General features: G+C 39.0%; 2 protein-coding genes across 3 annotated transcripts; one reads left to right on the top strand and one right to left on the bottom strand.

Moving 5' to 3' along the window:
• Nucleotides 1–8,734: 8,734 nt before the first annotated feature.
• Nucleotides 8,735–14,006, top strand: hapln4 (hyaluronan and proteoglycan link protein 4). Its single transcript, XM_018097705.2, has 4 exons — nt 8,735–8,909; nt 9,846–10,208; nt 10,403–10,705; nt 11,821–14,006. The coding sequence occupies exons 1-4, from the start codon at nt 8,789–8,791 to the stop codon at nt 12,168–12,170; spliced, it is 1,137 nt and encodes a 378-aa protein (XP_017953194.2). The 5' UTR covers nt 8,735–8,788; the 3' UTR covers nt 12,171–14,006.
• A 19,064-nt stretch (nt 14,007–33,070) lies between these two features.
• Nucleotides 33,071–123,887, bottom strand: ncan (neurocan). 2 transcript variants are annotated; one of them, XM_012954667.2, is made up of 16 exons: nt 123,511–123,887; nt 123,033–123,115; nt 93,477–93,535; nt 84,412–84,813; nt 79,307–79,481; nt 77,053–77,180; nt 76,286–76,573; nt 70,322–71,413; nt 64,358–66,028; nt 56,049–56,165; nt 55,093–55,206; nt 44,912–45,070; nt 43,585–43,667; nt 38,631–38,775; nt 37,010–37,192; nt 33,071–35,482 (listed from the first exon to the last, which is right to left on the bottom strand). In XM_012954667.2, the coding sequence occupies exons 2-16, from the start codon at nt 123,041–123,043 to the stop codon at nt 35,295–35,297; spliced, it is 4,815 nt and encodes a 1,604-aa protein (XP_012810121.1). In that variant the 5' UTR covers nt 123,044–123,115; nt 123,511–123,887; the 3' UTR covers nt 33,071–35,294. The 2 variants fall into 2 exon arrangements, with proteins under 2 accessions (XP_012810121.1, XP_002936378.2); XM_002936332.3 differs by lacking the exon at nt 123,033–123,115.
• Nucleotides 123,888–142,332: the final 18,445 nt, after the last annotated feature.

Genomic DNA, 142,332 nt, shown 5'->3' with positions numbered 1-142,332 from the left:
ATTGAGTGCCTTAGACCCTGCCAGTACTTGAGGGCTGGACCCTTGTAAGCTGACTCACTGTCTCTTGGCCACCCTACAAGTCCATGTGAAAGTCATCTATTGTATTGTTATTATTCCAGTTTTTTCAGTCTCATCCAATTTCTCTGCTTAATATTACAACCCATAAGAGGTCCAGATCTCATTCATTTATAACATTTCTTGTTAGATAAATTACACGGCCTTCAGTCAGCTGTAAGCAGACTTTTTATTTGGTGTTCCCTAAGGGGCTGATTTACTTACCCACGAACGGGTCGAAATGAGTCCGATTGCGTTTTTTTCGTAATGATCGGTATTTTGCGATTTTTTCGTATGTTTTGCGATTTTTTCGGATTCTTTACGAATTTTTCGTTACCAATACGATTTTTGCGTAAAAACGCGAGTTTTTCGTATCCATTACGAAAGTTGCGCATTTTTCGTAGCGTTAAAACTTACACGAAAAGTTGCGCATTTTTCGTAGCGTTAAGTTTTAACGCTACGAAAAATGCGCAACTTTTCGCGTAAGTTTTAACGCTACGAAAAATGCGCAACTTTTTACGCAACTTTCGTAATGGATACGAAAAACTCGCGTTTTTACGCAAAAATCGTATTGGTAACGAAAAATTCGTAAAGAATCCGAAAAAATCGCAAAACATACGAAAAAGTCGCAAAATGTTCGTTTTCAAGTCGGAACTTTTCCAATTCGGGTCGGATTCGTGGGTTAGTAAATCAGCCCCTAAGTGTTACACAAAGTTACCCTAAAAGTTAAACTAGTTTACACAACATCCCACATTGTTTTCAAACACAAGTAAGTTTCTTTATATTTCATTACAGTATCCAGTGCCAGGCCAAAAACTCCTGGCACCCACTGCAAAAGCCCTGGCAATCGCCACTGTCCCATCTTACCACCTTCCCTAAATGCTTGACTGCTTGCAGATGAGGTATTTCCTAACTACCATTGCACCCTAGACATTTGCTTTCTACTCCTAGTACCGTCCCTAACGATACTGCTTAAGAAGAAGTATGCAGAAGTATGCAGCATTATTATGGGCCCAAGGGAACGTGAACATTTTTTTTAAAAAAAATCCTGCTCAGTCACAGATTATATTGTAGCTAGTGGTGCAGGGTTGGCAGAATTGTGGTGTTGCCACATTGTGTATATTTTGTTAGCATAATTATTAATTGCTGGTAGTATCGAGCACTATTACTTAAGAAACAGGTATATGGTTCCCATGATATGTAGTACAGGTATGGGATCCCTTATCCGGAAACCCATTATCCAGAAAGCTCCGTATTTCAGAAAGCCCGTCTCCCATAGACTCCATTTTAATCAAATAATTCAGAATTGTCAAACTGATTTCCTTTTTCTCTGTAGTAATAAAACAGTACCTTGTAATTGATCCCAACTAAGATATAAATTAATCCTTATTGGGTGCAAAACAATCCTATTGGGTTTAATTAATGTTTTATTGATTTTTTTAGTAGACTTAAGGTATGGAGATCCAAATTGCTTGGTCCCGAGCATTCCTATACTTGTAGTTTGGTTGAAGCAGATTGCCTGAAATCACCCCTACTGACTTTTCTGCTCCAGGATTTTACAGACACATCTGACTAAAACCCAGACTTTCTCCTAGGATAAGGAGGGAAATTACAAGGCAGTGAAAGCTGGACATGCTGACTGTCGGACATAAGCAGTAAATACAGTATGATTAAATTGAATCAGTTGAACAGTTGCATCCCTATTATTCCACAGGTAAAAGGTCAGTGGTGGATAGTGATGTATTTGGACCAACAGGTAACTTTTTAGTGCTGCTGGTGAAGCGACCTGTGTTACTCATGTTCAAGCAGCTTTCATTCTGATCAGTGCTTTTTTATACTAAAGAAAAGTGAATCGTTTCTCTCAAAACCTATTTATAAAAAAATGTTAGTCCAATATGAAACAGTATTCCCACCCACCTCTTCATGAGTGGTTAGGGACCTGCTCAGCGAGTCTACCTTGACGTGGTGGCAGGCTCCATATTCTTTGGCAAAACATATTTCATTTTCATAAAGTACCCAATTCAGGTTGTATAGAGTTACAGATCTGATGGGATCACTCACTACAGAATAAGTCAAGATATAATTGCAAATAAAAAAAAACCCCTTTGGAGAACATTTATTTTTCTCTGCTTTATTCTTACTACTTCTGTTACAAAGTTGGCCATTAATCTTATGTTGTAGTGTTTACCGTGTGTTATACCATTCATTGGGTAACACCTTTACTGAGCTATACCTTGGTAATCCTAGTATTAGATCTATATTTCATATGCCTAGAACCTACATTCACACATAAATAGAATCTAAATGAAAAAAAAATGGACTTTGTAGGATATGACCTTCCTGTAATTCAGAGCTTTCTATATATCTTGTCCCCAGATACAAGATCCCATACCTGCATATACATCTGGTTCATTTTCTTGTTAGACAGCGTTAGACAGACAGCCATATTTGTTCCATAACTACTTGCCCTAGTAAGATTCTAACATTGTATCAAGATACACACACGCATGCACACATGTATGCCAGTTGATTAGAAGTCAGTTAACCTGCTTGTATGTTTTTGCAGCGTGGAAGGAAATCCACCACAAGAACCACCACTCAAAGGTGTGATGAGGTGAAAATAAAGTTGCAGGCTCGGGCTTGGGGCAGCACTAAAAACATGAAAAAAGTTCCAAGACTATGATTGGCTATTTGGTAGCCCGATGTGGACTGGCAGACTACAGAAGGCTCTGTTTGGCAGTACACATGCTTTTATACTTCCAAAACTTGTCTCCAAGCCAGAAATTGAAATATTGGGCATCTGCTTTGAGGCCACTGGGAGCAACATCAAAGGAGTTTGTGAGCAACATGTTGCTCAGAGCCACTGGTTGGGGATTACTGCCATGAGCTGTTGTGGGCTCTTTCTCTGCAGTAACATAATGGGAGCGCCCTGGGGGGTTTGGGTCTGGGCCACCGGGGCCCACCGGGTGCCCAGTCTGACGCTGCCCAGAAGTCTAAGTGACCTTTTCCTAATGGTGGGTGGCTTTGTTTGTAACATTTATTGCTAGAGTATCAGGGGTAGGAATGTAAGAGAAGTGTTCTTAATTATTGTTCCTCAAAATCAATAGTAACTTGAAAGTACATCCTTTAACCAACAACTAGTTATGTCACATAATGAAAGATTGGTACAACACTGATTTGCTAAGTGGCTCAATGTGGGCTTTTCATGCTAAATACTTAAAATATAACTGGCTTTCAGTGCACATGCTTTCTGTTGACAATCAGTGGCGTAACTAGATCGTACCGGGCCCCACAGCAAATTCATTTTAGGGACCCCATAATTTCCACAGGTTGACATTTTTTACCAATATATATTGTATTGTTCATTAATTAGGGCCTTGTGGGGCCCCCTGTACCTCCTGGGCCCCTATGCAGCTGCTTCCTCTGTAATTATGCCCTTGTTGGCAATCACTGTAGTGGATGCTCTGATAAATGAGATGCAGTCATACATATCTAAAGGAAAATCATATACTGTATGGCGCTGGATCTACCTGATTGTTTCAAATTTCCAGGGCAGAACTGTAGAATCAAGTGATGGTGATCATTGTCTGATCTTTAGGAAACCTGTTACATTGCAGTCACGGTTTTGATTCCACCCAGGGCACTATCTGTAAAGACCTTAGGACTCATTTATGCAGTAGAAGTTTTGCAAATTTCTTTCATTGCATGAAAATGCTATAACTGTGTAGTTGCACTCAGCGCCACTCTGTCAGTCCTGCCTCCTTCAGTAGTCATGCCCACCACTTAATTTTAAAACATTAAGACACGAGGTCTTCTGCACTTGCCCATTATTAATATATAGGACATTAAGACATTATGTGCATTAAGCTTCCAAGAAATGTGCAGCTCCAGTCAGGTGATCCCAATGGGCCAATAAAAAGGCAACCATTTGGGGGTTTTAGGGCAGTGGCAGGCAGACTAATCTCCACGCAATGCCATCCCACCGGTTAGAAATCTCCAGTGGGATGGCATACACGTCGCTGCAATGTCCCGAAGTCGCCCAAAGTTTCCCCTCAAGACAACTTCGGGCGACTTCGGGACATCACAGCAATGCGTATGCCATCCCACTGCCGATTTACATTCTAGCCGGTGGGATGGCATTGGGTGGAGATTAGTCACCTACGACATTGAAGATTTGTTGTGGTGACTAATCTCCCCATCTGCCACTGCCCTTAATCTTGAAAGCAAGTAAGTTGCAAGTAAAACTCAGTCCCTTTGTTAAATGTATAATGAAGCAGTAGAATTCTTAATGAATCAGACAAAAGTGAGTGTGGGACTGGGCAAACCGGGGGCGACTTTCACGTAGTTGGCCAGCTTGAAGTATATTGCTCTGTTTAAAGGGGAGGGCATTTCTTAATAGCTTAGTGCACAGAATGTCTAAAATGTCTTATACAGGTATATATTGATAATTGGTGAGTGCAAAGAACCTCTTGTTTCAGTCTCCTTCAGCAATTTGCCTATTAACACAAGGTAACTCTGGACCTACTACAACTTCCAGTAGTCCTGCTCTTTCAGTGGTAGCAATGCATACATTGCATTATATGTGCCTAGGGGAAGAGAAATGAGCTACGAGGAGCTATGAGGAGCAATATTACAAGTAACAGCTAAACCACTAATCTATACCCTTATCCTATCTCCTTTAAAGTGGACCTGTCACCCAGGCATAAAAAGCTGTATAATAAAAGACCATTTCAAATTAAATATGTACCCCAAACTCATTTTTTTATTAACACATCCATACCCATTATAAAAGCATTTAAAAATCCCAACTGTCAATCATATATTGCCTGCCTCGCCTCTAGGCCTTAGGCATAGAGGTGGGGCTGGCAGTTACTTTCACTTTCAATTAAGAACTTCTTAGATGTCACTGCACTACTCTCATTCCGCCTCCCTCCTCACAAACTAATTTTGTAACTGGTGCATAGCCATGGGCATCAGGTCCCCCCATACTGGCACAGAAACAAGATTTTGGCAGAATGCAAAGCTTGCCTTAATAACAGTGTCCACAAAATGGCACCTGCCTGCTTACTACAACTGTGAATTCCAAGGCTGAAGAAAATAGGATTAAACTAATTTATATGGTGTAAGTGAAGTTTATTTTGCTTGACAAACACAATTGAAAACAATCTGGAATTATTTCTTAGGGTGACAGGTCCCCTTTAAATTACTGTAATCTTCTACTAACCGGTCTCTCATACTCCCACCTCTCTTCTTTGCAATCAGTCTTGAACTCTTTTGCTTCTGCTCTCTCATAAGTGGGAACCTGTTCAGCCCCAAGTAAAATCTTTTGCATGGAGTTACTGAACATGTAGGGCACCATAAGTATCCCATGGTGGGCAACCTTAGCCTTATGTCTAAATGCTAGATTCTGTTCTTGGGGACCATAGTGCATGGAAGTACACAATTGGCAGCCTGAAGCCCCCACCAGTCATTTAATGGGTTACATTATACCCCAGGCCTCTCCCAAATCCACTCAGTAGGTAGCTAGGTTACCCAGACACTAAAATAGTGGACATTTCATAATAATAATAATGGTGAGATTTCCAGGCAGCTATTATTGCTTATTTAAAGGGCCAGACTCAGTCTCCCTTTGTTTCTGTGTATATGGTTAAACAGAAGACTTCTGCCTTTTCTTTCAGGGAACTGTGCTTAGTTAGGAGCAGTTTGGTGCAGTCTGTTTCTGCAGTCCCGCCAAAGCAGCGTGAGCAGTGGTACAGTGCTGCAGTACAGAGGTGTGGGGCATGTATCCTGCTCTCTATCCCCCCCCTGTCCCAGCACACACACTATGCAGGAGGGAGGAGGGGTGTCAGCATTTTGGTGCAGTTCATGCGCTGTGCATCTGATGCAGGGAATGTGAAACACTTCTGAATACCTGCTAAAGAGTCTGCTGTCAGACAGAAGGTAATTCCTTTTTTATTTATATCACACATGTTTAGATTCTTACTCTTCCCCTTTTCCTTTGTCATTCTCACCCTTTCAGTTTATCTCCTATGCTCTGTCATGTATTTTCTTATTTTACTCTTGTGTGTACACATACTTTTTATGATAGGCTAGCACTTCTTACTCTTTCTCTCTCACCCAAGTATTCCACAGTCTCTCAAAGGTACACAAGCTGCTTTATGTCTCTTCCTATACAAACTCTTGCACCAACACTCACCCAGATACTCCACTAACACACACTCATATTTAATAACACTGCTTTTTGCATTAAAAAAAACCTCTTTCACTATATAGACACCAATTCAAGCACTTGTCTCTAATAAACAACAGGGTGCTATAAAAATAAACTTAACATACATACATACAGATATTTCAGCAAAGATGCTCATTTCTAAAATACATACATACACTTTTGCCATGTTTTTCTAAGACTCATACATATTTTTCTAAAACGTATGCATGCACTCATACAACTATTTTGCTAATGTGCAACATACTGAATGCTTCAGTACCCTATAATACACACATACACATGCAAGTACACAGAAGACCAAACACAGGCCCAACAAATAGTTACTCTCTATGCCATTTTACACCCACCCCTCTGCCATTTGCCATTATCTAAAGATTACCAGTCAGGGTCTGAACACATGACAAATAGGTTGTATAACTCTCCAAGAACAGTCTTGGTTGCTTCCATGTTTGCAAGCAGGCAGTGAAAGCTAGTTCCATATTCATCATTAATGATGGAAAGAGTCACAGTGACTGACCACTACACTAATTACTGAGATGCATTCATATGGTATTCTTTTTAAGCCCAATGGTGGCCACAGGCAGTGTTCCCAAGAAAACTGTATTTTCTGGTGCCCACTTGTTTGGCTGCAGCATACAATGGCAACTGCAGGAGAGATCTAAAAAAATTCAGTTGCCTGACCATAAATACTTCTCATCCAGACACATGCAACCATAACATGCATACTGCTTTAAACCCTGTACAGATAATATAAATTACAATAATAAAGGCCTATTTCAAACAATACAGATATTAACAATGACAATGACAGATATTAACAATGTGACCAAACAGAGACCAAGGGCCACAGACTCATTTATAATACACCCGAATAAGGCTCACTGATTAACATATAAGCAAACTGAGTATGTGCAGTAACCAATCACATTATTATACACTTATTATAGGTTAGTTTCACTGATACAGACATCTAAATGAGCACAGGTGTTCATACAAGCCAAGATTCCTTCTTATTTCAGGAATTTTTATCTTGGATTTCCTTAATGATGGTGAACTGGACATACTAAAGAAGATCTTTGCTTTCATTTTCTAATTAGTATTGGACTGATCTAAGCAAATTGCTGATTAGTTTCTATGGGCAATTGCACTTTTTTTTACTAAATAAGCCCCTGTGAGAGATCTGTATTGTTTCCCAGAAGCTTTGGAAACCCTATGGATAGATAGCTCCCTTTAGCCCCTCACATACATATAATACCAGTTACATAATGGGGATCATATACTACAAGTTGGAAATTGTGCTAATAGGCCAAAATTTAGTGCAAATTTTGTATTATAGGGCACATTTTCTAGAGGTAGGGTGGAGCACAAAATTTGCTGCAGATATCACCCAGAAGAAAAGCAATTCACAAAGTTGTTTGCGCTTATTGAGTGCTAGTTTGACAGTTCCTCCTGCCTTGATGCTTGTGCTACACCATTCAAGCTCTTGGGCATACAGGCACAAATTAGCCCTGGAATTACAATTTACCTAAGCAAGTGATATTTGCAGGGTTCCTTTAGCATGTTGTACCCACAGGCCTTCCCATTTGCTTGAGTTGAATCAAACAAGCCAGCACATACACTCTTGTATACCTTTAATGGTACAGCCTCAACTTGCACCAAGTTTATCAAAAACAGGTGCAAGCCACATTGCACAAATTTGTGCTGGGGGTGCAAGTATTCTGGAATACTGAATACAAACATTGCATTCAGGGTAAAAACATGGAGCACTGCACCATGTTTTTTGTTCACAGAATGCTTTCTCTAGGGCAGGGATACCCATGAGCCACATTCAAATGGAAAAAAAGTTGGGGAGCAACACAAGCATCAAAAAGTTCCGGGGGGTGCAAATTAGAGCTACAATAAGCTATTTGTTAGCCCCCTATGTGGACTGGCAGCCAGCCAACCTTTATAGAAGGCTCTGTTTGGCTTTACAATGGGTTTTATGCAACCAACGCTTCCCTCCAAGCCAGAAATTCAAAAATAAGCACCTACTTTGAGGCCCCTACGAGCAACATCCAACATGTTGCTCGCAACCCACTGGTTGGGGATCACTGCTCTAGGGATCAGTGATTTTTCTGCTAGTTCAGGAGGGTGGTATAAAAGTACTTCTGCTTAGTGCTATCAGTATCCATACCCTAAATAGGGCAGCCCATGCTATAAATGAAACCCAAGCCCTGAATCAGTTATCCACAGGGCTCTAGAGCTAATTTTTACTGTTTTGTTCATTTTGAATTAGGTGTTATTAAATGTGAGGTATACTCTGTCTAACTAACTGATGTCTATAGACCTGACAACAAATTTTGATGCTTGTGGAGGAATGTAGTTGAGTTTCTTTGGACAATTTGCCTGCAGACATGACATTTTTAAAAAGCTAATAAAAAAAAGCACTCCATCTGCCACAATGAAACCATTTTCACTGAAAACAAACATTTTGACTCTTTATCTCTCTGTGTATGTGTTTAGATGCCTTGCAGGTCTCTTTCAAACTGTATTTTTTTCTGGACTCTATTCATCTCTTTTCTTACAACCTCACTGGTACCTGCAGCCTCTGACAGGGGAGGAAGAAAAATTGTCCACGTGCTTGGTATGTGTAACTTTTCCATTCATAAATGTCTTCCAGTCATGCGCTTTAAACTACTACTTCATCTCTGTAAAGAATACCTGTACTAAATGTTAATATGGGGAATATGGTTTCATCAAAATCAAATCTGGACTGGAACTTTAGGGTACTGCTAGACAGATGTTCTATGAGAACCAGCCACCCAGAATATTACGTCAGCTTTTGATGGGTGTCTATTCGGTACCTGGTGCATGGACATATGGTCTACATTGGTTGCATATATGGGTCAGCCATATTAAGCATTCTGCATAACACAGGCATGTATGGGAGATGGCACACAAATCCCATTGCACAAAGTTTGTCTAGAATTTTGAGAGATGTAGGGAAAGGATTTGTAGTCAAATCAGATAAAGCATTTTGGAAAAAAATCAAAGCACAAATGTGTGTTGCAACTCATAGATAAAATAAATTAGTGTATGAAGTTTATTTGGTAAAACAAATTAATTGTGTTTAAATACTCTTGCAGGGAACTGTATATATTTAAGCCCATTGGTCAGAGCACATATTTTACAGTACATACAGTATATACATGGTACCCTGGTGAAGGCCATCCCTGCAAGGCCATCTCCCATAATCACCATTTCAATCAGATAATTACATTTTTTTAAAACGGATTTCCTTTTTCACTATAGTAATAAAACAGTAACTTGTACTGGATCCCAACTACAATAAAATTAATTCTTTTTGGAGGCAATTTAGAGCATGGAGATCTAAATTAAGGAAAGTTAGGAAAACCCCACCAGTCAGCTTCACAAATAAAACTCTTATTTAACTAATGCTCTAATGCCTCAACATGTAGGTGCCTCATACATTTTATACATGTTTCACAAGTTTAAATTTGAGCTTTGCAATGAGCACATGAACCAAGAGTGTTCATCATATCTCCCATTTTTTGCATAGAGGATGAAACAGGAGAGGTGATTGTACAAACAGCCCCTGGTATAGTGACTACACATCGGGGAGGAACCATAATCCTGCCCTGCAGATATCATTATGAAGAGTCTGGAGAAGAGCCCGGGCCAATCCGTATCAAGTGGTCCAAGATCAGTGACCAAAATTCTTTCATTGATGTTCTTGTGTCTCTGGGGAAGGAGAGGAGAATATTCGGCCCTTTTAAAAATCGTGCCTCGCTGCAGGAAAATGGGCCAGGAGATGCTTCTTTGGTAATTCACAATGTTACTCTTGAAGATTATGGAAGGTATGAGTGTGAGGTGACCAATGAGTTAGAAGATGACACAGGAATGGTCAAACTAGACTTGGAAGGTAATTTTAGCCAAAAGAAGATGGAAAAACTGCATGTTTTGGTTTATCATGTTATGAGATCATGATGTATTTTAATTTGCTCTCTTTCTTTAAGACTAGTTCAAACAATCAATTGAATGCACAATATCATGTTTTCTGAGAAGTGTTTTACCTTGTTTCATTTTAGTCTTCTTTCTCTGTTGCCTCCTAAATAGGTGTAATTTTCCCATACCATACTCGACTGGGACGTTATAGTATGAACTTTCATCAAGCTCTGCAGGCTTGTAAGGAGCAAGATGGTATCCTGGCTTCCTATGACCAGCTCCATGAGGCTTGGTTGAGCGGATTAGATTGGTGTAATGCTGGTTGGTTACAAGATGGTTCTGTACAGTACCCTATCTCAAAACCAAGAGATGAATGTGGCAAAAAAGATACCCCCACAGGAGTAAGAAACTATGGCTACAGACACAAGGATAATGAGCGTTATGATGCATTTTGCTTCACATCCAGCCTCAATGGTAAGAAGTGTAACAAGCAGACATTTCAGAGATATCTTTTTTTGTTAAAAAAAAGGTCCCTGAATAAACATCTTCAGGTAAAAACTGTACATTTTCAGGTAAAAACAGCTCATGGCACAGTGGACAGTGTGGTTCAGTTGTCATCATCGTATAGTATCTTCTAGACATATAAGAGTTTGTATTTTTGCAACACACCATACTAGCATAGTAATGGTCATTAAGTATGGATTGCAGCAGTCTCCAATGAATATATTCACCTGCACTTTTTCTCTATATCTTTTAAAGGACATTTAAAGCCTACATTTGCCTACAATGTATATCAGTTGGTCAGGTCTCCCCCACCCAAATGGCATTATTTGTACTGCATATATCCCCTTCATTTGCCAGCACCATCACATTTTCCTAAAGCAAATAGCAGCTTTTACCCAGTGGCCATTTTTCCTCTTACACATAATCAGATACATTTAAATCTGCGAACAGCATACACACACACACTTTTATTCAGAATACATCTCATCAAGAATACAGGCTCACTCAGGCACAACTGTCTCTGATAAAAGTTCTGCTTTGTTTGAGCTGAGCTCAGGAGAGGAGGTTAGGAGAAAAACATTCAAGCAGACAGCTAGAGTTGAGTTTCTATGAAACCACCAATGCCATCTCTTCACTGGCTGCTAGACTGGAGGGCGTGTTTAGTAATCTGAGCTGAGAACAACTGAGCATGTCTGGCAAGGCAGAAATCAAAGCAAATTCCCAAGGGGGGGGCGAGTGGGTTACAGGAGAAGGAAATCTAAGTGATTAAGGAGATGTTACAGCCTTACTATTAACCACTGGACAGCCAGAGTGGCAGGTATTGAAAGATTTCAAAGAGGCTGTTCACTAATAAAATTTTTGTGTATGGGGTTTACATATCCTTTAAAAGAGCAAATTATACTTTATAAAGAGAATTTCATATTGTATTATCTATATTTTCTCTTGAAATAATGATAACTGGCTATTATGTGGAAAGGGGGTACATAAATCCCAGCATGCTCAATGTATTAAATGATGTCTACTCCAAAAAAGAAGTTGTTGGGTTGGTTCCTACATGTTAAAGTACTGTTGTCAATTGTCCTCAGGAAAAGTCTATTTTCTTAAAACCTACCGCAAGATGAGTTTTCCAGAGGCAGCTAAAGCCTGTGAAGACAAAGGGGACTCACTGGCCAAGGTTGGCCAACTATATGCTGCCTGGAAGCTGCAACTTCTGGACAGATGTGAAGCTGGTTGGTTGGGGGATGGCAGTGTTCGTTATCCTATTGTAAATCCACGAACACGGTGTGGTGGTTCTGAACCTGGAGTAAGGTATTTAGGCTTCCCTAGTAAGAAATACAAACTGTTTGGTGTTTACTGTTATAGGGGGGCAAAAGAAAAAGAACCACAGGAGACGATTAAAGTGGACACTAACAATATGAAAAATAGCCAGGTGTAATCAGCATGATTTGTTACATCTAGGTAACTGCCAAATTTAAGGAAATGAAGATGCAAAATATATTTAAAGCAGGCACTTTCATACAGGAGTGAATTCTGAATTAATTAAGCGATTAATATCACATCATGCTTAGGGTTATATGCTGAATGTGCTCAGTTGTGCGGTGCTTAACTATGGAGACTGCCAGATGTTATACTTTATAGTGCATAAAATTTTATTTAAAATATAACCAAGGACTGACCAAAATAAAGGAGAAGTTTAGAGAGCAGAGTGAGGAGAGTGCCAAACTTATTCACATTCATTTTTTATATAAATGAAGTGCATATACCCTCTTACCAGGACTACCACATCCATACAGAAGGAGTCAACAAGTCATTTACAGTTTTGTTTAGGAGATAGTTAGGAGATAGATATTAACGTTTCATTGCAGGGTGTACATTGTTATGGTATACATCTCCATGGGTACTACCACATAACAAAGCAGGACCCACTCTATGCCTAACTGCTGTCTGTGGGATAGGTAAGATTCAGTACTACATAATGTATAAAAATGATTGGCAGGCCCAGAAACACAGAAATATGTCTACAAGGCCTTGAGGGAAAGACCCCAGGGACTGTGAGAATATATTGTTGCATATTAGGCACATTTATCAGTGAGTAAAGTCACTGCTTAGCTTGCTTATTTTTCAGTGGCATTGATCTTTGCAGGCAATAAAATATTAGCAGCATTCTGTGTCAGCTGCAGTGTATGCAGATTGAGGTAGGGATAATATAGTTGGACTTTAAGGCATTAGCCTCTGATCAAGCGTAAATATGCACTGCAGATAAAAAAATATAATTTAAAGGATATATATCTGAGTGACTTCAAATGGTGAATGGTTATATGCTCTCTAGTATTGTGTATAATGCACATAAGTTCCACAGTTTAGTGATTCTCACACCGTGAGAGAAAAAGGTAAACAGCAATAAATACAAATTTCTTCTGATAGAATGGCCAATTAATTTTATTGAGCTTGAACATTATGTGTGCCATTGGCATCCCCATCCCTTGGTTTCATCTCAGTAGAATATTAATAGTAGAATCATAAACAGGACCTGACACAGTATGTTTCACAACCAATGGATTTTATTGAGCTTGAACATCTGATGAAGTGAGTTCAACCACTAACATGCATGGGTGTGTTGGAAGGAACCACCCAACAGAAGAAGCATACCCTGCAACTCAGTGGGTCCAGGAATGTAGAGTGCCCAGTATGGCCCTAAATGATGAGCAATTTAATATACCTAGGTAGAATTGGTCAGCTTACCAATGTTTGTGGCCCTAAATTTAAACTGAAAAAAAACTACAAAGAAAGTCAAGTATGTATTAAGACCTTACACATAAACATGTTACCAAAGTCTGTCATCCATCAGGGCTATTACACAGAGTACATTCATTTGCCATTTGGATACAGTAAATTTAATCAGAAAACAGAACTACTGAGATAAATGAGAAAATACAGAGGGAGTGTGAGGGTGTCAAGAAGGTATGAAGTTATCAGAACTGCTGAATTGCTTATTTATAGAAAACATTTATAACGACATTGGTTGGAAACCAACTGTGAAGAATATTTGAAGCAGGTTCCATGTTCAATCTGATGCCAGTGCAGTTAGTTAGATTGGAGCTGTTTCTGGTGCTGACAAAGGTGACATAAAAGAGACTTCATATCTTAAAGGAATGATCAAAGCACATGTGAATGCCACAACTTTCTTTGCTTGTGGTTTTTTGCCAACATTGTAATTGTAATGCTGTCTGTCCTAACAAATCTTTGTTAAAAATAAAGCTTGGTATGTGAATCGTCTGTTCCTGTTGTTTTCAAATATGTGTTACCTTAAAGTGATATTATGGGCACAGTCAAGCACTCTTGGAGAGATATTATCATCCCTTAAGTTGGCAAAACACAGGTCGATCATCCCATGGTGGGCTAACTTTCTATTGTTCTGTTTATTTGGGCTGACAGCCTTAAAAATAAAAACAGGAGGAAATGAAAAGGTGCTGTGGGGCCATTTTTAATTCCTCATCTCTTGAAGATTTATTCATTTACTAAAATATAAGAAAATATGAGTTCACAAGTAGCATAAAGTGCATCAAAGCTTGTATAAAACTACATTACCAATGGTCTGTAATTCTATGGTGTGTGTTCTGACCCAAATTAGCTGCTATTAAATTGTTATGAAACTAATGAGGTAAAACACACCAAAGTAGAAATCACAAGAGTGGTCCAGGTGCTCCAAAGGTCTGGAGATGATGGTATAAATAAAGATGTTTTTACTTTTTTACAGAAAAACACCAAATTCACTATTTTGGTTTAAACCTGAACCCAGAATCCTTTGTTAAAGAATCGGCCAAATACTGAACGGAATCTGAATCCTTATTAGACGAGTTAAGAAGAACCACGCTCATAGCACATAGGTTCAGCAGGCAATTTGGATTCGGCCAAATAAAAATTCTGCTGAAAAAGGCAGAATCTTGGCTGAATCCTGAACCGAATCCTGGATTCGGTGCATCCCTACTTTTTTTCTTTGAGTGCCAAACATTATTTTTGCTATAAGATTTGTATCCAATCAGTGGTGTGTTACTGTGTTTGGGGTGTATTATCAGTACCCAGAATCCCCACAAGGTGGCATTTAAATATTGTTTAAATAACCAAAATCACTGGTGGTTCTCTGGGCTTTTATCATTTAATTGGCATACTCTGCCTCAACTCTTCAAGAGACCACATCATACCTGGTAGAAGACTGATCACTTGTCTTCTGGCAGTGGAAATTTTCAAATAACATAGTATGCTTAAAATATAGCATCCAACAACCAACCCCATGTTGGTCACAGTGGCCTTAAAGTAGGTTCTCATTTTTGAATTTCTAGTGTGTTGATTGCATCAAACCCAGTGTAAAGCCAAAACAGAGTCTTCTGTAGGCTTCCAGTCTTCTGTAGGAGCTACCAAATAGCCAATTATAGCTCTTATTTGCACCCCAGGAACTTTTTCCATGCTTATGTTGCTCCCCAACACTTTTTCCATTTGAAAGTAGCTCACGTATATGGGGTAAAAGGTTGGGGATCCCTGTCCTACAAGGTACTGCCTGCATATATCAGATGACCTTGGGGTGGACCTTCCTGGAAAAGCATATTTACTTTTAAGTGCAGCACTTAAAGTTTTTATAATGGTTTTATTAAACACATGTACATTTTGTATATTATTATAGGCATGTGTGTAAATCAGTACTCATTATGCATACACAGGTATCATATATCACATGTGAAAATGTAAATGTAGAAGGTGATATATATATATATATATATATACAAAGCAAGACAGTGAGCCGCACACACAGGGACTTAGTTAGAAAACAAAAAAATTTTTATTAATGAAAAAAATCCAACGTTTCGAGCACCAACTGTGCTCTTCCTCAGGGGTTTTTCCCTGAGGAGGAGCACAGTTGGTGCTCGAAACATTGGATTTTTTTCATTAATAAAATTTTTTTGTTTTCTAACTAAGTCCCTGTGTGTGCGGCTCACTGTCTTGCTTTATACATGTTTTTTGCTAGCACCCGGGGCAGTTGATTACTATTAGGGTGTGCTCTGTTTGTCTCTGTATATATATATATATATATAGGGTGCCTGGCTCCCCCATAAATTTTTTCTCTAAGAACCCCACCTCCCAGCAGAAATTGCTTTTCTGCATTTTGGCTCACCCTCAGGCCCCATACTGCAGATGCAGGGCCATGGCTCTGAGGCTGTGGGGTCTTCTTCCTTTGTAGTTACACCACTGAATCACCCCTTGTGTTTCTGTGTGACTTTTGTTCTTGCCTTATGGCAGACACCCCAGTAAGACTTATTTACATCTACTACAGTGTTGCAGGCAGAGTTCTTTTGTCTTCTTAAAGTGTTAAAAAAGTGAACTACACAGATAAATACAACCAGAAACTCTAATATAAAAAAAACTATTAAACTTTATGAAAAACATGAAAAACCACGGACAGCTAAAGTGCACCACATAGTGTTCAAATAGGAAGCACTTATGTCCATGTTCTGGCTGTCCTTATTTGGCTGCAAATGGGTAGGGGGTATAAGGGAGGGATGCTTCCCCCCCACCAATATTAAGAAGGTAACACTGCCAAATACAAGCAGCACTGTATTGATTGGATGTCTCCAAAAAGGAGCACTGAGACCTGTGGCAATTCAACCTGGCAATTCAACCGGTTAGGAAGGCAGGGAACAAAGTGCAAAAAAAAATTCTGACTTGATCCTGTTTTTGTTTTTTCAAAAAAGGTGGCAACTTGATTTGCTACAATCAAGCTTCTCTGACCCAGCTGGGGGCAGATCACTAGTGTAGAGGGTGTAAATATGCAGCCAGGCTCTGACTGGCAGTCTGGATATCCTCTTTTTTTTAAAGAGCAGGCACTCACTGAGCAAATCTTTAGGCAGAATTCTTGATTAAAAAGTAACTTTATCGGAGTACCACCTTATGCGTGAGTGCCTGCTCTTCAAAAAAACGGTGATATCCACTCCCCTAGCTGCAGGTTCAGGGCAGAGCACCTGAACCTCTTCTTCTCTGTGCTGAGTTGTTGGACAAATTTTATAGTCTGGATATTCTGCCAAATGCGGCTGAAAAACACTTTTTATTGGACCAGTGGGGGTTTGTTTCGGCCTGTTTTGAATCTCAATCTGGGCATGAGTATGCTCTTTTAAACTAAAAGAATTGAGTCTGTGGTTAAAAAAATTAAGTTCTGTTCTTAATGTTACCAGGCATGGATTTTAGACACCGCAGGTAAACTGTAATAAGCGAGTAAGTGCACCCCTGCCCTTTGCTTCTCTGTGTCAATACTGTTCTAATTTACTACTCTACTATTTAACTCACTTATCTCTTCCCCATTCCACTGGGTTTTTAAAATGTTGCAGTGCTATTATTTTTGTTTTATGAGGAGTTTACCTTAACCATATCAATGCTGTCCAGGTTCCATCTCTTTAATACTGTAGCATAGTAGTACTGTAGCATTAGTGGCTAAGGGAAATACTCTCAAATTACTATTGTTGCTGAGGAACAATAAGTCAAAGTACTTAGGGCTTATTTATGAACATGGATGTTAAAAAGAATAGTTGCTATGCAGTTTCCAATAGAAAAGAAAATATAAGCAAAGATCTGTTTGACTGCTGTGGGAAACTGCACTGGTGCAATTTGGTAAATAAGTCCCACATCTCTCAGCTACCCTTCCTCTGAGATTTTAGCAAGGAATATAACCAATAAATCCAACCTGAAAAAGTCAAGGGATGCCTTATAGTCCTGAACTCATTTTAAGGAAAACAGCAAAATCAATAAATAATTAATCATGTTTACAGAATATGTGCTTCGGCAAACCTCTGAGGTTCTAGCTTTATAATGGTATCACAGAACAGAGTCTTGTATGAAAGGGAGATGACTGCTACATTGTTTCAATGGTACATATAGTCAGAAACAGCAGTGAACAGAACATGGATCAACTGATACCGCTTTCAGTTCAAATCATTTACCGTATATACTCGAGTATAAGCTGATCCGAATATAAGCCGAGGTACCTAATTTTACCTAAGAAAACTGGAAAAACTTATTGACTCGAGTATAAGCCTAGGCATCCATTTCTTTTAACACACCTGCACACTAGCTTGTGTCCGAGTAGTAAGGGCAGAGTAGTAAGGTCAGCGCCGGATTACTTGTCCAACCAGCCAACCATCTAAATGTTATCATTTTAATTTTGCAAAACCTGATGGGGCTGAACCCTTATTATTCAGTTAAAAGAAACTGCCTGATTACTTATACTTTACTCATTCATGTAAAGACTGCCGGATTACTTATACTTTACTCATTCATGTAAAGACTGCCGGATTACTTATACTTTACTCATTCATGTAAAGACTGCTGGATTACTTATACTTTACTTGTTTTACAACCACCCTATTGTTTTACAAACACTTTAGCACCATAGCAAAGGTTCTGATTCCTCTGTAGGAAATCTGTGTTACTGAAAGCCGTGTATTGGGTTCCCCAAGAGATATTTTATGGCCCCCAGACTCGAGCTTCATAGTTGGATCATTCTATTTGGTACTGAGCTACTATATGGAAACTGCTGATTTAAAGCCCCTGCCTGAATATAAAACATAGCTGTTACTCACCCGGTACTACTTGTATGGTTGGCCTCCGGACTTATCTGGGTGCTCCCCTCATAGTTCGCTTCAGAAGGTAATGGATAACTGGGCCTTGGCGAGTGCTGTACGGCTGGTTTTGGTTGAGGTCTCTCTGCTGGTTTCTGGGCCTGTTGGAAGCTGCTGTATCGGGCAACCATCATGACGTGCGTGCGCGACGGATGCCCGTTGCGCGCCCGATGGCTGGAGAAGTAATACGGTGCTGCCTTTGATACTTGCCTCGAGTATAAGCTGAGGGTTCCTTTTTAAGCACATTTTCTGTGCTGGAAAACTCGGCTTATACTCGAGTATATACGGTAACATTGTGGAAGGAAGAAACCAACTAGACACAGGGGAAACATACAAACTCCTTGCATATAGTGCGCCAGCTGGTATCAAACTCAGGTCCCCAGTGCTCCAATGAGGGTACTATTGCACATGGTGCTAAGTAAGATACCTGAAACTCTGACATACACCATGAAGAATTGTGGGTGGTATGGTAATCTTCCGCATTGGACTTACCAGAATATATGTGATGTTTGACGGGGAAAATGCTGTATTGTTTCAGTTGTAGTTGTAATGATTTGTCTAGCTCTATTAAACACAGTACATCTTACTTATGCAGACATCATCTTTATTGATTGAGAAAGGTGTCAGCACTTTACACAGGTTTCCAATCCATTCCTCCTCACATGAGCAAGTCTCTGAGTACTTTAGAATTATCATATATGCAGTCATCTTTACTTGTTTCTTGCACATTTTTAATTGATGTATACAATAATCTTGATTTGAATTGATAAAAAATCACCCATTCAAAAGAAAATGCATTTTGTTTGCTGAATAAGGACAAATAATTTGGGCAGATTTGTGTGCCACTGATTATAATTTGTACTTATCCAGATGGGTATAGGAAAAAAGATTAATTTAGTTATATTTGCTTTTGATGACATAAATGAATATCCTTCCTTTTGTACAGATATTGACGGCTATTTTGTGGTATTCCATAGACAATATGAGTGGATTACATGTGAGAATGCAGCAGAGAGAATTACAAGTAAATTGTGAACATTCATGTGTTTTCACCACCTTGAAAAGGTAGAATCTGACTCCTGCATGAAGAGAGACTGAGTGATAAGAGGGGGATAGGGAATAATAACGTTATTATTTCAGTTCAGATTTTTAATCAACTATATTTTGAAAGTTCCTTATTTCTATGAGATACTATGAGTTTGTCAAACAGATCTGGGCCTGATTTGGCCACCCTTGCACAGGGCCAATCTTAGCCCCACTATCAGGTCATGCACTGGGGCCTATCGAGGCTTATAGGATGACAACCACTGATGCACTCCTCATCCAACAGGATTTCCAAACCTGTCCAATTGATGGCTTTTTTATCCAGGGGTAGATATCTTGGAGGAAGTTTAAAATCCATATCTTAATTTCAGAAGTTAGTAAAAGGTAAAGGTTGATAAATATAATCAGATATCATGATATATGATACATGATATTTTGAGTTACAGAAAATAATGAAATTGCTCCATGTGGACCAAGTACAGAACCTTGGGACATCCCCACATTAAGGGGAAATGGCTGCAATGTTTGAAAAGATTGCTTGGAAAGCTAATTAGAGAACCAAGATGCAGCTAATTACAGATACCAATGAAGAATTTTCATTAGCAGGGTATAAAACAGTATCAAATGCAGATGATAGGAAGATTAGAACATTTGGCTTTGGCAGCCTGAAGATCATTTGTAACTCTGCAAAAGGCTGTATGAGTAGAGCGTGCAAGTCAAAAGTCAGATTCCATAGCGTTCAGTAGAGTATGGCAGTTTAAAATGTTAGTAATGAGAGAATTTGAGAGATCAGATTCCAGATTCCATAGTGTCTAATAGATTATGGCAGTTTAGAATGTTAGTACTGAGAGTATCAAATATGTTCCAGAATTTTTTTGAAACAAGTGGAAGAAGGGAAGACAGTGTGGTAGAATAGAGACAGGATGGGTCAGGTGTCACCTTTTTAAGAGTAGGTTTGACACAGGTCTGTTTAAATGTAGTGGGGAAACTTACAATTAATCTTTTCTACTTATTTAAAACATCCTTAGCAATAGTTAGCAACCCACTTTTAGGTGCTAACCATAAATCAAGTAGTACTCATGTGCTAGAGGCCACGAATGGAGCTTTCCTATTGTCCTATATGGCACATTAAAATGCTCTGCACTGGTTGTAGCACCTTCACGCCCTACCAGTTAGCATTTTGGACCTACAGTTCCTGCAAATTCCACAAAAAATAGAGATATTTTCCTATAACCCATTTTTGTTTTTATTATGTTAACTACCAAAGACTCTGTGGGAGAATAATTTGAACAAAGATAAAGTGTATTTTGTCCTTACCATAATGATTGCACTATTTGGCTCTGCCTATAGAGTTTTGATTAAACCATGAAGGCTGTTTGTAGAGCACACAGCAGATGTTTGTCTGGTAGTGATAGTAAAGCAAACAACAAAGTCAGCAAACAATCCAGGCATCAACAGACAACTGCAGTTTTTCTTGACCCTGTGGCTAGGTAGTTAGAGAACTCAGTTCTGCTAGTTTCCTATAGAAGATACTGCCTGTTTGCTGCTGTAGTGTTAGTACTGGGGATTCTCCTTGGGAGAAATGGTACAGAGAGTTCCTTGTTTGTATGATTTTATAGGCTTTGTTTCCATTAGAGAAATCACTTGATGTAATATTATGGAATCCTAGCATGGATGGGAGGACTGATTGCAAGGAGAATGTAATCCAGCTGCAGTTGTTCCACCCCCGTATGTATTGTTTGGTTATATACAAAAGGAGGCAGCGTGTACTGAATCACCCATCTATGTAATGTGTTAATTTGAAAATCTACGAGAATATTAAAAGTACTGTCTATCCTTTTCATTGGCTCTTGTGCTTACTTGTTGCACACACCTAGGGCTGTCATAAAGGGGAAAGGGCAGAACTCTGGGAATCATTTGGGAGCCCTGGGACTGGTTCTGGGTTATAAGCTTAATTTCACACATTTCCCTGTACAGGAAACCCGGTCGGCCACCTTGCCCCTGCACCTGCACTATTGTATCCTGCCTGGCGCCCCCCAATCATTGCGCCCTAGGCAGCTGCCTCTTCTGCCTACCCCTAGTTCCGGCCCTGAGTGGGTGTGTAGTTTGGAAGCAAGCAGTTAAGGAAAGTCCCTCATTACTTTACATTAGAGCCCCAGATCTGCAGTTTCCTCACAGCGTTTCTTGAGTTTAACCTCTTTATAGGTCCCTGGTAAGGCCTCACCTTGAGTATGCAGTGCAGTTTTGGGCTCCAGTCCTTAAGAAGGATATTAATGAGCTGGAGAGAGTGCAGAGACGTGCAACTAAACTGGTAAAGGGGATGGAAGATTTAAACTATGAGGTGAGACTGTCGAGGTTGAGGTTGTTTTCTCTGGAAAAGAGGCGCTTGCGAGGGGACATGATTACTCTGTACAAATACATTAGAGGGGATTATAGGCAGATGGGGGATGTTCTTTTTTCCCACAAAAACAATCAACGCACCAGAGGTCACCCCTTTAGATTAAAGGAACGGAGCTTCCATTTGAAGCAGCGTAGGTTGTGGAATGCCCTTCCTAGTGATGTGGTAATGGCAGATTCTGTTAATGCCTTTAAGAGGGGCCTAGATGAGTTCTTGAACAATCAGAATATCCAAGGCTATTGTGATACTAATATCTACAGTTAGTACTAGTGGTGTATTTATAGTTTATGTATGTGAGTGTATAGATTGGTAGGTGTGGGTTAGGTGTGCTGGGTTTACTTGGATGGGTTGAACTTGACTATGTAACTATGTAAGGATTTGGATACAGCGACTGCACAAACACCATGTGCGGCACGAAAACTTACATGGCCCCGAGATCTATTTGAAACCTCGATACGGCATGGCCACTGACTGGTGGGCCTTAGTAATTACATTTATATTATGCTCATGTATGCGGTAAGCACAATCTACTTTACATTGGGAAATCATTGCCGTTGTCATTTTATAATGTGACTAAACATAGTGTAATAATATGATTAATATATAAGTATAACACTTATTATAAACTCCATATTTACAAGCATAACTTCCTATACTCGCAGAAATAATATAGCATGAATATTACTGCATTTGGCTTCCCTTTATCATTTATATAAGCAATACCCTATGGCGCTGTACTAAGAGATGGTATATGTATGACCAGCTGCACATGAGAGATGTAATTCAGTACAGAGCCAGCACTAAGTTGATATTGCAACAAATCTCTTAGGAAAGTTGTTTCACTAAAGAAATAATGATTCACTTTTTCAGTTACCATTTAACAACAAAGATTCATGTTGAGCTGAACTATCAGAGGATGTCTCTATACCAGGGATGCCCAGACTTCCCCACCCGATGATCTACTCTTGCCATGATCATGAGATCTACCACAGTTAAAATAGTGCAACGTCTATCATTTGGCGCAATAAGCAACAAAAAGTATCAATCGATGTTTAACACATAGCAATATATAAATGCAGTGCCAAATTCACATTTAATGCACACATAACATTATTCAAGTGCCAACTTCAAGTTTAATGTGAAAGGATTGTAGTAGTTATTGCTATACTAAAGCTGGCATCGTACGTACCTGCCAAGTGCTTCCCACTTTGCCTCCCCTAATAGGCACCATTTCATACATAACAGGTTATGCTTACTTTATGTATATAATAATACAAATAAAAAATATTGCTTCTCAAGAACGGAGATATTGGCATCAGTCATTGGCCAATGGGAGGTCAGAGAAAAGCAATAATGGAATGATGTGCCATGTTTGAATGTTGCTATGGATTCCTGGCTTAGGGCCTGCATATAGGTTGATCATAAATGAGTTGCACCCGTGACTTTTTTGATACGTGGCAATTTTTTTTGCAGCAAATTTTCACAGAAGTTACAAACAATTCGCCGATTGTGAAATGTGGAAATTTGCTGCGAAATACAAAGTACTGCCTTACCTTGGTGCAGGTGAAGCCAGATTAACAGGACCACTGAGCAACTCACTGAAACTGAACTAAAAGTGTACACCATATTAAAAATATGAGTATATTAGAGGTCATCATAACCATCATGGAAAATACACAGTACCTACAGGACTTTTTTTTCCTTTTTTGTTGGTTCAGTGACCTCATTACAAGGATATAGGATTTTCTCTTTGGTTGCAGAAACTGACATATGGCAAATGTATGATTACACATTCCAAAACAAGACACATGAGGGCAGTGTTCCTTCTGAAGTATGTGTATATATAAATATGTCAAAAATATGTTCTGAATTTAGGTGTCTTGTGTCCTAGGATTAGGCAGAATTGTGACAGCAGCTATAACATATGCTTAGAGCAGTGTTTGGGGATCTGTTTCTGTTGCAAGGAGTATGGCTATATTTAAGTATTAATGTGAACATCCACTGGAATATTGCCGAGTTACTGCCATGATCTGTAATTTTTCCTTTACAATTCAGTGGAATTATTTGTAATAAACAGGTATGGGATCTGTTATCTGTTAACCAGAAGCACCAAATTACAGAAATTACAGAAAGGCCATCCCCCATAGACCCCATTTTAAACAAATATTTATCGCATTTTTTTAAAACTGATTTCCTTTTCTCTGTAATAATAAAACATACCCTGTACTTGATCCTAACTAATATATAATGAATCATCATTGGAGGCAAAACAATACTGTTGGGTTCAATTAATGTTAACATTTTTTTAGTAGACTTAAAGGAGACCTGTCACCCAGGCATAGTCGTGGGGCAGACAATTAGTTTCACTTTCCATTTTGCACTTTGTAGATGTCACTGCCGTCCTCACTTTCTCCCCTCCCTCCTCACCATCTTATTGTGTAGCCAGTGCCTGGGCATAGGCATCAGGTCCCCCATTCTGACACATAAACAAGATTTTGGCAGGATGCAAAGCTCTTGTTACTAACAAAATGGCGCCTGTCTGCTTGCTGTAGTTGTGTTATTGCAAGACTAAAGGAAGCAAAATTTAAATAATTGATATAGTGTGAGTGAAGTTTATTATGATTGACTAACCCAGTAGAAATGAATTTGAAATTATTTATTAGGGTGACAGGTCCCCTTTAAAGAGCAAGGAAAGCCTGTACCCCAAGTCTGCAATATGTTATAGCTAGCCCCTTGCTGTACCTGGTCGCTGAATTATTTTTTCCAAAAAGTACACATTACTCCTGCTGTGCCCCTTGATAAGATCGCAAATTCAAGCTCGGTCGTGGCCACCATTTTACTTTGAGTGGCGTCATCTAAATAGTTGCCCCGAACTATCTGCGCATGCGCCAAAATTAAAGTGTAGCAGAGCAGCTAAGGATGCACAATGGCAGTATACAGGAGCTGTGGATACACAGCGCTGGTAGATGGCAGCAGGCAGGTTGGAGGAGGCTGAGCAAAACACTGATTCTATGATATGCAGCTGCTTGGAGTGTGCTGCACTTGACCCCACCCCCTGCTCCCCCAGTTCCACCCCCTCTGCACTCGATCGCCAGCCACCCCCCCGCACTCTATCGCCAGCCACCCACCCTGCACTCTATCGCCAGCCACCCCCCCTGCACTCGATCGCCAGCCACCCCCCCTGCACTCGATCACCAGCCACCCCCCCTGCACTCGATTGCCAGCCACCCCCCCAGCAAGTGACAAGTTGCTTCACCCAATTCCCCCCCCCCCCCCCCCGCACCTGCAGGCATCCTCTTCTTATGGCCTCAGGTCACCTGCATCCACTTCTTATGAAGGCGTCACCATGGCAACCAGATGCTATGGGGAGCTTACTGCGCATGTGCTTGCTAAGGAACTGGTCCTAGTGTCAGTGCAGGAGCGAGGCATTATGGGAATCTTCTCTACCCAGCTCAGCGTTTTTTTTTTCCTGTTTGGCTTCTGATCATCTGAATGATTGAAATATGGGGAGACTTAAGGGCACTATTGAGACAACTGAAGGTATGCCTGCAGCTTGGGATTAACTCTTTACTAGCTTTTCCTTCTCCTTTAAGGTATAGAGATCCAAATTACAAAAAAAACCTTATCCGAAAAACCCCAGCATTCTGGATAATAGGTCCCATATCTGTACTGCATATTCCTAGGCATATCAATCTTACAATTTGCATCTCAGTCACAGCAGTAGATGTGTTATTCTCAACAGAATAGAGTTAGTAATGTAGGGCGGTATTATGGAACTAAGAACAAAGTGCATTCCATTATGCATTTCTAAATGAATCCCAGTGTGTTTCTGGTACATCAAAGTATGTCTTCTACTGCAATGCTGGAGAAACCAGAACTAGGTTTATTAAGAATGTCCATTCAGCAATGATCCTTTTGTTGTAGAACTGCACTATACAACACTCAGCAGTTTAGACCTACAAGAGATGATAATTATAATAGCAATTATCTAGTTTTTACTTTTACCAATGAATTTCCAATACTAGAGTTCCAATCTAAGACTGGAGCACTGGGCTGCTGGGCAAATGCCCTATTTTATTGCATAAAAAGGTAAGCTATGAGCTCTGGCTCTGCATGCATATGGCCCTTATTTAGCTGTTATTCATGTCAGTAGGTAGCGGCCACTGCCCCTGTTACAAGGCTTTATGAGTTTACAGTCATTTCCATGTAAATAAGGCAGCAGATAAAATAACAGCAGGTGCCAGCACATTAAACCAAACCCTGCTGGGAGAATTTTGCACATTACAGACAGAGATGCTTCCTGCAGACTTAATCCATTCCCTGCATCATTTAACAGACTGTGCGTGTGTGTACAGAAAGAGCCATATGAACAGCATTTAACGCAAAGTGACCTTCTAGTCATTTATAGACAAAGCAGAAGGAATCTTGGGAAGGAAATCAAGTTTTGCTCCTGAAAATGTCTCCATAAAATGTACCCACTGAATTTTCTAGAACAGCTTTTGACTGGATATAAACTACTTTGGTGCAGAATAGTGCAGAGCAGGTATATGATCTATTATGGGGAATGCTCATCTTGCAACTTGGGGGGTTTTGGATAAAGTATCTTTTCATAATTTGGATCACTAGACCTTAAGTCTGCTGGGAAACATTTAAACATTAAATAAACCAAACAGGATTATTTTGCCACCAATATGGATTTGTGCAGCTTAGTTAGGATCAAGTACTACATTTTGTTTTATTATTACAGAGAAAAGGGAAATCATTTAAAAAAAAATAATGGGTTTCCAGATAAGGGATCTCATACATATACTTTCAAAATAGCAAATGTAGAGCCAGGAAAGTGTATACACACAACCAGCATTTGTTTATATGCAGACCATATATGTCGCCCCTGGTAACCTGCAGGGCACTGTTAAAAGAGATTTGAAAGAGATTTGGTTATGCCTAAAATGAGTCCCAGTGACTTCCAGTTCTACCTACTGGGTGCAGCTAGCTTTGCCACACTTTGAATTTTTTTTACTAGCAGAGAGTGGATCAAGGGGACATCAGGGAAGGGAAAAGGCAGGACAACTGGGACAGGGTGAGGGCTTAGGTGGGCGGCCTATACCTAAATTAAGGGATATTACCAATATACTGGCAACTGCATTTTCTGACAAATTTGTAATACCGACTATGGCTTTGGTGGGTGTTTTGCCCACTAGGTTGATAAAAAACTGTCCAGGTGGCATGCCCAAAAAAATATTTGCAGGTATTATTGGAGGATTAGAGGGCATCACTGTTGTAGTTTCATATGTGTCATAGTCGCTGGCCATGGTAACCAATAAAAACATCAAAGATCTGTCTTTTAATATTTAATTTCTTTTTTTCAGGCCCTCTGCTATTAAATTTTAATCAAACAAAATTAAGTGCTAGCAACCACATTGAAACCACAGTTGAAATTTCAAGCAAAAGAAAAAATTTGAATATTTCAAAAAATAAAGACTATGTACAATGTGAGTGGTGGTAACACAATTTTGGACAATGTTCTTGTAATATCAGAGAGTAAAGGTGGCCATACACGAGCAGATCCGCTCGCTTGGCGATGTCGCCAAGCGAGCGGATCTTCCCCCGATATCCCCACCTACGGGTGGGCGATATCGGGGAGCATTTAGGTAAAAAAAAAAATAATCCGATCGTTTGGCCCTGGGGCCAAACGATCGGATTATGTGGGCGGCAATGGGGCAGTCGGATCGGGGACCGCATCAACGAGCTGATGCGGTCCCCGATCCGACCAGATTTTCTAACCTGGCCGATCGAGATCTGGCCAATTTCAGGCCAGATATCGGTCGGCCAGGCCGCTCTGCTCTCCCCATACACGGGCCGATTATAGTCGGCCCGTGTATGGGGACCTTTAGTGGTAACATTGTGTTATCTATCAGGTGATGCTAAGCTAAATATATACATATATACAGTAGAACCCCCATTTTAAGTTTTTCAGGGGACCAGAAAAAAATGGTGCAATGTCCAGGAAAATATAAAATCATGCAAAAGTGAGGTTTCACTGTATGTATATAATGAAACTGATACTCTACTGAACTTTCATTTGATTCAAGGGCAAACTGATCATTATAAGGATTATTCGCCACAAACCTCTTTATCCCTCAGTAACCACAATTCTGGAAGCATTAGCAGTTCCTTTTAAAAAGACATTTTTAGGTTATCACTGCGAAGTAAAATACCTTGGAGACTAGGCTTGGCAGATTCACATTGGCAGCATATTTGCACAGTGCTTTTTTAGTAACGTACATTTAACTCCCTCCTTGCTTCCCATATCACGTATTAAGCTCAGAGCTTCGCTTATTTGGAAGTAAAGCAATGTCAGGCATGCCCTTGCTCCAGTGGGAACTCGTCCCATAGACTTCGGTGTAATGTGTCACCAATAATTGCCACTGTGCTGCAAGGTTTGACTGTCCCCATGAGATATTTTACAGTGCAAATGGGATATTGTTTAAAATAAATCTGATGTTTTTTCGCTTCCCACAGCTGCCATACTTTCAGTTCTCTGCTTAAAATAGGAACATATTTGTTTGGGGGTGAATAGTTCAGACGTACCTGAGAAGATCTGCTTGCTGAAATCTAGAACAATGCTGAGCAAACCAAAAAATGTAAGCTAAAGTTCTAGCAAATACAGCATATCTCCAAATCCCCAAGTTATTTAACAGATGCTGAAATTCCTGATGAATTTCTACTGGTTTAATTAACCCCTACCACACTGAACGAAGTGCTCCCTCCCATTAACTTCAATGGAAACTTCCTGATACCTCTCATACAGGTAGTTCTTAACCTTTCATACTGTACACAGTATAGGTGATTTGAGGTAATTTGGAGTTACAAGTGGGACATGCCCCATGATGCAATTGCGGGCCATGTGTTAAAATAGTTGCACTTGCACTTTGATGTGGATCAAACACAATTGAGCTTAGATATTTCAGTCCGGCTGGCATCATTCCTGTAGTTGAGTGTGTGTTACATGTGTACCTGATTATCTTGGTGCCACTGTACTGTGGTGATTGACGCAGGCTGCTGTGGGAACCCTGGAGCTATTGCCACCTCTGGACCGGGAGCTACCTCTGGGATCCCATAGCTGCCTGTGCCAATAAGCGCAATTTAAAAAAGTGGCAGTCCTGCCAAACGCAACTATACAGAAGTGAATTGAGTGCATGTTGATGGAAGTACTTTAAATAAATGGGATGTTTAGTGCAAACAACTGCAGGGCTATTTGAACCCTTTATAGTTGTTTTGGTTGGACATGCATGATTGATACAAGACTACCACCATAGATCATTAGGTATCTTGTTAAGGCAGTGATCCACAACCAGTGGCTCATGAGCAACATGTTGCTTACCCCCTCCTTTGATGTTGCTCCCAGTGACCTCAAAGTAGGTGCCCATTTTTAAATTTCTGGCTTGGAGACAGGTTTTGGAAGCATAAACACACAGTTTTACTCCAAGCAGAGCCTACTGAATGCCAGCATTCCACGTGGGGCTATAAAAATAACCAATCACAGTCCTTATTTGGCCCACCAAAAAAATGTTTAACGTGCTTGAGTGGCTCACCAACACTTTTTACAGTGTGGCTCACAAGTAAAAAGGTTGGGGATCCCTGTGTTAGGGGATACACTATAGTAGGTGGCCAGTCAGAATAATATGCACCTTCAAAGACATTAGGAAAAAGAGAGCTATAGGGAAATAATTATAAATCAACATCTTAATATGTCCATTAACCACATACAAAAGAAAAATAAATAATGGAGGTACAGTATAGTGGTCATTGAAGGTAGTTACTATTTTAGCCAATTTGCTTGTTAAAGCAATATCAATTATTTTCCAAAGAAAATTCATAGAAACATGTCAGCATTACTACAACAGATTCATTCAAGCTTCGGTATTGTGACTTTCCTTGGGCCAGGTTGGAGCTGCAGAGTGCCATTGAGTCCTATGGGAGACTTTCCTTGGGCCAGGTTGGAGCTGCAGAGTGCCATTGAGTCCTATGGGAGACTTTCCTTGGGCCAGGTTGGAGCTGCAGAGTGCCATTGGGGCCGATTCACTAAAGTGCAATAGCGTTTATCGCATGCTTTTTTTGCGTTAAAAAGCACACGATAAATAAGTACCGATTCATCAAAGTCATTTCCCATGCGTTAAAACACATATCGCATGTGCAAAAAAAGCGCACTATCGCATGCGTTATTTACCTCGCATTGTGTTAAACTCTCACATTCTCTCAAATTCTAACGCATGATTCACAAACACATATGAATGTTAAACGCACAAATTGGTGCGAAAATTAACACCTACTTGGGGCAGGCAGTACTTAAAGAAAATTGTGGTTCGTGAGCTTTTGGCAACACAACATGGAGTTTACAGTGGGATTTTTTCAAGTATGTGTTGGCCCTAGAGTGATGCAGCCTCCAGTTTTCAGGGAAATGGTATTTTTCAGAAAAGTAGTTTTACGAAAGTAATGGTTACGTGTGTTTAATCGTGCGCCAATATAGCATGCTAAATTAATTCCCGCGCGCAGCGGGAAATAATGCACGTGGCGGGAATTAATGCAAGAAAAATGCTTATTGCGAGTTAAATAATACAAAGAACATCACGTCTTAATTATGACACATGTCCTAGTGAATCGTGCGTTGTCGCAAAAAATAAGAAGCGATAAAATTTTTAATGCATGCTATAAATAGCGCTCGTTTTAACACACTTTAGTGAATCAACCCCATTGAGTCCTATTGGAGGCTTCCAAAATCATGCACAGAAGGATCAAAGCCGGAAAGGTTTTCCCGCCGGTTACGATCGTTCGGATACGAAAATATTGTGACTTTCGGATCACCAATACGATATTATCGTGACTAATAAGATTTTTTCATAAGCATTTTAATGATATTTGCGATCATCAGAAATTATCGTATCTAATCCGAATTTTACCCATTTCGGGATTCTAACTCGTACTTTGATGAATGTGCTCCATAGAGTTGGCTAGATACCTGTATTTAATGCTAGGTTGGGGGCAGTTTGGAAATCTTTGCCAAAAAAAAAAAAAACATTAGCATGTTTCTATAAACTCGCCAACTGTTGGGTTGAAGGATCCACAGTAAATGTTATACAAAACAGTTGCATTTAATTAATAGCCCAATTAACATTTTTAAGACCAGCCAATCAAACTTTGGTAATTAAGCCACTCATATGGGTGAACAACTTGCAATAGACAAAGACAGCTGACCTGTGTTTGGCAACCTTTACAGATTTTACATTAGGTAGGCTTTACCATAGCAAATAAACCCAGACATGTCTATGATGAACCAAAATATACGATCTGCTAAATATTTATAACAATGCTTCTCATTCTCAACTCTGTGAAATGGGTGCAGGTAATATAGTGTTGGTGGAACCATTATAAGCATTTCAGTGGCAGCGAATATTAAAAAGAGATATTACCTCCTTATTGTGGCACAGACATGCCAAGACAGCGTTAAAAAAGTTTATTAAAATTTTCAGCTTGACATCAATGCACAGTGTTCAAACAGCACATTCTGTTTCAATTTGTACAGTTTTCTACTATGAAAAAACTAAAAGGAAACAGCAGGATGAAGCACATCTAAGTACCAATACATTCATCCACTCCACTAGTTCATTCTTACTGCAGTCTCAGCCACTGCTACTGTAAATCTAAGGCTGGGAAAAAACTAGGTGGCAGTTACTAAATCATGTAAGCATAAATTACTGGATCAAATGCAATTTCATATTCGTGCCTCTAGTCTACGCCTATTTTTTTACCTTAATAAATCAGAAATATGTACAGACAGAGGTAAAAAGAGGCCTTGTTTTGTTTTATGAATCCCTATAGCTTCCTAAGTTTGATCACATTACTGCATCTTCCCGTTGTTATCCAAAGTACAAAGCTTCCAGTAAAGATGCTGTGACAGTACATTCTGCAGTTTAGCATCCCCTTAATCTTTTTTAATTCTAGCGAGGTTCCTTTTTATATGACTCCTCTTCCAGCTGTTCTTTTAATACTCTTGCTCCTTGTTTATTTTTCTACAACTGATCTATCTATTATCTCCTAGAAACTGCTAGTTAAATGCCTCTACAACATAAGAGAGCAACCAGTTAAAATGATGGTGCAGTGAGCTAAACGGGACAACAAAGCTTTCCCTTATAAAATAAATACCGTCTTTTTTAAATACAGGTATAGGATCCCTTATCCGGAAACCCGTTATCCAGAAAGTTCCGAATTACGGAAAGGCCATCTCCCATAGACTCCATTATAAGCAAATAATTCTAATTTTTTTCAATGATTTCCATTTTCTTTGTAATAATAAAACAGAACCTTGTACTTGATTCCAACTAAGATGTAATTAATTCTTATTGGAGGTTAAACAATCCTATTGGGTTTAAATGGTGTTAAAATGCTTTTTTAGTAGACTTAAGGTATGGAGATTCAAATTACGGAAAGATCCCTTATCCGGAAAGCCCCAGGTCCCGAGCATTCTGGATAACAGGTCCTATACCTGTATAACATTTATTCTACATCTCAAAAGGTATCTTTCAATGTGGTATACTGTTATGTTCTAACAAGTTTAAAATAGCCTGCCTGCACATTGGGTTATATGACTGAAACTACAGGTCTATGGTATTACTCATGCATATTGAGCTGAAGGGGCATGGTATGGAGTGATTTGCACTGTATCAGCACACAGGTGAAGTCTAATTTTTTCTGGATTTGTGAAGCTATATTTATATCATGTTAAGAAAGTTACTTTATTTTCGGGGGCTATCAGCTCTTTTTAGTCCATACTTCATAAGCTCATGGTTCTCAAATCTCTTATTTTCATATGTTTTTTTTTAAATATGATTAAAAGGGGACACAAAAACATTAAATTACCAGTATTGCATTTTTTATTAAATGAAATGCAATTTGTCCCTTCCTAATTATTTTCAAATTAATTTCCAAACAATAGAACATTTTGCTAACATTTCCCTTAATTAGGTTTGCCACCATTTTTGGAACAATATTATCCTAATTGTAAAATCATTATATTTTATGCCAGAAGGCAAAGCAACCCTTTACTTCTCAGTATTCCTGTGGCTCCTGCTTCTACCTGTCTATGTATGATAGGGGCTTATTTTTGCAGCACTGGGCAAACTGACACCCAGGCATTAACCCATGGCAACCAATCACCAGCCAGCTGCAAGTAAATACGTTGATATCATAGTTTACTGGCAGTTTGGAACAAAAGAAACAAAACATTACTGATAACTAATATATATCTATTTTTTCTAGCATAGTCACGATTTACATTTTCATGTGAGATTTAAGACGGTTATGCTAACATAAATTACTTTTCACATAATTAGAAATATGGTATGTATGTATCAGTTAATGTAGAAATTCACACGTGCCAATTAAAGATAATTATATTAGTTTCAGCCTGTACTTAAAATAATTCCATCCCTTATAATAATAATATAATTTAGACCTAAGTGCAATTACTTTGAACTTAACTTTAGAATCCCATGCCAGAAGCAATATTCCTGGACAACCTATGATCTACAGTTCCATTAAATGGAATTTCCTATAGAACAACTAACATAAACGCACACTATTACTATTGCAAGACACTACTGCAAACTTTATCACATTAGAAGCTTTTAACAGACACTTTGAAAACATAAATAGGGAATAACCTGAAAATTTCTTGTGTGTTGCCTTTAGTGTAACAAAGAACATAAAGTATTATATCCTAGGAGAATGTGAACTTTGCCCAAGTAATTATACAAATACTGTACATTTTGTAGCAGTGGAAGGAGCAGTAGAAAACAGAAGTAGATGACTATACACATAGAATTAAGGGGAAGCGTTACAAGGACAATAAAAGATTAAGGGTCTGTTTTGTATATATTTTGCAGATATACAGCATCTGATCGCTGAAAGATGTAGAATGAGTGCTTGGGGTAAACTTATTGTGACACTGAGAAAATAGCTTTCACACCAAAAAAGAGCAGTGCTACTGCTTTTCACTTGTATTAGTGTTGAATGATCAAATATATTTGCAAAGCAGTAGCCTCTTTGATTTAATTGGCCAAGTATTTCTAAAAGTACTAACAAGTTCCGATGCAATTACCAGCGGCACTGGATTAAGTTGATGCGTTCTCGCATTCTTTCTTACCCTTACACTGAGATCACTTGTAGTGAAGCAAACACACGCTCACACAACTTAAATAAATTATTATACTAGGGATAAGCAAGGGACAGGGCATTAAAATTCCTACCACAAAACAACACTACATATTTTACCAAATAATAGCAAAACTAGAGATGCGTGTCCCCTCCCACCATTACATTCCCTTTATAAACCTTACTTACATTGTCATAAATACAGCATGGGAGCTGCAGTAATACAATGATGTTGAGTATGAACATACTACAGTACATTGCTCATAGGCAACCCTTCTATGGACTTTTTATGGGCCCATTTAGAGACAATTTTGCACACACAACTTTTTTTGTGTGATATGTGCAAATTTTTTTTTTTACTTTCAGCAGCAAATTCTCCTGTGTAATAGAAAGACCCATCCATAAATCAAGTAGCAAAAGGAAGAGATCTTTTTAATGTTGATTTGCTGAGGCCAATATCAGAATGGGTGGGTCATACTAAACTATATATACCCCCACATTATGCACTAGTGCTGTGTTACACTGACTGCTGTCATTTTTCAATAGCATGAGCATACTCTACAGGATTACAACCTATTACAAAGCATTCCATAGATTAGGAATACCATTCCCATATTTATTGAAATGTGAATCAATCGATAACCTTGTACTATTACTGATCATTTAAATCACTGACGACAACTGTGCTGGTTCAAGATTGTTTTTGAACTGACAACTTTTTGTTTTATACTTTACAAACACAAACTGACTGCCTAAAATGGCCAAGTGTTCTGTGATTCCCAGAAGTACATGTTTATGCTGAGAATGTACTGGTTTAATTTCTTATTTTTTTACATAAAAAGCCCAAATGAAATATTTGCTACTGACAAGTCCACATAGGGGCACTGTTTTTATTTTTTTGGCAGCCCACATTTTACAAAACTATTTACCAATTAATGGCCCAGTTTTACATTTTTCCCAGAAGTCTTTTGGAAAGAGATTTTTTTCTACCAGGAGCAAGACTACACATAAAGGCAACACCAAATCTATTTGGGAGATTGATGGTTTTGTTTCCCCATCATAATTGTGGTGCTGATTTACAACCCAGACGTTTAAGCATTGAAAACCTTACATTTAATAGATGTGAATATTAATACACCTTCTGCTTGGAAAGCACTGAGCATTGTACCCAGCATAGAATGTATCTTCAGAATTACTGGGTTTGTCAGTAGTAGGTGGAATGTAGTTATTCAGGAACAAGGGAAGGTCAATAATAATAAATGTCCTTCTTATTTCCGTGTTGGTGACGATCTTCTTTCCTCCTTTCTCGGTGGGATTTGTGTTGGTGATGGTGATGATGATTATGGTGGTGATTGTGTTTGTGGTGATGATGTTGCTTGTGTAGGTGATGTCCATGTTGATGATGGTGCCTCCGTGCCCTATGATGTCTTCTGGCTGTTTTCGGAGGAAATAAGACATTGATTAGCCAGTAAACAAATCTTATTTTAATGAACATCATCATCCTCCCTCATGGCACTGCCTTGCATACACAGCCCTTGTCTCACCCACATATTCAGGAACATAAACACTTATGTGGATTGCATTTTACTATGTGTTGGGTGAATTTGTTCACTTTATGAGTTCAACTCAAGGATAATCAAAATCTTTAACAGGATTCCATCACGTCAGTTAACTTTGCAACCGTTAAAGCCTGAAATGACTAGCACAATAGGCTTAAACTCTCGGTCCCAATGAATACACAATTTAAATTTCAGTGTGGCAATTTAAAGGCAAAGGGAAGACATTTTGGCATTTTTACTGCAAATAGATTAGTGCAAGCTAGAACCCTATATTAATTCTGCAGAAAGTTTTACCATACCTGAGTAAACAGCCCTAGAAGCTCCCTCTGTTTAAGATAACAGCTGCCATTTTAGCTTGGTCTCAGTAACTTCCCTTCTGCACTTCTAGCTGCTGGTAGCTCTGATTACACAGCACAGTTGGGAGGGGAAGCGAATTTTGATGGGAGGGGGAGCAGGAGAAGGGAGGGGGAGAGAAGCAAACTGAACAAACTCCTGCCTGTGTCCTGAAGGATTTTTCTGAGAGAAGAAAGTCTGACACTGAAGAACATGTGTACACAATAGAAAAAAGAGATTTCTGTGAGTGCTTATGGCTGTATTTACACAGACCTTTCTAAAAGAGCTTACTTTAACCTTTCCTTCTCCTTCATTAGCCCTAAATATTATCAGTAGGACCATATTAAATTCCTATGAACTAAGCTTTAAAAATAGCTTGGCTAATGTGATCCCACTTACTGCCTTCTAGAAAAATATATATAGCATAATGTCCCCCCCCTTTGAACATTTCAGGAAACTGGCAGTGGTGTAACACGTTGGCAACAGGCCACCCACAAAAATAATTCTTTAGAGGGGCACACAACCACTCTTACCCGCCCTCCCCCATTCCCTGCCTGTACGTAAGCACGTAAGACTGCAACTAGGAAGGGGGAATTTTTTAATATATATTTTCTTAACTTCCTAACTATAGAGGTAGCAGACCCCAGGCTGCCCCCACAACTGCGGTGTCTGCTTCCTCTACGCAACTGGATACTTGAAGTTATTGTTCCATTACTATAGAAAGACGGGCTGGGTGGTTTTAATACAAATGACTCATTTACTAATTTACTTACTACTGCACTATTCATTCTGTGACCTGTATGTGTCTGCGTATGCAACTTGTTTTATACTATATATTTGCATTTGTCTTCATTTTAACTTTATATATAAATGTTTTCAGTGCCTTCAGAAGCTTCATACCTCTCCACTTCCTTCACCCCCCCCCCCCCCCACCCCTTTCTTGCCAAATTTTGGCTGAAGTAAAGTAACTAAGCACTTATTTCTCAATTGTAACATTATTTTTCATGAATTTGTTTTATTGCTATTCATAGGATCGCTGTCAACACTTTGATGATTATTATAAACTTACGCTTCACACACTGGATCCTTGGTCGGTCCCACCTCCCATTGCGATGACATCTGATTGTAGGGATGTGCCTTTGGATGAAGCCGTCCTGGCACTGATATCTCACAGTAGAGTGAATGCTGTATTTCTCTCTCCTTTTGCCAATAAGATGAGCATTTTTTACCTCAGGAGGGGAATTACAGAGGACTGTTGAAAGGAAATGAAATAGACAGTTAAGTGGCACTACTACTGACTAATACTAAAGAATTTTCATTAAAAAGATTGATATTTTATTTTCCTGAAAAATATAATTTCCCTGAAAACTGGAGGATGCATCACTCTAGGGCCAACACATATTTGATAAAATTCCACAGTAAAGTCCATGTTGTGTTGCCAAAAGCTCACGAACCACAATTTTCTTTAAGTACCGCCTGCCCCATGTAGGTGTTAATTTTCACATAGACTAATGCGATATTTAGCCTGTTTAACACTTCATATGTGTTTGTGAATCATTCGTTAGTATTATATCTATGCGAGAATTAAAGCGGACCTGTCACCTTAAGAAATAATTTCAAATTGTTTTCTATTGTGTTTGCAAGCAAAATAAACTTTACTTACACTATATAAATTATTTTAATCTTATTTTCTTCAGCCTTGGAATTCACAATTGCAGCAAGCAGGCAGGGGCCATTTTGTGGACACTGTTATCAAAGCAGGCATTGCATCCTGCCAATATCTTGTTTCTGTGCCAGTATGGGGGGGACCTGATGCCCATATCCATGCACTGGTTACATAATTAGATGGTGAGGAGGGAGAGGGAATGTGAGGAGAGCAGCAACATCTAAGAAGTTCTGAATTGAAAGTGAAAGTAACTGTCTGCCCCACCTCTATGCCTAAGGCATAGAGGCGGGGCAGGCATTATATGATTGACAGCTGGGATTTTAAAATGCTTTTATAATGGGTATGGATGTGGTAATAAAAAAAATATTTTGGGTTTCATGTTTAATTTAAAAAGGACTTTTATTATACAGCTTTTTATGTCTGGGTGACAGGTCCACTTTAACGCAATGTGAAGTAAATAACGCATGCAATATGCATTTTAACACATGCGAAATTACTTTGATGAATTGGTACTTATTTATTGCACTTTAGTGAATCGGCCCCTAAGTCTTAGTTGCTATGTAAGGAGAATGGAAATTGATCACACTGGACGGTCAGACACACTCACCAAGGGCCACATAAAACAACCAGGATTCGGCCTGTGGACCTTGTATTTGTCATATGTGCTCTAAAGGAATTTTTTTTGCAGAGATATCAAGCCTCAATTATGACTACAATCTTCTGCGCAAAGAACAATTTTGTATGTAAATCAACATTTCTGCTTCTGCAGCTGCTGATACAGTAGGAACTATTGCTGGGTTTCGAGTGTTACTTGGCCCACTTGTGCACTATTCAGCCAAAGCAGGTTGGGGGTGCACATATAATGAAATGCAAGGAGCATGATTGGGCACAAGTACTTTGATGAATAGTGTCAACATGCCAACTAATTTAAGCCCATTGCAGTTGAAAATGAGGCTTATGGTGTTTTTATCGTATTGCTAGCAGATATGGAGGAAAGTGATTGGCCTTTATGGTTTTCACTCACCAGTCCCTTTCTTGCAGATATAAGGTAAGTTGTAGTTACAAGGTACATCATTCCACTTTCCCTCCTCGTGTGAAACCATAACCACGCAGTCTTCTCCACCAGAAAAGAAATTATCAGGCTGCTGATTCTTCCAGTTCTCATATTGCTGTATCAAGGCAAACAGAAGGACTTAAAGTCTTGGTGATTTACTTTAAAGGAGAAGGAAAGGTAAAAACTAAGTAAGCTTTATCAGAAAGGTCTATGTAAATACAGCCATAAGCACTCACAGAAATGCTGCACTGACTTCTCTGTCAAAAGATTTCTTGTGTCTATAATTCATGTGCCAGAGACACGCAACTCTCTGCTCTCTGCTCTCTCCTGCTCCTCCCTCAAGAATGCTAAGAACTCACTCCCCCCCCCCTTAGGAATGTGGATCTTGGCCAATCAGCAGGAAGCTGACTCATAGGGGCACATTTACTAATCTACGAATCCGAATGGGAAAAATTCGGATTGGAAACGAACATTTTGCAACTTTTTCATATTTTTTGCGATTTTTTCGTCGCCATTACGACTTTTCCGTAAATTGCCGCGACTTTTTCGCAGCCGTTACGACTTGCGCGAATTGTTGCGACTTTTTCGTACCCATTACGATTTACTCGTATATTGTCGCGACTTTTTCATATTGAGCACTCGTACTCAAACGGCGGGCAAACCTTTCAGACTTTGCATGATTTTGGAAGCCTCCCATAGGACTCAATGGCACGCTGCAGCTCCAACTTGGCCCAAGGAAAGTCACGATACTGAAGCTTGAATGAATCCGAAACTTTCGTACTCGGCGCAACGGCTATGAAAAAGTTGCGACAATTCGCGCAAGTCATAACGCTACGAAAAATTTATGAAAAAATCGCAAAATACCAATCATTACGAAAAAAACGCATTCGGACGCTTTTCGGACGTTCGTGGATTAGTAAATGTGCCCCATAGTCTAACTGAGCATGTTCACTTGGTCTGGGTGTCTGTGCAGTGTGAGGCATTATGGGGACTTTCTTTACACAGCTCAGTGTTATTTCTTCCTGTTTGGCTTCTGATCATCTGAACGGGAGAAATATGGGGAGACTTAAGGGCACTATTGAGAGAACTGAAGGTATGCCTGCAGCTTGAGATTAACTCTTTACTAGTCTTTCCTTCTCCTTTAAAGAATTTTTATCAGATACTTCAGACCTCAAGATAGATAACTGTCCTAAAGGTTTTCATAGAAACAATTATAGAGAATTTAATATGGCATCTTATAAAACACACACTCATGGGTTCCACAGGGGTGGCAGGGGTCACTTGCTCCACTTGAGTTTTAGGGCAAGAACCTATGTCTTCAAAATAGAATTAAAACCTCTAAAAGATTGCAGCTGATGTCTCTCTGCAGTTTTCTTGATAACTTGCAGGATTTCTTTGGCAGATCGCAACCAGCAAGATTCTTGTTACTTTTCCTACCAGTCACAAACAGCCAGACCATACAGACCAATGATAGTGTATATGAGAGAGAGTGATTGCATATTTAAGACTGCACTGCATCAGTGTAGGTGAAGTAGACTGAGGGGCTAATTTACCAATCATTTTTATGGAATGATTGATAGATCCATAACAATCATTATGTTTTATTAAAGCACCAATACATAACAAGTTCAATCTATTAATTATAGATTAATTGATTGAAATAGTATGATCTTAGATTGATCTTCATAAAAACCTTGTCTCTTTTCCAGGAAAATGGATTTGATCAATATCAGTACTATACTGATTCTGAGCAAATTCACAGGGAAAAAAAATGAACACTGCCTCTAGCTGCTTATGGGATGTGAAACCTGATACCAGTTAATCTTTTTGGAGTGTGAGATTCTGAAGCCCTGGAAGGCTCAGACAAATTGCCTGAACCTAAGGCTAATGCCACATATAGCGTAGGTAGCGTTTTCTCAGCAAGCGTATGCTATGTGCACTTTAAAATGCGTTTTTTGGCGGATACCGGCTAACTGTGCCTGCACCCAAGCTTATTCAATGCTGTTGGGTGCCGGCACAGTCAGGTGTATTTTCAAGCGCATGTAGCATATTCGCAGCTTGCCGAAAATACACTACCTACGCTATGTTTGTCATTAGCCAAAGGATTCCTCATTTGATCTTCGAAAAGTCTTTCCCTGAATATTATTGTGTCTGTGTGTTTGTCAGTCATTGAGTGAGAAAATTAAAGGCCTTATTTATTAATGCCCAGCACGCAAGTGCTAGAGTAATAAGACGTGCCGAATTGCTCTCAATTAGTTATCATTCAGAGCACTTACCTGTGATCTGCCATAGGGCATGTGGGTAAATACAAGGCTTCTGGGTAGAGCACTGTATTCATGCTTAGCCTTAGAGCATAGGTCCTTGCTCTCTGCTGCAGGGAAGGGTGCAAAGTGCAAAAACATGGCAACTTGCTACTCTTTTCTTTTTTTGGACTTTGCACCCTGCCCCATGCCTGAAAAATATCTCCTTAAAATGTTTATGTGTGAGTGAGTCTGCTTGTATGCATGGTTAACTATGGCTGCTGCACCAAGGAAATCACTAAATCCCAGTCTGAGCTTCTTTATTCTGTTAGATAGGGATAGATTTCACTGTATGTATATCAGTTTCCATAAGGGCCAGATTCTAACTGATTGGAAAACTTTGTTTCATAGTTTATCATGTGAAAGCTCTATTGAAATCTACCGTATATACTCGAGTATAAGCCGAGTTTTCCAGCACTCAAAATGTGCTAAAAAAGGAATCCTCGGCTTATACTCGAGTCAAGTAGTAAGTGCAGTGGCTGATTACCTGTCCAACCGGCGCATTTGATCTTTTGCAGAGATTCCGACTTGGATTCATTCTCAGGACGTTGCTTTTATTAATGTTCCCCACTTAGCTTTACTCTCCATGACTTGTCCCAGCAATTAGAAGCTCAAAGCTCCATCAGATCCACTGCTTGTTCGACATAATAATAAAAGGTAATACGTAACCGGTTACCTATTACCTGCAAGGGATGTGCCGGTACCTATTACCTGCAAGGGATGCGCCGGTTACTTATTACCTGCAAGGGATGCGCCGGTTACCTATTACCTGCAAGGGATGCGCCGGTTACTTATTACCTGCAAGGGATGCGCCGGTTACGTATTACCTTTTATTATTATGTCGAACAAGCAGTGGATCTGATGGAGCTTCGAGCTTCTAATTGCTGGGACAAGTCATGGAGAGTAAAGCTAAGGGGGGAACATTAATAAAAGCAACGTCCTGAGAATGAATCCAAGTCAGAATCTCTGCAAAAGATCAAATGCGCCGGTGGGACAGGTAATCAGCTGAGTATATACTTTCTGTGAGAAACCTTTGCTTAGAGTCAGATAAATCTATCAGTCACCATTTGCGTTTCTTACTTGCTTGCATCTCCACATTATCGCAAGTCAGCATAAATAGTAACAAATTTACAGCATACATTAGGTGGGCAAGCCACAAAGAGATTGGTGTTGGTGAAGGCCTCATTAGGCCACAGATGATATCCTCATCTGATGGGTCTGCATGTGGTTCCCTTGTGACTAAATCGGGACCTAACACACAGGACTGCTCTCTGTGACCAGCTTTAATGTACCTGACAAGCAGACACAAAGCTGGAAGGATCCATCAGAGCAAGGGACATTACCCATCATGCAAAGGGAAGGGCACAGAGGAATTAATCTGCAGCTGCCAACATTATATATTTATGTAGAATTCACATGGGGTCACGCTGAGTGTCCTTTTATTAAATAATTTGATTATTGAAACTTAGCAGTAGCGGCTGCATTTCCCACCCTAGGCTTATACTCGAGTCAATACGTTTTTACAGTTTTCTTAGGTAAAATTAGGTACCTCGGCTTATATTCGGGTCGGCTTATACTCGAGTATATACGGTATTAGAAAATCTGCATTTGAATTAGGAGATGTCTTTCTTATAAAATCTGGCCCAAAGTCTCTTGTTGGATTGGCAGCTCTGTCCTTTGATTAACAGTTGTCTCATTAGACATATATCAAAATACTAATCATCTTTTATATATATATATATATATATATATATATAAACGGAGAGGAACGGCACTCACAGGAAATTTTCACACCAAGGACATCAACAAGTTTGTAGAAAAGTGAGGTTCTTTATTAGTCCGACGTTTCAGTTCCTTCAGGAACTTTCATCAGGGACATGTCCCTGATGAAAGTTCCTGAAGGAACTGAAACGTCGGACTAATAAAGAACCTCACTTTTCTACAAACTTGTTGATGTCCTTGGTGTGAAAATTTCCTGTGAGTGCCGTTCCTCTCCGTTTATCTACAGATTAATACACTGTCCTGGCACCCAGGTAGCGTCTCTCACTTTTGGTGTGCAGCTTATGAACTGTTTATATTTATATATATATATATATAACATTAGAGGGTGTCGGCAATCACATCATAGTTGAATGCAGAAGGTGAGATTTATTAATCATTCGTTTCAGTTCCCTACTAGAACCTTCGTCAGGTATTGCAAATAATCTTTTGGTGTGCTCCCCACTATGTATTTTGCTATATATATACTGTATATATATGTTCATTAAATAAACACCTTTTGTTTCACCTAAGACCTGTGAGTGTGGGACATTTTCACTTGCTATATATATATAATAAATAAAATATTACTGGGCAAGTCTTCTACATTTATTTACCCATACATGTTTTTAAATATTGAAATATTGACAAAGTTGAAGTTTGTTGAGGTCTTGGAAATTTCTGTTGTGTTTTTTTTAACAATTTAAATGTATACCCATGTGCTTTTACATGTGTTAAATAAGTATATATAGTAGACTGGACACCCACTGTTTAATATGTAACAGCACCAATAATTACAGAATGATGGTATCATTTCCTTTTTTTTACCACTGTGCTATGCAAAAATGAAGGTACATAATCCATACCAAAGCAGTATTGTCTGTCCATTGGAAATCCTGCTCCACTGTCCTGTCATTCAATCCAATCCATGTATTTTCATGACCAAAACCTTGTAAGAAAAAAATATATTCTTCTATAAAGCAATTTACCTTAATCTCATTTTACTTAACTGGAAATCAATTTTTGTGAGACCAGGGCCACCATTGAGGGGAATATGAGTGGGACTGTTGTGAGGGGACTGGCCAAATTAGACCCAAGTGGGGGACTGACTGGGTAGCACACACTTATATAATTTGTGTAACTTAAGTAGAAACATAGGTCAATATATTAAGTAACTTATGTAAAATTGTATGTGATTTACATATCAAACAGTGACAAAACAGAGCAGCTTGACATATGCAGGGAGACGTGTTGGGTTTACAGTTTTAAACTTAAGGCAAACTCCACTGACCCCAATTAATTATATTGTAAAAAACCTAATATAAATTCCACTGACTTACTAGCACATAAATGAATACAAATATTTATTTGTTTATTATATCAACTATTTTTACTAGGATTTCTTTTCTGATATATGAGCTACCTCCTACATGAAGGAAAATTCCTGGTGTGCCCAGGTGTCAGTGGGCCCTCCTGCTTCTAGCCATTTGGTCTAATTCATGATCATTACTTATTTTTCAATGGAAACAAAGCAACTAAATATATAGAAGAATATAGTATATTGAGATAAAAAATACTATGAAAATATATAGACTGAGTAAGATGTTGATGAAAAATAGTTTGGAGAGTAGGCAAATGGTCTAAAGTTTGCTGGTGGGCCCCTGGCATCCCAGTCTGATACTGTTTACAGCAATGGAATGACTGGTTATTGGGTCCCACAACATCATCACTGGGCCCCCTATAGTTCTGAAACCTCCCAGAGTTGCACTTTCTTTTTTCTTTATAGTTATAAACCTGCTTTTCAGTAAAATGATTTGTGGGTTGGTATCATACTAGCTAACTGTAAATAGAAACACTTATTTTTACACTATCTGCAGGACCTCTAGTCCTGATGGCATAAGAAAATACCAAGCTGCAGACTCTATACAGAAGACAGGTTAATATTCCTATCAGAAATGAGATGGCTAAAACGTAGCTGCACTGATCAAAGTAAAAATAAACATTTTTAAGGCTTCCTGCTTGCTTATATTACCTGTGTCAGTCTACAACATGCTTATAGTGTAATTTGATATGCACATCCCCTTTAAATGGTTTCACACAATTTGATACATTTTACAACTGGGACGTAATCTGAAAAATCTTTTCTATAAAATATATAGAAATAATAGAAATTATATATATAGTGTTTCTCACTGTTGATGAAGGTTTGCTCCTCGGGTGAATGAATGCTAGTGAGGTGTCCGGCCCGGCGGCGACAGTCTCTCTCCGCCTCCTCCCAAGGCCTCCGCTTGGGAAAATATTGATAGCAGGAGCCCTGGAACTTGTGCCAGTTATGGTCGCAACCCTCTGTATCTAAAAGTGAGATAAGCAGAATGGGGGGGGGGAGAAAATTAAATACATCTAAACAAGCCAGAAGAAAAACAGAGAATGAAAAGCAGACAAAGAAAGAAAAAAAAAAACAAGGAGGAAAAAGTTAGATGTGATGTAGATTTAAATAAGCTTCAAAGTCCCCATGAGGTGTAGGTTATTATATCTGTATTACACCCCTGATGAGGATTCTGCCAGAAGCTGTATATGGGTTTTAATACATCTATCATTTATATGTGACACTTGCGTGATCTTGTCTTTCCATAGGTCCCTCAATAAAGATCTATAGTGATAAGAGGAACACTATGGTGCTTATTTGTAAAGCTGTGTTAAAATATATGAACAAAAGCTATTACTGTGGTTTGCAATATACAGTCTAAATCATATTTCCTATATTATATCTCATGGGTGCCATTTCCCTACCCTGGACTCCCGATAATTTAAATGTTCACTCTTCCCCATTTTAAACTAAATTATTGAACAGTGTTAGCTCCAATGAGTGAATTTTGCACCAGCAGTCTGTGTACATGGCAATTCTCATATAATATATTTGTGACATTGAACAGGGTGTTATAAAGTAAAATGCATAAGCATTGATCTGCAGAGTCGATGGCTCCAAGTGTTTGTTTGGATATTGCAATGCAGACTTTTGCCTTGTCTTGATATTCATTGATGCCCAAAGGTCCAGTTTTGCATAAGATCTTCTTATTTTAATGAAATATGCATAGTTTAATTTTAAACCTTAAAGTGTTTCCTCTAATGATATAATTTAATATATATAATGATAAGAGTAAAGGACAAAGGTAAAAAAAAATAAATCTGCGATCAGCCATTTTGTTGCACTTTGCTTACTGCCTGGGCATTGTACAAATAGCTTCAGTTTTGTAGTGCAGAGAAACTCAAGAAAAAAAAATTAAAAAAGACAAACCTGGGCTAAGTAAATAATCTAAGATCCTGATACGAGATAGAAGCTGGGCTTCCTGATCCTCCACAGGACCACTGAGAGAGGGACAAAGCACATGCAATTTCTGAAGTTGTAACTATAAGCAGATTTTTTAGCAGATGTCTAATGATTTCTGGGTGGGTAAAACAACAGGTAAGAGCACGGCCACAGTGTGAAGGCGACATTGGAGATGACATTGTGTCAGATGCTTTATGCAGACTGGGCCACAGAAATATATACACCCCTGTGCGCATCCCAGTTAGATTCCATGGCAACCCCTGCACCCGAGGTCTGTGAATCTGCACCAGTGGATATATGCATTGATCTGCAAGTATATTTTGCAGTACAGGTATGGGATCCCTTATCTCGAAACCTGTTATCCAGAAAGTTACGAATTACGGAAAGGCCATCTGCCATAGACTCCATTATTAGCAAATAACTACATTTTTTGAAAATGATTTCCTTTTTTTCTGTAATTATAAACCAGAACCTTGTACTTAATCCTAAGATATAATTAATCCTTATTGGAGGCAAAACAAGCCTATTAGGTTTATTTAATATTTAAATGATTTTTAGCAGACTTAAGTTATGGAGATCCAAATTATGGAAAGATCCCTTATCCGGAAAACCCCAGGTCCCGAGCATTCTGTATAACAGGTCCCATACCTGTACTGTTAACATTATTATTATGTTTTGTTTTTATTAGTTCAGTGCAGACATACAGTAAGCCACAGAATTCTACAAAGATTATACTTCATTCACATCAGAACCTGCCTCCTTGGAGCTTAGTCTAACATTCACACACAGTAGGGTCAGTTTTATCAGGAGCCAATTAACCTGCCTGTATATTATTGGCATGTGGTCGGAAAACTGAGTTCCTGGAAAACACCCACGCAGACATAAGGGAACATATACACTCTTTGCACATAGTGCGCTGACAGGAATCAAAGGTAGGTTCTTAGCTCTGCAAGGTTCCCCAATGTGCCATCGCACTGTACCCCAGTGTTCTCCTTTAACCTCATGTCACTGACATAGGCATGTCTTTGTGCAATGTGCTACCCATCTACAGAGCCTGTCAGTCAGGTCTCTTACTAGAGTCTCTGTAGATTTAATGATCTAAAAATGGTGCTGGTTATAAGAGAAACCTTGTCCTAATGCAGATGTGCATTGTTTTAGTATTTCTGGAGTATGTAACCATGTCCATTTTTAGTTGTCAGTTCTTCACTCTGCTTGTAAGGTTTCACACAAATAAATATATGGACGCCTTAGTCTCTTAACAAGGTCTTTGCTTAATTTTCTAAACAATGTAGTCTCCATGACACAATCTAGTTCAGGCCTAATCTCTCCCTGCAGAGGATTGCTGCTCTCCCTACCACTAGTACTGCCAGTATGGCTGCCCCCCTTCCACTTCCTTTTCCTGTATTTACCTTATTTTAACCAACTTTATTGCTTTACACTTCTGTAAGAAATTATTTTCCACTAGCCTACCTTATAGGTTGCTGCCACCTACCGACCAAACTGATTATAACTTAAAGGGCATGTCAACCCCCAAAATAATTTTTTGCATAATGAAAGAAAACATAATTCTAAGCAACTTTTCAATATGAAATAATTAAAAATTTGTAGCACTTGAAACGTTATTTGTAAATGTAATTGCTATTGAAAGCAGCATTTGCTGAACTCCTGGTTGTTACATTTTAAACAATGTTGCAAAGGTCAGTCTCCTCCAGCAAGTCAGGTCTGTCAGTCTGCTGCCTTGTGTTACAATGTTTCAACAGTCAGAGGCACCAGGGCAGAGAATAGAAAGGACAGGCAAGCACTGCTTCTAATAGCAATTATAAATACAAATAACTCAAAATCATTAGAAACTTGTAATAAATGTATATTGCAAAGCTGCTTAGAATTTTGGTTTCTTTTATTAGGCAAAAAATGATATTTTGCATTGCCTTGTCCTTTAAACAATTCAAACTGAATTAAAACATATTTCACCACCTTACTCCTTCTATAAAAAGTGATGTATATAGTCCAACAACTCTCCTGTTCAACCCAAAGGCGTCTGTGGGTGTCACATTCAGGGCCTCTACTGCAATGAGGCGCGCTGAGCTGGAGGGGCAAGGGGGGGGGCAGCATCTCCTAGGCGGCACTGAGGGATGAAACACCCTGGTCACATTATAAAAGTGTTGCTGTATACATTACTATTAAAGAAGCAGGCTCTGCCACTGCAAGGGGGCCCAGAAGGTACAACGTGCTCATCGAGGCTTAACAGTTTCATGAAAGGTGCCTTATTCTGAAAGTTTAAGGGGAACCTAAAAAGATTGTGTTGTGGTTCCCAGTAACTTCTAGTCATAACACTGTACTTTACAAATCCATGCACAGTTAAATGCAGCACAGAGTAAAAACTTGTGATAAAGTGATTTATTCAGATGCTATAATAACGGTGCCTCCTTAATATTTATATTTTTTTTCTTTTTCTCCTAGCCAGCTGCCTCTTCCCCCTGCAATCTGCAGCATCCAGATCATCTGTCGCTCTGCTGACGCACATCAGGGCATGCTGAGGGGGGTTGGCAGTGGCGATGTGGGCATTTACCTTAGCTGCTGACACTGTTAATGTACGACTGCAGGGAGCTGAATCTGCACAACCCTAGACTAGCAGCTGATCTTACATTATAGCAATCCTACAAAAATGCTTTAAGGAAAAATAAGCTAAAAAAATATGATTGGACAACTATGATGGTCTGTATGTTCCAGTTATCAGCTAAGGATGGTGTTAATATGGAAGGTGAAAGCCCCCAGCCAAAGGAAATTTAGTAAAACTATAGTATATTAAACCTATAATCTACCAGCTGTTGTTGCACAATTATAGGATTTCTTATCTGGAATGTTTAGGGCCTGGGGGTTTCTGGATAAGGAATCTTTCTGTAATTTGGACCCCCATACCGTAAGTGTGCTAAAAATAATTTAAACATGAAATAAACCCAATAGGATTGTTTTGCCACCAATATGGATTCATGCAGTTTAGTTAGGATCAAGTACAAGATATTGTTTTATTATTACAGAGAAAAAGGAAATCATTTTTAAAAAGTCTAGTTATTTAATTTAGGGAGCTAGGGATTGCACTGGAACTGTTTCAGAGGGTTTACATAGCCTTTAGATCCTTTATATTGTGTGGATGTGTCATAGTATGTCAGAAGAATATATTAGTATTTAATTTAGCATAAGTTTCTTTGTTGCATGATGTAGAGAATGGCATATAGTGATAAGAGGGACTGGACTAGCAATTAAACAGGGGAAGTGGTGAATAGGAGGGTGCAAGGCATGCAAGAGAAAATTTTCTCTTAATGTTGCTAGGAGACTTTTGACGGAAAAAGCTTTTTCTAGCTCAGATCAGCAGAAATGACTTTCATGTCATCTTGTGATAGAGAAAATACTATGGTTTCTGTCAGTGATAGTGTGTAACATTTGTCAAGATGAATGTTATAGGAATATGATTTTAGTAAAGCGTTAACCAGCACCCCCTGTTATTTAGCAGAGGCCCAAAAGAAAATATATATATGCAAAAAATAGACATTTTTCTCAGTTTTAAGATGAGAAATAGCAAAGGCACATAAAAGAGAGCGCGCTTGCGCAGGCATTTAAACTCCCATATGGAGCAGTGGGGAGAAGTCCCCATTGCTCCGCATGGGGGCAAAATGTCAAAATTTGGTTGCTCTAGGCCCAGGCCTTTGTGGCCTCACCACAAATCCAGGCCTGTCCACATGATGTGCCACTCATTCTCTATGCTACCTCTCTGAAAAACAACACAACTTAGGGGTGTAACAATGACAACAGCATATAGGGGACAGGGCTGTATACAGAGGAATACTATGTATTGATGTGCCATTTATATATTTGTTTGCAAAAATGATCATATTCACCAAAGTTTAGGAGAGGTTAGTAGTATCTAACTACATCACTAGGGCTCATTTGTATCTGCAGTCGCAGTGGGCAGTTTGCAGTTTTCCCTGCAACAAATTTCGTCTTAAACCTTAACCTCTCATTAATGGTATTTTGTATAGTTGCGCTCAGTGCAATCAGTCCTTTCTGCCTTTTGTTCTGAATTTTATGCCGCTGGGGCTATTGACACAAGATGCTATGCGGACCCTGGAGCTACCATCACCTCCTGACCAGGTGGTAGCTCTAGTGTTCCCTCAGTGCCCTGCGTCAATAGATGCAGCACACTTGCTGCTAAAGAATTGGGTGTAGACATCATTCGCACACTGAGCATCAAAAATAACACCCGGCAGACTGTGAAAATATTCAGTGCTACAGCAACTATTGAGTCAGAGGGCGCACAATTGCTACCGTTCAATAGCTCCACTGTGCCCACTATGACACATGAATACTGGGGGGGGGGATGGTGCAATGTGGAAAAATATGATGATTGTGTCAGAAACTGCTCTTTGCTTACTGCGTCTGGGTAAGTGAATGCATCCTTACCCAGACGCAGTGCATTACAAGTCTTTACTCCAGTTGGGGATAGATCATCTTTATTGTCATTTTAACAATAAAATTTCCCCTCCCATTTTTTTTTTTTTTTACTTTGTCCAAAATGGCATTAAGGGAGAAAGACTCCATATATAATTTGTAAGCTATTTGTACACGACTAGTTTTTGGACAGTGCTGCAGAATATGCTGACACATAATATAATCTGTAAAATAATAATAACTGTAGTCTCCCTCAGTGCCCACCCCATCTGAATTCCTGTCGGGGTATCACCATTAGGCCAATTTTGGTTACAACTGTGACATGAATAGTAAACTACACTTCCTTTAAAAGAATACCGTCATGGGAAAACATGTTTTTTTTTCCAAAACGCATCAGTTAATAGAGCTTCTCCAGCAGTATCCTGCACTGCAATTTTAAATTTGAAATTTCAAATGGGGTAGCCATATTCTTCATTTCCCAGTGTGCCACAGCCATGTTGACCTGTGCTCTTATAAACTTCAGTCACACTTTATACCTCCCAGCTGTCCTTATTTTCTCGATTTTAAAAGCTCCGCTCGCAGTCCCAGATTCTTATTAAAAAGTCCCTCATTTCCCTTTCATCTCCTGCACTGAATGCCAAAAAAGATACAAAGTTTCCCAAACGTAATTAGATAAGTAGGCTTTTGGCAGAAAGCCCAGAATACTCAACACTCAATGCCTGCACTTAGATACAATTGTAACTAATAAGCTAAACAGGTCTCTGGTGGGAGACTTGCATCTTAAAGGGCAATTTCATTTTTTTAGCAAAACTGTAATAACACTTAACCCGCAGAAATGTGTTCAAACTTTAAATAGCATGCCAAATTGTGTTAAATGGGAGTGGTGTTTAGGGGTGTGGCCACAAAATGGGCATGGCCAAAATGCCTTTATTTGCATTTTTCAAATCTTGGGAGATATGACACTTTAATGCAGCGCTGATAGTTGGAGTGATATTTGCAACCCTCCCTCCCCCCCCAGCAGCCTATCAGCAGATAGCAGCTTCCAGTAGATATCAGAATAGCACTCAATAGTAAGAAATCCAAGTCCAGCTTGCGACTCCTCCAGTTACATGGGAGTAGGAGAAACAACAGGTTGAAAGCAGTTCTAATGTGTAGCGCTGACTTCTTCTGAAAGCTCAAACTCAGGCACAATGCACTGAGATGGCTGCCTACACACTGATATTACAACTAAAAAAAATACATTTGTTGGTTCAAGAATAGAATGTTAAATGGTAGAATTAATTATTTGCTATGTAAACAGTGTAATTTAGAAATAAAGTGTACTATAAAAATCACAACAGAATCCCTTTAACCTGCTCTTTGTGGGTGCAACTCCTATTATTTCCATTTCTAGATTTGGGTGTACTTCTGTATATGTGTATGTGTGAATGTAAGAGCTCAATATAAAGAGCTCATTATACCTCCTCCCACAGTATGACATAACGATTCAGCCTGCTGTGTCAATAATAAATACATTGTAGTATTACAAATATTTCACAGATGTTTTGGGTTCTTCCACTTTTTAAATTAAACATAAAAGCATCACACAAATGAAGTAAGCTGGAAGAACAGAAAATGAAACAACTTGGGTGGACTGGCATATTGTTGACGAGAGAAAATTATAAAAAAGGAGGAGTATATTACCACTGCAAATTAAGTGGACATTTCTAGGCCATATGGCTGTGAGGCTGTGGGAGCTCTGAACATGAAGAGGGGGGGACAGTAAATGTCACAAACTGCTGATGACAAAGTAATTGTCTCTCAGCATAAGCTCATCTAAAGTCATCTGTATTCATGTCCATTCCCCTGCTGGAGTATTGATCCACGGCTGCTACACTTGTACATTATTATGACCAAGCAGTAAATCTTTTAAATTCTCACTTTCTTTTTTTTCATGCCATCTCATTCTAATTTGTGTCCCTCTGTCATTTTTTTCTGCTCTTCCTTTTTTCAAACACATTTTTATAACCCTCTTGATCTTCCCATTATCCTTACCTTATTCTTCTTTATATAATATGCATAAATTACATATATATATATAATATATCATACATACACCCAAACACATACAGTATATATATATAGAAACTCAAATATTGATACAATCGGTCCAGATAAGCTGTCTTTAGAGATGTAGCGAACCTCACAAAAAAAGTTCGCGAACTTTTGCCAACTTTGCGAACCCCATAGACTTCAATGAGAAGGCGAACTTTAAAACCTAGAAAAGCCATTTCTGGCCAGAAAACTGATTTTAAAGTTGTTTAAAGGGTGCCACGACCTGGACAGTGGCATGCAGGAGGGGGATCAAGGGCTGAAATTTCTCTGAAAAATACGTTGCTGACACAGCGTTGCGTTTTGTGCTGTAAAGGGCAGAAATCACACTACATTTCTAAACTTGTGTAATAAACTGCTTTTACAAGGACTATTGGGTTACAGCAGATGAGATCAGCAGGACAGCTGTCCCCAGCAGCTACATACAGAGCAGTAGAAAGTAGATTACTAGTCAGCAAAGCTACCTAAACTGTCCCTCAAATCCCTGCACAGCTCTCCCCTATGCATGGGCGTCCACAGAAGGGGGCAAGAGGGGGCACTTGCCCCCCCGTGGAAAAGTAGCAAAAAAAACCTTACTTTCTGCACTGTCTCCTCAAGCCCGTTTTTGCTGTGCTCCGATTGGATCTTTCTTCTTGTGGATTCTCCAATCAGAGCACAGCTTCCTTGACAGACAGTAAAATTGACCAATCAGAGCACAGATGCGCACAGGGATCGGGAGATTTTGCAAACTGGAAACAAATGAAGACTGAAAAGAAGAATCTGCAGCTGTAACTTTACCTGAGAACCAACTCTCAACTTTTGCTGCAGATTTCATCCCACAGGCACTATACACAGGTACTATACACAGGCACTATACACAGGTACTATACACAGGTACTATACACAGGTACTATACACAGGCACTATACACAGGCACTATACACAGGCACTATACCCAGGCACTATACCCAGGCACTATACCCAGGCACTATACCCAGGCACTATACCCAGGCACTATACGCAGGCACTATACGCAGGCACTATACCCAGGCACTATACCCAGGCACTATACGCAGGCACTATACGCAGGCACTATACGCAGGCACTATACCCAGGCACTATACCCAGGCACTATACCCAGGCACTATACCCAGGTACTATACCCAGGCACTATACCCAGGCACTATACCCAGGTACTATACCCAGGTACTATACACAGGCACTATACACAGGCACTATACCCAGGCACTATACCCAGGCACTATACCCAGGTACTATACCCAGGTACTATACACAGGTACTATACCCAGGCACTATACCCAGGTACTATACACAGGCACTATACACAGGTACTATACCCAGGTACTATACCCAGGTACTATACACAGGCACTATACACAGGTACTATACCCAGGTACTATACACAGGCCTCTGTTCTGCCTCTATACAGATTTCAAATGGGGGCCAAAAATATTGCTCTGTGAGGCTACAATTTTATTATTATTATAATTTTGTATTACTTATTTTTCCAAGTAGGCCCCTTAACTATTCATATTCCCATCTCTTGTTTAAACCACTACCTGGTTGCTAGGGTAAATAAGACCCTAGCAACCAGATAGCTGCTGAAATACCAAATGGAGAGCTGCTGAACAAAAAGCTAAATAACTGAAAAACCATTAAAAATAAAAGTGAATTTGAATGCGAACTAGCCCTGATCACAAACACAAATGTTTGCAGATCCCCTCACAGAAATGCGCGTATAAATACTTTAACATACTAAACATTTTAGGGTAAAAACAAAAAAGCCCCCCCCGCACTTTTGTACAGTATCCCTGGGAGTCAGTGGGAACGGCAAGAGGTAGTTGGGAGGTTAACTTTTTACGCCAGCAGCGAATCCACTAAGTGTCACATTAGCTGTAGGTCAGTCTGTGTATGGGCCATCTTTAGCCTCCCCTAGTATCATCCTGCAAAAAAAAAATATATATTTATATATATATATATATATTTGTCTGTTGCAGGATGATACTAGCTTACTTGCCCCCCCTTGGAAAATTTTCTGCGGACGCCCATGCCCCTATGTGCTAATACAGAGCAGTAGAAAGTAGATTACTAGTCAGCAAAGCTACCTAAACTCTCCCTCAAATCCCTGCACAGCTCTCTCCCTATGTGCTAATACAGAGCAGTAGAAAGTAGATTACTAGTCAGCAAAGCTACCTAAACTACCCCTCAAACCCCTGCACAGCTCTCTCCCTATGCTAACTCAACAAGCACACACAGGCAGAATGTAAAATGGCTGCTGGGCTTCGGTTTATATATGGAAGGGAGTGGTCCGGGGGTGGTCCAGGAGGGAGAGCTGCCTGATTGGCTGCCATGTATCTGCTGGCTCTGGGGTGAGAGGTCAAAATTTGGCTCCAGCTAAGGCGAACCCAAAATTGCGAACATCGCTAAAAGTTCGCGAACTTGCGAACACCCAATTTTCGTGCAAATTAGTTCGCCGGCGAACAGTTCGCTACATCTCTAGCTGTCTTACCTTTCCCACATGTGCTTCCTCCATAGCTTGACAGACACAAACACAAGAAAGAGTTGATTTCATCAATGCAGGTGCCTCCATTCTGGCAGGGGTTGGACAGACATTCATCAATATCTATTATCAGAAAAACAGACCTATTTAATAGGAGAACATGTAGCCAATAACCATATTGTAATATATCTCTTTGTAAAGGTAACTCATTTTTGGTTAGAATTGCTTTCCATTTGGTGTAACTAAATATAACTGAGACATTGTATTGGTGTAGCTTATTATTTTTTAAACACAGTTAGAATCTGTCTGTATATTAATAGAATGCATATGGACATCTGTGCACGTATCCATTGCCTAATTATGTAATTTTTATAGAACATTGGGGAGAGAGGGACCATAAACATGTCAGTTCATTGCCCTCATCTACATGGTAGATTTCTGTAAAACAAAATGCTTCACCTTATGGATCCTTTATAATTCTGCTTATTGTTCTCTATAAATCCTTCCAGTAATTCCTGCTACTACTGGCAATCACCTTTGGTTAAAGAACAACTAAACCTCCACAATTTATTTATTTCAGCCCATGTGCACAGGCACTCTATCCCCCCTTTCTAACCTTTGTCCAACTCGGCTGCCAGATTGTCACTTTTATTCCTAGCTTCATTGGTCAGCATCTATTGCAAACATGCCTGCTCCCTGATTACTGGCATCAAACTAGAAATGGTAGGAACATGGCTAAAATTGACAGAAACCAACAGAACTTCACAAATCTGCAGTTTAAAAGGAGCCATGTGGCCACAGTTAAGTTAAGGGAAATGACTCATTTGTTGATATATTGTTATTCCTACCAAATTACACATACACCTATAAAGATGCTTTATACACTGTATTCTCAAAGCACAATCTCCTCAGTCCAGTTCATTTTAAAATCATCATTATTTTTAAAGATTGCATGCTATACTTACCAATTTCACAGTTTTCCCCAGAATAGCCTTTGTGACAGATACAGCTATATGTGCTGCCATTGGACTGGCAGGTTCCCATGTGCAAGCAAGGGTTATGTGAGCAAGGTTGAGGTTCACCTGTAAACAACATGGAGTGTGCAAGGAACTTTAACTTAAAATACTAGAACTAAAACATAACTCTTATAAATGACATGCATAAAAGCTGATCATATAGTTTATATTAATGGACACAAAACAGGGAGCTGAAAACCTGAAAAAAGTTGAGTTAGTATTAAGTATTGCTGGTATATATATATATATATATATATATATATATAGCCATTGGAAAAGAACCATATTTACTGCTGTGGCCAAACTTAACAAGCATGGACATTCCTGCCATGGGGCAAGGTGAAAACCAAAAATGACTTTTCTTCTGCAGAAAGTTTTATAGCAATGCAGCCCACCCCTGACCCGCTCCGACACCAAAAAGGTAATTATGAAGTGGGTGATGGGGGCAACATTGGGGCTGCTGGTACCTCAGAAACTCTGCTGATAACAAGAGTGTCGTAGTAGGACTAGTGCCTCATTATATGTCAATTCTAGGTGCACATTTATTAGACTAAGTACATAATTATGTTTAAGGGCTCAGTGCTTTGCTATATTTAAAGATCTAGAAAAGTGATTTTCAGACTTTTTTCATTCAAGTCCACCTTTGAGGTTTGGGCCCCAATAGAAAAAAAAAAAATAAATATATATATATATATACATACACACATATTTACTAACTCCCACTCCCTGGGGGGTGCTGCACTTGGTTGTTTAGCATATAAACTTGCAAAAAATGTGCACACACCAATCCTCTCAATGACGGTTTTTCCATGGCTTTCAAATGTTACAAATATTCTGGTCTAGAACCTTGACTGTGCATCAAGTGAATAGGCTTCTGAAACTCCTTAACTATTTTTTTTACCAACCCCCCCAAAGACAATGAGGACACCCAGATTGGGATAAAACAGGCCACATTTTACATTTACCATATTAGAATAACATTATTAGAATAACAATCAAAATTATCTCCCACACAGAATCCTTGCCCACCGGAAGACCACCACCAGCTGGGATACTTGATATGCCGGCCATCTGTTGCAATAGCAATAAGTGGGCAAGTGGGACCAGGCAACTAGAAAAAAACTTCCTGCTGCCTCGCAGTTAACTCTTTGCTGTCCCTGTCTATCTCCTACACTTGCCTACCCTTCCTCACACAGTCAAGACCCTTCCTTTTTTAGTCTGAGCCCCATTATCGAGATGTTAAACCCAGAAAGTCATAGAATAAACCATCATTGAGAGGACTGGAATGTGCACATTTTTTCATTTTTTGCAAGAATATATATATATATATATATATATATATATATATATAGTACACAGGCAGGAGCACACCCTATACAAGTCCAAATGCCCTTGGTGCAGGTCAAAAACAAAAATATAATAGAAAGAGTGCCGCACACACAGGGACTTGATACTAAAGAAAAAGTGTTTTTTTTTTTTAAAAATCCAACATTTCTAACACAACCAGTGCTCTTTCTCAGGTTTGAAAGAGCACTGGTTGTGCTCGAAATGTTGTATTTTTTTCAATAAAAACACTTGTTCTTTTGTATCAAGTCCCTGTGTGTGCGGCACTCTTTCTATTTTATATATATATATATATATATATACACACACCAATTTTATTATTTTGAGTCAGCAAGAAATCCTGCTGGGGGGAGGGAAACTTTAACAGTTCTTTCTTTCTATAAGTGTAATTTCTCTTAGCACAGACTTTGAACTGTTCCATTCCATTAATTTTAAATCTGTTCCTTTACTCCTATACCTCTGTCATCAGTTACAGTGATTGCGTGTTATATCAACTGTCTCAGGAAAATCAGAGGGCTGTAACTTGTCAGTAAGAAGTTATAGCAGAGCTAACACTTTACTGTCTGGAACCCATGCTTTGGACGACCCCCCTGCCCCCTCTCCCCTGATCACAGCCACAAAGTTGAAGATAAGGGATGTAAAATGTAAGTGGTGCAAGGGTACTCAGCACAGTGGGGGACAGATGGTGTCAGGTAGAGGGCCCTTGGGTTTGCAGCCCTGATGGGTCCTGTACAACCCCAGTCTGATGTGCTGTATTTGAGTCTTACAAATATTACATACCTCGTGAATTTTTTTCATTTGCCTATTTTAGACCAACATTTTGCTTAGACTTGTGAAAAAAATAATCCAAGGCTAATATTTATAGATTAAAGTGGTAGTAAATATTGTGTGACATTATGTAAATTGGAGTCTTGGCTGGAGGAACATCAGTTTAGAGCAGGGACCCCCAACTTTTTTTACTCATGAGCCACGCTCAGATGTAAAAAGTGTTGGTTAGCCACACAAGCATGAAAGTTCCTTGGGGATGCCAAATAAGGACTCTGATTGGCTATTTAGTAGCCCCATGTGGACTGCTGGCCTACGGGCAGCTCTGCTTGGAGTAAAACTGTGTTTCCAAGCCAGAAATTTAAAATAGGAACCTACTTTGAGGCCACTGGGAGCAACATCAAAGGGGGCGGTGAGCAACATGTTGCTCAGGAACCACTTGTTAAAGATCCCTGGTTTAGAGGGTAACAAGGGACAGACAGATACTGCTTTAAGTAGCAATTACATTTACAAATAAATTAAAGTTCTTTAACGTGCTTAATTAATGTAAATAAGAAATGTGTCTGTCCCTAATGCTAGACAAAAAGGAAGAGATGTGCAAGTAGACTGATGCTTCCCTTAAATTGCACTTAGGTAGACAAATGATGTTTATTTTCAGTGCTATTTTAAATTAAGCTTTAGGCTTTTTATTGGCATGAAATATAGGTGTTTTTTCCTTACTGGAGAGGAAAGAGGGCTTAAATTAACAACATGTGAGGGACAGCTTCAATGGAGGTTGGCGGGCCTACTCTTTTCACTGACTATCTGACTAATATGTCAAAAGTTTAGGGTCTATTTATTGGTGTTAGAGTATTTAAAGATCAGTCTTAAGAAGGGCTGGGGTATTTTTCTTGTTAGTTACCCAACCCTTGGTCAGTCATGTGGGTAGAGATAGTGATGAGCATGCATATTCCTTTTTCTTGCCTACCCAATCTGCAGTGAGTGATCAGATGATGAAATTATTTTATTTAGTACTGTGTTCTTTTTCATTAGCTATTTATGCTTTAATAGATTTCATCCTTTAATAATTCACTATTTTTAAAACAGGGCTAAGTCAATCAAAATCTTTATCTGCAACTTAGTAAATAGACCCCTCTGTGAGCAAGGCTGGCTGAAGCCATGTTGACAAACCCACAACACTTTACTGCTGGTGAAGACTTGGGCTAATTCATGAGACAAATCCTCCAGGCACAAACAGAAAAAAATAAAAGCACAGTGTGAATCATGTATCTAATTCTTTTTTATAGTCATTTATTCTTTTTATCAGTTTCTGAACCACTTTGATCAAAGGAGATATGATTCCTTTATTAATGATGCCGAATGGGTAGAAGATCACGGGGAGATTTAAGTGCTTAAATAATGCAATAGCTGTACTTCCAAGTAATGAATGTATAATATTAAGCAAGATATATGTTTGTAATGAATATTTAATTATTTATTCAACCGCTATCATTATCTACTGATAATGAGATGCCATTTCCTTTGTCTACAATCACTGATGCACCAGCTTAATCTCCTTAAGTTTCTTACTGTGCTCCAGCCACATAGATCTCAACTACACCCCATGCTCTGACAGTAGCAACCAGTTAGGGCTTTGCTTTAAATTTTCCAACTTGGAGTAGAAAAATCAAATTGCTAATTGGTTGCTAGTGGCAACTGCACTTTGACAAAACATTGACAAAGCATCAGCAAAATCTCTAAATATTGCCATCCATGCAGAATTGTTTTCAGTTTCACCAGCAAGGTTTCTATTCAACAGCTTGTATGTTTCATGACTCTTTCCTCTTTGAATAAATGAACTATTATTTTAATTCCAGCATTGGCAAGGTAACCTACCTTGAAAAACAGCACAATAATGATAAATATTTTGTGCTCCATGAATGGTTCCTAATGTCTGCTGATCTGTAGGTGCAAACAATTTAACACGATCATCCTTACTCCCAGCTTCAATATAACAGCTTGAGTCCCTGAGTTGCAATCATAGCAGTGGTGTCCAGTCCCTAAGCTGCTACATATTTGCTGCAGTTGTAACATATTAATGTGGCTTGTAACCACTGAATGTGAAACATTATCAATCCTAACAAACACAGCGTTTTTGATTTTAACTTTTCCAGTTTCCCCTTGTACGTTATTTTAACCGACTTTTAGGGGCACATTTACTTTCTCACGAACGGGCCGAATGCGTCCGATTGCGTTTTTTTCGTAATGATCGGTATTTGGCGATTTTTCGGTAAATTGACGCGACTTTTTCGTTGCCATTCCGAATGTTGTGCAAAATCTGGCGATTTTTTTGTAGCGTTACTACTTGCGCGAAAAGTCCCGACTTTTTCGTAGCCTTCGCGCCGAGTACGAAAGATTCGGATTCATTCAAGCTTCAGTATGGTGACTTTTCTTGGGCCAGGTTGGAGCTGCAGGGTGCCATTGAGTCCTATGGGAGGCTTCCAAAATTATGCTAAGTCTGAAAGTTTCGCCCGCCGCTTACGAGCGCTCAATACGAAAAAGTCGTGACAAGATACGAGCGAATGGTAATGGCTATGAAAAACTTGCGTTTTTTCGCGCAAATCGTATTGGTAACAAAAAAGTCGCGACAATTTCCGAAAAGTCGTAAAGGCGCCGAAAAAATCTCAAAAAATATGAAAAAGTTGCAAAATGTTCGTTTTCCAATCGGAATTTTTCCAATTCGGATTCGTGGGTTAGTAAATGTGCCCCTTAGAGTGATCTAAATAAAAATGGATTTTATTGTTCCTTTGATGGTGTGCCTTGATTAAATGTGTGCTTTTTGTTTTCAATAAAAATAGTCCTTGAACATAGGCATTGATGATAAAAATGGGTCATCATTAGCAAATGGTGCTGTACTGAGGACTCTGTTGAATTGGCACAGTACCAGTGAGACAATTTCAGGTAGAAGACATGCAGGTTTAAGCCATACATACCCAGATTTCTGTTTTCAATATAGCTGATTTCAGCCATACTATTCAACCATTTAGGTATGTAGGCCAGCTCAGGGGACTGTTTTGAAAGTGCAAACTGCAATTCTGTCAGACTGTAAATGGTCTGTTATGTTATGGAATGAACAGAACAATGGGAAAGTGGTCTGTGGGCTGATGATTCCATATAGACTGACCAGTGTATGGACATCTATACAATGAATAGTTGCTTCTCACTATCCAGATTCAGAGCTGTCTACGTATTTTCAGGGACTGAGAAGTATTGCTATGAAATTGTTGCTTGGAGTTTTAAGACAAATAAGTCTCATCTGTGACTTGTTTGTGTGCATGTCCACAAACAGGTTAACTGGCTGCATCTTGATAGACTTTCTCACAGGGAATGTTCCCTTCTCTCACTAGCCTTAGCTATTTGTTGCCTCAGAGGCACATGGCTAAACTATGAAAAGCCCATGATTTGGCTACCTTATCATTTGGCTGCCATTGGGAGAGCACCACCTCAACATGACAATGCAGTCTATGCCCAATGGGATTTTCGCCCCCTCAGATAGATATTTGGTCTTCCAGATAAGCTGCTAAATCTGAAGGGGTTGAATAACCAGTTTAAATTTGCCAGCTTTAGGCAATACATAAAGCACTTTAAATATTGATGTTCTGGCTGCTCTAGAGTTACAGAGCCACAAAAAAACAGAAGGTTTTACTGCTCCGGAAGAAGTGCTGATATTTTAATTAGTGGTGCTGCACAAGCAAAATTATCCTTTCAACAAATACATTAGTGTGGGGTTTTTTTTTTGTTTTTTTTACTGAACTCAAAGAAAATGATTGTAGAAAAGCCAGTATCTCTTTGCCACCTTGAGCTGAGGAACACATTTCACACCCCTTTAAACGCCCTCTATAATCAATACATTTGACATTAGATCTGTTTTCAGGCTTTTCAATAGAGCTTTCTGTAATGCATTCTGTCACAGATGTTGCCTGTAGCCTTGTAAACCTGACAGTGGCAGAGTCATTTTAAAACCTTGTGGCATCAGCTGGAGCTTAGTAAGTAGTTTGACAGCCCCCCAACCCTTCCCCAGGTGAATGGAAAGGTTTAAAGGTCTCTTCATGAATAGATGGAATCAAGTGTAAAGGGAGTTAAAGGGTTATTTGTCTTCTTTTTCATCAGAAACAAAGGAGCTGCAAGAAGTGGGGGCAGCCATGTGGTGTGAATGCTCTATTTGTGCCTCAGACAGTGATAAATGGAATTCTGGAGCGAGAGAGAAAGATACACAAATGAATGGAGAATGGAAATCTGGAGAAGAAAGCAATATAAAAGTGCAAAGTGTGGGGCTATTCCACAAACGGGCCTCAAAGCAGTGGATGGGATTCCATTCTGAAGACCAATTAAAAATTAATTGTTGGAAGAGAAAGGTTGCTGGACCAGACATCCTAAACAGCTAGATGCTGTGCTGGGCCATTTATATCTCTTGCCAGTGCTGACAGTGGGACAGGGTGCAAAGTGTGACAAATATTGCAGTTTGCAACCGTTTTTTGTTCTTTGTACCCTGACCCACTGTCATTAAATGAACCTTAGTGTGATTTTGATTTTTGGGTGTTACACAGGGGCTTTTGTCTGATACGTGTAATTGACTTTTCTACACAATCCAAAACAGCCTGTCTCCATAAAGCAGTCTGAAATTTTTTTAAGGAATTACAAATATATTTGGAAAGTTGGGAAAGCCTAACATAGGTAACTTGTAAAAAAAAGTATGTACATAAAGAAACACAGACACCCTTTTATGAATTGGACTAGCTGGCACTAGGCCACTACTATCTATATTCAATCTATCATTGCAGGGACAAAAGCATTACATGTTGGCGCTGCCAGTCCTACAGAAGGAATTAATCCCTATGTCATCTTTTATTGCTGCAGGAACTGTCAAAGGCAAAGCTTTACATCCTTTTACTTTATTGGGGAGGACACACGATGCCATTCAAAAATATTCTGATGCAGTTTCATTGAATATACTGTATATAGCAACTGCAGCAAAAATGCCTTCTGTCAACACCCTAAGAAAATGTAACACTAATGCTGATGCTAAAAAGATTGTTTGATGATCTGATTATTCATGATGTTAGTCCTTATGAATCCTAACACAAACCAGTCTCTGCAGCATTAACATATGTAAAGGGTGAGTAATGCCACAAATTGCTTTGGATGGAGATATCTGGAATAAGGGATGTGAAAACCCACCAGTTAGATTCTTGCTCTTATTAGCAGATAATAACAGAGGAGAAGTCTGTTGTGAATGGGAAACATAAAATGGAAAGTGAGTCTACTATGAACAGCAAAAGCTTTCATGTGAGACAGACACACACATAGAACATATGTTTTACACCAAATGTGTAACAAACCCAAGTCCTATCTAGACTAGTAGCTTTAAATTAGAGTAAATCACTGTCCTCTGAATATCATTTTGTAAAAGACATGTGGAGGTCTGAACTCTCTTGATGAAAATGAAGTATTTGATTTGGAATTACTAAACAAAACCCTTATTAAATCTATAGCAGGCTCTGAATGGGCTCGCTGGGCCTCATTAACAGAATACTGCTGAAACATTTTCCTTCTTGCTTTGGCAGAGGGCAATGAATATGCACAGTTACCATAGAAACAAGACTGCCACGGTCACTTAGTTGTATGGAAGATTTTGTGAGATTGTTAACCATTTTCCTTATTTGAAAGCAAATAGTTTCTTGGGACAGTACACAACTATTTTATACATTTTTGCCATTTTTTGTAACTAAGGTCTTATGCATATTGAATTTTAATCACACCGTGAAAATTAATGGCCCCAGAAAATCATAAGTTTAATTACAGTATTATCGTTTTATCTTCCAGTGGATGAAACCAAATAAATACTGCTATGCTGTGTGCTGCTAGGCTGTCACCTTTAATACCCAGGGCACCTATGTTTATTACGCTTGTAATGTAGAGGAGTAATATATGAGAATCAGTGTTTATATTGTCAGGTAAAAAAATATATATCTTTACAATATTTACTAAGTCCTCCTTTCCTGTCTCTTGTGCTGTTGTACTGAGTAATAATATCAGAACAAAGCAGACAGGAGATTGAACACTCAGCGGATTGATGTTCGCCTCTCATATACTACAAAGACTAGAATTACCTTGTGTGCTTGTGTGATCTTCAATCATCCATAGGGAACTATCTTCATCTAATCCACTTCCCAAGTCTTTTTCATGAAATGATGCCTCTTCTATTTCAGGTGCTTCTGTGTTTCCTAGGTACCCTAATAGTGAGTCTAAGGTGGAATAGTCCTCTTTCTGAGATGGTGACAAGGAAACATGCCCATGGTGGTCTGTTTCATCTACAGAAGGTACAGCTGTAGGGGAGGTTTGCTTACTGTATTTATTATTTAGTATCGATGACCACCCAGCAGATTCTAATGGTGTTGTATTTGACCAAACAATAGTAGGAGAAATTGGTGTTCCAAAAGCATCTTCCTCCAAGTTGTTTCTCTCAGTAATTACTCTAGGAAATGAGTCACTAGTTGTCTGTGCAAGCTTAATGGTGTTCTCTGCAGCTGTACTCAAGCTATGTGTCTTGTCTACTAACTCTTGTATATACTCATCAGCTGCAACTGTATTATTGGAATCTTGTGTCGAGATTGGTTTTGTCTGATTTGTAAATTCTGAATTATTCTGGCCCCTGTCTGGGCTGAGCTGTAAAGCACTGACAGAAGTTTGATGATCAAGCAAATTATAAGCAACAGCTTTCTCGTTTCTAGGGTTTACAGTGGCCATAATAAGTTCCACTCTCTCTGTAGTGGGTGTAAGTTTCTGTAGGTTATCTGAGTTCATTGTCATGTCTGTAGTGAATGGAAATGATGGCTTTGACAAGGCTTTATCTATTCTCCATCCTTCTGACTCAGTGTTCTGTATACTATTCATGTTGATCAAATACTGAGTTGTCATTTCTGCTGTTTTCACTTTTTCCTCTGGGGGATAGCTGTCATTATCAGGCGGATGCACTGTGTTTAGCATGCCAGGTTCCTGTTTCCTAAAGGCACTGTCAGTAATACTTGCATCTGAGACATTAAGCTCCTTAGAGATAACCTCCTTTGTTTCTAATTGAGCCATTATTTTTTTGAAAGTGGATGCCAGCTTAGCAGAGAAGGTCCTTTCTTTGCCTTGTCTTTCTTGGAAACTAGGATATTGCTCCCCATTCTCATGTGGCTTAATTGCTCTGTCCCTTATAATGGATTTTGCTTCAATATTGGGATGGTCTACAGTTGGGAAATAAAAGTCATCAGAGATCTGGGTTACAACAGAAGGTTTGGGTAATGATTGGTTAAGCAGGCTATTCTCATCTTTTTCCTTTGAATCTCCAGAAAAACTCTCAATATTTTCTGTTGTTGGCAGAATCTCAGTTTTGGATGTATTATTAACAATCATTTTCTCAGTTCCACCATAACCACCATTTTGTGCCTTTTCATCAACAAAAGAGTTCTTGCTCATGTTTTCTGGGTTTCTCCAAGTATTTTTCAGTCTGGAACTTGTAGTACTTTGAAAAGAATTACCATCCACCCCTGGAACAGTGACAGCCTGTGGAAGATCTTGAACGTCAACAGAAGACATGTGATTTTCCCCAAGCATTGCCCTGTAGTAGATTTCCAGCTGTCCGTTGCCCATTGGGTCCATTGTAGTTGGTGGATATTTGCTGTATATTACAGTAAATTCTTGCTGTCCAGGCTCATTATTATCATCATTAGCATCTGAATGAGTTGCAAATAATGTCCGGCTGTTCATTTCCTTGTCTTCTCGCTGTTCATTCAGCCCTGTGACATAAAGGACAGAGGAGTTAGGTTTGGAAGCAAGAACTGGATCATCTCACCTAGAACAAGCAGCTAATTTAGAAAATATTCATTTTGAAACTATTACTGCTTATTTTCTTTAAAGTAGAAACCCTTACCTAGTCAAATGTAAGCCTTACATTCTATTACATTTTCTTTTTTGCTCAAGCTTGTTTGAAATTTTTGCTACACGTGAAGCTTCCACCTGTGCTAACTAGCTGAATTAATAGCTACTTCTACAAATTAGTTCACTAGTTTAGAACATAAATTTCTTGCACACGACTGCTCTATAATTTCTTCTTGTGCTTTACTGCACCACTTAAGACATAGAACTCTGAAACATACAACTCCTAGACATTTGCTAATGCACAATGTAACCTGCTGATATTTTTATGGTTTATGTATCTCTTCAAATAGCTTGGTCAAACGCCAGTAGCACTGCATTGTCTCATTGTCTTCGAAGACTGCATTCAGGCCATCAGCAATTATCATAGTGTATGATGCTGAATTTTGTAACTTTTATTTTGCTATGTCATATCCAAACAGAGCTGAAGAAAATAATTTTGCTTGGGGATGGGATTCTTTTCATTTTAAAATATTTGTAATGCAGTAAATTTAACACAAAAAAAATCAGATTGCATTGTTAATATTTTGTTAAGATGAGCTAAAATTTCTACCCATAATATACTAATCTAAGTTAACTACTGACAGTTATAAGTTACTACAACTGATGCACAATTTCACTGTTTATAAATAAGTCTCTCTCTATCATAGTGTACCTCTCTTGAGCCCCAATCAATAATGGAAGCACTCATAACCATTTTAGCGCAAACAACAACCTCCAGGAACTTATATTACCAAAAATGCAATGTAATACATGGTACAGTTCAATTTCCTTATCTCAATAATTAAAATGTGTACCACCCAGGAATCTTATATCCTTTCCTATTCTAAGGACATACGCCTTGTGGTTGGAAAAAGTAGAGGTAAATGATGGAATGCTGAGATTTGAACTGCATTACAACTGCAATAGATTATAATTTATAAGATTTATTTATAAAATAGATCACTCATGGGACTTGAGAAATGGTGAAAATTTTTTTTTAAAAAATCGAACTTTCCTCATTGAGGGAAAGAGTTTAAAGGATTAAAACCACTGTGTACAAAGGCTGCTTGTTTGCCCTGAGGAAGGTCATTACTACTGAATACTGACTGAAACATTGGGCTAATCTAAATAAAAACCCTGTGAGTATAGTACTTTGCTCAATATATGTTAACATTATTTTCTGGCACTTATTTTGTTCAGTATAGGTTAATAATATTATTATATTCTGGCACTTGATTTTTTTAAATTGGTGCATGGCAGTAAGGAAACTATGGAACGTTTTACATTTTTTTTACAACATATATATATATTAAAACTGCCAAACAAAATACATGCTTGTCCAAAGGGCAAAAAAGGCTACCTTTGGTAGCTTATATATAAAATCCCTCATATTTGGCTCATTATGAATTACATTGTATTGTGTTACAGTGCCTGTGAATTCATTATTCACCTAGTTACATTAGGAGGCGCAAAGAAAATAATTTCATTGGCTGTAAGTGGTGGTGCTCTCACCTTTGCCATGATGAATCTTATAGCTACAGGGCTGTAGTAACTAAACACTCATATATCTGTTCCTTCAACGCTGATTGATGAAGGTTAAGGCCAGACTCGTATACACTGTATTCCTACAAAAATGGAAGCAAGTCCATCTTCCTGACACTAATTTCAAGCCTGGATGCCTCTATGCCCTCTTTCAATATCCACCCCTCCTCTTTGTTTGATGAGTGGTCTACATTTAATCAATGACTACTCCTCTATAACAAAGAGATTAGTCAGATGTGTTTATTAAAAAAGCTGTCAACGTTTCTGTCCCAAAGCCAGATGTTCCTCAAGGGAATATTAATTCTGACTTTAGCCTAAAGCACTTGCTTAAAAACTTGCCACAATGACTAGTAATCTTAATTATTAAAGATTTTATTCTCAGTAAGGCATTTTTCAGGAGGAAGATGACGGTTTCAGCTCAGCAGCGTGTTAGCATGTGAGATTGAGTAAAAAACGCAGTAAATATTATACAGCCAATTGTGTATTACAAAGCAAACTGTAGTGTATAAACCTGAGACCATATCCCTTTATGTGAGCTCCCCATGCTGTCATACTGCAAACTGTGCTTGGCAGCATGTGAAGCACATCACGTTAACACACATCAGTGGATATGATAATATTTGTCACATTTAGAAGTAACAAAATATGTGACTTTTATTCAAGCCATGTAGCAGGCTGCTGTTGCAGACAGAATTAATTCCAGGGAGAGAGCTGCAGAAACCAGAAAGAACGTACCAGTGTGGGGTGGGCCACCAGCATCATTAGGTAAACACGGAACTGTGGAAAGTTCATTATTGGAAGCCTGCACTGTAATCAAGACTGTGATTTTATTGCTAAATGAAGCTTGTAACAAGTGATAAAGGCAGTTTATGTGTGCACAGTTGGAACCTGAGGAACTGAGCATCTCACTATGTACATAAATATATGGGTACTGCCTTTGAGATTTATCCATGCAATACTTTTTTTAGGTCTCTTCCAAATCCTTACAATCAATTGCTATATCAATCATTACATTATTTAATTTACTCTGTCACTGTTACCCCTGTATGTGCTGGTAGTAAGAACCCCCATTGGAACCACTCCCTCTCACTTCTGTTAGCTCCTCCTATGTCATACAGTCCCTCCTTAAAACAAATGTTTTTCTTTGTTTAATCCCAGTAGTTTATACACAATTCAGATATTGCCAATAGTGATGAGCTAATCTAGCTCCACAAAGCCAATGGACATGCAAAATAACATTGCAGTTTAGGCATTTATAGCTCTGCAATATTGCATACATTGCCCTACTATGCTAGAGAGGCTCCTTTTCACTATGCTACAACTGTTCATCATATTAAAAAATGCTCCTGCTTCTTCCAAACATGTCTCCTAGACAGCATCTTGGGAGCGAGGGATTCAATTAATTTGGTTGATGTAAAAGGCAATGAGTGAATAATAATAAATATAAATTCTTTCTAGCACAAAAGACTGCATTTTTTTTTCCACTGAAACAAAATACATGACTAAATTCTAGTGTGGATTTGTGAAAATTTTCACAGCAAAACTGTACCAGGTGAAACATTTTGCTCATCCCTAATGAACCTTTTGTGAGGAACAAATCCGACACAAGGTTCACAGTACATGGCCTATTGAACCCTATTGCCTTTACTATTTCTTCTTACAGTCATTTAGTTATTTAATTGTAGGTTTCTCACCCTAACATTTTTTTCTGCAGCAAACAACACAAAGACAGATTTGACAGATTTCAGCTGGCCTCAAAGGGGTTGTTCACCTTCAATTTAACTTTTAGTATGATGTAGAGAGTGCTATTCTGGCGATTTGCAATTGGTCTTCATTTTTTATTATTTGTAGTTTTTGAATTATTTAGATTTTTGGGCATATTGTTCGAAACATCCGCTCATTTAAGGACCTCTCCAAACGAGCAGATCTTACAGTGTGTGGCCAACTTTACTGGCTGATTCAAGCTTTGCATTCCACCACAGTCAAAAGGCATGGCTAAGTTAAGAAAACAGGCTAGTAACCCATTTATATATCAAAAACCATAAGAAAAAAAGTTAATAACACCTTGTTGTAAAAAAAGTATTTAGAATCCTTTATAATTTATATTTATATCAATTACAACTCTTCTTTAATGCTCTGGGCAACTGGCGACAACAACATTCATATTCAAAAATTATGCTGTGTTGTTATTTACATAAACATTTACATGTTCATTTTGTCTGTGATTGAGAAAATTCATTATCTTGCCGTCAAACAGTAATATTTGTAGTTGAAATTGAAAGCTGAATATTTTTCTACCATGGCTTTTGGGGACAGTTTATAAGTTTGTATCAAACAAAATATACCATTGAAAAATTGATTCTGAGGGGCTTCAATTGAGTTTTCGTGTGATACAAGTTTTTCTTATCAGTTTCAATCTAGCCCATCATAGATATTGCTTTTCTCTGAGAGGGGCCTAAAGTCAGAAAGGTGGGCTTACATTTACTAACAATGGTGCATGTAGACAGTTTTGCTAATTACAGCATGTGACTTTCTTTTCTGGAATCTACACTGTAAGGCCATGAAATAGCAGCAAACTTAAAGACATATAGTTGCCTTTACAAAACACAGATTTATTTGAAGGCTCTTACTTGTCTTTTTGCCTGTGGTGCCATCAGCTTCATTAAAAACAGATTGTGACTCCGATGTATGAAGAGCCGATCTTTGAAATGCCTCTGTAGTAAGATCAACATTGTTCTTCTGCATTTTATCATAGACAGAATGGATCTGTGTATCACCTTTTTCCTCTTTATAATTCATATTTTCTTCTTTTTCCTGTAGCCCGCGGATATTCTGGTTACTTGAGCCTGTATCTCCGGGAAGCCTTATTTTACTGCTTTGGTCGGGCTCCTTAAATAGACTGGATTGGTGTGATGTTATATTATTTTGTAAAGACATTTTAGAAAGATATATTGAAGGTTCAGATGTTTCAGGTATGGCTGATGTTGCAGCTTCATTAAAAGTGTCTGTTTCTTTGAACAATGAATCCTTGTCACCTAAATTCCATGTTAAATGCAAAGAGTTTCTGTCATCCTCAGGAAAAGGCCTGGGTTCATTTACTAAGGCTTGCTCATCCACAGAATAGTCAATACCTGGAAGCTCTTCTTTTGAATCTGCCACTGGTTGCTCAAGAAAATCCCTCCATGTGTGTTCCCTTGATTTTAACTCTCTGTCCACTACATTTAAGGACCAGTCTTCCTCTCTGACCCTGGAAGCAGAAGGCTGTCTAGATTTATCCCTCAAGGGATCACTAAATGATTTTGTCTCTCCTGTTTCTTGAGTTTTTGTTTCCGTCTCTTGTGTTCCCCAGAAAGTTAATGCTTCTGGCCTTAAAGAAAGTAAGCGATCACCTTCCATTGGTTCTCTGGTAACAGTCTGTAGCTGCTCTTCTTTGGACGAAGGCTGAAGGAACTGCTTTGGAGGCAAAACATTGATCTCTTTTGCAATTTCTTTTGAGCTTCCAAGTATTCGTGGATAACTGCCTTCCATTTGAAAAAACCCATGTGTTGTTGTAGATATTAAACTGTCAGTAGAAGGCAAGACATTATTAAATTCCGATTCTTTTGTCTGCCCTGACTCTTGACTTTGAAGCTCTGGATTTATCAGCCTGCGGTCTTCTTGCAGCATGAAGGCTGGTCCTTGTTGTTTATTTCCCAGTAGGGTGGGGGCTGTTGCTTGAAGAGCTGTTGAAAGGCAACATGTCAAAAGGATAAATTAGAATCCTATCATGCTGAACGGAAAGAAAAAAACAGCAAATATTTTGAAATTGAAAGAACTAGATTTATCAGCAGACAGAAAATTACATGAAAAATGTTAATATGATTAGCATACAAATTTGCCAGTATTTGACAACTGACTGCTCAACACATTTCTATTTAATAGGAATCATACCACCTAATAACAGAATATCATATACCAGTATTCTGAAATCTCTCTTAAGGGAAAATGTGTGTGTTTGGAGTAAAAAGAGAATATGAAGGATTTGTTTCAACTAAATAGTTGCACCAAAGTTCTGGCGGACAGAGCAAAAACAAGGCACTTTCAAGAGAGTATTCTTATTAAATACATTTTATTTCCATAGTTTTAATGCATAAACCAAACTGGTCTGTGTCCTGAGTATTTCGAAAAGCTAAAAATATCCCTGTTGTGGGGTCTCCCCTTTACCCGTCACCAAATACATATGTCATCAGTGACCAGCGACCCACCTCCTAGATCAATCCACATTGCTCAAATTCTTCATGTGGAATTTTGAACTGATCCCTTCATAATATAGTAGATACTGTAAGCAGAACAGGTGGATACTAACTGCTTATCGTGAATCAAAAATTGAAGGTCTGAGTGAGAGTTGTATTATTCATCTCAGATGAAGGTTACCGATTGCAAATTGCAGCATATGTGAGGGTTTAAACTGAATATGGAGAGAGATCTAGGGGCTTAAAAATAATTACATATGAGTGATCAGGCCAAATGAACGAGCCTAGGAGAAAGAAATTGATTCATTTCAGTCAATACGTTTGTCCTGAGTAATCCATTCCAATAAATATATGATAGAAGCCCTAATCAGGTAAATGATTATGACCTTGTAGAAAAATAGAGTACGGATGAAAATAATGGAATAATATGCAAATCTTAGCAACTATTTCTATTGTGACCATTCTCTGTCTCTGTCATCTTTAGTCAGAGGATATTTAATAATTTGATCGTAACCTGCAAAAACAATTTACAAGTTCCTTAGTATCATGTGATTGTCCTTGTGATTTTTAAGTTTCGAATTTGGTTGGGACAGGCACTTAGATTTGGCTGAATGCAATTTCTGCTGAAAAAGGTTTGGATATGGCCTAATTCTATACTGAACCCGAGATTTGTCGCATCTCTACTAAAACAATCTTTTCTCTGTTTTTAGGCCCAAGCCACCTGCAGCTGTTCCCATGCCAACACCTTCACTTATTTTCTGTGCTAAGACAGGGGTAATGGTGGATGCTTCAACAGCGCTCTCTACAGTAGAAGAGTCAGATTTCTGGTTAATAAAAATCAATTTGCAGAACTTACAGTATAGTGACCTTGTGCTATCCTGCATATTGTGCCTTGGGAAAAAACACATTTATTGATTAAGTACCTCCAATTCTGGGAGAATTGTGTTTGGTTTCACCAAAACTGTATCTATGCAATATTGCCTGAGCAAATCATTCTCTACCTGTGGACTTGACAGACACCTATCTTTACAATCGTGGTTAGGCTCCTTGCTGCTGCTGCAGATATGAACATTTCTATGCACATCATTACCTTTAGAAATCTGCTTTAGGTTTGTTAACTTATTCTGCCAACAATCAATGAGCTTTATGGTGTAGGAAAAAGACATGTTCTGTCGAATCTCAATTAGCTTGAACAATCACAGAAGAACTGCATATTATAGAAAAAAAGTTACCTACCTGGATAAATATTGTCTAATCTAGGCTGTTTATTGGTTTATTCATTTTAACCAAAAAAGTGCACTGTAAATATTGCTATTTCTGGTCACAATTTAAAGTTTTAAAACTAATGTAGGGATATAGAAAAATTATTGTGGTAAAAAATGCATATCTAAATGACATATAGATATTTTTAAGTCATTTATAATTTATTGTTCAATAATATGGATAGCACTAATGCATATAACAAAATTAATTTTATTGCTGTAGTTTTAATGTTTGTTTCTAGATCCACTGCCAAGAAGCCAAAAGTGATAAAGCTGTACAACTGCTGACTTGCTACTTATTCTGTAGGATAATGAGAGCTTTAATAGTAAACTTACAACATTTAATATATAAATATAATTTGTCAAAAGTGTTTGTTATTAATTTGGGAAATAAAAATTGAGAATTATAGAAAATTGCACACGAAATCAGCCTTTCCTATAAAAGAACTAGATAGACAAATAGACACACTGACATTCACTACCAACGCCACCCAACACTCACAAAAGTTTACTCTTCCCTTACTTGCTTTTAAGGAAAGAAGGACCACTGAGACTTAAACATTTAAAACCAGTATATCCAAGCTGTGATACAGTCCATAATGGGTGGTCTGGACAGGGGGTGGTGATGGGGGACCAACAATAAGGGCAGTTATGATTATATTGAGGTTGATTATTTATTTGCATACTATAGCAATGTGAATTTTATAAAATATGTCTATTTGTATAGTTGCACCACTGAAGGTAATCGTGTGTATGACTGTAAGAGGGCGTATGTAAGTTTGAGTGCCTCATTCTTCAGCTGCTGATTTGGATTGAAAGTTCTAAGTATTAGGCTTTTTGAATTACCAATTATCTATTATCTGGGTACAACATCAGTGCATCCTTAGCATTGGAACCTTTGGTAGCTACCTGATAATGCAGGTGCTGTCATGGCCACTTTGGTTATGACAGACTAGCAACAGTGGGAATAGTTGTAGATATCACAAATGATATGCTGCTAGCAACAGTTTCAGCTGCAGCTCTAGCATGGACAGCCCCACTGAGAATACCACACATTAAAATATTATTATACTCTATTAAGTGTATTTATTAAGCTGCTATAATAGGAATCACATACATGAGTGAGAGGGATTTTGTTGCAGTGAACTTTGGTAAAGGTCCAAGCATAAGCACTTTTTGCAAACTAGCTATGCCTAAGGCATTTTATAGCATGCAGTAGCTATTAATCTCATTGCCTCTGTACTGGAGCAGAGACCTGACCTTTTGACTTAACCATCTACATTTTTTATTAGCCATTCACAAAATGACTGACTAATCTCTCATTATGTACCCAAACAAAGCTCTCTAGGCGAGGGTTAGAAAGGTCTTTAGATCTCGATAGTATTTAACTAATGTCATAAGTCTATGGCAGGGTTGGAATAAAGTGCCATCTGCCAGTCCACTGATGCACATTTGGTAGGGGTCAGGGGTGTATAGAATGTACAAATATACCATATATTTGCAGAATTTTAATTGAAAGAAATCCCAAGTATGCACAATACAGAACAAAATATTAATACACCTCATCCTCAATTCTAATACCAAAAAAAGTGGCAAAAGAAAACCACATTATCTTTCCCCCCTCTTACATAGGCACGGAGAGTTTGGATGCTACTTAGAACACATGTAACTTTCTTAAAGACTAACTGCCCCTAAATGTTCCAAAAAAATGTATTTACCTGCTGTAGCTTTATAAATATGCTACGTACACCTTTTTTTTTAATAATCAGCCCTGTAGCATCAGCTTATATGATAGGTAAACCCTTATTTTCTGCTTGATGATTTGCAATAACCCCTAATGTAAGCTTCTTTACAGCTTTACAGAGCACTCTGAGCATGTGCAGTTTTACTGGCACTTCTGACAAATCCAAGATGGGGAGATCCTGTGAATACTTTGAAATCCTGAATCATTACTGTTATAGAGATGCTGGACCTCTAGGCTACTGCAGTAAGTTCAGTTTATAAAATATGGTATTTTAGCCATATTCTTTTTTAGGGTTTAGTTATCTTTTTAACTTCAAAGGTTTTCAAAGCACATGTGGACTTAATTAAAGGTAAACTATACCATCACATATTGCAGGTCTCTTTAAAAATATATCACATTTAGTTGTCCATATTCGGGGGGGGTGCTAGGCAGGTACCTCTTTTGCTAATTTCCAGTTGCTTTCCCCCTCCACAGCATCAGTGTGCCTTGAATGCTGCGCTCCCCCCTCTATGGTGTTCCCACGTGGGTGTACTTTTGTGCACGCACATGGGGCGGGGAGGAGAGAGGGAAGCAGTGGGGGTGAGGTGGCTGGATGGGTCGCCTAGGGTGCCCAGCCAGCTTGGCCCGCTTCTGCTCATATATTCATTTAAAATAGGCTATTAATTAAAAATATATTTTTCTATGTGCCATTGGATAAGCCCAAATAGCCCCAAACTGCCATTCACATGAGGGACTGTGTTCACCCACAAATGAAGGGCAAACATACATGCTAGTTTACATCAGCCAATGATTGATCAGAACTTTGTATTGTATTTCCAAACTTCCTTCTATTACAGTAAGAACCTGCATTATTTCCTGTTAGGTGTTGTCTGATGTAGCACCCAGAAAATGTTACAATGATGGCTCAAGGTAAACAATGTAAAAGCCCATACCAGTGCTAATATGTATGTTAGTTAAGTTTGGTAAGATTCTTTAATGGGTCACCCATTATATCAATTATCTGTTGATCTGTCTATATTCTACTGTTATAGTTTTCTTAATGTTTGGCTGTAAATTATTGATGAGCGAATTTGTCCAGTTTCGATTTGCCAAAAAAGTTGTGAAATTGCTGAAAATCTCGCTAAACTGCGAAACTTGTGCGAAATGCGGCTACCGTATTACTTTTTTGACTCATGCAACTTTTTTTTTACGCAACAGCAACTTTTTCCTGATTCTGTAACTTTTTTGTTGAGGCAAATTTTTACAGCAGTTTTGTGAAAAAAATTGGCAATGGCGAAATTTTCACAATGAATCAATGCCTGGCACAAAAATTCACTTATCCCTAGCTGTAATTAAAGATTATATTTCAGCTGATACCTTCAAAGCAATAGGCCCCAAACTTCCTAGTAGGATTGGGGAATCCTGTTCGGTTTGGATACTGGTACAGAGTTCTCACTCCAGGCTCCTCGCCACCACAGTTCCTCCTTGGGTTTCTAATAGGATAGCGCACACTATTGTCTGCTAGCCAGCCTGGGTCACATTGGTCCATGCCCTTTCTCCAGGCTGAGTAAAGCTGTCCCACTTTAGCCAGCATCCCTCCATCTCGAAGACATGAATTGCTGGCCTCTAACAAGGTGCTCTTCTCAGGAACATAATAGACATCACCTACAATATAAATGTGAAAAGACATATATGTAAATTGGCATGCACATAACAATTAACCATTGGAGATTTATATTAATTGAACCCTTTAACAAAACCTCAAATCAGTGAATCATTATGTCTTGTTGCTTTTAAACGTTAATTTTTACACGTTACAACTCTAACAATAATAAAAGGATTTCATTTAAGCATATTAATTAAAATCAAGGCTTTTGACCAAGATTGTAAATTATGATTTAAATCAATCCATGCCACTGACACATAAAGTGCAAAATTGCCCCCCTACTAGGTGATGATTGAATATAATAGAGGATTAACAACAGCGCTGGCAGAAGCCTTAATAAATTTCCTGCTCACGTGCAGCTGACTGATAGTAAAAGAGGTTTTTCTGCTAATTCTCATTGTAATGCCTTTGTATTCATTATCCTCCACTAACCCTGCTGCCAGTCATTGTAGTGTTAACCCCCACCCTCAAATCCTACCCTGGGGTCCCTCTGTGTAACAATAGACATCGTAGGTTTCCTGCAGATCACGTTCTCCATAGGTCCTGACACCAGGGAGGTTGTTCCGGTCTCCATAGCAACCAGGCCTAGGAGTTTTGATTGGATACCTGAAGGACATAAATGCAAATAGAGATTTTTAGGCTTTGGTAGGATTTAACTATTTCACTGACAAAGAAGTATCAAGTTTCACTGCATGAATATTGCCTTTATTTATTTTTAACTAGTATATTTTAAAATTCCCATTTGTTTTACTGTATTGATGCTTTTAAACTCACATGGATGACAAACAAAGAGCCATGTTGCTGCTGTGAACTACAATCATTCCCTAGTTCTCCTATGTTTCAGACTTGTGTAGGGGCAGTTGATCTATCTATCATCTATCTATATATCTATCTATCTATCTATCTATCTAATCTATCTATCTATCTATCTATCTATCTATCTATCTATCTATCTATCTATCTATCATCTATCTATCTATCTATTATCTATCTATCTATCTATCTATCTATCTATCTATATCTATCTATCTATCTATCTATCTATCATCTATCTATCTATCTATCTATCTATCTATCATCTATCTATCTATCTATCTATCTATCTATCTAATCTATCTATCTATCTATCTATCTATCTATCTATCTATCTATCTATCTATTATTTATATATGTATCTATCTATCTATCTATCTATCTATCTATCTATCTGTCTATTATTTATATATGTATCTATTATCTATCTGTCTATTATTTATATTTGTATCTATTATCTATCTGTCTACTGCAGAAAACATATTATTAATCAATAGATATATTATACTTTGAGGTCCAGTACCTTTTAGTTATGGTATCAGGTTGTAATAATACATGACTAGTAGAAGTAACTGCTCTCTTTTTTGTATTCGCGATCATATGCTGTTAGTAGCTACTGCTCTTTAGCTACTGCTTGAGCACAAGAGTCTATTGGTCCTAGAGGTAATTACAGCTGTATCTATGTGCTATGCAACATACATCTAAAAGGGTTATAAACTGAAATATAACATTTTGCTTAGTATAAGCAAATGTAATGCTAAGCAGCCGTTCAGTATTTCAGTACACAGTATTGCAGATTTCAGTTGTTGCAGTAGTCAGCCCCCCCCCCCCCCCCAGGCATTGAGGGAAACTATACTGAGGGAAGCATATCAGTGTGTAAGCCAACATCAACGGTGATGTTGCCCATAGCAACCAATAAAGGTGGCCATACACCTTCAGATCTGCTCGCTTGGCGATGTCGCGGATCTTCTCTTGATTTCCCTCACCTACGGGTGGGCAATATCGAGAGAATCCAGGCTTATTTGGTTATTTGGGTAACGGGTATAGGCAAAGTCGGTTCTGGGACCACATCAACGAGCCGATGCGGTCCCTGATCCAACTTAATTTTTTAGCCTGCCCGATTCATATCTGGATGATTTCAGGTCAGATATCAGTCGGGCAGGCCTGTTGTTAGTGCCCCTACACGGACCGATTAGCTGCCGAATCGGTCTAAGGGACCGATGTCGGCAGCTAGAATCGGGCCGTGTTGGCCACCTTAAACAATTAGAACAGCAAAGATCTGAATAGTTGCTATGAGCAACATCACTGCTGATGCTGGCTAACGCACTATAATAAATATAAAAATATAAAAAAAATATGCCCCTTAGACTTGGGCAGAGGAGAGATTATACAACTGCAATACTTAAAGGGCTCTTACAAGTGGCCATTTCTTCCTACATCCCCCCTTCAGTGGATCCTATATGCATTGCCTCACCTCGCCTAATGACAGGAGCAGTCCTGCTTATTAGGATCTGGGTTAGGTTTTTCAGAACATGTTGTATAGTTCTCCTTTAAAAGGACCTTTATTATCACATCACTGCTATTCCCCTGGTAATAAACTTCAGTTTTTAAAAGTCAGAGTGAAGTATTGATGCACTATTGCACTATTGGTGCGGCCCACCCTCTCTCCCATCATTATATAAAAAAAGTAAGCACATGGGTAAGATACAAGTGCAGCATTTGAATGGCTGCCTCAGGTTGGTGTTGGTGGAACACAGAATCTCCTCTGCTAATAAGTGACCTAGCAAAAAATCCTATTATTAAAAACCTATGTTATATTTCCATAACTCTCTAACTTCCCTGCCACTAGTACTTGAGGCACATCCTCTTTCAGAAGACTAGTCACCAAATGTCCAGACATTGCTGATATTCATCTTTACCTCACTGAATGATCTGAGAGCCAGCCTGCATCACAGTTGTCCAAGCCATCCTCAAACGCAGCCTGCAGCTGCTCGGGGCTTGCAATGACACCAGAGTTCTCCTGACAAGAGCGCACAGCCTCAGGGAATGTCAGAGCGTAACGGTTACTAGCTGCCCGGTAATGGAAGACCAGACCTGTGTGAAAATAAATAGATATTTTCTTATGATAAAACTTATCTTTTAGAGTCTGTAGTCTAGTTACTTCATTTTGTGTGGGCTCATCAAAATATTGGAAATGACATAACTGTAAATGATATGACTCCCCGCCCCCATATATTTATTTCTGTCACTTAGGGGATTCAAAATGAAATCTGATTTTGTGTCTGATAATTCTTTTTGAAGTCTGCATTGGGCATTAGGCAAGTATGTGTAATGAGTTTCATTTAGAGGCAGGGAAACAGACAGACACAGATTTAAGAGCATTAATTAGTTAGTTTAAGAGCAGACTGTAAATTTTCAGAGCGTTGTATACACTTGGGGCTAAGTACCAGGACTGATTAGAGCATAACTGCCGCACTTGTTAGCATAAGTGTAGCTCTATAGCCAGCTGATTCTAGCAGCTTTTGTAATCTGGGTTTGACATTACATCCTAAACACAATTAGTACTGCTTCAATTTGCATACAATATTATTTCGACAGCTATATTAATTTGTATCTTTGTATCTATGTCCATTCTTTTCATGTTCCATATTATTAATTTCCTTTGAATCAGAGATGTCTAACATTCTCCTCCAGCTATAGTAGCACTGTGGTATGCCTGGCCAGGGTCAAACTGGGAAAAAACCCGCAGGGCACTATTCTGAGCCACAGGTCTCCCTCCCGCCTTCAGATAGGTGGTGGGTGCCTGCGGGGGGGTTAAAAGGCTGCGTCGGGGGCCATTGGAGGGTGCAGGGGCCCCCGAGGCAGAAGCACCGGTGGGCCCTGCACCCCCAAGTCCAACCCTGTGCCTGGCTATTGCAATAATGGAGGTAAAGTTTGCTACTGTTCTAATTACCCATAGCAACCAATTAGGTGGTAGCATTTAATGATTTCCTCTTAAAGTGAAAACAACCAATTGGATGCTTTGGGTTAACAGACCTGGAAAAAAATAACCTACTAACATATTAACCCCTTGATACACATTAATAGACATTTTAATACAATGGCAGAACATAAATAAATAAAATTATAATTATATTTATATATTAAGACTAAGAGGCAAGTTATTTAAAATATTAGATCATGTCTTATTTTCCCTGCTATATAAGAAATCACAGCAAAAAAGTGTAAGCAAAATTTTTTCAAAATTGAGTTTTCCAAAGAACGTTTAGCAAATGAAAGCATTTTGAAAATGAAAAATGTCAGCACTTAAAACCTTCTGAGCTTCTATAGAAGCCAATGGAAAGTGTATTTTTTTCAGTATGTAATAATCAGTGCAGCAATGTGATTTTCATCGCTATTGAGTTTTTTCCATGACATAATGGAATGCAATTTCAGGCTTTTATACATATGCCAGCAATCAAAAAAAAAAGAACCCTTGCAATCAAGCTTATAAATAGGAATGCACAGAATCCACTATTTTGGGATTTGGTCGAATTCCGAACTGAATCCTAATGTGCATATGCAAATAAGGCTATGGAAGGGTTAAAGAGAATTGCGTGCTTTGTGCGCGGTGAAAAACTTTCAACTTCTGTGTTTATTTGACAAAAAGTCACAAATCGAATCGTAGGATTCGGCTGCAATTTGGCCAGGCATATGGATTCAGCTGAATCCTGCTGAAAAATCTTGCCCCAATACTGAACCAAATCCTGGATTCAGTGCATCCCTACTTATAAAAAAAACACTAAATTCAAAAATGAATTTGCTTTCCTGTATTAAGAGACTAAAGAAATGAGGTCCCTGCCACTTGTATCTATGTAGGGGGGTAACTTAAAAACTTAATAACATATAAGAGTCATAGGGGCCAATTCACTATAGGCTGAAAAATTATTTTTAGCATGCGTTAAAAATATTATCATTTCTTATATTTGGAGAATTATCGATCGATTTACTAAAAGACACTTGTCTGAGTTAAGAAGCAATTTTATTGTCATTATTTATGTTGCGATGACATATTTTTCAGCAATATTTTAAACCATGCAATATATTTATGCGTTATTTTGTAGCACGCAATATTAGCGCATGCACGTAGCCGTTACTTTCTGAAAACTTTCTTTCTGAAAAGATTCCAGAAAGTATCCAACTGCAAACTCCATCTTGTCACCACAGACCATCACCAGTGCAATGTTGCTTAGTAACGCCTACTCCTGGGAGGCATTAAGTTTCACAGTAATTATCACCACATTTTATGCTCTTAACGCTTAAAATATGTCTGTGAATTATGCGTTAGCATTATTAGTATGCATTATGCGTTGGTATTATTTCTATTAGATTACCGCAATGTGATGGAAATAACTCTTTGCGATAATTAAGATTTTTGCGCATGCGATATGAGTAGTAACGCATGCAAAATGACTTTGATGAATCGGTACTTAATTAATGAACACTTTTTAATGCATAAAACTATGCGATAAGCATTAACGACCTTTAGGGAATCAACCCCATAAAATGTGGGGGGGGGGGGGGGAAACTGCAAGTGCTTCTCCAGCAGTATCCTCCATTGAAATCTGTTTTTTAAAAACACTGTTTTTTTATATTTAATTGTGAAATTTCACATGGGGCTAGCCATATTATTCATTTCCCAGGGTGCCACAACCATGTGACCTGTGCTCTGATAAACTTCAGTCACAGTTTACTACTGAGCTGCAAGTTGGAGTGATATCGCCCCCCTCCCAGCAGTTGGGGGGTGCTGGCTCTTTCTGAAATCAGGCACAATGCACTGAGATGGCTGCCTACACACCAATATTACAGCTAAAAAAAACATTTGTTGGTTGAAGACTAAAATTTAAATGGTAGAGTGAATTATTTGCTATGTAAACAGTGTAATTTAGAAATGAAAATTACACCATAAAAATCATGACAGAATCACTTTAAATGTTGCCACTGTGACCTCAGATAGACTTGTACATTTTGCAGTTTATTGTATTTAGAGAGAAGGCAGTGGAGCTGCCAACATGCATACCAATAATATCAGCAGAGCTCTGTACATCTTGCATGCCTCAATACAGTGCTACAGTGGCTCAGCATTATGGATGGAGTGGTTGTATAACGTGCTGCTAAAACAGACTGATCCCCTAATAGGAATGAGTAAAATCTATTGATGTGGGCTCTATTATCAGAAATGATTTGAGACCTGGATTTTTGTGGGACTTTATTTGGAGTACTATTTTTTAAAGATACTAAAAATCATTTAAAGTTGAATATTGTTAAAGATTAAAAGCATGTGTACAGTATATACAGGTATGGGATCCTTTATCTGGAAACCCCTTATCCAAGGGGTTATGGAAGGCCATCTCCCATAGACATTATAAGCAAATAATTCTAATTTTCTTTTTTCTCTGTAATAATAAAACAGTACCCTGTATTTGATGCCAACTGAGATATAATGAATTCTTATTGGAGGCAAAATGATCATATTGGGTTAAATGAATGTTTAAATTATATTTTAGTAGACTTAATTACACCAAATTACAGAAAGATCCCTTATCCAGAAAACCCCAGGTCCCAAGCATTCTGGATAACAGGTTCCATACCTGTATATTCAAAATTTTAGGATCATGTTTTGCTGTTTTTTTGGAATAAAAGCTGCACAATCATAATTTGACTGTTTGGTTATAAAACAGATTAAAGGCAGAAATATTTTTATATTTTGTCCAAACATCTTTACAAGTGAGCTCCACTTCTCACAGAACAGCCAGGCACAACTGCAATTTTTTTCATAAATGAATCTCCAGTTGCTAAGATTTTATTCATCCCCTACATCCGTATCTTTATTCTGCGCACTTTGCCAGCACACAGCAATCAAAGATACACAGAGAGAACTGTCCTTGGGAAAAAAGAAATTCTGGAATTGTATTATTGTAAATGTTTACTCTATCTCAGAGGAATTTCTATATAAATCAATATGAATGTTGGGCTGCCACAGTGCTACTGGGTTTATGTAGATAAAGCTCTATGAACCTACTGCAGGCACCGCATCTATAATCTCATATTTATTTTCCTACAAATGCAGAACGTGATGGTTTCTGTCCAGGGCAGTCCTGCAGATTTACATAATTGCTATTAATTATCATCACAAGCAAGCTGTGAAACAGACAAGAATAGAGAGGGAGGAGAGTAACTGCACAATGCACAGGGCCAAACATATCCAGGGTTTGAGGCAGACACTGGAGGTGAGAACAGATGGAAGGAAAAAAGAATACTGGTTAAACAAGATGGGGCACACACCAGGATTTAGAACTGTGCAATGACAGCTGTGTTATAATGGAGCAGTGCAATATTTCATTCATGTTCTGAAACCTGACTTTTTACTTTTTTAGCAGGGGAAGAAAGATGGGGTCAATATTTTAAGCTGGAGAGATCAATGAGATTTAGTTATTAGAAGTACAAAACAGAGGTAGAAAAAGAACACATTGAAAGTGTATTGTTTTATAGATAAGGAAACATTTATGTGCTTTTTCCAAGAGTTATAAAAAAAAAACAGACACTTAAGTCACTACAGCATTTCTATGGCAATGCCTCGTTATGTATTATCATTATTATCGTTCATGCTCCTGTTGTGCACCTCCGCTGATTTCAATAAAGGTTTTGGTGAGACTCCATAATGACCTCTTGCTACATACGATTATAAGACAATTGCCAAACATATGTTTCTTTGCTCACTTTTTTATTATTGATTAGTACACTACAGCCTTCCTGTGATTGACATGTTTGGATTGATCATTCAAATTCAAGCTTAGTAATATTCAGTCAGGGAACAAGTACATATGAGAACCTCTACTGTAAAGGTATTTTATTTGAACTACCTTGAGTTATCTATCTAGTTTTCCCTTTTCCTTCACTAGATGAAATTCTACTTTTTAATTTCTTATAGTTTAGCCCTGATGTTGGTAACAAAATGTACTCCTTAACAGCAGATGTTACTTACCAGTCACTTCCAGTGGCACTGTATCTTGTTCATCATCAATGCCATATATCACTTCACAGCGATAAACTCCAGAGTCACTGACACGAGCTGAGGAAAGGACTAAGGTGGCATTATAACGATTGTGTGGATATCCAGGCAGGGACACTCTTCCTTCATAGCCACGAGCCACCTTTACTACATTATCCCGGGCTACCAAGACAGGCACCTCTTTCTGCCCTATTCCGGGCTGTAGTCGACTCCACTTAATACGTGGTGACTCTGAGGTATCATTTGGTTGTTGTGGTGGGTGGGAGGGATGTAGGAGAAAGAGGCAAGGGAGAGCCACTGATTGAGCTAGTGAGCACCGCACCATGTCCCGCTGGTGTCTGTGTATATGTAGAGTCTTAGCAGCATCTTCAGAACCTGGGATATTAAACAAAATATTAAATAATACTGTGATATATATATATATACTTTGACTTAGGCAGAATGAACTCAGTATTTATGGACTAACAGCCCATGGACCCTGGTGTCATATATGGGCCTAATACTTGCTTTCTATTGCTCTCTATTGCTGCCAGCACTTATACACCCAACCAGTCAACCTCCTAATTAGATTATGGAGCTTGGCCTGGTTTTCTGTGTGATAATGTTTCACATATATTGTCTCCAAAGACAGATATCATATAAAATAATGGAAAATCCAGAAAAAATTGTATTTCGGCATTGTGTCATGTGATACATTTCTTCTAAAAACGTATTACACAAAACTATGCCAATGTTTACTTATCTGCATAGTTAGAAAACAATAGGTTAAAGAATAAGAAACCCTTTTTTAATCTCTAAAAAGACTCTTAAAGAATAAGTAACCCTTTTTTAAATCTCTAAATAGACTCTAAACAGCCCAAGTATGGCATACCTCACTCCATACACAACTAACATTCAGACTGAAATTGTAGGATAAAGCCCTTTAAATACAAATCGGAGGATGTTCTGAACATAAAATAGCTGACAAACACCAATCGTACAAAAGTGACTTCCATTTTAGGTCCCCCATGGATACTGCATGATACACAATACATGCACAGATCTTGTTAGCCAACCAAAATTTTCTAACTTGGCCGATCGACTGGATCAGGCGTCTAGTTTTTAGATGGAACAATAAAGACCTGGTTTTAGCAGCATGTCGTGTCCGGAGATGTTTGGAGCTCAACTGTATATGATTTCGTACAATTTTAGCAGTATGTGTATGGCCAGCTTAAGTCTTATGGCATTCCTAACAGACAAAATCAAAAACTGCAGCTCAGACCAGCAACTTCCTCATCTAGTGTGAAAAAAAAAAGTGACAGGGCTTCATGCTAGATGAGAAAGTTGCTGAGCTGCGCTGCAGTTGCTTCTGTGTTAGAAATGAAATAAGAATGAATGTAGGGAGAAAGGTATGCAATTTTTGGGGCTGTTTGGAATTTTTTTAGTTAATTTTTTTAGAAATTGCTTATTCTTAGTGATGAGCTAATCTGTCCCATTTCACTTTGCCATAAAATTCAAGAAACGGCAAGAAAATTTGCGAAACGCATTTTTTGCGCAATTTTTTTGTTGCCCGTGTCTTTTTTGGTCGCCAGTGTCTTTTTTTTGTCACCACCCAAATTTTGACGCAACCACACCCAATTTGATGCAGCTATGCCCTTTTTTGATGTGACTGCGCCCAATTTGACGAGCGACAAAAAAAAAATTACGCGTTGCAAATTTTTCCTCGCAAGTTTTCACTGAAGTTTCGCAAAACAATTCGCCAATGGTGAAATGCGGAAATTAGCTGCGAATCCATGCCTGGCGAAAAAATTTGCTCATCACTATTCTTCAACACCACAGACCCATATTCTGGACATATTCTGAAGCTGATTCCTCCAGAAGGCAAAATGTGCATTAATGTGAAGTTTCTGCTACTTCAAATTACCCGTAGGGTTATGTGATATGAGCTTGAAGGTACCATTTTTTTGAGGGAGCAAATATAATGTGTTTTTCAGCAAGAAGTTTTTAAAGGAACAGTAACAAAATTTTAAAATAAATAAGCTTCTGTGTAGCCATGGAGGCAGCCATTCAAGCTGGGAGAAAAGGCACAAGTTACACAGCAGATAAAAAAGGTTTTGCAGAATACAATGGGAATCTATAGAGCTTATCTGTGATTTGCTATGTAACCTGTGCCTTTTCTGCTTTTTTCAATCTGAATGGCTGCCCCCATGGTTACCCAGCAGCTATAAACACTATAGTATGTTTTCTGAAGCAAACACACAACTACACAACTACTAGTGCAGGGCAATAGCACATAATATAGTAATGACTTTGATACACTTTCATTTTTTGGTGTTACTGTTTCTTTAACATACACTGTACATCAGAGCAACCAATAAATACTTTTGCAGGTTCACAAAATCTATATAAATTTGTGCAAAGAAAAATTTGTACATGCAAAGGAGAAACATAAGGTTTCATTTTATAACTACCGTTTTGGGGTTTAAGCATTAGTTATGACCTCCATCTGGCCCTCTATAATCTTAGGATCCCCATCCACTAAGCTTGATTTCCCTGTATGATCCTGCCTTCAAATCTTAAAGTGACCATACATGGAGAGATCCATTGTTTGGCAAGGTCGCCCAATTTGTGACCCTTATTCAATTGAGCCAATTGTTTCCCCAACTAGGCCAATAATAAGATCACATAGTGGGCCATATACTGTATGCAGTTACACCTATATATATTTTGTCAGAAATAGATTCAATTGTAATATTAAAAAGAACAGCATGTGAGCAGTCACTTTAAAATTTCAGTATGGAGGATAAGAGAAGGGTGTTTTTTAGTGTTTGGAGGAAAAAAAAATACTGTTCTGCTCTTTCCAGCACAGCTTAGCCTAATGCTGATATATGACAGTAGGTGCCTTTGGGAGAGGTCAAAACCCCTTAAGACAGTCTTCATTTTTCTTCACCTATGACAACAATGTTCTAGACATTACAGCCTGTACCTTTTTTAATTAGAGATAAATCATCACAACTCTATTCCTGCATCCCAATCATTCAGTTCTTGCTGTTCCAGACCCTGCATTATACACTTTCTCTATCGCTAATCTTGCTATATTCAGCACTATTTATTTTCGTTGATGCCATTATGTGCATTTTCTAGTCCTAGAGGCACTAGGACTGCACATTGGCATCAGTCTTAGTGGGAGTAGGTCTATATCTTTCTGTGGAGTGCTAATAGATGCTGCTCCGATCACAGCTGAGATTAAAGCCAATTTCAGTTCTGTCAGCACAGTGATTCTTTCCTGCAAGGATTTATTATCCCGCCCGCCGGTTATAGGAAGAACTGAGGCCAGCTGTGCTCACAGCTCAAGATGGGGCCAGAATCACATCTGTACTAAGCTGCACGTCTCTGTGTGCGGCTGCCTCATTTCCAGACATGGCTATGGTACCAGGCTATGAATAAACTGAAATTCTGAGCAAGCGATCAGGCATGTCCCTGGAGACTCATTCTCACTGCAAGAAAATGGAATAAAAGTCACTTACTTTATAAAATTTTCTTCTTTCTTTAGTTTAATTTTGTCTTCCCTCTCCCTACCTTTTGCTTGCTTGTTAATATTTTACATAGTCTCCGTTTTCTTTTTCCTAGTCCATATTCACTTGGGAAAAAATGTAACTAAAGTCAAATTTGTAACTCCAGCAATGCTTCATTATTTCCTGCACTGAGGTGTTCTAGTTAAAATGCTGTGTTTTTGGGGATATGGAAAGTTTGTGAGCGATAATTAGGATTTGTCAGTGAGTGATGCTGTATGGACTATAGTAAGGAAAGTAAGACATTTCTGCAGTTGATTGCTGTTACTAAATAGTGGCACTTAACAAGCCCAGTTTACCAATGCTTTTTGCAAGCAAAGGGGGAGTAACTGATGTAATTATAGCATTTGTATCCTACAGCTTAGGCCTAAACACCTTGGGAGATTTTGTCAGATGGTGTTGGATCAACAAAATACATCTAACAAGTTGGATGTAGTCACATGGGTCAAAATATAGTGGGACTGGTACACAAATCTGACACTGATTTTCTTCATTCAAATGCATTGACTGTCAGATGTCGATGCAGAAACAAAACACACCATGCCACTTTATCTGATCCAACTTTACATTACAGCCCATGGACGTCACATTTTTTTAGGATCCTACAAAATCATGTGCTGTTCCATGGCATTGCATGGTGGTGTGTATTGTTGCATGAAGAGATCAGATAAAATCATACCCACAAATGTGAATCAAAATCTCCCGTAGAGTTTAGCACTTAGGTAACCTAGAAATGGCCCTAACTTAATTGTGTATCAGGTTATTGATTTACTTCATAAGTTTCCAAACTGTGTATCTTTCCCTTTTTACTCTTTCTGTTTGCTCAAAGTATAATGGCTGAGTCTCATGTACACACACGCACAGAGCAATTATAAATGATTTTCTATAGATAGATTTATCCTGATGAGGCAGTTTCCCAAACTGTGCAGCTGATGATCAGATTCGCTGCAGCTGGTAATTACAATCTGCGCATGGGATCTGCTCCTGTTGTAATGCTGCCAAGAGCGGACTTCTGTCATATTCAAATTAACTCTATATGAGGCACTATATGGACTGCAATAAAGGAGAGGTACAATAACTGGAGGGTGCCAAGTGTTAGGACCCCCGCCCCCACAGTGTTTGAAATCCCTTACCTGATACCCAATAATCGCTCACAAACAGGTACCCCAGGCTGGTGCAGTTTTCTGCTACCAGGAGTACCAGCCTGGGGTACCTGTTTGTGAGCAATTCTCTTCCTTCCGTCTTCTGTCTTCATAATCTCAGGTTTTGGATCTACCTTGCATGCACATCCCGCACAAAGAAATAAGCAGAAAGAGAATTGCTCGCTTGCACCCCAGGCCGGTGCAGTTTTTGGTTCTGAATTTGTCAGGCAACTCTTACTTACTGCTGGATTTTTAGAATCATCTGTCAAGCCCTTGAACTAGTGCCTTTAGGTGATTGTCACATAGGTCAGTGGATAATCCTGGGTGTTTAGTTGCCATGTGCTAAAAATGTTGGGAGACTTCTGTAATTATACAAGGTGAGAACCCTGCTTCAGGCAGCACTTTACCAGGGCAGCAAAAGCTGTCCCTGGTAACATTAGGAAACAAATTTCCTTTTCTATAACAGAAAATTTGGATATTTTAGTAAAGGGGCCCTCTTTACCTGTCTTTTTCATATTATCTATATATTCAGTGCATACACCCATTAAGTATACGGTGATGCAAAATATGTTGGCACTTAAATACGTGCCAATAATTATAATAGAAAGCATAACATTGTTCTCTACTACTGATCCTGCTCCCTCTGTCCTGTTTTGAGCTCAGAATAAGTAAGTGCAGAGGGGTAAGTGTTTAGCAGCATTAGATGTGTGATCTCTGGAAGCAAGAGGCCCAGAAATGCCCCTGGGGGGCAATATAACGACAATGGTGTTTTCTCTGCCAGCATATCTATGCCAGGGTAGAAAACACAGACCCGCTTCCTTCCATGCTAATATCATTGTGCATGGCATCAACCTGTGCATAGCACATTCCAATGAAATAAGTTTTTCGTCTTTATATGGAATCTAATACGGTTTTCACGTTCAATGAAATTGGCTTGTAGGTGCTGTCTTCGTTTTGTTTCAGTTCAACCACTTTCAACCACTAGGATATTCATTTTTTTACAGCTTAGTATTAGTTAATAGGAAATGTTAAAAATAATAAAAGAGTTTGCAGTGGTAAATGTAAGCTAAATTGTAAAAGTGCCCAAGGGAGCAAACCCACCTAATATGTCTATTTTATACACAGTTTATCTATCCAATCTAACACAAAACTAAGCCATGAAGATGGTGGTGGGAGTCTAAACACGTGCATAGGTCAATTAATCTTTCAGGCAGACTCAGTGTTTGAAGGAGTAAGGCTCACGAGGAAACTCGTTATTATTATTATATTCCTTATTTTATCATAATTATTATTGTATCAAAATATATATTATTATATCCATGTGTTTGTAGAAAGCATAAAAACGCTTGTGTGGGGGTGTTTAGCCCTGCATTTTCCTGTAGTGGATTTCTCCCGCATTCCACTGAATTCCAAGAATTGCAGCCCATTCTTTCCTATGCAACTGTATTTATTCAGGTGCATGCAACTGTCAAAAGCAGACAAAAACTGCATTTGCTGCATCAACAATTTTTTTTTATTCACATTGACAAAAATGTGTGTTTGTTCACCAGGTGTAATTAGGTCACTGCAAAACTTTGAAAACATGCCAAACCAAGAGTTGCAATGTCTTTTTGTGCCAAAAGCAATTTCCCCAAATCTAGGCTGGCAAACTACCATAATAAAAATACAGCAGACTCTTTAGCCTCTCAGTATCTTCATAATATAAACCAGTGCTGTCCAACTGGCGGCCCGCGGGCTGCATGCGGCCCGCGACCCCCCTCTGTGTGGCCCCCCACCTGTCTGGCTACTTTGATGGTTTACCTTTGAGTAAGCATTCAATGGTATCAGTACTGAGATTAACTGCCCCCCCTGCATGGTTCTCACCTCAGATTCAGGCTGTAATCCCTCTGTATTGTTTAAAAATGTAATCCCCTGTGTTGTTCACACCTTTTAATCTCTGCATTGTTCCCCCCTGCAGTGTTCACACCTCAGGCTCAGACTGTAATCACTCCCATTGTTCACTTCTTCACACCTCAGACATAGGTACTGTAGGCAGAGTATGGCACATACAGCCAGCATAGGGCAGGTAGAGTATGGCACACACAGGCAGCATAGGTCAGGGAGGGTATGGCACACACAGGAAGGGTAGGGCAGGCAGAGTATGGCACACACAGGCAGGGTAGGGCAGGCAGAGTATGGCACACAGAGGCAGCATAGGGAAGGCAGAGTATGGCACACGCAGGCAGGGTAGGACAGGCAGAGTATGGCACACACAGACAGCATAGGACAGACAGAGTGCTGCCTGTGTGTGCCATACTCTGCTTGCCCTATGCTGCTTGTGGGAGGTGAACCTGGCAGGGGTTTGTTGTGGGAGTTTGTTAGCAGTTGGAAATAGCCATTAAATGGCCCCTAATGTGTGTAATTATGTACTGGGGGTTGCTCTGCTATCCACAGGGGAGGAGGAGGCATATGGAATTTAAGGGTATATCTTAATATGACATAATTCTTTCACATATGAATGAGTATCCCCACAGTAAGGACCAAGCATTTGGGATTTTGCTGTGCTACCACCATTGTGATAAAATAGGTGTGGTTTGAAGTGGGTGTGGTTTCAAAAGGGGGAGTGGTCAAAACTGGCTTCCATTAGCGGCCCTCCACCATGTATGCTAGAGAAATTCCGGCCCTCGGCACCGTAGAAGTTGGACAGCACTGATATAAACCATGCAAATATCACACATAGGCAGTGCTTAATGGCATTACTTTGTCAGTATATTTAACCATGACAGGGGCAATGTCGAACCAAACCACATGTGATATTTTGGGTGAAAAAGGCTACAGCTTGTTTATTAAATATGCAAATAGCGACCAACATAAACCAACAACAGATAAGTGTAGGGCAAATTAATCACATTTATATCATATTTAATTATTCATTTTGTAACAGCTGATAGCTGCTGAAGGCTGCAAACAATTGTCCCTAAGAACAAGGTACCAACCTGCTGTCTAGGCACAGCTTTTCTCTGTAATTCATGCCCCTTTTAATGGCCCCTCCCATCACTTTGCCTTCAGGCCTTACCCCAGTTATGCCATACACCAGGGCCGCCTTTAGAAATCACGGGGCCCCTTTTTATCCTCCATTCCCCCCCCCAGCATCCTCCAACTCTCCCTACCAGCATCCTCCAGCTCCTACCCAGCATCCTTCAGCTCCCCCTCAGCATCCTCCAGCTCCTCCCCAGCATCCTCCCTAGCATCCTCCTGCTCCCCCCCAGCATCCTCCAACTCCCCCCAGCATCTTCCAGCTCCCCCCCGCGTCGTCCCAGGCATCCTCCAGCTCCTCCGTCAGCATCCTCCCCATCATCCTCCAGCTTCCCCCCAGCGTCCTTAAGCTCCCCCTGCATCCTATGGCTTCTCCTGCATCCTATGACTTCATCCAACTCCTGCTTCCTCCAGCTCCCCCTGCGTCCTCCGGCTATGACCTCCCCCTGCGTCCTCCGGCTGTGTCCCCAGGCTCCCCTGCTGCATTCTCACTTTTATAAGATGTCGCCCCATGCTTACTGATGCACACGTACGCACAGGGCGTGACCAATAGGATTACCGCTGAACACAAATGACAGGGGCCTGGAATTGATTAAAGGGGGCCCGAGCTACAAAGGAAACTGTAGCATGGCCGAGCCCCCTTTAAAGGTAAAATCGCCCAGGCCCGGGACGACTGATGGGGGTCCTGCTTCATACCACTATCACTGTCTCCCTCCCAGAGGAGCCCCTTTCACTGCGACACTACTCTAATACCTCCCCCATAAACCACTACCCCCCCCCCCTTGTTCTGGCGAGGGGTGCGGCGGGAGCAGTTCAAGATAAAAAGAACACTTCCTTCCTTTTTTAACTGCTCATGTCTCCTTCTATACTCACAGCAACCCAGGAAACTACAACACCCATAATCCCTAACACCCTCTTCTGGTTCCCTCCTTTCTAGCCCTGTCATGGCCCTGTCATTCCCAGTTCCTGGCTCATTCCCTATGGCATTCTTGACACCTATATAGGGAATGTATGCAGGTGTATTCAAGCAAGGTTTATATACCATCAACATTTTGGCACATTGCACTGGCAATCATGTCATTAGGGTTTTAAAAGAATATACAATATTTTTGACAAGGAGAAAATTCACACTTTAGTAAATATACCTAGCTGGTTGAGCAATTTAAGAAACTAATAACCAGTTCTTACATAGGCATCACCATGGCAGAATGTTTATTATCACAACCAACACTGAAAATAATGTAAAATATAGGGATATCAGAAGTCATGAAAATGTGCCGTTAGCATATAAAGGCAAGATGGCTTGTAGCTTTTATAAGACAGGACTTACCTGTAGTGTCTATGCAAACTGTCCCAGTCAGGAAGAGCCACACACCGAATGTTATCAGCCTAGAGAAACAGCAGATAGCTGAATTAGAGGTAGTGAAGCACAGGTAATAATATCAGGACAAGAATAAAGGTCTAAAATTAGGATTTAAAGAAGTTTAGGTGAATTGATTTAGATATCAAACAATTTTTCCAACATGGTTGTAAAAATGATAGAAGGATTCTGCATAGAATAAAATAGGGTTTTTTTTTTAGTACAACAGAACAAATGTAGCTGCACAGTGGGAAGAACATGTACCATTGTTAGTGCTGCTTTTTGGCAAAACATAATTTAAAGTAGAAACTGAAGGCTATAATGATCTAGAAGTGCAAGCTATACTATAAAACTATATACATATGCGTGTGAGGAATGTATTGGCTGTCACTGTGGGGGTGGGGCTGTGTTTATGGAATGGAGTGTCTGAGTAACCTGCTGAAAAGCTGGATGGAGGGATAGCAAATACTAATAGTATAAATCAGCGTTTTTCAACCGCTGTGTGCCGCGAGATGTTGCCTGCTGTGCCGTAGGCAGGGCCGCAATTTTTACTTTCAAAGGGGGCCCGGCGATGCTACAGTTTTTCTTAGTAGCTCGGGCCCCCTTTAATAAAATCCGGGCCCTGTCATTGGTTGCGCCCCGTGTGTACGGGTGATGTCAGTACGCACGGGGCGCAACATTATAAAAGGGCCTGTGTGCGTCGCGTGTAGGCAGAAGTGCAGAGGCGGCGTGCCTGAGGGATACGAAGATGCTGCTGAAGCCACTGGAGAAGCCACCGAAGCCACCGGAGAAGCCGCCGAAGAGCAGAAGTAAAATGCTGCTGGGCACCAATGTATTAGGGGGGGCCACGGGGCACACTGACTTATGGGGGCACTGCTGCTGGGCACCAATGTACTAGGGGGGCTGGCTCTTGGCACCAATGTACTGGGGGGCACTGCTGCTGGGCACCAATGTACTAGGGGGGCTGGCTCTTGGCACCAATGTACTGGGGGGCACTGCTGCTGGGCACCAATGTACTAGGGGGGCACTGCTCTTGGCACCAATGTACTAGGGGGGCACTGCTGCTGAGCACCAATGTACTAGGGGGGCACTGCTCTTGGCACCAATGTACTAGGGGGGCACTGCTGCTGGGCACCAATGTACTAGGGGGGCACTGCTCTTGGCACCAATGTACTGGGGGGCACTGCTGCTGGGCACCAATGTACTAGGGGGGCACTGCTCTTGGCACCAATGTACTGGGGGGCACTGCTGCTGGGCACCAATGTACTAGGGGGGCACTGCTCTTGGCACCAATGTACTAGGGGGGCACTGCTGCTGGGCACCAATGTACTAGGGGGGCACTGCTCTTGGCACCAATGTACTAGGGGGCACTGCTGCTGGGCACCAATGTACTAGGGGGGCACTGCTCTTGGCACCAATGTACTAGGGGGGCACTGCTGCTGGGCACCAGTGTACTAGGGAGGCACTGCTGCTGGGCACAGAGTTAAATTTTTTAACATTTTCTAATGGTGGTGTGCCTCGTGATTTTTTTCATGAAACAAGTGTGCCTTTGCCCAAAAAAGGTTGAAAAACACTGGTATAAATACTTTTCTGTACTGAAATCTAGGATGTAGTTTAAGACAAATAAGTACAGTACATGAAAATGTTAGTGAATGCTTTTAAATCTGTACTTTTAAGCCTCAGCTATAGAAGTTATTGATGCAGAAATATGGGATAGGGTGACATAAAAATAAATGCTGTTTATTAAAATACATTAGCTTACATTAGCTTAAAAGGGTGGCAGGCCTCTAAAACAGGAAGGCGATGCCATTAAATATCATATAATACATTTTAGAAGATTATTTAGACAAATAAAATTACATTTCATAAAAACTTTTGAGCAAACAGTTCTGACAAAAAAGTTTCTTGGTTCCAAACATTTAGCTGACATAAGGTATCTAAAGGGACAATTACTCTGCAATTGTAAGTGAAGATTAAAGGGAAAAAATTACATCATCAGTATTTAGAGTTTTTCAGGGTCTACAGTATCGAACTTGGATGGCAGGGTAGCTGCTGGGTTAGGACAGCTATAGGTAAGGACAAGCTGAGCAATTTTTCAGGGTTGGATTATAAATCACTAAGAAACCTGTATATGGAACATGAATTTGGATCAGTAGAGCAATATTGCATGGTTGGATTGTGGTTTAATGATGGTGCTGTATGAGAATCATGAATAAGAAATAAGCACAGCAATACTGCAGGGTTGGAATGTGAATTACTGATACCTATACAGTATATGGAACACAAATAAGAGATCAGTAGAGCAGTAATGCAGGGTTGGATTGTGGTTTATTAACAACACTGTGTGAAGACACAGGAATTAACAGAGGACCCTTTGCTCATCATGTGTGCATAGAAGGAAAACAGAGTGGCAAAAAAATGGGTACATGGGCTATATAAAGCAGGATATAGAATCAGAGTTGGCTAAAGGGATCAGAACAATACAAAGAGAGAGGTGAAGTGTATAGTGGAGGTCCAGAACCCACAGAGGTATATTTGCTAATTGGCTCCACTTAACTGCTTGGAGCTGACATTTAAAGACTCACCTAACTCTTTATTCCCTTATGAATAAACCAAGGCGACACATATCAGACAGCAGCACCATCCAGACACAAAGACACAGACACAGAAATCCCCCTAATTGATTCCTTTTCTAAATGCTCTTTGGTTAATTGGCTACAGAATTTTAAAAACATGACAGGCTTCTGTACAAATGTAAATGTCCCTGTCTGCTACACACTGTGGGATCTAAATTGCAGTTTGTAACATGCAAGCAAAGGTCCCTTCCTTCTCCAAATAATTTACATATGCTATCAAGTAGCACACAGGTAGGTAACACAAACCCTATAACAATAAAACTGTACTAAGAGAAATTTTATCCAGACTTTACGTGAACTTTCCTGTATACTGTTCAGTTATGTATTTTCCATGAGGTAATATTTAGTAACTGTGGTCATAAAATCAACAGGCACATTACAGCTGACTGTTCAGAATAGAAACTCTGGTTGCCCTGTGATCCCATTAGAATGTACATTGGGTCATTGTCAACCTGCATTAAGATAGGGCTCTTAATCAATTCCCAGTAGGTAGCAGCCTACGTAACAAACTGAGTTTGGGTGCAGTTTATGCCACCGAGCCTGGTCATTATCTGTGACATCCTGTGGGCTTTCTGCATTTGGGTAAGGTTTCACGCTCACAATTTTGAAATCTCCATAGATACAGTGGCCTTTTCAGTGGCTGCAGAAATAATTGCATAAAAAATGGAAAAAGAGGCAACTTATTTGCTTAATTTTTAAGTATAGTGTGCAGGCTCTATAAGGCTCTAAGCAACAGCCCCCTGTCCCAATACAGAATAAAAAGGTCTAGTACAAATGCTTATGATTCACTATGGAATGGATCAGTGTTGGCAATATAATCAGAACCCTGCTAAGCTCTAGTTTTGCTCACTTAAACTGCATTCTTTTAATCAGGGTGCAGGGCCCTTAAATTGTCTGAGTTTGGGCATGATGCAAACACACCCCTGCCTCTATGTAAGAGGGATCAAAATTTTTTCATTCCTGCCACAGAGGCTTTACAACAAGGACATATGTTACATAAGGTCCTCTTAGTCAGCCGAGCCCTTGTTGACATGTTGTATGGTGTCAGTATCAATTTTGGAATATATTGAGTACCAGTAACCATTAACATTAGATTGGATGATTGGATGAAGAGGCACTTTACAATGATGAAGCAAATAGATAAAATACAAAAGATAAAATATAAAAGATAGATAAAACACAGGCAGATTAAACACACAAATACACACTTACACACCAATAATTTAGATGAAGTAGTTATAGGATGACGGTACTGTACAGTCTCACTAACAGTTATAGCACCTCACTGTACTGAATCCCCTCTATTGAATGTCTTCTAAGGTTAAGAACACTAGCCTGGGTCTTTTTTCACTGAGGTCACCTAGGGAATATTAACTCTTTAGCAATAGTAATATAAGAATAGAAAGTTTGGTTCTTGAAGTTCCCTGCACTGTATGGTGCAGATGTACATTCTTCTTCTTTTGCAGATGGCTACCTGCTCTCAAAGATGTGTAACCTGACTCAAAATGTTTACATTGCCTTATGACAGAAACACCTCTGTTTTGTATTTTGCAAATTATACCCTAGCATCAAAGCTGATTGTCGAAAAAGAAAACTGGAACTGGGACTATATAAGCCTTTTGCTGAAAGATTCAACCATCAAATTTCAAGGCCAAATGATACCATAACCAATTATACACCACAACCACCAGTCTATTAAATTTATTTACTTTATTTAAATTTATTTACTTTGTACCTAAGTGTACCTTAATATACTGGTGTATCACTTTCTGCCCGAAATTAGGCTTCACTCAGGTGACTGATCAGAAATACAAATAAAATACCAAAACACACGTAAACCATTATTTGCATATCAAAAGGGTTGAAATATACAGTATAAGATACATAAAAGAAAAATGCTAGTAATAATACAGGTATGGGACCTGCTATCCAAAATGCTCAGGACCTGGGGTTTTCTGGATAAGGGGCCTTTCTCTAATTTGGATCTCCATACTTTGATGTTTAAATGATGTATGAATAAACTTAATTAAACCCGATAGGATTGTTTTGCTTCCAATAAGGATTAATTATATTCTAGTTGGGATCAAGTACAAGGGACTGCTTTACTATTACAATGAAAAAGGACATTTTTAAAAATTAGAATTATTTGCTTATAATGGGAGATTGCCATCCCGTATTTCAGAACTTTCTGCATAACTGATTTTCTGATAAGGGTTCCCATACCTGTACTGTTCTGATTATTTTATAAAAATGATATATACAGTATCTCCTAGAATTTATTTAAAAAAATATGCATTAAAATTAAAAGTAACACATGGATACAGTAAATGAGACTATCGCAAGATATGATCATTAAAAAAACTATGATTTTAACTTTTACAGCTAATTCGTGCTTAGTAGAGGAGTCCCCATTCCTTCAGTCTACAGCAACTGATGTTTTAATAGAAGCAACAAAACCCTCCATTTATCTGTCAGCATACTGTAACTAATAGTTAAATTCTAAACAGAAATAAAAAATGTTTAATATGCTGTAACTAATGCAAGTCAAATATATTTTGATATATTTGATTGCTATAAACCAGTGATCCCCAACCAGTTGCTCGGGGGCAACATGTTGCTCCCCAACCCCTTGGATGTTGCTCTCAGTGCCCCCAAACCAGGGAGTTATTTTTGAATTCCTGACTTGGGGGCAAGTTTTGGTTGAATAAAAACAAGATTTTCTACCAAATAAAGCACACTGTAAGCTGATAGGGTGCATAGAGGCCCCTAATAGCCAATCACAGCCCTTATTTGGCTCCTCCATGAACTTTTATGGTGCTTGTGTTGCTCCCCAAGTCTTTTTATATTTGACTGCGGCTCCCGAGTAAGAAAGGTTGGGGACCCCTGCTATAAACCCTCCTGCTTTTCTAGCCCCTCTTACATCATGGATCATTACAGATCCGCCCAGGGGTGTCAAACTCAATCACATAAGGGGGCCGAAATCTAAAACACAGGCTAAGTTGCCAAACAATTTTTTTTTCTAAGATACTGTACAGTTAGGCACATCACAGTGCAGTAAGGCGATTGGTGCTGCACAGTCAAGCTCAGTCACCAGGGGCCACATAAAACAGCCAGAAGGGCCGTATTCGGCCCATGGGCTTTGTGTTTGACACATGTGCGCTAAACAATAGGTTGAATCCAACAAATCATTAAACACAAGGTACTAGTATTAATGTATAATGTAATGTGTTGATTCAGGCAAGGCTTTCTGGATCCTGGGAGCTGAAGGGGTCCGTAATGTCTGAAAAAATGTGACATTTTAAAATATAATTTTAGCATGATGGGGCCACAATTGTACAAAAGGTCTGCTTGTATGTTTTTGGAGTATGGGAGAAAACCCTCACAAGTACATAGAGAACATACAAACTTGCTGAAAATACTGCTAACCACTGCACCACCACACACTACATCCCAAAAGTATTCAGATGGGAGCTTTTACAAAAAAAAATACATATAAATATCGGGGCAGTGCTACATGCATAGTAAAAATTAATTTAAAAAAATTACAAAAACCAAAAATAGGATAAAATACAATTAATGTACAATCAGAAATGCTTTGTAATCATATGTTTGGCCCTAAGGTAGAAACTATTACAAAGTATGTATTCTAGTCATCAGGGTTTCTCACAAAACGGCAATAAATCGGAAACTACCAGTGTGTCTTGCCATATCAGTTTATCAAACAGCAGATGATGATGGCATGAGTCCTCATGTAATAGTGCAATAAACTGAAGCTCTGACTGCCTGTTGGAGACTGTATTTATTTTTTACTTTCTCTGGTTGGCACAGATGTCATATTTATGTCTTTGTTTAAGAAGCTTTTTTATTTTTATTATATTAAATTTTGAGATATTGCTCAGTTTTCCTAGCGTTACTGAATCAAACATTACAGTAAATTGTTGCTCTAAGGCTTTGTGTTTTTTTCTTTAAAGGATGACAGTACTGGCAACTTTGCTGGTGAGGTGTTTTTTTCTATTCAACAAGGATTAATGAATCTCTTTTGACTGGAGTTAAATTCTTACACAGGCAATGCAGGAACCAGTGCAAAGTTTGCCCTTGCCCAACTGATACCCTGAGTCAGCAGACCCCATGTCCCAACCCACTCTTCTCATGCCTACCTCCAGTATACTGATCAGGGTGAGGGGGGGGTCCAATATTTCTAATGTGGAGGAAAGAATTTACTTTTAAAAACAGATAAATCCACTCTTGTTAAACCCTGGTAAAGTGCCGTCAAGTTTCTGAACTTGGCAGAAATGGCACTGTGGTGGAGGAGACAAGAAAATGTCATAGGATTAAAGGAGGAGAGAGAGAATCACATGCTGGGGAGGTATAAAAATGACATAAGTGAATATATTGAGAAAAAAAAATTCCATATGGGGAAGTGGTGGTAGGTGGAGAGAATATCGCACTGGTAGAGGGAAGAAAAGAGTAGAATATTTTACATAGGAGTGAGAGAATAATACATGGAATAGGGAACAAACCGGGGGATGGAGGAAGAAAAAGAAAATGGGAGAAGGAAGAATTTGGCATTGGGAGAGGAAAAGAGAAAGGTTACATTTTAGAGGTGTTGGTTGAGGGAGCGACACATGCAGTGGGTATACTATGCAAAACTGGATACACTTTAGGTACATTTCTGGACAATCAGTCCTGTACAATCTGCCTAGATATCACTGCACATAATTGCACACAATTTTTGGTTGGCATTTTACACACTCATATGGGGTCTAATAATCATACAAATCACACTCATTTTTACACAGCAGCAAATTTTGCAAGATAATATTACATATGTGCTAAAATGTTATGTACAATAAAATGTCTCATGTGCTATTGTTTTAAAGACTGCAATATAATGCCCCTATAACAAAAAGCAAGTGTGTGTGTCTGGTAGTCCTACAGGGCCTCATTTTGCAGTATTAATTTGTAAACAGAACTGCCTACAGTGCAAACAGAAATAAATAAATACATATATAGGTATAAATAGAAATATTGGAGAAAAAAACTAAAAATGTGGAATGATTTAGATAGATAATTGATAGACAGACAAGATAGATAGATGATAGATAGATAGATAGATAGATAGATATGTGGAGGAATACGGAACAGCTTTTATTCCTACAGTATGAAAGAGCTCCTGCACATTGTTAAAACCTTATCTGACACTATAAATTACTGTTTTCACTAAATGTTAAATTAAATCCTTATTATTCCTTCCATTTTGCTCCTACGCATGTATTTTGCAATAATCATGAGCCAGTTTTCAAATTCACTGTGTTTGTGTGCTATCTGAGCTTTATAATGCATCCTGGGGCTTCCACACACAGGATCCAGTGTAAGCTGCTGGTAAGGCCAGGATAAAGCAGACTTGCTGATATCCTGGCTCAGAAAGAAGTGCTTTGCCTGTCTGTTATTGAGTCTGGAACCCAGACAAAGAGTAATTAGATAAAATCCACAGACTGAAAGCCGGCACACAGCCCAAAATATCATTCACAGTGAAAACAGCCGGGAGAGAAGAAGAACTTGAACATACCAAAGCAAAAGAGTGGGGGTTGGGGGAGAACACCATCCAAGAAACATGTGATAAGAGGCACTGGGAGGCAGAGTTGAGGCCAGAAGAAGCCAATAGAATGGAAAAAGGGTTAACCCACTGCACAGCTTTCATCAGTTGTATATATATATATATATATATATATATATATATATATATATATATATATATATATATATATTTGTATATTTCTGCTTGCTTTAGACACAAACAGAAAAAAAGTATTGTATTTGAACAAGAATCTCTATAAAGATTCAGACTCAGAGGCAATTGATTTAACCTTGGCCAATACCTCCTCACCATCATCATCATTATTTATTTATATGGCGCCAGCAAGTTACGCAGCACTTTACATTGATTTATAACAAACAGGGGTCTTACAGCAATTTAAGAAACAAGGGTTGCAGAGCAAAAATAGGATTAGATGGGGCTACTCACAAGAGCTTATAATCTAAAGAGTTAAGGTGGCCATACACGCACCGATATTATCGTACGAAACCTCGTTTCGTACGATAATCGGTGCGTGTATGGCATGTCGGCGAGTCGACCGATATCGCAGGAAGCTGCCGATATCGGACGACTCGCCGATCGGACAAGTTTGAAAATTTTGATCGGGCGCCATAGAAGGCGCCTGACCAAAATTCTCCCTTCAGAGCTGAATCGGCAGAAGGAGGTAGAAATCCTATTGTTTCTACCTCCTTACCTGCCGATTCAGCCCTGAATGGTGTGTGGCGGATCTTACGATGTTTCGTGCGACCGATGGTCGTACGAAACATCGTCGGATCGCCACGTGTATGGCCACCTTTAGGGTATGTTTGAAACAATTGGAAACAATTGGTGATTTATGATAAGATAGTGCCTAATCAATCAAGATTCATTGAATACACTTCCCTAAATAAGTGGGTCTTTAGGGAACATTTGAAAGTTTGTAAGGAAGGTGAGAGTCTGATGGCTTGAGGCAAAGAGTTCTAGAGACAGACAGAAGCCCGAGAGAGGTCTCACAGAAGCAGAGCGAAGGACTTTATTTTGAAATAAGAGCTGAGGGGAGGGGCTTTATAGTTAAGGACCTTGAATGTGAGTGTTAGTAATCTGAATTTGATTTGAGAGGATACTGAGAGACAGTGAAGAGATATGCATAGGGAAGTGGCTGATGTGGAGTCCCATTCAGCAAAGGCTAGACAGGGACAGTATAAGGGAACTGAGAGTTTTAGCAAAGAGAAAACTGGAAGCTGCTTTGGAGAAATTAAGAATGAAATTACCTTCTGCTGCTGTTAAGCTTGCCCTGTGCATGTTTTGTTTTCTTTTTTAGAATTTGCTAGTAGCAGAATAACACCATAGACCCAGTGGCTGCCCTCCAGATGTGGGCCAAGTCAGCCCCAAAGCAACCCAGTCGCCCAGCTCACCCCTGCACCTATCCCCTTCCTTCCCATGTCTACATGCACGAATGGGGGGAGGGAGCAAAATGGTAAGCATCAGAGGGGAAAGATAGTGCAGACAAGGGGCCAGCAGAAGGGGTACCTGTCTCCCCCCCCTCATCATTGCAGCCTAGGCAGGTGCATCTTCTGCCTACCTTCTGGCCCTGCTGCCCTGGCCCCTGAATTATGGAAGAGCTCATGGAACTTTGACCTCATGAATGTCTGAAAGATGTGCAAATTGTCTTGTAACTTCATCTTACATTGCAACCTATGATATATGTTTATTACTAATAACAGTGACAACATATTACCCAGCACTTAACAGAGTATGTTCAATCATTTGCATATAATCCATACATATGGATACATATTTTAATACCTGCTCATAAGAATTAAAAGTTAGAAATACAGGGATATACTGCATTTAAGACAAGCTAGGCAGAAAATAAAACCTACTTTAGATAGGCTTTCATGTTTGCTTCCTGGCTGCTTTGAATCTAGTGCACACTGCAGCAAGTATCTGACCTGATTACTAATCAGCCATACATCATGAGGATTTTATATGTGCCTCATTTTAAAGGATCAAAGAGCAAATCCAAAGCTTCTCATTCCAAATTACATTGTGGAACTTCAAGTAGAGTTTAGTGTTCAGGCATAGGAGTAAAAATTATCAGATGCTGGATCAGAGGTTACCAGGAAACTGAAAAACTACTAACTACAGAGACAAAATGCAGTTGGGAAATGGCTTCAAGAAGGGTTATAGATGATAGTATTAGGAAATCACATTACAATAAGAGTAAGAGAAAAAATTTTGGTATCCTCTATGTTTTGTGAGCAGTCGATGGTAAAACGTTAGCTTTGAATTTCCAAAGCCACCACAGATTTAATTGAAGAAATTAATTAAATCTGTGGTGGCTTTGGAAATTCAAAGCTAACGTTTTACCATCGACTGCTCACAAAACATAGAGGATACCAAAATTTTTTCTCTTACTCTTATTGTAATGTGATTTCCTAATACTATCATCTATACAGAGACAAATTGTACCCTTTATTTTTAGAAAGAAGGGGGAAAAATACAGTGGTGAGGTTGGGAACCTGTCTGGGTTCTAGTGATCAGCAAATCCGTCCATTTTGCTTTTTCGAGAATTTTGTGAAACCATGTAAAATAGTCACAAAATGGAGAAAACTTATGGGGGAAACTCATTGAAGTTAATGGGTGCATTTTGTGGCGACTTTTTCAGTTCAAATGGATGTTTTTTTGCTGCAAAATCTAAAGATGGATTTGTGAATATATTTGCCACAAATCTATACCTGCCTAAAAATTCTACTCATCATTACTGGATTCCTTATTTTACTCTGGTTTCTGTATTGGGGAAAGCGCTTCTTCAATATCATGTAGGTTTTTTTCCTATAATATCCAGTTATCCATGCTGTGTATAACATCCACTTCTGAGCATAATTTTCTGCCATCAACTATGGTAATGTGATACAGTGCTTTGCAGGTCTGGACATAGACATTTCAAGTACACAGAGGCCCAAACAGCCTCCCTATCAGCCTAATAAATAGTGACTGACTATGGCATCTTACAGCAGCCCCTCTTGCATTTACCAGAATCTACCAGTTCAGAACTGGTGCTTTGTGGTTCTATTCTACTTGCTGCTTTATGACACCTGGATACCTGGATCCTTGCTAAACATGTTTCCTGCACTTCTTTAAGTTTTCAAAAGCTTCTGGAAGTGAATATTATAAGTACACTGTCCAGCAAATGGTTCTGTGATCCAGTACAGGGCCCCCCTGATTTTTCTATTGCCATATAGCAGCATCTTATCCTTTTGGTGTAGGCCCCTTAGTCCCACTATATCTGCCTGGCATCACTGGTATTACTTGTTATTAAATCAACAGAGACACTTTATTGACTGCAGAATTCTTTGCCTCTATTAAGAAGTAAAAATAAGTTTAATGAAGCCTAATACACTGTGGACACCCTTTTTTTATCACATGACTAGAAGCTACCATTTCCAGGGAAATGCATAAAACCATTAGAGATCTACAGGGATCTCCAGCATCTGTTCTGTTTTTTTTATTACAGATGGCAGCTTTGAGCAATTAAAGAAAGTTTTGATAAAAATATCATTAGACAATTTTTAAGCAGATAATGAACTAAACTTTAACCCCCACAGAGTCACTACTGATATGAGCAAATATTATGATAGACAGGAGCTAGAGCAGGTTACAAATAGTGATGCACTGAAAACGTACTTTAGCTGAATACTGAACCCTGCTGAAGAAACCTGGAAATATACTGAACCAGACAATAATCTGAGTCAGAGTCAGTTTGTCTGGGTACTAAGAATATGGCCAAATCCTGCTGTTGCTGGGATTTGAATGAATCTTTATCCGATTCCTGGATATGGTGCCTCACTTGTTACAAAGAACTAGAACTATTCTATAACATTATTATATAACAAATTATATAAGATACAATACACACCTCTGACACAGGTAGTATTCTATAGACTGCTGTTATATTTCCTATACCACATTGTACATTATATCTACTGGTAGACATTCCATTAAATAAATACACTTCATTATGAAGAATGCCTGCTGTGTTCATGGTAACCATAGCTCTTTTTTACAGATTTTTGTCTTTCAAGTTAATAAAGGTCCTATTATTGGGTACCAGCATGTTGCAGCCCATTCTCTCACTTCAAAAGGAACATAATGCAATTGGTCCCCACTTACCAACTGAGCCACATGAGACTATATAAGATGTAATATGGCTGATGATTCTGACACAGTCACAGCTTGTAGTGTCATTATACTGACTGGAGAGTTGTTTTTCTATTTTGAATAAACTCACATTTTAAAAAAAATATTGGAAATTTACTTATTTATTAATAAAAAAAACTCAAATACGTCGAATTTGAGTTTACAAATTCAAAAATTACTTGTAAAACTCAAAAATCTTGAGTTGAAAATATGGCTTGACTTTGCCTAGGACAACTCCCATTGATTTCTACATAATCTTGCAAGCTTTTACATGTAGATGCAAAAGTTTGGGGGGTTTTTTGCACTTAATTTATATTGGACATTCTAACCATAATTGGTTGAATTAGCCCCTTTGTTAAGGTGGCCATACACGAGCAGATCCGCTCGCTTGGCGATGTCGCCAAGCGAGCGGATCTTCCCCCGATATCCCCACCTACGGGTGGGCGATATCGGGGACCATTTAGGTAAAAAAAATAATAATCCGATCGTTTGGCCCTGGGGCCAGACGATCGGATTATGTGGGCGGCTATGGGGCAGTCGGATCGGGGACCGCATCAACGAGCCGATGCGGTCCCCGATCCGACCAGATTTTCTAACCTGGCCGATCGAGATCTGGCCAATTTCAGGCCAGATATCGGTCGGCCAGGCCGATCTGCTCTCCCCATACACGGGCCGATTAGCTGCCGAATCGGTCCAAGGGACCGATATCGGCAGCTATAGTCGGCCCGTGTATGGCCACCTTTAGACCCATAGTCCATGTATGCATCAAGCCATATATGCATGCAGTAATAGATTTTTCTGAGAATATAAGAAACTTCATATAAATGTATACCTCGCATGTGTAGTGGGGGTTTATTTATCAGCCTTGCCTATTTTAAACATTTCCCACTTACACCCTGACAGAGAACAAAAGGTGTCTTCCTTCCAATTTGCCAACAAGCACCTCAATAACTCTTGGATGATTCAAAGGAATGCCAATATAAAACTGTCCGACATCTTGCTAAGTTCTTACTGCATAGGGGCAGGGCTGCTTTATAACACTGGGAACTGCAATATCCACTTCTCATTTCTGAATCAAACTCTTTTAAGTATTTTTGATTTTATTATTGATGAACCTCCAAACACCATGCAAGTACATTTTTATGCTGGAGGGAGCAAATCCTGATTTAACAAACGGGTCTTTCATTTCTGGAAGTGATTTATTTAAACCATATTGAAGATGCCCCATTTGCCTACATATTAAAGTCCCTTATGTAGATAAGGAAGATTACAATACTTATGCATGCACCAATATTGTTGTCAGTTTTGCCAATATTACTTTATTTTTGCTATTTCTTGAGCTAAACTGGACAAACTGGAAAATAAAAGATACTCCATGTTTGGTCCTTGCTAGGTAGATAATTAGATTACTAGTACAGAGATAACCCCTGTACATAATAGACTTCTGCTAACATAGCATTCACAACAAAGGGGGAAGGTATGGGGTTCACCATTGTCTTCATCAGTTCTGTCCAACTGGTGGCCAGCAGCCCCCCTCTTTGTGGCCCCACACCTGTCTGGCTGCTGTGACTGCTTATTTTGTGTAAGATTTAAATGGTATCAGTACTGAGATTAACTGGCCCCCTGCATTGTTGTATTGTTTAAACGTGTAATCCCCTGTAATGTTCACACCTTTTAGTCCCTGCATTGTTTACCCCCTGCATTGTTCATACCTCAGGCTCAGACTGTGGTAGTTTTTTGCCTGCCTTATGCTGCCTGTGTGTGCCATACTCTACCTGCCCTATGCTGCCTGTGTGTGCCATACTCTGCCTGTCCTACCCTGCCTATGTGTGCCATACTCTGCCTGTCCTATGCTGCCTGTGTGTGCCATACTCTGCCTGTCCTACCCTGCCTATGTATGCCATACTCTACCTGCCCTATGCTGTCTGTGTGTGCCATACTCTGCCTGCCCTACCCTGCCTATGTGTGCCATACTCTGCCTGTCCTGTGCTGCCTGTCCAGTGAAGGGTAATATCTCTACAGTGAGCACCAACCATTTGGGTTTTTGCTGCACTTCCACTATTAGTGTGGGCATGGTCATAAAAAGCGCTTGTAATAGCATGGGTGTGGTTTGAAGTGAGTGTGGTTTGAAAAAGAGGAGTGGTCAAAACTGGCATTCATTATCAGCCCTCCACCACGTAGGCCAGAAAAATCCCGGCCCTTGATACAACAGAAATTGTACAGCACTGGTCTACATGATGAAGGTGATTTTCGAATATGCTACATGTCCCTTGTATCACAATCATGAGGAGTACACAAAAGGTAACTTCCAGGAAAAACCTAAAAGAGATGGAACTTCCAGCTGACCCTCACTCATATACAATGGTATTGGTATATTCCCACTTCTGCTTAACATTTTTACAACTCCTACTCATATACAGGATAATCATCGGACATATCTGTTTTTAGGGTTTGTATTAACAATCCCCTATATAGCTTAGTAAGACTGTGTGAAAGGATTCCCAAAGTCTCCCCTGAAGGCATAAGCTCTAATAGTCTAGCTCCAGCATTCTAAACATGAAGAAAGGAGTACAGATATAGAATTTAAAACAGTGTTGTCAAAACCAAAGCTGTTTCAAGAATATTAGCTGTAAGTTAAGCTTTTATGACCAGGATATATATTCTGCTGCACTAGAAAAAGCTAAAAAAAAAAATAAGGAAAAATACATAAATGCACACAACACTGGTTCAGTGCAATTGGATCTAGCCAATGTGGTGAATTTATGTTAATAGCCTGCACTACAAAATAGTTCAATGATGCATCTATCACTAAGACAGCTCATGAATAATATATGAAGATTTACGCATATGGAAATGCAGAACATTCTGATTACCTTCACATTAAAAAAAAGGCATGAGCAGGGAGGGGGAATTAATTATGATGTGAATTATTATGGGGGTGTTAGGCAATTTGCAAGATAAAGGTGTAATGTTCTACTGCCAGAAAGGTGAGAAGACCTCTTTATACACACATTATGAAAATATCTTTAGTTAATACAAAAAGCATAAAAACACTGCAAGTATAAGGCTGCATATATAACATTGTTACCTTTAATCGCACATAATAAAAAAAGAAATGCTGAGCGTGCATGAATGAAAGAGGGATAGGAACAAAGCAATACGTGTTCATGTGTAAAAGACAATTACGATAAAATGACAAAGTAATTGGATGGAAGGAAATAGTAAGCAAGAAACCTTGAGACAATAGGACCTATCTAACATTTAGGAAATATGTACTTTTGTCTAGTTTAAACAGCCCCACACCCTGTTTATACTAGTCAGATGTTGTTAAATGGATAATTATTTCTCAGAAATTACAAATTGGGTAAAGCAATGCCTAACTTGCCCTAATAATGATTCATAGTCATCATGTATGTAATGATGCTGTTAAATCCTGGCTAGGTTAACTGTAGGAGGGACTATTTCTAATCCGATTACAGTGGCTGCCACTTTTTTTAGACTATAAGGACACTCACTCCTTATGCACATGCATGTGCCCCAACATGGCCACTTGCTTGAGGTGTAGGTGGCATAGTACTCAGTAGGGAGGCTATTGTTGAAAAAGAAACAAGGCCACTTTACACACTGCCTTCCTCTCTCCAAAGTTAACACTGATCCATCTCTGTTCTGTTTCAAAGCTTGTACACAACCCCCTGACTCAGAGCCCTAAGTATTACAAGTAAACAGGGCTGCCCTTTGCCCCATAATGCAAGGGCCAGAACTAGCGTTAGGCAGACGAGGCATGTGTCTATGGTCCATAGGTGAGGGTGCACTTGGCACATACCTGTTCTGTCTGCCTACCCCTACACCGGGCACTCGTCCTCCCACGGCCCACTCATCACTGATGCTTATCCCCCACAGCATTGTCATTGTGCACGCACTTACCCCAAATGTTTGCATGTGGGGGGGGGGGGGGTGAGGTGACCAGCGGGTTGCCTAGAGTGCCTGGCACTGCATGATGCTTTTTTTTTTACTCCATGCCGGCAAGGTGCACAGAACATCAATTCCCCTAGAACAGATTTGTTGCATGAGCTCTTGTGCCCCTTGGTGCTCTTGCAACCCTGTCTCATCATAGAAAAAATGTGATAGGTGTTCTTTAAAGTTGAAATTAATTTCAGTAGACTTAATAAAAAAAAAAACACTTGAAAACCCCAGGAACCACTCATTGCGTACAATAGATCCTATACTTGTATTTAACATTAATGAAACAAGGGCTATTCAATTTTGATTGGCAAAAAATCACATAACCAAGGCTTGATCCCATATATTTTCTATCCTATCCTATAGGTTATAACTGACCGACTGCATCAGATTCTTTTCTTTACTTCTTATATACTCCGGAGTTAAAAAAAATAAATCTCTGCTCTCAGGTGTCCAAAACTCAAAGAATTTCTGAAGCAAAGGGCACATTTCTGAATGAAACCATGTGTATTCTAATGTGTTAAAAGCACTCATTCGCATACAAAGTCGACAACAGCAGAATTCCATTAAGGGTTGTGTAGTTAGCTAGGGCCAGTGTATAAGTCAATGTGAGAAAATAATAAATATACAAGAAGGAGGGAGGTTAGAGGAAAATGCATGCTGGGTAGGAGATCATAGATTGTAAACTCGTTCAGATAACGTTCAGATAATTCGTTCAGATAATGTTATACAGGTATGGTATTCCTTATACACTTTTATACAAAAAGCTCCAAATTATGGCAAGGCCATCTCCCAATGACTCCATTTTAAGAAAATAATTAAAATTTTTCAGTACAATTTCCTATCTCTTTGTAGTACTGTATTAAAACAGTACCTTGTATTTAATCTGCATGATAATCTTATCTGGCTGTTTCTGGAACATAACATAAAAAGGTAAGAAATAGCCATAAATTGGGCATACCACAACTGCACTAATCAATAGTTTATATCATGTTCAAAGCAAGCATTTAATAGTTTATAATGATATAACTCCATTTAACCTGCATATATTACTAAAGAGTATCATGGCATCAAGCCTAGTGTCCCCATATGTATTTATGCCCGATGTGAATATTTGTTTCCCCTTCATAAGGCATACCCCAGCAAATATTCAAGTGTTATAATTGTTATAAGTGTTATAATTGTTGTTACTGTCATGTGTTTGGGTTGTTAGGCAATAGGCGTATTTCCTTATTTTAATGTGTTTGACTTTATTGATTAGTATCCTCAATTACTTCCACTCTCACTTGTAAAATTACTGTATATGTTAGTGTGTTGTTTTTGCAACCCTTAGAGACTCACTACTAACATGGAACAGGTGGACTTTATTATTATACTGTTCACTAGATCACCATTGGGAAAACACTGAGTTTGTGTTTCTGATATTACAAAGATAATTAAAAATGCAGCTCCCCATACAAAATAAAGCTATAGCCACTAATCTCCTCTTTAACTGACACTATTTTATTCTGGCTATAATAAAGGATGGGGCCCCAATGGGGCAATGATTGCAACGAATTATATATTCAGATGGATAGTATAGTATGGTAAAGAAGCAATTTACAGTTTTACAGGAACACCATGGGGAAATTGTTCATGAAAGCACTCAGAAATGAATATTGTTTAACAATTGCTAGACATGGTACTGGTAGTACATAGTTCTGTTGTTCCTAATTCTTGGGACCTAGGGTTTTCCAGGTTTGGGCTTTTTTTATAATTGTATCATCAGACCTTAAATCTACTAAAAACATGTAAATATTAAATAAATGCAGTATAATTATTTTGCCACTAAAATGGGTTTATTACAGAGAAAAAGTATTTACTTGCTTAAAATGGACTCTGTGGGAGATAACTTTCCTGTAACTCAGAAATATCTGGACATTGGGTTTCCAGATAAAACGATCTCAAACCTATGTACATATGTATATGAACAGTAGTTACTCAAACTGTTTACAGATTTACAGGTTTACAGGTTTACAGGTTGTTCAGTAAGTGAGATAACTGTCCACCCTCATCCTTTCTGTAGTATCGAAAGGTGCCCATACATGTGAAGATCCGCTCTCTTGGCGAGGTCGCTAAGTGAGCGTATATTCTCCCGATATCCCCACCTACGGGTGGGCAATATGGGGAAAAATGTAGGCAAATTCGATCATTTGGCCCTGAGACCAAATGATCGAATTATAATGGCAGCAATGGGGCAACCGCTTCGGGGACCGCATTAATGAGCTGACTAAATCTTTTAACCTGCCTGATCGATATCTGGCCAATTTCAGGCCAGATATCAGTCAGCATTCCCCTCGTTCCTGCCTCTACACGGGCCGATAAGCTGCCGAATCGGTCTAAGGGACCAATATCAGCAGCTACAATCGGCCCGTGTATGGCCACCATAAGACCTTTGTAAGATCTTGTAAGAATGGGGAAAAAACATCCTGGATATCAGTTTAGGTGCAATAATGCTCTGATCAAGCATAATTAACCAATGGTTGTACTCCAATCAGCACTATAGTTTTGTATGCATAAATGCACATTTTTATTCATAGTATTTTAATTCAAAGCTAAATTATGACCAAGTGAGGCCCTGGATAGGCAAACTACCTGGACTATACTAGCAAGCTGAAATGTGTGTTCTACACCACTTATTTTTCTTCCAGAACTAATTTACCTAGTACAAATGGGACTGTCTGGTATTGATAGTGCCCTAAGCAGAAGCCTAGAGAGCCTTGCATGTAATGTCGCTCTGAATGAATTTGAACAGGCATAGGGTGAGTGCTTCAACAGGGTAAATAAATAAATAATACGCTTATAATAAGCTATTCACAGTTTGTGTGACAAGTATTACAATGAGAAGTGGAGGTCCCTTCCCACTGTGCACACAATCTAAGTGCTAAGCAACCTGTAGATTCCCAATATTATGATTTCTAATGTTACACAGAGAGCTAAAAAACACTGTGTGTGCCATATAGTGTGCAGAGTCAAAGGTGGAGCCTGTGCACTTATGGTTGTTTTAAAATAAATACAAAGGTTGCAGCATGTGTACATTGCTAGTTTATTAGCTTTTTCTGTCTGGCGCAAGATTCAGCACAGCTAAATATACTGCACTATATCTGAGTAATTATTTGCTAAAAGCCATTAGCAGTTCAGGGTGATATTTTCCAAGGATCTCACATAGAGATAGAGGCCATTTTGTCACCCTCTGTTTACGTCTTACACTGCTTTCTCACTTCCATTTCCCAGAGGTCAGTTGTTGTTTAACAGCAAATATGTAGGAGACAGCAAAAAGGTACTTTATCAGGAGAATAGATTGCAGTAGAACAAAAAGGTCACTACTCCCAACTCTAGAATTTAACAGCAGTCGAACATCTTGCAAATGTTATTCTGCACAGTAACTTTCTCTATAACCACTAGAATTGATTTTTTTTAAAGCAAAAAGAATGTGTGAATGGTGCTGGAGAGCAGAAATGTCCTCAGCTGGATGCAAACAAACCTAAACATCACAATGTGCAATATTAAAGCGCCTGTTGGAGTGGTGCAAAATTTACCACCATTATATAGGCCAAAACCCATAGTTGAGATGCAATGTTACCTCTAAGCTATGTGCTTGTGCATCACACACAAATTTTGAGACCAGCACACACAATAAATTGTTGTGCACATGCGTGCCCACACAAAGAAGAAATTAGAGGCCCTGCTTCTGCCTCCAGCAGCCTTTATTTATAGGCGCGAGCTGCTCTGTGTGCTCCCTTCATGATGTCAGAAATGGGACAGGTCTGTAACTTGAGGTGGCTTGCTGGGCCGGGTGTGGTTTATGATCAGGTGAATTAGGGTTGGGCGCAGGTTGGCTTTTTGTTTCCCACTAGTTGAAATGCCTCCTCTGAAATTATAAATAGCATTTCATTATTTGTGAGTCTGGATCAGTCTGGTAGAACTCTACCTGCCTTAAGGTGGCCACACACGTGGCGATTTTAGATCTTTCATGCGACCATCACATGAAAGATCGTACAACCCGCCACTAACCATTTAGGGCTGAAACGGCAGATAAGGAGGTAGAAACAATAGGATTTCTACCTCCGTCTGCCGATTCAGCCCCGAAGACAGATTTTGCTCAGGCGCCTTCTATGGCGCCTGATCAAAATCTTTTAACCTGGCCGATCGGTGAGTCGACCGATATCAGCAGCATCCTGTGATATCGGTTGACTCGCCGACTTGACAAAAACGGGGTTTCGTACGATATTATCGGTGAGTGTATGGCCAGCTAAATACCGACAGAAAAATTTAATGAAGGAGGGATAGGGCCCCTAGTTCCATTAAAAGAAAACCTTAAGAATACAGTATACAATGGCCTATTTTGTGGCAACAGTTCTGGAAAAAGCTTTTTCTTGTTTCAGCACAATAATTCTGCATGCACAAATGAAGGTAACCATGGTATAGGAGTTTTATCTTGGCATTCTCTGTGTGCTATTTTATTAGTTTTAGTAACAGTTCCTACTTCTAACCACACTTCAACTTGTTTGTCTTAGCTCTGTTGTTTGATCTTGCCTGTTATAAACCTTTTTTGTCCTCTAGTGAAAATCAGTCTCTTTTATACCAGGCCTCTAGCCTACTTAATTATGCCTATTTCTGGATGCAAACAGTGTATCTGCTTCCTTCCTTTTTCCTTATTTCATGACACCCTACGTACACCTGATCCTAGATTTGTATGCAGCTTTATAGTACCAGAGGGTTCAGTCCACAATCATAACATGCCTGGCAAAAAGGTTTTGATGCAAGGCCCCTTAGTGAACATTAAATCCCAAATAAATTTTTTTTTTTTTTTTTTTTTAAGAATGGAAAAGGAAGGAATTTTGTCCCCCTCTTTAACAAATTAGAGAGGCCTCAAATAGGTTTTTATGCCTTCTTCTGGATCAGACTTGATGGACATGTGTCTTTTTTCAACCTAACTTACTATGTTATCATGTATGTAAAAATGTGCATTTTTTTTGATTCCCTATGACTTATAAGTTGGGCATACATGTAAAGAGCGACTTATTTTGCAGGGTGACTGAATGAGTGAATCTTTATCGAATTGACTATTCACATGCTGATCCAGATTGTATAAATGCAAAAGGGCTGAATGTTTTTTTCTCAGTTTTTCATATTGCCCTGAGGCCCCTAACAGTTAAGTACTATATGTAGATAAGTGCACTTGTTTATAGAAGGTGAGAAAAACAGAAAACAATTATGATGGCAAGGGAAAGCTAGGAAATTCTGACTGCCGGGAAGAGGGCTTGAAACTTCCAACCAATGCGCATGATTAACCCTTTGAACTTCAGGAATTTACAGTCATGGGCAACCAGGCAATTAACCCTTGTGATGCTTTCTGGAAAATAACAAGTGCAGCTCTTGAAGGATTTTACAGCACTGCTCACAGTGCAGAAATCTGTTTCTATAGATTTGTTGCCATGGAAATTCCTGCTCATCTCTTGTGATATTTCATATCTACACCATATCTAACCATTTTAACCCATTTTTAGCATTAATAAGTTTAACAATGCACCCACAAACAAGCACAACAGTGCCAAATATGTGTATTTCTAGAAAAATCTCATTTGTGGTCAATGATTTTCTTTTCAGGACAGAAACCACCAATAAAAAGGGTCTCTGGAGAATGAATCTGGTGTTATTTCTAATAAAGGGAGAGAAAAAAATCCTGCTGTTACCTAAAATTAATAGAAAAAAAGAGGAATAAAAGATACAGGTGTATTGTAATGTTATCATATAGCCAAAAGGGAATCATGAGCTCTGTCTTATCTTAATAGCTTTTCAGTCATTTTCTGAGTTTTAAAAATATATATTGCATAGTTGCCAGCTGCCCCTAAGTTCCAGAGGGCAATCGCTCAGTGCCTGTCCTATTGTGCATGTAGTTATTGAAAATGGGTGCTATAACATTGTGGTACTGGTATAACCATAACTCTCACCCTTGCCATGAATGGTAGGTGTTGACTAATATGGGTCAAGTTCTGATTTGGTGCAAAAGCCCTGCAACAACCTGTCCCTTGAAATGATTTCTAAATATTGGGATGATTGTATCTGACCTGTGTCACTTTGCTGAACAATGCACGAAACAGCAAAAATTTTAAACTCACAAGAGTCAAAGGAGCCAATTCACTAAAGGTAGATAAAATGAGCACTATTTATAGCATGTGTTAAAAATTTTATTGCTTCTTATTTTTTGCGACTTAACACTAGATTCACTAAAAGGACAGGCGTCATAATTAAGACGCAATGTTTTTTGCGTTATTTAACTCGCGATGAGAGATTTTCTTGTGTTATTGCCCACTGCATGCGTTATTTCCTGTCACGCACAATATATTTCACCGCGTGCGATATTAGCGCACAATATTACGCACATAACCATTACTTTCTGAAAACTACTGTTCTGAAAATGACCGTTTCCCTGCAAACTGGAGGATGCATCACTCTAGGGCCAACATATACTTGAAAAAATCCCACTGTAAACTCCATGATGTGTTGCCAAAAGCTCACGAACCACAATTTTCTTTAAGTACCGCCTACCCCAAGTAGGTGTTAATCTTTGCACAGACTAATGCGATATTTAGTGTGTGTAACGCTTCATATGCTTTTGTAAATCATGTGTTAGGTACTATTTCTATTCGCCAATTAATGCAATGCAAAATTACTTTGATGAATTGGTATTTATTTATTGCATGCTTTTTCACGCAAAAAAGCATGCGATAAGCGATATCGACATTTAGTGAATCGGCCCCACTGGATGTTTTCTCATTGCAACTTTTTTTTTTCTTTACCATGCTTCTTTTTGCGGCCATTGACTTTATGGGTGTTTTTTCATGGCAGAAAATTTTCACTCATCACAATTAGCATCCATGACATTGCTCATATAAAGTACATGTATAGAGTAGTAGTTTTCCTTCCGACTAGTACAGGAGAAATATCATTATTAGTCTTTATTGTGATGAAAATTAAAAACACACAACAGTATCAAAAACATTATCATAGTCACATAGACTATCTTGTGTCTTTAGGACTTCTCTCTACCTCTAGGATCTTAAATGTTCTAGTGCTGCTTCTTATTGTCCTTTTTTGAAGCTTAAAATACAAATTACATATTTTAAAAAATCCACTCTAGCTGTAGTTTTTTAATACATCTGATCCTGATCCTGACATGTACATGTTGGAATCTGCTCAATTTTACTGATTGACCTTCAATCGAACATTTTTTAGAGTACAATCATTTGCTCTGGCATACAGTCTAGAACTTGTAGAATAGGTTTATTAAACATACAGTACACTTTAATTGGCGCTTTAATTAAACAGATTTCAAAATATGAAATGTTTGCATGTACAAAATCTGTGCTAACAAAGACCTTTTTATGTTATGAAAGCTGTAAATGAACATAGAACAGTGTGGCCTAATAACATACTTGCCCCATAAAATAGTACAGTCCAGGGGTGGGCAAAGGCAACTAGGTTCCCTTGGTAACCTGGCAGGACACCTTACCCCTGCAACCTAGCACCCCCCACATGCATGCATGTCTGAAGTAGCACAGGAACGCACGCCGGGACGTTCGCACAAAGACTTTGCATTGTGGGGAGGGGGGGGTGAAGGGTTTGCCGCGCTAGACAAGCCACAGGGGAAAGAGAGCACTTATGAGGGGTAGGCAGGACATGTACCTGCCTGGTGCTGACCCTCATTGTTGTGCCCTAGGCAGGCCTCTTCTGCCTACCCTTAGTTCTGGCCCTGGTACAGCCCGGTCATACACATTTAACTCATTTGGTTTAGTCACCAAAAGTACAGATCTAATTTTGCTGCCCATGTAGTGGTAAAATTACCTCTGTTCAGACAATTGCCCAACAATTTTAAACCAGCCTAATTTATATCTGTCTCATTCCCAACAAGATATTGGTTTGAAAGGCCTTTGTTTGGGTTCTGTAAAATAAGCTTTCACCTTGGTGTGGAACATTTGGGTTGTTAGCTAGTATCAGCCCATATATAGCCAGCTTAAAGAGACCCCCACCTCCAAAATCTATTTCCCCAGCAAACAGATTGTAAATCTTCCCAGCACCAGCCTGGGATAAATATAGGCAACATTTTGCACCCATGGACCGAAAAGGCATTCCACTGACAACAATAGGAGTCACCGGTGGAAAGCCCTTCGCATCGCTTCAGTAACCTGTCGCTTCAGTAACCTGTCACTTCAGTAACCTGTCATGCAAAGTTTCCTCCTGCAGGCAACTTTGTGCGACTTTGGATCAGGGCCGGAACTAGGGGTAAGCAGAAGAGGCGATTGGGGGGCGCCAGACAGAAGCCTCTCCTGCCCACTTCTCTAGTCTGTGCTTCGTTGCGCTTCGTATCGCACCCCCCCGCGCGCCAAACTGCGCATGCGCACCAAACACAAAAGGGGGGGGTCGGGGGGTGCAATACGAAGCGATGCGCAGGGGAGAGGTGGCCGACCGGGTTGCCTAGGGCGCCTGGTCGGCTCGGCCCGCCCCTGCTTTGGATTAGAAGGGCTTTCCACCAGCGACTCCCATTGTTGCCGGTGGAAAGCCTTGTAATAGTGGTTAGTCGCCCGCGATAGCAGGGATCTATCAGGGGCAACTCAATCGCTCCATGGGACATCAGCCTTAAGAATGTTCAATGGTTCAATAGTTATTTGTAACTGTAATTGACTTTAAAAGCAATATATGTCTGTTTACATTCTTTGCTCTTCAGCCTCCTGAAACAATGTTGCATACCAGCTGATCAAAGCCACCTGACATCTGTTACATTGTTTTAAGAGTCAGACCTAGAGAACAGAAAGGAATAAACAGATACAGTTTTCAGCTAAAATGACACCACAGTTCACTAAAAATCTTATACCTTGGAAAGTCTATTAAAAGTAAAAAAAAAGTAAAATAAACAGTTTTTGGGTAGCGTAGCCTTTAAAGCTGGATGGCACCTGTATAGCAGGTTGACAATTCCAACAATATCAATGTACTATGGATATAGGTTGGTTTGTGGATCAGCCATCTTTGAATATCTAATCTTGATGAACCATATGTACCAGTGAACAGTTTATTGGCAGATAGAAAGTAAAGAGGAACCACAGATCCCATTCACTTACTGCTGTTCAGCCCCAACACATATACCAGTTATGGTCCCTTATACAGGATCCATCTGTTCAGCCCCCTGGACAATTAGTTAGATACTTTGTGCAAATGTGCCTGGTATAGCACCTTAAGTCTCTGTCTTTTGTATGTTCCAGAGCAGCTGTATTTGCCCTTCTCTCTCAAAACCTTTATTCTAGAAAGGGAGCGTCTGGCTTCAGTATACTGGTACATTTTAATAATGTCATATCTGCCAGGGTCCTGTACCAAGGCACAGTAATGTTCCAAGTGCCCTTACCTCTTAAGAAGTCTATGACCCTGAAAGTAGGGGCTGTTCTAACTATACAATGACATGCTCATACAGATGTCAAAGCACAGATGGCAAGATTCTAAAAGTTAAAATGCAGCTAGTCTAATTAGGTTTCCTGATCATCCCCAGCCTCTGGGCCTTAGTAATGTTACTAGGGTCAATAAGGCCTATGTTAAACAGAGTGCAAGGGGCTATTTACTTAATAGATATGCAAGTCATTAAATGTTTAACAATAAATTTATCAGATTGTAAAGCAAACAATGGTCTGGATGTAGAATTACTGAAAAGGGCATTTTTTTAAGTGTCAGTTCTTTTGTTAAATTAGTCCTATAATAAGTAATAGCCGAACTCCTTTGTCCTTGTGTACATCCAGTATACTGTGGGGTCAGTCGCATTAATTCACTCTTCTATTTTGCTAAAATCAGCTCATCTCATTCATCACTTGAAGCTAGGGAGTGGGGGACATTCCAGTTAACCCTTTCTGCATTTGAGGGGCACACGGCCCAAAAATATTTACACTACATAGACGGGGCTCTTCGTGAGACTAAAACATTGAGTAATAAACCTTCCTTTTTTGCATTATATTTTTTTAAGCTATCCAGTCATATGCGTGCTGTATTTGGCCTGATAGATAGGTAGATTATTTCATTCATAAGGATCTACAGTAAGCCAAGAATTGAGCTGAAACAGTTTTGATGAAATCTTAAATAATCTTAAATAATCTGAACTCATCTAAAATAAGTTCAGAATCACTACCTTGGGAAAGTCTATCACTTTCCAGTAAAGCCAAATTTAGAAATAGACCATACTGCAGAGCAATTTATTCCTTGCATTACACAACAACCGAGCTACTGTCAGAGGGTTATCCCTGCACAGCTGGAATACAATACATCACAGAGCCCTTGTGCCTCCCCTGATAATTTTCCATGGCTTCCAACGTGAACACACCATAAGGCAGATTCATGAGAAAAACCCTCTTAGATGTTGTGTTAGTACATGTATATGCACAAGAAATTGAGATACGCATAATTTTGTATATACATAATATAAAGTAAGTCATTTTAGATCAAATTGAATGCTGGATCAGACATGAATAGCCCCTGCTCACTGAGCTTAATATTCATACTCAGTGCTGAAGTATACAGAGATTAAGGGCAATGGCACACTGGGTATTGTAATCACCACTTATGCAATCCAAAGGCCATTACCCACTATGGTTTGTTTCCCATTGGAAGGAATGCCATGCTGGACTTGTGCTAGCCTCATTTACCATAGCCCCAGTAGTAATACAGGAGTGCAAGTACTTTTTAGTACCTTTTTCTTATGGGAACTAAACCTACAATTCAAGATGGATTTCTCAGCTGGCATTCATGCAGGCTTGACATACTTGTTGTGATTCTCATTTTTTTTTTCAGCAGAAAGCAATCTGCTATTTTATTGCTGGTACTGTTCCTTAGAAAACCTGCAGTGACAAAACATGATGATGTTTCTAGATAACATTTCTCAAAGTGACTTTCAAGCCAACTGATAAGGTACACAGTTATCATTAGGAATCAAACCATAGCCTCATTCACCCAGAGGGCAGTGACTTATGCTGGACACATGCACAGAATTAAATGGTTATCCAGTGTTTCTAATCTATTTGTGTTTTTTCATATAAATGACCATATCCCCAAAGGCTTGGCTCTTGGCCAACAATTTGGTGAGCATAATGCTATCCTATGATAGTCATTCGATCCAAACAAAGAGTTCAGGCGGCCAACTTATCCCATTAATGTGTGTGTGGGGTCACTGGCCAACAGGAAGTTACAAATGTAATACAACATCCCTCTTCCCATGTAATCAAGTCATCTGACCAAAGTGGCAGCAGATTGGATCAGGAAAACCTGTCCATTAAGATGTTCGGCCATTTCACAACTAATTCGGAACCTTGACCCATAAGCTCACCGATCATATTACAAGTAAATCAACCTGTGAGTTACCAGTTGTGTGTGTTTGTATCCTTTTGAAAGAAAAAATCAATATACTGTTAGATCGGGCAAACTTCAAATAAAAACCCAATTGTAAAGGCTTGTATTGAGAGGGGATATACATATATGTTTTAATATGTATATTCAGTTCATAAATGAAAAATGCAAGGTTTGTTATTCAGTGTTACTCACAAAAACAGGGTTTTAGTGACTATTAAAAAATCTGTGTGAATGGACAGACAGAAGGTGGAATGAAAAGTAAGGGTAGGAACATGTGTCTGTATAATACATGTGGTACCACACAATGCACTTAGCATAATTATATACATAACAGAAAGCAAGAAAATCAAGGTTTTTCTTTCAGGAGTAAGTTCCAAGGCTTCAGAACTAAATCTATATGCTATATTCACATGTGTTCACACAGAGGCATAATACCTTCCAGTATGTGGATAACAAAACACAGTTAAGCACACACAGAAAGAGCGAGAGATAAGAAAAGGTGTTAGATGGTGAAACACAGATTTACAGATAGCACAAGAACAAGAGACAAAGATAACAGATAGATTATAGAAGACAGAACTATCTATCTATCTGCTATTATTTATCTGTTATCTTTGTCTCTTGTTCTCGTGATAGGTAGAAAGATATATAGACAGATAGATAGATACAAATATACAGAGAAGGGAAAAAAGACAGAAAAGATAAATACATAGACCTAAATACAAAAAATAATGGATACAGAGATAATAGATGATAGATAGATAGATAGATAGATAGATAGATAGATGATAGATAGAGAGATAGATAGATAGATAGATAGATAGATAGATAGATAGATAGATAGATAGATAGATAGATAGATAGATAGATAGATAATGGACAGATAGATAATGGATAGACAGATAGATGATAGATAGATAGATAGATAGATAGATAGATAGATAGCTAACTACTTAGATACACAGAGTGTAGGCAGTGTTTTGAGTTTTTACTAACATATTCATGGAAAGATACACAATTTAATAAACAGAAGTATACTCAATTCAATATGTCAGAGATAAATTCCATTTCCAATCCCTCCAAGCAGTCTGGCCGTTAAGACATGTTGGTATACCTAATTCCCATATGCTATTATAATGGGCCACTTCAGTTCTGTAGTTCCTATTTCTTCTAACCCCCCTATTAATTTTAGTAGGACTGCCAATGGGATTTTAATGTCCCACCTGCTCCACATGAAGAAAAGACAGAGTGACAAATGCAAATGATATTGGTTTTCTGCTGAATGGCTTTCTCCCCAGACTCTTAATGCATAAAAATGGCATACATGTGTGTACACTCTATCTTGCTAAATGTGAAGTCAGCTTATATATTCTAAACAGACATCTCAGAATGAAATGTCAATTACCAAGGAAAAAAGAATTTGAACTCCTTTGTGTTGCAGAGTATTACTGAAGACCAATGAGGAGCCTAAACCGTTAATCCTGCACAAGGTTAACCCTTATCCTGCCAGCATTTCCCTGCATCCTTAACACTGAAACAGGAGAAAGGGGATATCTTGCTATCCAAATACAATGTGACAAGCCAGAAACCCTCACATCTCCCTGCCCTTAATGAAAGCTTTAAATGATCATTAGAGTAAATAGGTTCATTAACGTGTACATTCAATGGTGCCTTCATTACTGCAGTGATTGAAAGAAAAAATGTTTAGGTACATAACCTGCCATAACTACTTACAGTTGGAACATTGCTTAATAAGTTAGAAAGACACCCTTTCCTGACTCTCCTTTTATGAGACTTTTATAAATCACCACATGGTTCTGAAATACAAGTAAGTAAACGGCATTATAATAATAAGATTAAATTACTAATGACTGATTTGCAATGATATTTTTCTTATAGGTGTCAGACTAAATATAGAAAATAAAACATCCAAATCCTTAGCTTGCTGTTCTGTTTAAAAGCTTTACTAGTAATAAAACTATAAGGGGATTACCTGAAACCTACTCCACTTTATAATATCGCAGTTATTCAACAGAATCCTATTAAAGCATCTTTGAACTAGCAATGCATCAATGGACACAGAAAGGGTTTTAAAAGAATTGCAAGCACTTATTCAACAGTAATCCCAAATAAAAAGGAATAGGCTAGGCATTAACAAGGGTACCTATTAACACAATCCCATAAATGGGAAGAGAAAAGGTTTTTGTATTACCTGCTTGGATGCTGAAGATCCATGATTAAAGTCTGTTGGAATGCATTAATTAAGCCTCTGTATAGCTGGTGGTGTTCACAAAGAGAGAGGCTTACAGCGTTGGAGAGATACAGTAATGGATGGGTTATATTATAAACCAAGAGGAAGGGTATGCATCCAGGTCTAATAAGGTACCAGAGATGAGAGAAGCTGCAGGAAAGCCAGTCTTTACAAGAGGTGTGTGCATAATTCAGAAATACAGCGTCACTACATCCTCAGTGCCCTGACACATCCACACACTAGTGTATGAGTGGGGGGTAGGATAAAAGGTTAGGGGCTGAACTTTCAGGACCCCTCAGCCTTCCCTCTAACCAATGACAATTCCATCAGGGATCAATAGAATAAGAGAAAGAACTGCTCTCTTTTACAGTCCCTTATTGGAGGTGGGTGAGAGGGGAGGATGCCTTGAATGAGCATGCGTGGGGGATTATCTGCACCCTTTATAACCACAACTAGTCTTCTGTCCAGTTGGTGCACTGCAGGGTTTGTGTTATCATGGAAATGTGTGTGACAGGTTAGAGAAATGGCTAATTATTTGAGAGTAATATGCCTTCTGCAGCACTCCAGTGATCTTAGCAGGATATGAACCAGCCGCAGCAGATTGTGTCAATTAACCATGTGTGTTCTGTATTCTTGAGGGATTTAGAAGCTTCCTGAAGTGTGCAGGTAAAAGTATCATGAGCAGAGAATGAAAAGGAATGGAAGCTTGTAGGGGATACAAAAAATGGGCTTTGACAGTAGCGCAAATGAGAAGGAGAGGAAGGAGAATGTTGTGTGAGAAGTGAATAGTAAAGGAGAGACATAAGTGATCTTTGGAGATCTTTAATGGATTGCAAGAAAGGTAATTAAATACAAATAAGAAAAATTAGTTGAGGCATATAATTAGAACACTATAAAGGCTTAAAAATCAGATAACACAGAAATCAGATAACGCAGAAAATGAAAGCTAGCTCTAAATGCAATGGGGGAGGGCTGTAGGGGTGCTTGATATGTTAATGGTTGGGGGCTTTGATACATAAAATAGTGGGTAAGAGTAACAGGGGCATGCAGGTAAGAGAATGAACAATGACATGAAGGGAAGGTGGCAGAGTGATTGAATGTGAAGGGAAGATGGGAGAGTGCTTGAACGTGAGTATAATAAGATGTAATTAAATGTAATAAGGGCATTTAATGGAAAGAGACAAAGAGTACAGCATTCAAGGGTAGAGGAAGGAGGAAAAATCTGCAACAAAGACATGTGGAAAGCACACAAACACTCTAAAATCAATATAAATTAGCTTAGAACTGTCCTTTTATTTCTTGTTCTGGATAATTTTTGCTGGCCCTTTTAGAGTTGAAAGGGTTCAGTGTATCATGCATTTCATGTGGTGTCTTTAGTTGCAGCAGTGTCAGATGTACAGGGTCATATAATCTAGCCCATATCGAGTGTCTGAGTAGCAGGTATCCCGCAGAGAAAGGGCTTTGTCCTATAGTTATTTTCCCTTTTCACTTCATCTCTAGCAAATCCTAATAACTGACCTGGTTTGGGTCTGAGAGTCCGTAGTGAAAGGGTTGCATAAGCCAAAAGGTGAAGAAAGGTTTTTTACACTAAATCCTATATTTAAATTCATAGATCCATATTCTACCTGCTGTTTTTAATCAAAAAGTTTTATTCTGCCCTGGTCTGGGTTCTGTTGCTTGGCAACTTGCACACTGTTGTGTTCAGCTTCCATTCTTATCCTGTTGCAAAACATTCAGGCCACCATTGCAAAAGAACAATGACAAGACTTTATTCTTGATAAGACATGGGTTCTCATCATTTTCTTTGTACTGTAAGCTTACCTGATATATGGAAAATATGCATTTTGCAGTAATAAAAATGCATATGCAAATCCAGACATTTCTGTAATATATTTTATTTAGATATTTGTGCAGCACCTAGAGAAATAACAATACATATAATTAGTACATGCTGCCAGCTTGCATATAAATGCATGTTTTTCTTTTTACACCGACATACCTGATTGCACAAATTGAAAGGAAGCCATGCCACTCATAAAAACCATTTCCCAAGAAAAAAAACATTCCTTAAGCTCACAATAAATAATGCAACCCTTCTCTTACCTTGTTCTATTGTAAAGTGATGGATTCTGGGACTTCCACAGTGGCTGGTGGATAGATTCTGTGGAAAGCAAAGAAGTCCCAGAATTCTATAAAGGAACAAGGTGCGGGTTGGATCACTCTGTGAGCCTAAGGGGGGAGTTGAATTTATCTGGAGTAGTAGAAAGGCCAAATGCCAGACAACAATATTTAGACTAATTTGTTATATAGTACTAAAGTTATGCAGGTCATATTCCCAAGTTTACTATTGTTTTCCAGGTCCTAGAGTTTCTTAAATTACTTGATGTTCTCATTTGGCTGAAGTTTGAGCTTCCTTAACATCTCTAAAGTATAGTTTATATAAGAGGAATTTCATATGATGGGTTTACGTGTGTTGGGTAAGTACAGAATGAAGCATTAGAAGGCTTATCCAGGCACACATGGGACACGGCATTGCATGGGTTTGATGCACACGGCATGCTTTGATCCTACTGCAAATGTCCTTCTTGAGCAGCTTCATTTTTTAAGACAAATAAAGCTGGATCCAACTGCTCACATATAAATTATACTGTATCATGCTTTTGTATAACCCCCCCCCCCCCACCGAGATGAGTAGGAATGCAATCTGTGGTCCAACTGGCCTTGTCACACCAAATTTGCAAGATACAGCTCTTGCAAAACACAGATTGTATCAGAATACTGATCTACTTGGATAACGGTGGTTAGCTCTACTTAATCCAACTAATGGGTCTGACAGACTTATCTTTCTGATTTGGATCAAAATTTTATTGACTTCTATAACACAAGGCAGGCTTTGATGTTAAAATTTCTCAAATGTCATGGAGAGTGAACTTAGAGATGGGGTTCCTGCTACATCTAAAAGTAAGTACATAATAATTTAATATGTTTCCAGATTAGTGAGGCAGGTTTGCCAAAAGACTACATTAAAGTCTGAATTACGAGTACGATTTGCAACAATTCACATTAAATATGAAAATTTCTCATGTGCGTTAATTTTGTGAAAAGTCACATCGTTCTTGTACGAAAATATTGTGGTACGATCTGAAATTTTCATTTCTGAATGATCGTAAATGGTGTGAAAACCTTTCCGACTTTGATCCTTCTGTGCATGATTTTGGAAGCCTCCCATAGGACTCAATGGCACTCTGCAGCTCCAACCTGGCCCAAGGAGAGTCACGATACCGAAGCTTGAATGAATTCCGAAACTTTCGTACTCATTGCGTCAAATACGATTTTGTCGCACAAATTTTTTCTATTCATAACCAATCGTACATTGATAAATGGGCCCCTACATGTTTTGTTTGTTGTGTACTCATGATATTGCTACCTCTGCACGCCCATCTCATTAGTATGGTGGATTATTTCTTATTGATTCCAAGAATTGTGATCCATTTCCTTTTGTTAAAAGCTTTAATAGCAAGAAAAATTCTGTTAGTTTTGTGTTGTTTGCACTTTGTGGTTCTCTTTTATCCATTATTCTCTTTGTTTCCACTTCCATGAGACAACCTTCTCTTCCACTTGCCAATGCCAATACATACTGGTTTTATGAGTCTTGTGTCTTGCAGTTTTCATTTGCAGTTTTCCAGCATGTACTAGCACATCAGGCTTATGGTGTTTTATACTATGCAAGTATAGAAAATAGGGGATGGATCAAAGAAACGTTTGATCAATGCACGTGCTTTGGCCCCATGACTTATAACAACCCATGCGGTGCAAGTGAATACATTTTAAAAAACAGGGGTTTTTAGTTTCAACTTTGTGATCATAAAATTGCCAAATCCCCATACCATGTCAAGGTAAACTACTAACAATTTAAATTTTAAAAATATATTTCTTATAGACTGGCACTTCCCTGCACAGTTTCATATGGGGTTTACCATGACGCAGTATGGTGGGTTGGCAATATTATGATCATAACCATGTAACAAAAAAACCCTTATTTTGAAACTTTATGCACTTGCACAGAATAGGTTGCTAATAAAACAGGGGGCCATGGAATGTGCACTTCTTTTGTATGTTGCTTGTAAAATTGGCCAGATTTGCCACACTTTCATTGAACTTTATATATTTTATTTGGCCTTGCAGCGCTCCCTCAAACCCCTTTGTGTATTTATATACAGTGCCAATGGTACTGTAGTACTCTACCCCCCTCCCAGTGCTAGGTTCTATATATCATTGTATTAAAGCAATAGTCAGAAGAGTAAAATAAGGGTGTATTTAGTGCATTTAGGAATGCACTAAACACATGCTAATTATGCTAATTATATAGCCTGTAAGTAGCAACCACTGGTGCTGAGATAGGCACATGGGTAGATACCTGCTAGTAACGTTGTTACACCTAGATAGTTTTAAATATCTATATTATGATCCTTTGTAATAAGAGATCTCCCCACTTGCTTACTATGTGCATGCGTGTGCCCCAACATGGCGGGGGCAGTTTTTACAAAAAATAACTATTGTTTCCCCCAACCGGAGTGCGGGCTCTATTAGGTGAAGTGCCCTTTAAGGGGCAATCTGTTCCAAGGGAAAACTGATTTAAATTATGTCCATTAAATGATGAGATTTGCAGCAGTACCATTTTCCAAGGTAAAGCAGAAGACTGTCTCTGCTGATAGATCCACTCCCTGCTCCACCTACAGGCACAACTTAGAATCTGTTAAAAAAATAGCAACATTAAGAATTTAGGTTGGGTTAAACTATATAAATGAAACTTACTTCATATTGGCATTAAGGAAAATCATCTGCTATAATAAAATCACATTTGTTCTGTATGTCTCTAAAATAATTTGGTTGTAGTGCTGCTAAGAAATACTTGAAAACCTCTATCTGGCATTTGCAATGGACTTATAGGAAGGGTTATATAAGGTAAGTAGAAGGACAGTTAGGTATTGCTAGGAACAATAGTGTTATATGGAGAAGTAATAAGAAGACAAAAGGGATTTATAGGCAAAGGTTGTATGGCGATACATGGTTTATATGAAATTAAAGAGCGTGGTGCAGTGCTTTTCAGTCCTATTAACCGTGCACCAAAATCCTTCTGAGGATTAAAGATGTCAAATGATTTTGACAAAGTGTTCACAGTTTTCCTTGGCACCTTCATTCCAATTAGGTTGCTCATTCCCATAAACATCTGAGTGCCAACCGCTTCAAAACTCCTGGCCAAAAAGAATTTTTAGAGTAAATCTTGGCACGGGCCCTGCAAATGGCATATATCAAGGTTAATCTCCCAGCACCACTTTATACTTAAAATATCTTTCTTGTTACTGTAAATACAAAGATGTCTTTATGTTCAAATCCTATAACCAAGAAATAATCCCGTTTCTTCCATCTTCCCAAACTCCCCCCGTTGCCACCCCAAATCTGTCTTGGCAAGTCTGGGATCAAATTTAACAGAGCCTGACAAAATAATGTAAAATGCCATTCATCATTATTATTTCTGTGTAGCTGCAGAAAAACAGCTGAGACCCAGGAGCACAGACAGACAGGGATTTCAGAAACAAATCATATTTATACCCATATCTCTCAAGGCTGAAATCGACAGCACATTTCCATAAGAACAATACTCAAAATCAGTCAATTCCCTGCAATCAAATCTTAAGAGGTTACAAGCATTTCTGTTACAGGTTATAGAGAAAGACCTTAATTCAAGGAGTTTTAGGGTTACATTATGCAAAGCAGTGAAATGGGTGTTTATTTAACTTGACAGTAACCTATAGGTTTACACCAAGGAATAGGAGGCTTTGTGTGGAGGGGTTTTAGGAACAGATATTTGCATGTATTTTCCTTCAAGTAGTGTCAGTTTCTTGCTGTAATCTTACAATTTTTATTTGAAACAATAGAGATGAATATATAGAGAAAAATGTTATTAGGAGCCCCTATAGCTTTATGGATTGTAACACAATTACATGGAAAAGTTCAACGTAAAGAGCCTTCTAGAAATATTTCTGATAAAGGGGGGGAAGAATAGAAATAATATCATGTATTTTGGAAGGCAGGGATAGATAAAATTATGAAATATAACATATCCCTGTCTGCTGTTTTCTGCCAAGATGTTGTAATAAAACTCTCATTTATTTCCACTTCCCCCTTGCTGCCAATTTAAATACCATTAGCTGCCCATTTGTGCTGGGGCCTGTTTAATGGGTCTGCTACCGAGGTCTCGCTGCATGGGGCTTGAACTCTGTCACTTTATAGAGGGAAATCTCTGGGGACAAAGGAATAGCATTGTTTAGCTCTGACTGGGACAGGTGGCGTTAATAAAGTACAACCCATAGCTAGTTGTATTCATTTATGTGAATGATACATGATAGTTGGATGTGCTGTGTGTATATATATATATATATATATATAGCAAGAAATATATATATATATATAAATATATGACCTGGATGAATGAGAATCTTTATAGACATATAAATATATATGTATATATATATATATATATATATATATACATATACACGCAGGAAATGTTAGACTCACTATATAATATTAATATATATATATATTAAGAAACAACATATTTCATAGTGCTGTAGAACTGATGGGTAAATACATTATATTTACAAGCACAAATTATGTGCAAATATGGACATTAAGAGGGCTGTACAAAGTTTTATAAACACTAGGGGGCCCATTTACTTACTCACGAACCGGCCGAATGCGTCCGATTGCGTTTTTTTCGTAATGATCGGTATTTGGCGATTTATTTGGAAAATTATCGCAACTTTTTCGTTGCCATCCGAATGTTGCACAAAATCTGGCGATTTTTTCGTAGCGTTAAAACTTGCGCGAAAAGTCGCGCCTTTTTGTAGCCATTCCGAAAGTTGCGCAAAATGTTGCGATTTTTTCGTAGCGTTCGGATTCATTCAAGCTTCAGTATGGTGACTTTTCTTGGGCCAGGTTGGAGCTGCAGGGTGCCATTGAGTCCTATGGGAGGCTTCCAAAATCATGCTAAGTCTGAAAGTTTCGGCCGCCGCTTACGAGCGATCAATACGAAAAAGTCGCGACAAGATACGAGTGAATCGTAATGGCTACGAAAAACTCGCGTTTTTTCTCGAAAATCGTATTGGTAATGAAAAAGTCGCGACAATTTCCAAAAAGTCGTAAAGGCGCCGAAAAAAAATCGCGAAAAAGTCGCAAAATGTTCGTTTTCCAAACTGAATTTTTCCAATTTGGATTCAAATTCGTGTCTTAGTAAATCAGCCCCTAGGTGAAGTTAATGATATTTTATTGGGACATACAGTGCAGGTTGCACCACCTCCATTTGGATAGCTCTAATTTAAGCCATGATATAGTATGAAGCAGTGATAAGTCTAAAGCAGCTGGACTTGTTAAAGTATAAAAACATTTTACCACCTATCCCAATGGCTTGGAAATGCCCTAGGAAATTTTAGAAAATGTACTGTTATTTTTAAATCTTTAAGGTTGGGTAATACAGTCCAAGCACAATGATTCAATGTACCAGTCACAATAGTACCATGAAACTCAAGTGTTTTTTTTTCAGTGAGTTATACAACGGAGCTGTATATTGTAAAACTGCTAGGTAAAGGTGTATGTTGCTTAAGGTTAATGTCACAGATTTGGTGCCTCAGAATCACTGATCCAGCTGGAAATCTCCAGCAGAAGATCTCCAATCTGGCTTAATTGCAGAAAAATTTTTCTTCTGCATTATCCTGCATTTTCCCTTGCATGCACCTGCATGACTTTTTCTGATAGCCCATCAGCAGGACCCTCCCCAAAGCTTTACAAGCCCAACCCCAAGTCCTTATTTGAAGTCCTTGGTGTCTCAGGTAGGGTACTGTGTTGCTATGGCAGAGATCACTTGTTTTTCCTTGATCCATATGCCCTCCCAGGCTGCTGATAGCAGGTCTGGTGGCAAGTCCTTGTCCCCCATCACTGTGCCTGAGTACCCTTATAATTTTTACAGATAGGAGAGGAAGGCAGCAGTTAGCTAAGCATCAGGGGTTTAGGCTATCCTAGTCCATTGGGGTGACTCACTCCTGGCTGGGGAATCCTGAGTTTGCCCTGGTGGCAGTGGAGTTAGCAGATATCCCTGGGAGATGCAAGCTTAGTTAGGCAACTGAGCCTTATGGCCTTATTTTTTTCCCCTATACTGGGGCATAATTTTTTCTTTAAATGAAGGATTTTAAGTTTCAAAACCAGCTGCCTTCCTCACAGGTCTTTCCCAAGGTTGAGGTACTTTTAAGCCAGCGCATAGAGGCAATTCTCAAGGTGCAAGCCTGATTTCCAGAGTATCTTAATGCTTGGAGCAAATCTGTAACTTTGCAAGTTTATCCTGTGAGCAGTGCAAGTGCAATGCCTGTCTATGCAGACACCAGTTGTAGTTAATTAGTTAATTACTCTGGATGGCAGTATTCAGATAATGGGGTATGAAGGTTTCCCTCCCCCTTCCCTCCTGCCTTCCTTCCTGTGCAGCTTAGAATGAAGCTTGTATATCTTGTATATCTTTATTTATAAAGTGCTGCTTATGTACGCAGCACTGTACAGTAGAATACATTAATACAAACAGGGAATTATTAAGATAATAATAGATAAATACAAAGTATAACAATAAATACAGATAAATACAAGAAATTCACTACAAATCCATGCCTGGTGAAAAAGTTCGCTCATCACTGCTTTCATACTGCTTTTTTTCATCTGAAGTCTGGCTAGTTTTAAGAGCTAGGGAACTGGTGCCTTGCAATAATTTGATAAAACCCGGTTTAGCCTGTGTATGCATTGGAATATCTTCTAGTCTGAAATGGACAGCATAGCACTTGGCTCTTTAGCAGAGGGTATGTGCATAATATGTATAGATCCAGAGCTGTAACCTTGCTGAGTAGTGATGAGTGAATTTTTTTGCCCTGGAGATTGAGGAACAGTTCACCATTTTCTCTTTAGTCCAGTAATCACTGTGCACATTGGTTTAAATAACCTCTTGCATGTGTGACTGCAGATTACTCGTGCATTATTTTAGGGTTTTGCTATACTATAGTGTAGGCCTGTCCAGTTGCTTTGTCAGGTACACTATGGGGCCAGTTAGCTGACTGTGTATATGCTCAGGGGCCATATTATATTAAATGACTGTTACTTATAGCATTCTAGGAAGGTGCACAAACCATCAGCAGGCCAAGGCTGTTGTAGCTTATGGAACAGACCCATTTAGAGACTGACAAGGCTTTGTCTTCATTCAGGTCATGTTCTCAGTCTGTTTTTCTTGTTATAATAATGAGTGGCAATCTAGGCCACTTGAATGCAGTGGTGTTGGCCTTTCAGTCTTTCAAAGGACTGCCTTGCTAGTTGTTGTTCGGCAGACTATAGGCTGAGTGAATACAAAAGTGGCTTTACAGGATATATACTTTTAAGAGCATATTTATTAAGCTGTGTAAAACGAATTCACTGAAAAAACAGCGTTAATAAGTGTGTAAAATAAACAGAGAAGGTCACTGCCCGAATGCCAGATTTTACACCATTACATCTGTTTGCACTTAGTAAACAACATCTAAGTTTTACAGGTTATTCATGGCTTCTGTGTATATATCTGCAGGTGCCTGGGTTTGCATTGTTTCTGCAAAGTTGTTTAAGCAGATATGCATATATCGATACTCACACCCTATTTTAGCATCCTGGAGTTTTTTGTAATGACTCTATATCTATGCCCTGACAAAGTGTGGGCATGCTGCTATCCATGCTGTCTGTAAGAGAAAATGTCATGTCCTATTACATAGTAAGAAATGATACTTTTTTTTTTATTCATAACAATTGACTCAATCTCCATGTTAATATGTAGCAATTCTGAATATAGCTTAACATTCAAACCAGTTTAGTTTTGCATGGCATTCAGCTTACACGAAAATTGCTAAACTGTGCTCGAATATCACTGGAGCTATAAAAGCTATATATAGCATTTCATACAAAGCTTTAGGTACATCTCATGTTTTAATAATGTATACTTTAAATTCATCACTAAATATAACATAATAGTTGAATTTCCTATTATGATGAACTGTGTTCACCCAGTGATAAAAATGCCCACACAACCTTATTTAGTTCCATATCTTTTATATATGAAGCTATAGTGCTTCCACTTTATGACTTTTGCAGCAGTCATTGTGTATCAGATTTTCTCCCCCGCTAAAGGTGTGTGCTAATAGACTATTTTAGCCAGAAAATTATCTCAGGGGGGATATTTCAGTCCCAGCAGCCATGTTGGGACTATGTATGCTCGAGTGTCCCAGCTAGTGAGTACTCCCTTAATCTTTACATAATGAGGAAGACTCACTTGTTATGTGCTTCCATGTAATCAAACATGGCCACTCGCACCAGGGGCTCCTACCTGGGCATTTTCTGTTCAAAAAAGTATTGTTCCCCCCAACCAGAATGCATGGTGGAAACAATTTAGCTATGATAAAGGCACTCATTCACATGCACTTAAAGGGGTGGTTCACATTTGTAATAACATTTTTCAGTACCATAAGAAGCATTTTTGCAATATATATTCATTAGCAAAAATGAAGTGTTTAGGGGATATTCACCTTGCTAATTCAAAGTGAACCACAATACCCTTTCTCAAGAGGGGGATCGCCAACACTGTTCCTAGGCAGGGCCTTTGTCATACTCCCGTTGGACACAGCCTGCCACAATCGCAGATGCGCTCCAATGATTCAGTACATATATGACAGAAGAGGCACTAGGACATGCGCATCAGCCCTTAAAGCTGGCTGTGCCCAGGCCCGGATTTGTGGAAAGGCCACAAAGGCCCGGGCCTAGGGCGGCAGAAGTTTAGGGGCGGCATGCCGCCCCGCCGCAAGGAAAATTTTTAAATTTGGCTCCCATACGGAGCAGTCAGGACCTCTCCCCACTGCTCCGTATGGGAGTTTAAAGGAGCTTTCGCGCATGCGCAATGGGGATATGGCGTTCGCGCATGCGCACAGGGGGACACCCACTGGGGCGGCCTCGGGGCGCCCAGGATAGAAATCCGGCCCTGGCTGTGCCCAACCTGTTTGTGACGGAAGCCCAGCTGTGGAGTATTGAGAACCAGCACAGCTGACTTCAGAAAGGTTATAATGGTTCACTTTGAATTAGCAATGTGAATATCTCCTAAATGCTTCACTTTTCCTAATGCATGCATATTGCTTTTATCACAGAAAAGTCATATCATACCTTCCAAATGATTTTTGCGGGACAGTCCTGATTTTTTAACAGCTCAGCCCACAGTCCCAAATTCTTATTGTAAAGTCCATCATTTCCATTTGATCTCCTGCACTGAACCCCAAAAAAGATACAAAGTTTCTCAAACTTAGTTAAATAAGTGGGCTTTTGGCAAAGAGCCCAGAATACTTAACAGCCAAAAACTGCACTTGAATACATTTGTAACTAATAAGCTAAACAGGTCTATTGGGGGAACTGAGACTTGCAGCTTAAAGGGCAATTTCACCTTTTTTTAGCAAAACTGTAATAACACATAAAACAAGATCCCAAAACCCCCAAAAATGTGTTCAGACTTTAAATAACCTGACAAATTTAGTCAAATGGGAGTGGTATTTAGGGGGTGTAGTCGCAAAATTGGGTGTGACCAAAAAAATTCACCAGGCTGCATTTCTTTTTATCCCTCTTTGCATTTTTCAAATGATGGGAGGTATGCCATATATATATATCACCCCTTTAAATGTTTTGGCACAAAGCACCAATGTTCCCCACCGGTTTGTTAACATGCATCACAGTGTGCCTATTAATGCAGAAAACTCTGGAGCTACGACCACTAGTGTTTACAAAGTGTCTTGTATTAATAGACACAGCACATTTGTACCTGAAGATTCCTACACAAAGGTCATTTTGAATGAAAGGACCAGAAATGCTGGCATCCCAAAGATTTTCATTGCTGTTGAATCCGCATCGCATTAAAGGACATGTAAAGCCTACATTTGCCTACAATGTATGTCAGTTGGGCACCCAAATGGCATTATTTGTACTGCATATATCCCCTCCGTTTGCCAGCACCATCACATTTTTCTAAAGCAAATAGCAGCTTTCACCCGGTGGCCATTTTTCCTCTGATACATAATCAGGTACATTTAAATCTGCAAACAGCCTACACACACACAGACCCTTAAGATGGCCATACACACACCGATACTATCGTATGAAACCTCGTTTCATACAATATTCGGTGCGTGTATGGCAAGTTGACGAGTCGACCGATATCTCAGGAGGCTGCTGTAACGGCCAACTCGCCGATCAGGTGGGTTAAAAGATTTTGATTGGGCGCCATAGAAGGCGATTGAGCAAAATCTGCCGTCAGGGCTGAATCGGCAGAAGGAGGTAGAAATCCTATTGTTTCTACCTCCTTATCTGCCGTTTCAGCCCTGAACGTTAGTGGCGAATTGAAAGATTGAAAATTGCCACATGTGTGGCCACCTTTATTCAGCATACATTTCATCAAGAATACAGGCTCACACAGGCACAACTGTCTCTGATAAAAGTTCTGCTTTGTTTGAGCTGAGCTCAGGAAAGTTGAATGAGAAAACAATTGAAGCAGACAGCTAGAGCTGAGTTTCTATAGGAACCAGCAATGCCATCTCTTCAGGGGCTGCTAGACTGGGGGGCGTGTTTAGTAATCTGAGCTGAGAACAACTGAGCATGCCCACAAGCCAACAGCCAAAGCAAATTCCTGAGAGAGGGGGCTGAGTGGGTTACAGGAGGAGAAGGAAATCTAAGTGATTAAGGGGATGCTGCCAATCTTATTATTAACCTCTGGACAGCCAGTGTGGCAGGTATTGAAAGATTTCAAAGAGGCTGTTCACTGATTACATTTTTGTATGTGGGGTTTACATGCCCTTTAAAACGCAAGCACGATTGTGTTTGTTTAAATACATTGCACCAAGCGGAACCCCCTCTCATGGCCACAATTGTCCTTGTATTAAAAGCTGCATTGTGATTATGCATTTCAGTACTGAAGGAAACAAGATTTATATTAATATAGTAAACTTATTTTGCTTGGCTAACAAAATAGAAAATAATTTTGAATTATTTCTTGGGGTGACAGGTACCCTTTAATAACAGCCCTTTTCATTCTTTAACCAGCTTACTTCTAGTCCTCTATCTACCAGATACACCAGACATAGGGGCAATAGCCCAAAGGGACAAGTTTTTGGACTTTGCACCTTGTCCTGCACATAGTAAATAACTGCTATTATATCCAATGGTAGGCTAAAGAATGAGTGGAAGTGACGCCTGGAAATTACTAACTCATTTTGCCATCTATATTTAGTTCATTGATACTAGAGATTATTTCTGCTCCTGTAAGATCCCCGCCCTAGCCCTACTACTTTACTTTGGCCCCACCTTCTCTCCATTTGCAAAATCATGTACAGAGAATGCATAGTAAGTGAAATGATGGCATTTGCAATCAGCACGAATCTTTGTGCCAGCTGTTGCCATGGCTTTTAAGAGCAAAAACAACCTCGATACTGCCACTGGAATCTAATTAAATGTATTTGCAAATCCTGATAAAACATCATCATCCCCTCTCAGTATCTCTAAATTTCCTCCTACTATTAAAGTATTCAGACACTGAACAGATGAAAAACATTCACATTCAGTGCCAAGAATGTATGCATGCATTTGATGTGTGGGAAGCTTGTTCAGCGTGGATTCTATTGCTTGAATCAGCAGATACATGAAGAGAATACATATTTAAAAATATATACAAATTTTAACACGGCTGGAGGTCCCCTAGCTGTGGAAAGCTGTAGAAAGTCTGCCAATTTTGTTTTCCTTTATGATGCCCAGTGTTTTATCCTCAGCGTCAGTCCTGTAACCACTGCTCCATCTCCTAGGCCAGTGTTGTTCAAAAGGATGATCTATTGGTACAGTGTGAGCTCTGACCAGAAGACCACAACCCACAGATCTACTAGAGGATTCTCATAATGACTCCCCTTAATTTGGATTATAAAAAGCAGCTTCTGGAACAGACTTCATTTATATACAGCAATACAAATCATTTTACAATGTGATGTTTTAAGGGTAATGACAGACTGGGCAATTTCTAGTGTTTTCTCACCCAAGTATTTTCTCATGCTATGGTAGGGGGGACAGTGCTAGAAATCTCTCCGTATTCAAAGTAAATGGGAAATGCTACTATGTACTGGGTCCTGTTTAGTGACATGTTTATATCACTTAAAAATACAGGACAGCAGGAGGCCTCTGAATAAAGATAGGGATGGGTATATGAGAAAAAGGTCTTTCTAGAGTACCTATTTAGTCAAGTGTTAACAGGGTCGGTGGGCCCTGGCAGCCTAGACCCAATCCCCACAGAGCGATCCACCGATTCACTGGTCTTCCTCCCCCAACACGATGCAGTTACGCACGCTTGGGGGGAGGAGGTGTGTGAAGGCAGTGGGGGCCATTGGGGGGTGCATGGGCCCCTGAAGCGGAAGCCCCGGTGGGCCCTGCACCCCCAGGTCCTACCCTGAGTGTTAATCTCTTCTTGTCCTGTGTTAAAATGTCTCCTTAATCAAAATGTCATAAAAAAAGAGTGTGACTAAAAGACTTAGTGGCTTTTTAAATAGATGAGCCCTAAATGTTGACTGTGATAAGCACAGAGGGAAAAAGGTTAAAAACTTGTGCTCTGGATCAGTCACAATTTCTAGATTTCTACATTTGCAAGTGAACTTGAGACAACAATATCATAGTACATTCTTTCATTAAACAAACAGCAAAATAATTTTCAAAAAAATAGTGAATGTGTAAACCCGTTATAACTGACCTTGTTATTTTGTTTTAAGCCAAGGCCTTAACTTCCTTTTTAGCTCAGAGCTGTATCCGCATTATGGTCTATCCTTGAAACCCTTGTAAAAAACAACAGGAAAATGTTATACCACATAAGTAAAAAGAATAAAAAATTTTTAAAGGAACAGTGCTAAAAACTCATGAATAGCTGCTGGATTAAATCTGAGGTAAGAATCTGCCAATGATTCCGGCGGAGGTCCATATCGATGATAATGAAGCCATCACACTTTCTAAACCGGAAAAATCGCTTGTTGATTCTTCAAGAGCAGCTGCTGCATGAATGAAGCTACTGCTGTTCTACCCCATTCCTGATGACTGTAATAATAACTTTATTACTAATTAGTGCTGACAGTGAATGCAAACGGGAATTTTCAGAGCCAAGGAAAACTGTGATCTGCCTAAGGTCACAAGCTGTAGACTTGGGAGGAAGAAAAGACAAATTTCTTCAGCTCCACTTACAGAGATAGTGTGGCTATCTGTCAAGATCACTGCTTCTTCATGATCTTAAATAATGGTATTGAAAAGTAATATTTTCTGTTTCAAAATACATCAATTTTAGGTCAGGCTCTGATCCAAAAATACATACATCACAGGTCCAGCTGAAATGACCTAGTAATTTCTCACTGGAATAGCTGGAGTAAGATCAGTGAATTGTGTTCCTTATGGGAAACTATGCTTACTAGTTCATTATAATTTTAGAAAACATTACCTTAGACATACTGATTTTGAATGTTGTTTGAAAAATATGAGAATTTCAATATTTTTCTGCTTATATGACAACCAGAATGCACTTTGTTTTGAAATCACTGATTAAGCATACATGAATAAGCTCATTGAGCATGCAAACCATAGCCTATACAAATGCATTTTAATGATCATTTATCGGAAAATAAAATACATGTAAGTCCTATTCATGCCCTTCTCTTTGCTGTTTCTTATCTGTTGCGCTAATAATTGTCAGATGTTTTCCAGTCGTTTCTAGGTTTCAGTTTTCACAATAGTATAGCACAGTTACAAAGGAACTGTGCTCTATAGAAGTATAATATGGCCTCTAACCAGTGGAGGATAGTTTGTACATTAATTATCAGATATAAAGACATCTGGAAAATTACTGATACTTACTAAAAATCCTAAAATGACTGCTTATACCTGTCCATAAAATATTTTTTTGTAAAAACAAGTTCCTTGTACTGTGTATCTATTTCAGTTCCTAATACAGCTCAACAGCAGTGGTCAGCTTCCTGTATGAAGCCACTTTAGTGCAGATCTGTGAGTTCCACTAAACTACCTTATAGTTTTTTGGCATACTGTAGATTTACATTTTTAATAACATCAATAAAGAGCAAGCCATATGCTGTTCAACAGCACTCTTCCTATTTATAACACCGGCATGAAAGACCAAAGTGAATATGACTGTAAAGCAGTTATGAACATTTATGCTTAAGACTTTTATGACAGGAAATGAGAATAATCTAGCCAGAGAGAAAGAGTAATGAAGAAGTTAATGACCAAATAAAGACTGTTAAGTGGACCACTAAGGTCAGATTCTTATCCTATATGAAAATATTTAAAGTAGGTAGAGGAAGCAGGTAGAGAGAAAACCCCCACTTTTGCCCTCATAAGGGTTTATAAATATATATTATTTGTTCTAAGAGCATGCTTGCGGTGGCCATGTAAAAATGCTTTTATTTGGCCTTTATGGATGGACAGGTTCACTAACTGCCCAATGAAAACATCATGCACAAAGTGTAAGTTACCTCTTATTTTGGGTAGGACTACTGTTTAGAAAGACATAAAAGAAATATTCAATGCTTGGTACCCACTTCAGACCAACAATAGATCACTTCACATTTAACAGACATTTATGAAGTGTACAGCACTCTGACATGACATTTTTATTCTATAAGGGACATGTCTCTCCAGTTTTGTACACTCCCAGTGCTTGCTGCCATGATTATATAATATTGTTTTTTGTGCATCCATAGATTCCCACATATCTTTAAAGCAATACACTTCTGAACAAAGGAGAGAATATATTGCATCTTCCTGGCAGGGGTCACCTAGGGATAGGAACCGAATATGACCACATATTCACTGTAGAACTGCAGTGCATCATTTATTTGCACTTGGGGGTCAGAGAGCTAACAGTTTAAGGAGCTGATCTTTTGTTTGATCCTCATTTGTCTATGGTATGGGATACAGATTAGCGATGGGTGAACAATTTAGCAGTGCATCAAATGAAAATGAATTCAAGGCATATTAAATATTGCATTCCATATTTATTTAGAAAAAACAATTTACAGTTTTACCTACACACTAAGCAGTAAGTGATGAATGCACCCAACATTCATCAATGTCTAGCATCCCCTCAGACATTGATGAATGTAGGCTGTGATTATGTGTACCCAGCATTCATCAATGTTTAGATGCCTGCTGTGCAGGAGTTAAATGGCCCAATACGGGAACAACAAAGCTGCCTGTCAACATCCATGTTCTTAGAGGCCACACATATAGACAGTGTCAGACTAGGGAGCTAGGAGCCCACCAGGTCATCCAAAACTATGGTCCAACATGTCTTGATATTTTCTTACTTCACTCTTTTCAGATATTCTCTGCACTCCTCTTTTCTCTCCTTTTTGCTTTTCCTTTTTTCTTCAGCGCCTTGTATTTTTCCTTAATTTATTCTTTACATATCACTTTTCCCAGTTTTTCAATAGATAAAAAAAAATTATAATTTTTTTTCCCCTACTTCTTGTGCCTTGTGCCTCTCATTTGCTATCCTTCATCCATGTTTTCAATTCCATTCAAGTATGTTACTTTTCCCTTTTCTTTTTCCATTTCATCCCCCATCCTAGTATATCTAAATCATCAATCTTGTCTTCATTTATATTATCCTTCATATATATGTATCAAAAGCAAAACCAGCCTTTAAAGCATTACAATACAGTAATTTTTTTTTTTTTGAATACAAGTATTAACTGCAATGAAGGTAATTGGGAAAAAGAAGAATATTTACCAATTAGTGCATGCATGGAAGCATTATTTACCACTAATCATCTACTTACTGAAACACAAGTCATTTAAAAATGTACATACACCTGAATGCCCAAACAGTAGTTTTTATACAGTCTGTGATTTAATGATATTGTGTGTTTAATTCTATTAATGAACATAGTTATGATGTTTATAATGTTACGGAATTCTGAATAATAATACTCTATATACAGTTATAATGAACAAGGCTGTAAAAGGTGCTGGGAATCTATAAACTGCTAGAAAACCTGCTGTTCTGTACAATATAATGTATTATTTAATATGTTATTATTAGCATGCTGTTCTGTGTAGTGATGCTGGATTAAAAAAAACAATTTAATGTCTTCATTTTATTCATACTTGCTTTTTTTTAATGCCATTTTCACTATTGTCACATACTCTCACAATCTATAGGACATAGCTCTCAGTGTTTTATAAGCTGATTGAGTTTAAAGGAGACATATTGAATAAATGGGAAAACCCTAATTTTGTAGGCAATTATGAATAATATACGGTGCTGGTTTCCCTTTGTGCTAAAAATTAATCCTCTCTGTAAAAATGGCCCCTTTATTGGAGCTCCCTATAGATCCTATCAGTTCAGTCAGTGTTTCAAATGAAGGCGTGTCCTAATGGTCCCTGCCAGAAGCACAGTAGGGGAGAGCCAATCACAGCCTTGCACTCACACAAGCAAAGAAATGCTTCAGGTCCCTATCAGGTCAGCCTAGCTGCTGATTGGTTCCTATCCTACAGTGCTGTGTACTGAGGGCCGCCGGTTCCCCAGCTCATCCAGAGAATTCAGCCAGCAGGTCGTGGAATAGATGGGCGGGACTACTGGGGTCGTGGTGGAATTTTTCA

The sequence above is a fragment of the Xenopus tropicalis genome, chromosome 1, assembly GCF_000004195.4.
Source record: "Xenopus tropicalis strain Nigerian chromosome 1, UCB_Xtro_10.0, whole genome shotgun sequence".
Taxonomy (NCBI): domain Eukaryota; kingdom Metazoa; phylum Chordata; class Amphibia; order Anura; family Pipidae; genus Xenopus; species Xenopus tropicalis.
This window is presented reverse-complemented; position numbering and strand designations above follow the sequence as displayed.

Bases quoted from the DNA above. Each gene is read 5' to 3' on its own strand.
- hapln4 (XM_018097705.2), top strand. From the start codon at position 8,789: ATGCCTTGCAGGTCTCTTTCAAACTGTATTTTTTTCTGGACTCTATTC. The intron at 8,910-9,845 runs GTATGTGTAACT...TTTTTTGCATAG, and splicing joins AAAAATTGTCCACGTGCTTG to AGGATGAAACAGGAGAGGTG. The intron at 10,706-11,820 runs GTAAGAAGTGTA...AATTGTCCTCAG, and splicing joins CTTCACATCCAGCCTCAATG to GAAAAGTCTATTTTCTTAAA.
- ncan (XM_002936332.3), bottom strand. From the start codon at position 123,533: ATGGATCTTCAGCATCCAAGCAG. The intron at 84,814-93,476 runs GTAAGTCCTGTC...TTAATATCCCAG, and splicing joins AGTTTGCATAGACACTACAG to GTTCTGAAGATGCTGCTAAG. The intron at 79,482-84,411 runs GTAAGTAACATC...ATTTTCACACAG, and splicing joins AGTGCCACTGGAAGTGACTG to GTCTGGTCTTCCATTACCGG.